Source organism: Diadema antillarum, unplaced genomic scaffold (assembly GCF_040938485.1).
Source record: "Diadema antillarum isolate AM-2024a unplaced genomic scaffold, OU_Dant_1.0 seq00000562_RagTag, whole genome shotgun sequence".
Taxonomy (NCBI): Eukaryota; Metazoa; Echinodermata; class Echinoidea; order Diadematoida; family Diadematidae; genus Diadema; species Diadema antillarum.
Genome location: NW_027271501.1, coordinates 1229636 through 1373814, shown reverse-complemented (window position 1 = coordinate 1373814; position 144179 = coordinate 1229636). Strand labels below are relative to the sequence as shown.

Here is a 144179-nt window from a genome sequence, read left to right as displayed (position 1 = left end):
GTATCCTATACTATAACAAGCTAGAACTGCTGCTTCAAACATGTATCTATCAGGCCAATAGTCTGAAAATTATGTAATGATTCACTTCATGCAAACATCACAAGCTCTTCTTCCATCTTGCATAGTGGAGTTGAAAAACTCTATAAACAACCATTATAAAAAATCAACACATCAACAGTACAGAAATCGCGGTCAATGCAAAATTTCAAACGTTAGATAAGAAAATCATTAATTTAAAGATTAACTTCAAATGCATAATGACACAGGAGACATTTCTGCAATCTGGTTACAATATTGCGCTCTTTTTGTGTGACTAAAAGATTAATAAGATAATAAAGGTCTCGTAATAATGTTGGCTATAAGATTGTCTGATATGACCTATTGAGATGGACCAGTGTAAAAGCAAAAAAAAAAAAATAAATAAAAATAAGAGACGCAGAAAGACAAAGCAGAACTGACTTCACTTTGTATAAAAGTGGAAAGAAGCAAAGGAGAGTCAACTTTTGTCAAGAGCATACTTACCAATACACTTCCTACTTATTTACATCATCGAATCGCATAAATTTTGAACAGAAGTCAAATCTTCAGATAACCACAAATATATTAAGAACTTTGTATACTTCTGATCGAAACATTCTGGTGTACAAAACTAAAACACAGCGGCATCATGCCATTCATCAAAATTGATCCGTGATTTTTTTTTTTCAAAGAGAAAAGAACAAGAAGAAGACACAGTCGGTCTCTATTCAGCAGATGGCACATTGTTTTGTTAATGCATAAAATTGCATAGCTAATACATGTACTTATCTACAACAACATACACAATTTGTCAAGTACATACTTGTATTTCACTTGTACTACACGAATAATTGCACTGTACATCATCGCAGAGCATAAAGTTTGAACAAAAAAAGTCTGTTTCAAGTCAAATCGACATTGTACCACCGTGATATAGTTGTAGAAGAAAGAACTGTCCTAGTGATAGAAACAGTCTAACGTACAAAACAAGACCACATAAGTACATCAGGAGGTCGTGGGTTCGAATCCTGCTCGAGTATGTACGCCCATGATTTTTTATTATGGCTACTACTAAAACACTGATCAATTCAGTGCTTATTTACGTCGATGTAGGGCAATTTGTCAATCAGTTGCAATGAAAACCTCTCGACGGAAGAACTTCATAAATTTGAATAATAAAAGTCATTCAGAAAATTCTGTTTCGAATAAGAATTATAGTGTATAACGACTGTAGTCTTAGGTTGTATTCTACCAATCTGAACGTTCTTATTTATGTACATAAACCTTAAACAAAATGGTTACATAATCATGGTCATTCATTGAAATGGAAGTGTGAAACATGCTTCTAGGAGCAAACTTAAAGAAACGGTCATCCGGTAATCCACAGGCAAAACATTGTTGCCGTATTGCGTAATCAAACATATCCAATATTCTTACAAGCTGGAATCGCTGGATTAGTTATCAGGCTAATCATTTGAAAATTGTGTAATGATTTACTGCACGCTAACTTTACAGTAACTAGTTCATCTTTGAGTTTGTGTCGTTGAGGAGTTAAAATCTCTATAAAATTCATGTCTTATTGAACATCAAAATATCAACAAATCAAGCAATATACAAAGAGCACAGGCAACATAGGAAAATTTCCAATGTTAGACAAGAATATCGTGCATAACCATACTTCAAAGATTAACTTCACATGTATACGTATAAAGACAAAGGATGTATTTCTGCAGTCTTATTACAACATTGTGCTCTTATTGTGTGACATATTACTCATATAATGATAAAGTTCTTATAATGTTGTGATGGCTTAGATTGTCTGTACCCATTTTATAGTATAAGTCAATACAAAATAAACAATTACCAGAAAGTAAAAACAGCACTGACTGACAGGAACAAAGAGTAGTCACAATTCATAAAGTACATACTTGCGTTGCACAACCAATCTAACACACATCATCGCATAGCATAACAATTAAACAGCAGCCTGTTTCAGGTCAAATTTACAGTGTATGACTGTAGTAATAACGTTGTATTCTGTAAATACTATATAAAACAACAAAATAGTAACATATTTACTAAATGAAAAGGAAGTGTGAACATGCTTCTAAGAACAAACAGTAACGATAACATGTAATCTACAGGAAAAACATTGTTGCAGTATAGATATGATGTGGTAATCAAACATATCTAATATCATTACCAGCTGCAACTTCTGGAGATAGCTATCAGGCTAGTCTTATCAAATTTCTATAATGATTTACTGAGTCACAATAAGTCACACTTTGTCAAGTGCACACTTCGGTTTCACTTTATATTCAAAATAACGCATAACATAACGTTTGAAGAGAAAAGTCCGTTTCAGTGTTCAAGGTAAATGTACAGTGTACACAGATTGTAATAAAAAAGGAAATCCACAGACTGAAACATTCTAAGGTACAAAACTAAAGCACAGTAGTTACATAAAGTCATTCACTGAACTTTAATTGTGGAAAACGCATCTAAGAAGAAACATAAATAACAGTTCGTCCTGTATCCTATACAGGCAAGCTTTGTTGCCGTATTTTCCAGTCAAACATTATTACACATTATCATTAATGCTAGAACTGTTATTCGAGCATACATATCAGGCCATTCTGAAAATTGTGTAATGATTTACAATACCTGCTCAATTTTCAAGCTCTTCTTTGGGCTTGCGTCGTTGAGGAATTGAAAATCTCCATAAACAATCTATTCTTCGAATACCAAAATATCAACACATTAGGCAATATAAAAAGATCACAGTCATTAAAATTTCAAACGGTAGAAATGAAAATTGTGATATTCAAAGATTTACATGAAATGCGTAATGGCAACAGACGCATTTCTTCAGTCTTATTTACAGTTATCATACTCTTATTATGTGACTAACATAAGTAGATTACTGATATGAAAATAAAGAGACAATTACCGTATTGGCTGAAATCATCAACAGTAACCCCCTAGGTTAGGTCGGTACAAGAAGAAAATAATATACAACAGTTCAAGGAGCAGGAAGTCAAATCATCCCTGACTTCTCCTTGTACAAAGTGGGAAGGAGCAAAGAAGTTTTTTTTTTTTTTTTTTTTTTTTGGTCAAGTTACATTTGACTTTCGTCATATCGACATCATCACATGGCAGAACGTTTAAACAGAAAAGTACATTTTCAAGTAAAATCTGCAGTGTATATAAGAACACAATATCCTGTTGATCGAAACACTCTATCGTACAAAACTAGAATGCATAGCTAAATAGGCCTACAGTCATTCATAAACAAGAAATTGTGAAAAGAGAGACAAAATCATATTGAACACGCTATTTACAGGAAAAAAGATGTAAAGATATAAAGAATAGTCACGTTTTGTCTCACTCAAGAGTGAATTTCGCGCTGCTCCTTTAATACATACTAGGTGTTTCAAAAAACATTTCCCACTTTTGATCCTTAATAGTTCAAAAACTATTCATTCGATAAAAATGTCATTGATATGAGTAATAGCTGGATAGTGTACAATTTGGTTGGAGGTAATTTGCACGTGAAAGCATAAATCAATTTCATTAAATCTAAGATTGATTTTGAAGTAAGGTTTCAGATTTTGGTCAAATTTTAACCCACTGTACAAAAACTGAACTTCGCACAGGAACCAATGATGTGTATGTGAGTGTGTGCTGACAATGGCCCTGAACAATGGACATGCCTGAACCACCTGTTGACTAGGCGTCAGTCTCGCGCTCCCTGGCACATGAATGCTTAATCAATAATTCATGTGGATTGCCCTGGGCACTGCTAGTCTGAATTCACGCACGCGGTAGAAAGTGCTTGCAAACACCACAGTTCATTCCAGCTGGCAATCATTTTCAAATTTTGCTTCACATATCACTAAATTTGGGATATGAATAAGCATAAATGATCTAAAGTGCCTCATTTGAATACAACTCTCTACTAATTAAATTGTCTGACAAAATTTTTCGCTTTTTCGATAAAAAGCGATCATCTCTGGTAAAGAGTTCAGCAGCATTTACCATAAGGGCGATTTGTTTCACAGTAGATTTATTTAAGGCTCCATATACACAAGTTATTATATACTCTAATTTATTTTCTTTGCGTCCTGTCACCACGTTTATGATAGAACAGAAGGTATTCATTGTAATTCTGCTTTTCAGAAGTAATAGAGAGAGCACTGTCGCGACTCAACGACAGTATCGACAGACGTTTGATTTTACACAGGTAACAGATACTGCCAGAGGCTGTATAAAGACTAGTTGTGATGGTGGAATTTCTCATGAATAAATAATGAAGCATTCAAACTCTGGCCATTGTTCAGGACCATTGTCAGGGTGTTAACCACACACTCCCATACACACCCATTGACCCCTGTGCAAAGTGAAATTTTGTACAGAGGGTTGAAAATAGAGCAAAGTCTGGAACCTAACTGCGAAATTAATCATGGATTTCATGAAACTTATTAATGTTTTCATATCTAAACCACCTTCAACCAAATTGTACACTATTCAGCTACCACTCATATTAATCACAGTGTTATCTGATACATAATTTTTGAATTATTAAGAATCAAAAGTGGGAAATGTTTTTTGGAGTATATAATAACTTGTGTATATGGAGCCTTAAATAAATCTACTGTGAAACAAATCGCCCTTATGGTAAATGCTGCTGAACTCTTTACCAGAGATGATCGCTTTTTATCGAAAAAGCGAAAAATTTTGTCAGACAATTTAATTAGTAGAGAGTTGTATTCAAATGAGGCACTTTAGATCATTTATGCTTATTCATATCCCAAATTTAGTGATATGTGAAGCAAAATTTGAAAATGATTGCCAGCTGGAATGAACTGTGGTGTTTGCAAGCACTTTCTACCGCGTGCATGAATTCAGACTAGCAGTGCCCAGGGCAATCCACATGAATTATTGATTAAGCATTCATGTGCCAGGGAGCGCGAGACTGACGCCTAGTCAACAGGTGGTTCAGGCATGTCCATTGTTCAGGGCCATTGTCAGCACACACTCACATACACATCATTGGTTCCTGTGCGAAGTTCAGTTTTTGTACAGTGGGTTAAAATTTGACCAAAATCTGAAACCTTACTTCAAAATCAATCTTAGATTTAATGAAATTGATTTATGCTTTCACGTGCAAATTACCTCCAACCAAATTGTACACTATCCAGCTATTACTCATATCAATGACATTTTTATCGAATGAATAGTTTTTGAACTATTAAGGATCAAAAGTGGGAAATGTTTTTTGAAACACCTAGTATCATATTATCAAACAGTGTACAAACATGACAAGAATGAGGGGGGGGGGGACAAGCAAACATTGACTCTTCCTTTCATAACGTGACACGTGAACGATGCAAGGAACTGTCAATTTGGCCAGTATGTATTTGCATTTCATTTTCTAACATATTTACATCATCGCAAATATGATATAGGTAAGTCTGTTTCAAGTCATATTTACAATACACTACTCTATTAAGGAACGATACAAATAAGCAAAACACAGTGGTTACATAAGAGTCATTTAAATTTTAGACATGACAATATAAAAACGTCTAAGAAGAAATGATAACAACAACAAGCAGTAAGAATCGGACTCTGTTTGCATTGTATTTATACCTTACAAACAGTGCTATATAGTCAGATGTCCTACCTCGAATCTTTAACGATATCAAAGGAAACTAAAAGAAGACAACACCAGCAACAAGAAAGAAGATCATGTATTTTCACAATTAAACACTTGCCTGTAATCAAACCTCACGGGCGAAACAAAACTGTATCGAAACCATTGCCAATCAATGTTATGAAGTAACTCTGTGTTTTCTGTCTGTTGTGGTCTATTCCTGAATGAAGCAATGTGAGAGGAGGTCTTACCTTTCTCATGCACCAGTAGTGCCACTGTGTGACAGACATGGCGCATTACAAGACTCAATTATTATGTAAATTTCTAAAGATTTCAATCCTACACTAATAAGAGAATTTGTCAGTTTGACTGAAACATTAGTATACCTTGATGATATTGAATTCGATTTTATCAAGTGATAGCTGTGTTACTTTCTTTTAACATATCGCAAGTAATACTATAATAATAATAATAATAATAATACTGTCACTGAAGCAAATGTTTGGGCAATATAATCATTATGTCCAGTGATTTGTTGAGTTCCTGATTATTACAGTACATCTCTTTCAAAACAGGTCTAGATCTAGATGAAATACATAATTTGATGTCATGTTCATATTCTTATCTATGCATTTTATATCCAGAAATTACCTATCAGCACAAAGGGAAGACAAGAGTTGGGTTTAGATTCGGGAACTTCTGATCAGCTCAGATAATCTAGTTGATATCTTAGACGAATGAAGTTAATAAACACCAGACACCCTTTCATATCTAATAAGTCCTGCTTGAACGAATAGTACATGTCATAATCGCCGAATACAAACTGACTGTGACTAGCTCTCAAATACCGATAACAATACTTTCAACCGTCTTTTACGCTGGCTGTACCTTTATGAGCAGCATTATAGATAATTTGGGAGATATACGTTCGGGATCAAAAGATGATTTTAATTCTTTGTAGACGTAAGCAAAATCCATTAATAGCCAGATAATCCGATCTTGGTGGCAGATCCCGCAAAACGTAGATGTATAACCCAACAGGTGGTTCAATATTTTGCATATCATAGAGGCAAGTGAGGCGCCAATTAATAGCCAGATTTGCTCTGCTGGCAAAATGGAACACAATCTGTACAATTCGGGGAAATTATAAGAGATAGTGGAAGTTTCTAACGCTGTTCACATGCTAAACTTCATCTCTTTCACAATTTTTGTAGATTGTACAAATTATATGTCAGAATATCAAATCACTTCAAATCTTGAACCTTTGCTCCCCTTCGATTATAAGTCACTACCACTCATTATTTCGTTAAGTGTCGGTACTAATATAAACCACTGAGATATCCCAAGAAGGGTTATGCATCAAACCTGTGGCTTGATAAATGTTTTCATAATCCTCTCGAAACAACAAAAAATCACATTAAGCTCCTTAAACACCAGCCTTGTCCCATATGAAATAATAAGAATGTTAAAATAGCAACAACAACAATAACATGCGTCAATGGTGAAATAAAATGATGGTTCATAACATTCTGGAAAGTTATTGACATCGTAATGTGATGTATACCATACGTGCTTTTTATGCATAGAGGCATTCAGATATTTTTGGCCCACTATCACAAGAACACTATGAAAGTCATGGACGTGACAACATTTTCGTAGATTTACTGTAACCATGGACCTGATCTAGGGTCCATGTTGTAATAGAGGATATCAATGTTACTCGCAGCAAGTTGTCTGATCAAATACGGTGGTTCTCACTAAAACATTGCGTTTTTTCTTCCAAGTATAACTTTGGTGTACGTTAGTATGTGTATTGTGCGTTGTTGCCATCTGTATAAATACTCGTATACTTCCGCCAGTTCTCTCGAATTCCCTTGGATCATTGTCCAATTCGTAAAGTATATTCCAGTGCCTTTCAATCAGCGGTCGCTCATGTTCTCGTTCCCTCCTGTTCCTTTTTGTCATAAATCAATGTCCAGGCGAGAAAAAAAAATATTTGAAACTTCTCTGTGATGGCGCTCTTTTCTGTTGTATTCTCTGCTGGTCTCGTGTTTCTACGTATCTTATGATCTTCTTTGCCCAGAATCGAGACCTGCTCTGCGTCTTCTCTTACAGCGGCAGACTGGTCTGCTTCTAAACATACTAGGGGGATAGATATACAATTAAAAAATCAAAACAATATTATATAGGTCTTGAAGAATACAGGTAGATCAATATGTAAAGTCTCACCTCCAACTGAAGATGCTACATTTACTTTCGAAATATTTCACATGTATATTCATCATCACTGGAAATAATGAATGACATCCCTTTGCGAGTGCGGTTTACGGTTTTAACGTGTGTAAAAGTAAACAGATGATAGACCAAATCTAATGTCGTCATTATGTTGGACACGCAATCAATGTCTAAATGTATGTTGTGAATGAGCAGGTATACTAGCATTGGATTCGATGATAGGGGATAGAGTGGTATTGGCATGATTGGGAAAAAGGGAGGTCACATTACCATTAAAAGTGAAGTTGGTAGAAAAGTATAAGGGAGTGCAACCTCTCTCATCTTGTCTGTAAAGATGTATTTTTTTTTTCATAAAGCATAAGCTGGTCACAAAGCAGTAGAAAGATTTTTTTCTTCTAATGATTTGATCCCCTTTTAGTTGTTTCAAAGTAGTTGCAGCATAGAATCAGCTACCCTAAGACTGAAAGATCTATTCAAATGATTAAATAAAAATGAAACCATGAATTCATCGTTGGTATGTGTTTGAGTCTTTTTGCGACAACAGATTATTTGGTGGGATTAAAATGACATCAGATTAAGAGGATTACATAAACTGTACCTCTTTCAAATCTTGCTGCTCGGCACTTAGCGATGTGTCCAACGGCACACCTTCGACACTGATATTCTCCAGCTGTAGCATGTAAAAGACAGAAAGACAAATAAACACCGCAAAAACAACAACAACCTCAAATAAAGCTTACCGAGACTCTAATTCTCTCAAGAATTAAACTGCATCATGACAACATACAGGCAATGGGTTGCATTGAGCATACTCGCTAATATCAAAGTCATATGGTACATCTCGTTACAGAGGTTTGGGGTGGTATTCTGAAAATCTTCTTCCTAAGTTTTCTTCCTAAGTTTCTTCCCAAGTCAAAAACTTAGGAAGTGCCTAGGAAAGACAAAATTGGTATTCTGACATTTCTTCCTATAGGCACTTCTTAATGCAAATTAGGCCATCCTTATCCCCGCCCACGTCCTTTCTTAAGCCAATACGAAATGCCGTATCATAAGGAACTAACCAATAACAATCGCGTTTCGATGCATTTTCTTACAATAGACTTGAATCGAGTTATTATCTGAGAGACAATATAAATGAGTTTGTTTCTTTGTTCGCTTGCTTTACGAGAACGCTACTGATTATGTCAGGCATTAGAATGGAGGAACGTCGCAAAATATTGCCCTAGCAAAGTCCGGTGTTATGCAACATACACTGATATTATATGACCTATTCTCATGGTCGGACATCCGGGTATTTTGCCTGTCACGGGGTCATGGATAGCGGTGGAGTGAAAACAAACCATAGTCTATAGTCGCTTGAGCCTGGTGTGGTAACGCTGTACGTGTTTTCTGCCGGGGCGCTCCGCGAGCATTGCGCTAGCGCAAGCTGTACTACTGTAGCTGTGCGGGCGGCAGGATTAGGCCCTAGGCCTACCCTAAATTAGGCCCTACCATAAGCCTGTTACAGTACTAACGTTAGGCCTATAGACCCACCTGAAGTTTCTATTAGGTACTAAGTAAGCGTAGATATCGGGGTAGGGCCTACTCAAAGAGGTTCTACTGCACATCTGGCCATTTTGTCGGGTCGTTGATCCAGAGTCCTGCCGCGATTTCATACGGGCACAGGTCCAGTCCGGCTGCCTTCAACTTGGCAAAATACCGGGACCGATCGATCGACAGGATCCAGATTTTTAGAATATTGCTGGCAAGACATGATGCATGTATCTCATGAATGATGGCACAGTAAATGACAAAATGAATAATGAAAAACAGTCCCCAAGTTTGCATAGAGTTGCACATAGTGTTCCAGATTAAGTTACCGAAACACTTTAAGCTTTCAATCAAGTATCACAAACTAATATTAAGACAAAATCAGAGTGTCTCTGCCTAGAGAATTAAATCATATCATGACAAAATACACGTACTTCGAACGACTTATTTGTTAGTCTCTCCAAATCCGGGAATAGCTTTCACTTAGATTCCGAGAAATCAGTTTGAACAACTTGTGTGAGTGCGTGTGTTTATTTGCGTATATGGGTAGCAAATTGAAGTAATAATCTTCATCGTGGAAAACGTTATATCATCTATATTATATATATTCCCTTATCCTGTCAAGAGACTCTTTGCTCTGAAATCATCGCAAAGTCAAACATATGCAACAGCTTGATCACTTCTTCCAAAACTGTGAGCATCGTGTAATGTGTATTATACACAGGATTAAATTACAACCTCATAAATCATTTTCATTGAATATTTCCTTGTCATTCTGAAGGTATATATAATTATCATGAATCATGTATACTTTCTAACAAAATGACAAGAAATGTCAAGAAATAGGCGTAACATACATTTGACGCATTACATTATCCTTCAGCTCACATGGTGAAGAAAAGATTTATAGTTAAAATGTCATTTTAATTAATTTCAAATGAAACAAATACACTTAAAACAATGAATACACAGTCTTAATAACACACACAAAAAAAAAATGTATGAAAAAACGAACAAACTGCGTATTGAGATATAATGTTGCAAATGTCATGACAAAACTAATAGAAAGTTGTTCAAAAAGGGGCTTGTAGATTACAGTGCCTCCAAAAAAAAAAAAAACAACTTCAAAACTGACAAAACTATACGCATACTGCTCGGGGGGGGGGGGGTGGAGGAAATCTAAGCATGGTAACACAGCAAAAGTACATACGTAGAGACATATAAACACGAGGCAGCTCGTAATAACGTTGAATTTTACCAATTAAAACGTTCTTAAAGTGGTTGGATAATCATGGTCGTTCATTGAAATGGAAGTGTGTAACATGCTTCTAAAGAGGAAACATAAAGTAAATGTCATCCTGTAAACTACAGGCCAAACACTCTTGCCGTATGTAATCAAGCATATCCAATATGACTACAAGCTGCAACTGCAGCAAGCTATTTAGGCCTGTCATGAATATGCATTTTGGTAAAAAGTGGGTGTGGCCTGTTCGGCCCACGGTGGAAGACAAGATGGCTCGAGGCTGGGACCATGCCGTCTGAGGAGGCGAGGGAAGAACAACATTTTCGTTACTTTAAGTTTGATTTCCTAGTGGTGGTGATTTGTTTTGGTGTCAGAATGTGCGACATTTTGTTGCCCCACCAGGATTTCCCTCCTTCCGTAATAGGCCAATAATTGTCTGGAAATTGTGTAATGATTTACTACACTCTATCTTTACGAGTTCATCTTTGACTTTGCTTGGTTAACCCTAACTTACCTGGGCTATTTAGCGAGCTTGAATTCCTTGAAATACCTTCAGATCTCGGCCGTTGATCGCGCGATCGCCGCAAAATTTTGCATGAACATAAAGCCGGATGTAATCTACAAGACTGTTTAGTTAAATTTTCAAAAAAATTGCATTTTCTATTTTAAATCAATTAAATATGCAAATATATGCAAAAAAAAACTCTTGCGTCTGTAATTGGCTTATAAAAGCTTATGGAATGCTTTTGGTGTAAATATTCCTAGTGACATTCCGAACATTAATTTTGTGCGTAAAAAAACAATTTCAGTATCAAAATGAATTTCTTATGTTTTTTATTGTTTTATAAATTCTTTGTATTTCTTTGTTTTTCGAACTTTTGTTTTTGTTGTTTTTTTCAGCAGAATTTGTCACACACATTTTTTGAAGCATAATTATACTAAAATAAATAGATTTCAGCCATTTAAATTAAAGATATGAATCTTTATATGAATTAATTGAAAAAACACAATTTTTATCGATTTTGTACACAAAATCACGTTTTTGAGCAATTTTGGGGTTGACGAAAGGTTTTTGAAGGGGCGTGGCTTCGGAACGGTATGCCCGGGAGCGACAAATTTGGTCTCGAAAGTTGCGCGAGACTTGAAATTAAAAAGTCAGCGAAGGGCGCGGTCAAAAAATTTTGCGCGCCGGAATGGTCGCGGAATTCATGGGGGGGGGGGGGGGGGCATTATGCCCCCCCCCCCCCCCAGGTAAGTTAGGGTTAAGGAGTTAAAAATTCTCCTTAAACAATTCATTCCTCGAAGATCAAAATATCAAAACATCAAGAAATATACAAAAAAGCACAGGCAACATAAGCAAAAGTTCATAACATTAGAAATGATTAATATTGTCCAATTCAAAGGTTAACTTCAAATATGTGTAATGACACAATACACATTTTTCAGTCTTACTACAATTCTGTGCTCTTATTGTGTGACTGAAATGTTACTGATATATATATATATATATATATATATATATGTATATATATGAAGAATTTGTTCGCAAAAACCGATAAGTCCATTTTTGAAGATTTTGAAGTACGGTCTCTGTCATAAAGTACAAAATAATACCTCAAATGACATATTGGTCACTACATATAAAGGTACATTTTTGAAGTTATGGGCAAAAGAAGCAAATATTTTCTTATTATTCTCTTTATTTTTCTTGACCTTTAATCGCAAATATCTCCATTTGGCAAATATGGACTTATCGTTTTTTGCGAACAAACTCTTCATATATATATATATATATATATATACAAAGTTGTCAGCGTTGTGTTCGCTGATATTGTCTGTAGTGACCCATTAGCATGAGCCAGATCAACAAAGTACACAAGAAACAGAAAGACAAAAGAGCACTGATTTCGCCTTGCACGAAGTGAAAAGGAGCAAAATTTGTATACTACATACAGTACTTGCATATCATTTTCTACTTATTTACATTAAACAGTCACAACTTGTCAAGTATATAATTGCGTTTCACTGTCTAATAATCTGATACACATCACCACTTAGGATGACGTTTAAACAGCAAAGTTTGTTTCAAGTCAAATTTACAGTGTACGACAGTAATTGTGCATTCTACCAATCAAAATGTCCTTACTTATCAGGGGCGGATCCAGGAATTCAGTAAAGGGGAGACATCTTTGCAAAACGAAGGGGGAGGTGAACGCACCTCTTCATTTTTTCTCTGTATTTCTTTTAATTTAACAAAAAATAAAGAGGGGGCGAGGTCAAAGTGCTTCCCCTCTGGATCCGCCACTGCTTATATATAAAACTAAAACAAAGTGGTTACATAATCATAGTCATTGATTGTGATGAAAGTGTCAAACATAATTCTAAGAGCAAACATAAGGAAGCGGTCGCCTGTAATCTACACAGGCAAAACATTGTTGTCTTATTGTGTAATAAAAAATATCCAATATCATTACAAACTGGAACTGCTGGATTAGCTATATATCCTGCAGGCTATAATCGTCTGATGTTATTGTGTAATGATTTACTACACGCTAATTTTATAAGTTCATCTTTGAGTTCCATTGATAAGGTTAAAAATCTCAACAACAATCATCCTCGAACATCAAAATATTTACGCATCAAGCAATACACAAAGAGCACATGCAACATAAACAAAATTCATCATTTTAGAAATGAACATTGTGTAATTCAAAAATTAAATTCAAATACACGTCATGTCAAAGGATGTATTTCTTCAGTCTTATCACAATATCGTGCTCTTATTGTGTAACTAAAATATTATAAATAATAATAAAGTTGTCAGTGTTGTGTTCCGTCAGATTGTCTGTTATGACCCACTGGTATAAGCCAGGAAAGCAAAATAAACAATAAGCAGAAAGACAAAACAGCACTGACTTTGCCTTGTACAAAGTAAAAAGGCACACTGCATAGTCACAATTTGTTAAATACACACTTTCGTTTCACTTCTACTAATCTTCAAATAACGCATAACATGACGTTGAAATAGACAATTCAATTCAATTCAATTTATTTTCATATTTCTCAATGAAGGAATGTACATCAAATATAGTAAAAACATAATGAATTATAATATCCGGCTTGGATGCACAGTAAATTAATGTAAACCATGTAAATCATGTAAAACATAGCGGTCAATCATCGTACGTTCGGTTCTATGTATAACGCTAAAGAAATATGATGGAACCTACTTAAAAGCGAGCTTGTTAAGCGTACTTCCCAAATTCTGTTTCAAGTCTGTTTCAAGTCAGATGTGCAGCGTATACAAAGACTGTATTAAAAAGAATATTCCTACTGATTGAAACATTCCAACGCACAAAACTAAAACACAGTGATTATACATAGCGTCATTCCTTGTATTGGAATTGTGGAAAAAGCTTCAAAGAGGAAACATAAAGAGAGGTAGTCCTTTATTTTACAGGCAAAGCTTTGTTGCCTTATTACCTAATAAAACATTACGCAATATCATGAAATACTAGAACTGCTATACTTCAAACATGTAACTATCAAGCCAATCGTCTGAAAATTGTCTCATAATTTACTATACATGGTCACTTTACAAGCTCTTCTTTTTATAGCTTGCGTTGTTGAGGAGTTAAAAATCTCCATAAATAAAACAATAAAGCCTCGAACATCAAAATATGAACACATCAAGCAATACACCAAATCAGACCATATAGTCAACAAAATTTCAAATGATAGAAATAAAAATTGTATGATTCAGAAATTAACTCTAAAAATGTGTAAACACAGGAGACGTGTTTCTTCAGTCTTTCTTCAGTTATCAGACTCTTATAATGTCAATAAAATATAACTAATATGACAATAAGAGAGGAAGAGTCGTGTTGGATGAGATTGTCTTTAGTGACTCATTTTGATAGTTCATTGTATGAGAAAGAATATACAACTGTACAATAAGAAATTAAAAATAGCACTTACTTCACTTTGTACAATTAAGTGGAAAGGAGCAGAGAAGGGTTCCCTTTTGTCAAGAACATACACATTTGTACTTACATTATCTTCACTTTTCGTCTTATTGGCATAACGTTTAAACAGAAAATTCGTGAGCTAGCCTGTTACACACAAGTCTTGTGACATGCGCAGTAACTACACTGTAAAAACGGGAGAAAAAGCTGCAACACTAATCATCATGAGTTGACTATGAAGCAAAATCCAAAGTGACGGTAAGTATACCACTGTTGAAATTTTTGATGACATGGTTTGATACATACTATCGGGAAAGGTCTTGGTGTTCATGCAAAATCGCATTTAGATATTCTACTCTGGCTCAATAGCAAAATACCACTATAATGCAAGTCGTGAATCCACACACGCCGTATATGGCGCCACTTGCGTAGATCTGGTGTCATTGACGATATTGATGTTACATTCGAAACAATCTTGAGAGTGGTGTGATACTGCAATATTCGCACTTGCATTGTGTTCATTCTTCCAAGTACATTTAGACGTACGTTGGTATGCGTTTGTATGTGTGTGCTCTATCACCTAAATCCATGGATACCTTCACCAGTTCCCCGGGACTTCCTTGGATCATAGCCTAAATCGTGCAGACTATTCAAGTGTCTTTCCATGCTGGACCAAGTTTTCGTTCCGTCCTGTTCCTTCTCCCAGATTTAGTCTTGGTTCAATGTCCACTGAGCAAAAACTCGTTAGAACTTCTCTGTGTCGTTTCCATCAATGTATTCTCTTCTCGTCTCACGTCCTATGAACTATCCTTGCCTAGAATCGAGGCCTGTTTTGTTCCTTCTCTTAGATTACAGCACATTTTGGGCACCAACGGTCACCATCAATGCCTGTCCGTCTCTGTGATGCACGAAAAGACGGCTGTAGAGGGATAGTTCAACAATACAAACACTTCATACTGTCATAACGTCTTGGAGTATACGTGAACGTTTTTAGCAATATGTGTTCAAATATTTAGCTTTTATACAAATGTATTCATCATCACTGGCATGCTTTGTATTGTAACACCACTGCGTTGTAGAATTGTCTTGTCTTGTAAGAGTCATTTCGTTCACGAGGTTTAATGAAATAATTTTGTCCCGATACCTCGAAACTGGTGACGTTTAAGACAATTACATAATAAAGAATAGAATGATGATGATATGGAGGAGTACAGCCTTTTCTCACGTATCTGCGAAGTTGTTTGTTTGTTTTTTGACGAAGCTTGAAACTTCTCACACAGAAGTTTCGATAATTTTTTTTTTTTGTTATCCATCTACTTCTTCATAGGTTTTGATTCTTTTTTTTTAACATAGTTCCAACATGTTCTTCTTGTGAATTGTAAGACTAGATAAAACTGGAAGATTGGTTTGAATGATTCTATAAATAGATCCCTATACATTTCTGGGTTTTTTTTCTGAAACAGATTGTTGTGCTTGATAAAAAGATCCATTCATTAATTTTTTAAGCAGATTGTTTGTTGTGCTTAGTACATAACATCAGAGGGACAAGAAAGTTGATTGTTTACACTGTACCTCTGCCGTATCTTGGTGCTTGGCACGTAACAACGTGGCCAACGGCTCGCCATTGATTTTGATGTGTTCCAGCTGTAGCATGTGCAAGTTGAAAATAAAAGATTAACACCTGACAAATTTATGTTAGGTAATTCGTGGTCCACGTGTTGTAACAATAACATTAAAAAAAATGAACAGAACTCAAGAAGTGTCTCATGCTGTCAATATATACCAACAGTTTATTCATTCTTCTAGTATATACTCTATTAGGAGTTAAACATGAGAACCAACTAAAATGGGTGTAGTATCATATTATAGTAAATTTTAGAGGAAATCAACATTAAAAAGAAATATAAACGTGCGACGATTTCATATTTTAGGGAGGAATTAACATTTATTTTTTTTTTCCAACTTTATTTTCCCAATTCACATGCTGCTTCATATACCAAATACATGCAAAATAATGAATAGTACATTATGGAAAAAACATACATGTATAACATAGAAAACTATGGTATAAGAGCTTGCCATTTGCTCACATGAAAATCTAGACGATTCTTTTTCATAGCTATGATGCGTTCTGTATTTTCCAAATGCTTCATAGAAAACAGAAACGGATTTAGAGTTGGAATGATATTTTTGATTTTACAAGAAAATATAAAATATTTTGCATAATAGATAATTGTATTCACGAAATGTCCCCTTCCAACATGCAAAGTTCCAAAACAGATTTCTTCATCTGTGAACATAACATTGCGGACATTTTTAGCTTTGAGCCAAAGAAATACTTCATACCAGAAGGATGACACATGGGTACATTTCAGAAATAAATGTAATAATGTCTGTGGATGAGAGTCACAAAAATTACAAAGTGCAGAATCACTGATACCTATTTTACATAGATAATATTGAGTAGCGATTTTTCTATGTACGAACTTAAATTGAAAATTACGAATTCTGTTCTCTATCGATGATCTATAGATCAAAGAAAATCGAGACTTCCATAACAAAGAATCTTGTAAGTTCAACAGTAAATCAGTTTCCCATTTTACTTGATGGTCTGTCTCTGAAAGTGTGGTTTTATGATTCTTTACAAAGTATGGGTAACAAAAATTTGAAACTCTTTTGGATTTAAGAAAATTGTTCAGTAGAAGATCACAAGGATTCGAAAGTAATACAACACTTTGACAATCCATATTTTGTTTTATGGTGAATTTCCATTCTTGAGGAATTGCATATACTATTGAAAAATAAATCAAGAATGACTCTGGATTAAATTTCTGTGATATTTGGTCATAATTCATGAAGGAACCATCAGGGTTGATAATATTTCCTATGTAAATCATGTTTGATTCAAACAAATTTCTAGAATAAATAGGCTGACCATCAACTAAAATATGGGAATTAAACCATAATGGCTGTGAAACAATTTCCTTGAATTTAACTGGATTGTAGTACTTGTAATGACACCATGCAAAGAGAACATTGTACCAAAAAATATCAATATTATCATTTAGAATAAGGTGCCGAGGTGAAAGATTCCATTTAAAGAACATATCACCGCCCATAGTTGTTACATACATTCTAAGAAAAACTTTGTGTTTACTCTCATTTTCTTTATCAAGGTACCTCTTTACCCAAGTTATTTTCATACCAGAGGTAAAAGATTGCAGATGCGGCATTTTCAGACCACCCTCATCATAATCATTATACAACAAAGAACGTTTTATCTTATCTTTCTTATAACTCCATAAAAACCCAAAGAATAATTTTTGAACCTCATCAAAGAAAGATGGAGGAGGATTTGGCAATATACTTAAAGGATAAATCAATTTTGGAATTATCAAAGATTTTATAATAACAATTTTTCCATAAAGTGTCAAAGATCTACAATTCCACAAATTCAAAAGTGCTCTTATTTCTGCAATTTTAGGTTTGAAATTCAAATCATAATCGTTGGTACAATCAGAGAGGGGAATCTTTATTCCTAGATACATAAACAAATCTGTTGGCCAAATAAATGGAATGTCTCGACACAATGTTTCTGAAAAACCTCCAAGTCTGACTACATTGCATTTCTCAAGGTTTATTTTTAGGCCTGACATTTCTCTAAAACTATCCAACACTCCAATACATTTTCTTAGATTCAATTCATTCGGCTTCAAAAACATAATTGTGTCGTCTGCATATTGACATATTTTCACATCTATATCGTATATTCTTAATCCCTTGATTTCCTCATTTTGTCGCATTAAACAGCCAAGTAACTCAACTGCAATTATAAAAAGATATGGAGATAAAGGACAACCTTGTCTCACTCCACGTTGTATATCAAAAGATTTCGAAGAAAACCCATTATTTATTACGCAACCCTCAATTTTGCAGTATAGCAATTTGACCCACTGAATAAAAGACTGATCAAAACCAAAGGTATAAAGAGCATAATATAAGAAATCCCAATCTAACATATCAAAGGCTTTTTCAAAATCAATGCTTAAAGCAATACCTTCCATGTTATGCATTTCACAATAATGTTTTATATCAATGAACAACCGTATAATTTCTCCTATGTATCTACCTTTCAGGAAACCATATTGATCCCTACTTATTATATAAGGTAAAACCTTTTTAAGTCTTTGGGAGAGAATTTTGGCCAAAATCTTGTAGTCACTATTAAGAAGTGATATTGGACGCCAGTTCTTTAAAAGTAACAGGTCTTTACCTTTTTTTGGAATCAAAGTTATAATGCTTCTTCGCATTGAATGTGGAAGAGATTTTTCCTCAAAACATTTATTATACATAGAACATAACAAATCTCTAATCTGAAACCAAAATATTTTGTAAAACTCGATGGGTAAACCATCAGATCCCGGTGTTTTATCGTTTGCAAATGACATTATAGTTTCATAACATTCTTTCTCTGAAATCTTTCCACCAATGAATCGTTCTTCATTCTGATGCAGTGTAGGAAACACCAAATTTTTAATTGGATCAACATCTAACTTTTTCAGATTGTCTTTGGTATATAACCGGAGATAAAATAACCTTTCTTCTTCAAGAATATCAGTTGCATCGGTTAAAATGCCATTGTTTGTAGATAATCGAGAAATACACTTCTTTTGAAAATTTCTCTTTTCCAAATTAAAGAAATACTTAGTATTACGTTCACCTTCAGCAATCCATTTGGCTTTGGTGCGGACAATTATACCACGCACGACTTCTTCCTGTAATTCTTCATATTCCCTTTCTTTCCTTTTCAGATCATTCAATAACACATTGTTATCATTCAATTTATCTGTATTACGCAATTTATTAATTTCAGATTCTAATTTACTCAATCTTTTCTGACGGACACTTTTATTTTCTTTTGAAATTTGAATACACTTTTGTCTTACTTTGTATTTCAAATATTCCCAAGTCTTTATTGGGTTCGAATCTTTGTTTTCAGTCAAAACTAAATCTACTACACTTTGTATCTTTTCCACATTTTTTGCCGAAGCTAAAATAGATGTGTTGAGTTTCCTAAATCCCGGCCCCCGCTTTGCAACGGACTTCATTAACATCAAAGAAATCAAAGAATGGTCCGTTTTATATCCAAAGCGGATATCACATTTTTCAACTGAAGTGGTTAAGCTTTGGGATATCAAAAAATAATCAATACGACTTCCTATCTTACTGTCATGAGACATCCAAGTGTATTTCAATTTTGATAAATTAAAGGATCTCCATATATCAATCAAATCAAAATCTAACATTATATCAGTTATGGCCTTGAAGCATCGTGGATGATTTTGGATCAAATTCGGAAATTTATCTAACTTAGCATCTAAAATTGTATTAAAATCACCACCGATTACATATGGTTCTTCCCCGTGCATTGCAAGTAGCTTATGCAGATCAGCAAAAAAACTATCGTTGTCATTATTGGGGCCGTAAATATTACCGAGTGTTAACAAATTTGCATTTAATTTCAGGACGACCAACAATATTCTACCATTGTCATCTCTAACAGTGTTTACTATTTCAAAAGTTGCAGAAGGTTTCAGAAGCATACATACTCCTGCACTGTCAGATCGACCATGGTTGAATATGATTTTATATCCCCATTCTTGACACCATCTTTTTTCTGAATCTGGTGAAGAATGCGTTTCTTGTAAGAAAATCACATGATAATCTGAATTTCTTATCCAATTAAAAACGCATCGTCTTTTAAAGGGGTTTCCAAGTCCCCTCACATTCAAAGAACAGAGTTTGATATCAATTGGCTCACTCATGACGTACGTAAAACATTCTCACAGTATTATACGGATTGTACAGACAATATATGAGAAGGAAATTGGCATGTATTTTCATTCCGAAACTCAAAAGGCACAGTATGAACAAGTGATGTGAATTGAGTTTTTGGCCTAGATTTGTAGGCAGATTTGAAATGAAACAAAGCAAAAAGCACCACCACCCAAAAGAAACCGTAAAACACGAAAATTGCTGATTTGCGATTTTCGTTTTTCCGCCAGCACACATTTCCGTGGCGTGCGAAAAGGAGCTCGTCATTTGAGTATTTTTGGCCTTCTAAAACAGCATGAAATAAAATAACTCACATTATTTGACTTTGTTATCTCGAGCAAAGGATCTATATAGTGTGTCGTTTATAATAGTTACGTCTCTGTGATAGCAATTTTGTCTTTTATTCTAAACATACATTTTACAATAGACGTAATGGACAGAATAGCTACCTCCATAGAACATCATTCTATGCACTAAAGACTGTACGACCTACACTTTATGCAAATCTGACAACCTCAGTGTTTTCAGAGAACCGGGGGAATCTTTAGGGCCATCTTTGTACTTGATAAGTCTTGGTACCGAGTTCGGGATGAAAGCGAACTTGTTTTTCTCCCTGAGCTTTTTCACTTTGACCATGAGCTGCTTGTGTTCCATCCGCGTGTCTTTGTGTACATCGTCGCTCACGCCCACTTTGGATCCGCGAATGGTGACACCTTTCAGAACGGAACTACGCTTCAGAATCGCTTCGCGATCAGTGAAACGCAGCAGCTTGATATGGATGGGGCGTGGTCTCGAGCGGCTACCTTCGTTCCCAGTAGGGCGGTGTACACGTGGTGTGCGATGGGCACGCTCAATCTCCACCTCACGCATATTCAGATGAGTCGCCAAGAAGTCGCGGGCATAGGTTACGCAATCCTGTGATCCATTCGACAATTCTTCCCCTTCTGGAATCCCGTGTAGTATGACGTTGTTCTGCTTGCTGCGGTTGACAAGGTCAACAACATTCCTGCGTAGCTCATTTACATACTCAAGGTCGGCCTTTACTTTGCGAATTTCCCCAAGATCTTGCTTGATTTCTCCCATTTCTGTCTCCATATATGACACTCCATGTTCAAGGTCAGATATTCTAGTGTCTAGGCTTTCAATGTTTCCCTCTATCTTCGTGACTTTTTCGGAGATAACATCAATTTTTTTGCACATACCATCGAGCATCGACACCTTTTCTAGAATGTTACGTAGTAGAGACTCGGTATTTTCCGTACGTACCTCAGCAATGGAAGGTGATATGGGAGTGGCACTTTCACTTACTGCTTTCTCTTGGTCCGCTTCTCCTGATTTATCCTCAGAACTCGACACACGGAGACGTTTGAAACTAAGCATGGCTCTTTACTTTCAGGAAAGAAAAAACTGTTAAAGCTTGGTCCAAATGAAATTAGGCCGTCAAAAATAATGGTTGAAGCGCAGCTCCAAATTTTGCGTCCTCTCTAGCTCGACATCAAGGGCGCCCTCATTTATCAAAAATAATGTTGTTATTTGGGACCTATATAACCCAGAACTACCCTTTTGTATGAAAGGAAAGGTTGGTTCTCTAGTTATATTAATCTTTTATGAAGGAGCTTTGATTCTTCACATAAACTTCACTAGTACTAAGGAATAAGGACTATTTAATGTTCCATGGCTTCCTCTTATTGATGATGAACAACATAAACACTTATTTTCAGAAAGAGTATGGTCACAACAGAAATGCTTTAGAGTCTACTGGGTGCTGCGTGTTATATCATGAATATGCGGTACAGATGAATTGTGCTTTAGCAGAACCTGGAGCGTCATTTTGAAGACGTTTCTCGAGAATAAAGCTAATTACCATTTAGTATCACCACAGCCCCATTTTCCCAAATTTCATTTTAGTGGCTAATACAATTAACAGAAGTCGTGGAAGCATAAGCTCGAAAGAAAATCCGAATTCATAATACTTGTGAAGTGCACATAAAGTACCATTGCATGCAATTCTGAAGGAAGAACCAACAGAACCATAGTAAAAGTATTTGAGTTAATGTATTTCATTTAAGACAAGCATTAACACACTTTCTCCGCTATTGCATGGTGACAACTGGGCTCATGGAATGTCTGTTTATTAACCGGTTGCTATAATCTTGAAAAACTATAGATTGAAAGAGGAGCACCACTTTTTCATGCAGGCAAAGGAGTACCGAGACCCGGACACAAGAGCCATTTGCTCTCGTACGCCATCACTTTAAGTTTTCTATGCATGCCGTCCGTCTTTCAATTCAGTTCAAATTCAGTTCTCATTTATTTCTATCCCACAGCGTTGATAGAAAACACATGTCATTTGATAGAAGTCAATAACAGTGAATAAAATAATTCTTCAGATAGCTACGTTACCCATGTTTTTTTTTTTTCGTTCTTATGATGATAAAGTCACCGACTAAATATCTCAATGTAAGAGTAACATCTTCCCGCTATAGCTGAATACTATATGTGGGCACACTGAGAGTGAATTTTTGGAAAAAGCCAACGCTAAAACCGCATATAGACGGGATTCGACATGGGACGCACTCACTTCTAAACAAGACACTTTTTTCAAGTGGTACATAGCTCCCCTTACAAATAAAAAAAGTCAATTTACGGAGTACTATGGAAAAAATGATAGGGATAAAAAGATATAAACTCTGAATAGTTTTCAGAATAAATTTGAATGCCGCAAAAATCATAAGTGACGTACCTGACAGGATTCGGCAAATTCGGCAGCTGTTGAGAAGAATTCATCCGGCAAGTTGTCGCCTTCCACATCCAAGCGAGAAAACTTTGGTATAGTACACAGCCATGTTGCCAAGCCTCTTGCTTCCGTCGGCAAAATAGGGCGCTGTCCTTCAAAACCATTAAAGGCACTCCATTCCATATCCCGAAACAAGCTAAGTCTTTCAATCTGTTAAGGAGACAAATGATACCGGTAAAGTAAACATAAAGAAGAAAATCTTATCGGACGCCCTCAATATTTTATAGAGAGACAATGTTATAGAAAATGTGTAATTTTTATTATCTGATAGAACCTTGAAAGAAATTTTGAAACGGTTAGAGAGAAAAAAATGCTCGCACCTTTACCGATTAGAAGAAACTTTTGATTGCTGAACAGTCCAGTCACAAAAAAATATCACATCTGAATTACTGAAACAGATAACAAAGTGATAAGCCCGAACAATTTACCTCAAACAATGATTCTCTACTGAAGTTCAAAAGAAGTAGCTATTAAAAAAATACAATTCTGAGGCGAAAATGGCCATATCGCTGTGCACATAGATAATTATGTATGAGCCAAACTTTTTTTTGTCCTTTGCAAGCATACATTTTCAGATCAGATCAGCTCAGTTCAGTTTAATTCATTTTCTTATTTCATTTTCAGATAAATAGCAAATTCATCCATTACATATCACCTTAACAAAACAAATAATATGCAAAATAATATGTCCCACCATTTCTTGTGATTGCATTAAGGAACATACTGAACGCAAATATCACCGATCATAATTATCTGGGTAGTATAAAGGTGTTTCTATGAAGTAACAGGTATATGATGGGGTCTAGAAAAGCTTGTTTGTAAAACTGTTGGACCCCAAAATTCATGGATGTGAAAAATTACTGAGAACGGATACTCACGTCATGATCAGCTAAAATCATCCAATATTAAAATCAATTGTGAAGGGAAAAAATATAAGGATAAACGACATGCTGCTTCGAGCTAGCTGTAGAAAAAAGTCGTAAATTTCATGGTGTTTGAAAAAAGAAACAAGCGCTATGTGGTAACGTTACTCAGAGAACGGTGCTTACAAAACAAAGTAGTGTGCAAAAGGTGAATCGTAACACCGAAGGAATATATTTAGCTCCAAGGTCTTAATAGATAATGATGAAAGCGAGAAATAATAACAATAAATATTTTCAGAACTATGATCTGAGAGTCAACCGCTCAAGTGGAATAAGAGACCAAGAATATCAAAAGACCCTTGTTAAGTGGCTAGCAGGGTATATCAATCAGGTGATAGCTGTTGTGGTTTGCGTTTGAAGGAAAATGATAAAGGAGGAAGTAATTTTTTTGAGTTAGGTCATTCCAGTATCTGGGTCCAGTTATCAAAATTGTTTTCTTTGCAAAGATGGTACGAGTACGGGGAAGGTGATAGCAGTCACTCAGGCGAGAGGGATAACAAACAGAATAGAATAAATTCGAAGTTTTAAGAATTGCGTTATGGCTGAAAAAAAAAATCTGTATGAGACAAAATATTCAGCATGGTTGATAATTCTTACAGCACTTTTTAATACGAAAAAAGATAATCTAGTTATAAGTATTTGCATTTCCCCCATGCCAGAGATGTAAGTAGGTTATGGAGATATTAGAGTATACACTCTGCAAAATACCCTGCTGGAATAACATACTGTCCATTATTGTGTTCACATAGTGGCCTACATGAAAACGCTCAAATTTAAGAGTGTGAAGATAATTTCACACTCTTTGGAATGGCTTTTACAGGTGGGGATGTGCGACAGACTCACATCTAAATAAGTCTTTTTTCTTATAAAGTAGCTATCCGCTCCCGCTCCAACGGAAAAAAAAAATCAATTTACAGATGTATTGCAGACACATTAATGGGGGTGAAATCATAAACCAAGGAAAGTTTTCATAGTCGAACGTGAATGTTGAAAAGGCTTCTAATTAAATTCAAATAATTTTATTTCCACATATAGCAATACAAAGCAATATACAACACGTTTGCGTGAGTATAAATACTATTTGGAGGAACTTTGAATCACATACGTTTCAGCAAAACATGGATACAATTATATCTTCTTTATTTTTATATAAATAAACAAGTAAGCAATACATACCTGACAGGATTTGGCTAATTCCACCACTGTTGAGAAGAATTCATCGGTCAACGTGGTAGATATCACCTTGAAGTGAGAAAGCTTTGGCATAGTACACACCCATTTGGCCAAGCCTCTTGCATCCGTAGGGGAATTAGCGGGGCGATGTCTTCTGTACCCTACGTAGTCAGGATAAGAGAACCTGAAACCTTCAATCTGTTTATACAAAATAAAAACAAATGCAAATGGCGATTAAAAGACCCAAAAAAAGTAATTGCTTTGAGAAATCATAGCAGGATGTGAGTAAATGGAAGTGTGAGAGGACAGATTTCAAGATATATTCATCATAAATGGAGGTGCCTGGATCCTGCGCAGAGAATTGAGACATACTCTTACGTATGCGTGTACTATGGTTAAGGGATGTTTAAAATTTCCTTTAAAAATGCAGTTAAGAGCAAAAGGCCTAGTTTTGAGATATTCTATGTCCTTCTTTAGACAACATGAACCTTCATAAATGGAAACCATTAATTACATCAGGATAAACATGTATTGTTACTCTCTCACGCACAGGACCTCCATTTTATGTCTTTATCTGAGGGCAGAGTGTGACTCGTGGGCTGTATAACTCGTGGGACTGTATGACTTAAGGGCCATTTTTTTTTTTTTGTCAATGTCGGCCTCGTGTGCCGTTTGACTCGTGGGTGTCGATCTCGTGGCATGACCCCGTGCGCCGGGCGGTTTGATTATACACACAAAACATAGCGCAGTTATACAGACCAGGGAGGTGAGAGGAAAATCTCACCTCCCTGCATAGACATTATTTACCTTTATAGTCAATTATTATGATAATATATCGCTGTTAGAGCGACAGCGTACAGTTAGCTGAAAACTGAATTGACGTATTAATAGTGAATGTTCGGAGAAAGATAAAGGCTGAAAACAACACAAACGGAAGTCGATGTGTGACAGACGCACTCATCTTAACAAGCTCCTCACGACGTGTGAAGTGACAATTCGTTGTATATGCATTGATGACACAGTAATACAGGTAATATTCTATAAACGCCATCTATCTCGGAAAATGTTCAAAGTCATGGTAATTGTGAATGTCATAAAAATCAATGTGACATACCTGACAGGATTTTGTGAATTCGGCAGCTGTTGAGAAGAATTCTTCGGGCAAGGTGATGTTTTTCATCACGAGGCGAGAAAGTTTTGGCATAGTACACACTAATTCGGCCAAGCATCTTCCTTGCGTCGGGGAAATATCAAAGTGAATGTTTCCAAACATCAGGACGTTGATTCCATTCGACAAGATGAACGATTGAATCTGTCGCCAAATATAAATATAGATACCGGTTCATAATAAACAAAGAAGATCATCGCGTTAACAAATCATACCACAAAGTGAACATTGAAATGTGAATGATTGCAGATTATGTGATTTAAGTATAAGACAACACCAAATGCCAAGTTCTAAAAATCTCCACTGAACATGCATGCTACATTTTGAACTTATTACCCAGAACTGCCCCTTAATGTAATAAAAACAGGTTTCAATAATATCATCGTAAATGGAGGAGCGTGGAACCTGCAAAACAAAAAGAAAACTTTTTAATGTAAAACGCCATTACAAACGACCAAAGGGATTTGGATCATCTTCTTTTCAACAACATAAAGCCTAAATGAAAACCATATACTTAGTAATCATAAGACAAGCATGTTATTATCCACTACGTTTGGCATACTATATGTTATAGATTACAGTAAGATGATGTGTGCTTTCACGGAATCTTTGGGAAAAATTGACATTTTCGAGACTGTTCCCGAGAAAAAAAAAAGTTCGCGTCTTTATCATTCGGAATTAAAATACAATTTTGTCTACAGTCCCATTACAAGGGAGATCGCATTCGAATGATTAGAACAAACACATGTTTAAATGGATTGTATAGTTTTGGTTGAGACCTATCTTCAGGTTTCTAGCATTTTTTTTTTTTTTTGTTGTTGTTGAGATAATGATAATAAATTTCTTGTGAAATATAAACGAGCATGTAATCTTTAAAATGAATTCAACGCGTATTTGATGAAAATTGGCTTTGATAATAGCATGACTAAGATATCCAAAACAGAGCAATCCTAATTAAAGGTGCAACCCATATATTATTACTACTTTATCACGTTTTACTTTTTTGTTTTCAAGTATCAGCCCTTCCAGAACAGATTTTCATCAAATAAACTTTGAATGCTTCTCAGAGTGGCATATTCTGAATTATTTCATAAGTGGTTTCTTGGTATTTTGTAAACGTTAAAAGCCTAATTCTGGTCTCTACCAATACTATTCCATCCCTTTGAAACTTTAACGATATTTCTTGATTTATGATGCCAATAAAGTGCTAAAAAAAGAGCTTGTGTGTACATTTTCGAGACGAGAATCACCGGATCAGTAGGGCCTAGTTCAACATATGAATTCAGTGTACTTTATTCTAGATGAGGACATATTTATCTATAAGGTGATAACCGAACTCATGGACCTTCTGTTTACTAAACTATTGCTGAGTCCTTTAAAAAAATGTAAGGTGTACCACTCTTAAATGCAGACCAACGCGGTCATCCGAGCCATTTGCTCTTATAGGCTATCACGGTTAATTATGTATTCCATAGTCAGTAAAACTTTTTGACCCGAATTCACGAAAGTGGTACAATCTAACCATGGACAAAGACCATAGGGCGCCAAGTGTCGCACGGAATATTTCGTTACGAAATCAGTCACTTCGTCGACGAAATGTTGTCATTTCGTTACAAAATAATCATTCCGTCGAGATTGCCCGCAGAGGTCCACGCAGAACGGCAGTAGGAGACCCTTAGCGGCAGCACCTCGCAGGCAATCTCCACGCAGGTACATCGCAGCTGTAACGCAAGTTCTTCGCACTCCCCGTATATATGCGGCCAAGATAATGACGTTCTGTGGGACTTCTGCTATTCCTTCAGAGGAATTCCTTCACTGAGCCTTTAAAGTATATAAACCCAAAATGAGGTTCAAAGCGAATGTCGCAAAGATCTGATGTGACATACCTGGCAGTATTCGGCAAATTCGGCAGCTGTTGAGAAGAATTCATCGGGTAGCATGCAGTCCTCCAGCAAGAAGCCAGAAAGCTTTGGCATAGTACACACCCATTTGGCCAAACCTCTTCCTTCCGTCGGGGAAATATCAATGCGAAGTTTTTTCTGGGACGTGAAGTACTTTCCATTAGACAAGGCAAATGTTTGAATCTGTTGCCAAGAAGATATATAAATAACGGTTAACACAAAAAGGAAAAAAAAGAGAAAAATTCTGCATGTGTCATAGGGAAAAGAGGTTGAACTGTCCTTTTTTGAAATAAAATTCCATTACAAACGAGAAAAAGGGATTTGAGATTTTCCAAAATAAACAAAATAAACAAAGTAAACCCTTAGAAATGAATTGGAATCCATATCATTAGAAGACAAAATACTCTATCATCTCCGGCGACTAGCATAATACTACAGCAATATTATGGCACAGATTAAGTGTGCTTTCACGGGACCGCGAAAAAAAAAGAAGAAGATATTTTTCGAGACTGTTCTCAAGACAGGAAAGAGAGAGAGAGGGAAAAAAAGCTTGCTTCCCTATATACCACTCACATGGAAAGTAAAATTTTGCCAACAGTCCCGTTTAAACGACAAATGCATTCGAAAGATTGGAACAAAAAAACACACACACACACTTTAACAAATTATTTATCTTGATTCATAATTCTAATGAAGTACAAAAACAAACACAACCAGCAGTTTTGAGACGAGAATCACCTGATCAGTAGTACAACATATTTGAGTTGAATGTATATACTTTATTATAAAGACGAGCATATTATATCTATATTTGCTCTTGATATATGATTATGATGATAGCTGGACACATGGACATTCTGTTGACTATTCTATTGCTGAATCCTGAAAAAAAAATGTCGGAGGTTATAGAATAAAGGTGTATCACTCTAAATGGAGACTATGGAGTACCCATTCGCTCTTATAAAGTTATCACTTTTAATTTTGAATTCGTCTTTGGTCAAAAAAATTGTATTTTTTCTCATTAGGGTCTTGGTGAGATTCTACTAAGCCCTACATTGAATTATTCACATTGGCAAAGAATAAAGAATTTTTGAAGTATAGTAGTATCTCAGATCCTCAAATCACAACCTCAAACTCAGCTGCCCAGTTACCCGAAATCTAGATGGTGACAGGAACTTCACGATTACCGCATCAAAGCTATGGAATAATCTCCCCTTGATTATCAGGCAGTCTGTATCTACAAACTCTTTCAAAAAGCTCTGAAACATATCTTTTTTTTTTAATTCAATCTTAAGCTCTGCATAGGTATACACACACACACACACACACACACAAACACACACAAACACATATAATATATAACTATATATATATGATATATATATATATATATATATATATATAATATACAAAGAATGTGTGTTTGTTTGCATGTATGTGTATACAATCATGTATATGCATATGTGAATAATGTATGAAGTGCGTATGATGCCTGCGCTTACGTATATCGTGTGATGTCCATGTGATGGATCTATTTGATTTTTTTTTTTTTGGTTATCTACTATTCCGTATTTCTCTTTTTCTTTATTTCTGTAATCTTTTAGCAATCCGAGTCTCTTGGCAACATTGCTTGGGAAGAGCGCATTAAATATTCATTGCTTTTGTATTATTGCAATTGTACTGTAATATTGGGTATGATGTATGTGTATGTGTTTTTTTTTTTCAAATTACTCTTTCACTTTCCTTGTAAAAAAGATGTCTGGGTAACTCATATATCTGCAGTTGCTGGTCTTCCATTGCATCGGGTCTGGTTGTATGTGCTTGTAGCGGACTACTCGCAGGGTTATGCACCCTGCTCTTTGCAATGAATGAATAGGAATAAAGCAGGATCTTTTACGTGCATGAGTTGTGACTTTCTCACACACCACACGCACACGGGACCTTCATTCTATGTCCTTAACCGAGGGACATATTTTGTTGTTGTTGTTGTTGTTGTTGTTGTTGTTGTTTGGGGGGTTACTATAGAGGGGCGGTATACTTACACACAACATTGCTCAGCTATATACACATTTATTTACCTTCAGTCAATGTGTCGATTCTATACTGTATATGGAGTAACTCCTTATCGTTAGCTGAAAACTGAATCAAGGCTGAAACAAACACAAACAGAAGTCGATTGGGGACGGACTCACGTTACTGAACAGCAATAGGCACCTTATACACTCCTGTATAAAGTGATAATTGCTCCCCTTCCAACGAAGAGAGTAAACTTTAATTTAGACGTGGTTACACAGACTTATTAACGATGGTTAAATGATTATAAGCTCATGAGAAATTTCGGTTGAGTGTCAATGTTGGAAAATCAAACATGATATACCTGGCAGGACTTGGCTAATTCGGCAGCTGTTGAGAAGAATCCATCGGGCAAGTCAAAGTTTTTCACTTCAAAGTGAGAAAGCTTTGGCATATTGCACACCCACTTGGCCAACTCGCTTCCTTCAATCAGTGAGAGAGGGTTGTTGGTAGACAAACTGAATTCTTCCTTCTGTCAATAAAAAAAAACAAAAACAGCAACAATTACCGGTAGACAAAGGGAGGGGGGACGAAGGGCGTCCCAGTAACATATGACCAAAGAGATTGTATACTAATAGAGTATTCGCGCGCAAACTGGGCCAACTGACAAACTCGCCGCCATCAACAAAGAGGTCCTACAAAACGTCTAGGGTAATAACCCCCTGGGCAACTACCTCAGACCCTTCCCCTGATCCTAACCCTAATCCTAATCCTAATCCTGAACCTTCTCCTAACCCTAACCCAAACTCTAACCCTAAACCTAACCCTAACCCTAATCTTTACTCCAAACTTAACACGAACCAGTATTAATTTAGCTGTGGGTTGTCGGGGGGGGGGGGGGAACTGCCCTGATACTTAAAAAAACAAACCCTCGAACGCACGTTACACGTTAAGCCTATTCAATTGTTGTGTAATTACACTCGAACCAATTGCTACCCCTTCCGCTCCACCATGATCATGATGATGACCAGATCTTCTCACCTGCAGCCTGTCATTGACCTCTAATCATACTCCCCACCTCCAGGGAGTCACTGACCTCTATCATCCCTGGAATAGAGCTTGGTTCCAAAAGGCGCTAAATCCAATATTTTGCAATGGATGTAGCGTCTAACTTGTGGGCTGTATAAATGGCACCATTGTAACATTCTAAATAATTTAGTATGTTAGAATGGTGTCATTTTCCCCCTCAGTATCAGACAATATCCAGCCCCCATCTTCCAATTCTAATGTATAGGCCCAAATACAAGCAAACCACGATTTACGACAAAGTTGAGTCAAACCCAAGTCATCCTGTCTTGCTCCCATTCATTACTTTACTTCAAATTAAATGTTTCTCCTTTTTTTTTTTCAGTTCAAATCTTCTGGGGTCGTTTTTATGGGTAATTTTCTTTCTTTCTGCAGATATCCTAATCAACAAAAGCTGTGTATTACTCACCGGTTGATTACATTGCACCATGGACGCAATTCCTGACAGTGTATGTTTTGACGTATCACATGAAAGTATCAATGATGGCAATCGTTCTTTCACTGCTGCGACAGCCTCCTCAGTGTGACACTCGAACGCCACATCTATGCAGAAATCATAGTCATCATGATCTGTCCTTTCCTCGTCCATAATCTGGCCAGCACGATGTATCAATCCATCGATAATACTAATGCCGATATCTTTCCCAGCAGCTGCAGCGAAATAGAGTAGGCAACGGAACTCTTCTGATCTAGGTAGAATATTATTTATGAACCTTTCGTACCTGGCGTGATCTTCAACGAATAACGTGTGAATGTATACTCCCGCGACATATTCCTGGAACAATCTATGGGGAAATGAGACCGTTGACTTGACCAAAGATGTAGTGTTGACATCGCACTGACTTTCCCCTCCACAGACATTTTTCTCGTTTGTCAAAACCCCGACACTTAGGCATGTTTCCATGGAATCACGACAGTTGCTGAAGTGTTCTGCAGGAAATGAAAGCTTATTGGCCAGCAAACCTCTCAGTGCTATCCCTCCTAAGGCCTGAATTGCACTGTCTGCTTTCTTCGTGAACTCGCAAGGGTCCTGACGTTGGAAGTTTGTACACATTTTTGATGCATAGCGTTCTTTCAAGAAAGAGATCATTTCTCCAAACAGCTGAGAGAAAGTTTGCAGTTTGTGCATTCCTTTTCTCTTTTCTTCATCTCTGTCCCACATTAGGCACAGTATTACAGAGAAGACTGGAAACAGGGCCATTTTCGTCCTGATTGTGTCATTGTTTTTCATGAAGCTGATGAGGTCTTCTTCAAGAGCCTCTCTTCCTTTGAGCTGAAAGTTCTTCTTGATGTAGGCACTTAAATTCTCTTTGTTGAATCCTTGGACACTGACAAAAGTGTAAGCTTTAGCGAGAATCCTGTCCATTTTGAATTCACTTGTTCGCCATGATCTTGTGGTCACAATAACTCTGCATGACTTGTACCGATCTAGTCGAAGAATGCGAATGACATCACTGCTGCTCTCTTTCGTCACTGTCTCGTTCAACTCGTCATACTCATCAAACACTAAAAGAACTTTAGTTGGATTTTCTAGTACAAAGTTATCTATCTGGCTTGATGTTGATGAATTTGTGTCAGACATATAACTTTTTGCAATACTACTGATCGTCTTGCCGCCACGGACATCTCGCAGGGGAATTACGAGCACCATTTCTATATCCTGGAGAATCCTTCCCTGGCACCAGTCCCATGCGACCTTCTTGCAAAGCGTGGTTTTGCCGACACCTCCCTCACCCTGGATTAAGATGCGCTTTGCAAGACTTCCCTTTACCTCCTTAGTCAAGAGATTCTCGTAAGTTATTGGTATCATCCTTATATAATGACTCTCTTTCGTAAGACTCAAGTTGGTGTAAATGTCATCAAAATCTGCAGAACTTGTGAAATCGAGCGGATCCACTGTGACCTTGCTGTAACGGCTGCGATAATACTCCACAAGATCATGTCTGCACTGCTGCACTTGTTCCATTGTTAGCGATGATACACTAGTTGATGAACCTGGAGAGTAAAGTAACATCACTCGTTAACAAAGAGGAAAACAGACATAACTTTTGTGAATAACTGCATATAACTTTGAAAAGTTTATGCGTGTGTGTGTGTGTGTGTGTGTGTGTATTTTTGCATTGTGTATGTCTATGTATCTCTTACCCTGTACCACAAAACGAACCAAAAGTCATCATTTTTTTTAATGCTAAACATTAAAGAGATGTACGAAACCCATCAAAAAATAATGTCCGAATCCATCAAACAAAGTGGGGTAAAAATAAACATTTCAAAATGAGCTGGACAAACGGGCTTTGGAATTAAACGGCTGTTCCCTCGGTCGCCAATGCGATAAAATAATCATGACGGAAAAAATGACTTTTGCTGTAGACAACGCAAAATACCCTTAACTCCATATAAAGGTTTACAGGATGTATTTTTGGCTTCCTTATCTCCACTTGTAGGCCTAAGACTAGTATTTCGATTTGCACAAATTACAGAGATGAAAAAAAAAGACATTTAAGGGATGGGAAAATATCATCCCATTTGAAAACCTGGTCATAAAAGTTCCTTCTTAGCAGTTCAGTTTAAGCATGAATTATCTATTTGGAATTAACTGCATTTAAAATTGCTTCTTGGTTGTTGTTTTTTTTTATGTGTGTGTGTATGTGCGTGTGTGTGTGTTTGTTTTTTTTTTAGTTTAGCTTTTCTACTAAAAGTGATTTATCTATTATATCAAATTCAAAAACCTCCTCTTCAGAAATTTACCCCTCCACCCCACAACACCCAAAAACAAAGACACACCAATCGACTCAACAATCGTTTTAAAATCCATTCTTTTGTCACAAACGATAATCTCAAGAAACAAAATGCGCTGCCTATGATAATGGAAACTGCATGAAAAGAACAAAAAAAAAACCAAAGTTACTATGTTGTTAATGTACCATCATGATTATACTTCTTACATTCTTCTTCCACATCGGGACGTTCTGTTTTTGAAAGATCTCTGCCAGCAGGGATTTCAGCGACACCCTGGGCAACGTTGCTTTTACAACGACGTCAGCAGCAACTTTGCAAGTCATTGCCATCATAAATAGTAATGAATGAATTAGTAAATACATGACTGTATCTACATAATGTATCACAGTGAACAATGAATTCTTTTATCCCTTACAACTTTGACTATCGAATTTGAGGAAACGTTTATGCGATTACCTTATTAGACATTTCAAGTGCATTAAAGTGTAAGCCAGAGAATGGAGCACTGTTGCTAATTTAACATTATAAAAAGTTAAAGGACAAGTTCACCTTCATAAACATAAGGATTGAGAGAATGTAGCAATATTAGTAGAACACATCATTGAAAGTTTGAGGAAAATCAGACAATCCGTTCAAAAGTTATGAATTTTTGAAGTTTTTGTGCAGTACCCGCTGGATGAGAAGACTACTGCAGTGTATGAATAACTTAGATGTCACATGCGTACAATATAAGGAAAATATAAAGAGAATTTCACAAAATTCCATCTTTTGAAAAAAGTACACATTCCCCTGACTCGTTACCGACAAATGTTATGGGTAATATTATTCCCCCTGCCTTTAGAAAGAGGCAAGTCAAGTGCTCTTTTATCATGCGAAAAAAAGTGAAAATATGTTGAATTTCTTTTACATTTTCTTTATATTGTTGTACGCATATGACTCACAAGCTGTAGTAGTCTCCCCATCCAGCGGTTCCAACACAAAAATTCAAAAAATTCATAACTTTTGCATCGATTGTCCAATTTTCCTCAAACTTTCACTGATGTGTTCTACTAATATTGTTGCATTTTCTCAATCCTTATGTTTATGAAGGTGAACTTGTCCTTTAAGGATTACACAGCATTCCCCTCCCTCCCCAATCGGTCACCTGATGTGATCTCGTCAGCCAAGTAGCCCAGCTCAGATTCTCGAAGTTTCTGCGAGAGCACGCCGATGATATCGGTACCAGCAGGCTGTCGATCCTTCCATGTGCACAGAATCTCCATCAGCATATACTGATTGTCTGACCGATGTTTTTCTTCGACTTGGCGTAGCTCCGAATATACAAACCCAAGGGAGTTTCCCAAATTGTCGTACGATGAGGAAGCTATTTTCTTACTCAAGTCAAGAAATATCATTTGGTGTCTGATGTTGAATAAAAGAAAATGATGGGTTGTAAAAGTTATGCGTTCAAAGATATGTGTTTGCTTTTTGTAACGTAAAACATAGTTTGATTCTAGTAGAGAATAATGATTAAATAATGATTAGATAATGATAAAAGCACTGCTTTTTGAATAGCATTCCACCCGTATTTTGCAACATTTCCGTATACTTACAATATTTTGTAAACTTATCCTTTATTTTGTATTAAAATGAAATTTATGTATTCAATTTCTTGTAAAATATTCATATGTTTCTGTTGGAAATGGCAAAACAAATGAATGAATGGATAATATACATACCTGTCAGAGGTTTCATCCTTCGGGCCTGGGTTAGATTCAATGTCGCCCGCCCTCATTAGGCGGATGCGTGTCATGTAGCATCCGCACATCACTGTGGCCATTGTGGAGCGTGGGTATGCCCTGATGTCGATACTGATTTTTGCTCCCTGCAGTCATGTGGGCGCAATTTATAGACATTAAAAGAACTTTTTGTTTTTCGAAAATAAAAAATGAAACACAAAAAGGGTGAAATGACAGACAGAAAGAGAGCTGCGATGGGTAATCATGAAAGGTCTGTATCTGAATCCGCTAATATTATTATGTTGGTTGTCTTGTGTTTGCAGAACTGTCGATTGTTGCTCTAATCTGCACTTATGTGTAAGAAGTGTGTGGGGGAGCACTATGATAACTCAATTACCGTTGGGTATTAACGCAAATGAAAAATAACGATGCTTTACACTGACATTTAGATATTGATATCAGAAATAAACGAGGGTGAGAATATCATCAATGCTTTTCCAATCGGAGAATTTATGTTAGTTCAGTTCAGTTCAGTTCAAATTTATTTCGTTTTTTAACAATGAAATAATAATTTTATGTAAACATAAATCTCACTTTCTTCATTGACATAAATGATGCCATTTTCATATTGCTTGTGCCATCACTTGACGGGTTATGTAACATTCTTTCTTATTCAATACGATCATGCATAATCACAGGCCTATATAGAAATTCAATAGTGACAAGATAACAAAAAAGTAAATTTACGCGTACATTGAATGTACGAGTAATGAATACTATAGTCCCAAGAGGTTTAACATTAAATGAAATCCATATAAACTGTAAGGAAATACAGACACTGTACGTTTGGAAAAAAAAAAAGGATTTTCACTTTCAATATATGTAGGAAATTATTACTGCAATAGTGCAAAATTATGTTAATTGCCCTTTCCCCCTCTTAAACTCCATGTCACAACCATACAATGTAGGTCTTCGTCCGCCCTATCCTGTCATTCTGCGACCGAATATTCATCAGGCAAGTTGATTTGCACGTTTTTAATAGATTTGGAAAAAAAGATAGACATTTACATTTTTTTCTTTTTTCTTTTTTACACTTTGGCATATTACTCCATTTATTGTTGGATGAAAGAAAAAGGATTTAGTTTGGATGCGTTGGATACCAAAATCACCGGCTTCGTTTCTCTCTTGGCTTTGTGAAACTTCACTACTCTCTCTTATATCCATGATTCTCAAACCTTCAACTTTTCCCTCTCCACCCTCCATACTGTTTCATCTTTCTCCTTCTAATGATTTCCAAGACTTTTAGCTGACTCTCACTTTGTTCTCTTTTCTCCCTTCTCCACTAGTGCAATTTAAACGTCCAGCTTGCCGCTCCCGCTCGAATCGTCACCATCACATCTTTCTTCCTTACACCCTCCCTCTTTCGCTTCCATCCTCAACCCTCCTCTTTCTGGCCCTTCTTCTGCCACGCAACGGTCCCTGCAACGACTACGTACAAATGGTGTCACCGCAAACCCCTCTCCCTATGAGTGTGGTTTCTTTTTCTTTCCGTCTTCTCTCTTTCAGTTTCTATCTCGAGTTTGCATCGTGAATTCGAGACTATAAGAATCAATAGAGTGTATGAAATGGAGGGGGAGGGGTGATGATGACGGTCGCTCCCATTCTCAAGATTTGGAAGGCGAAAAATTGGAAAATAAAGTCGCGCGTGCATGTGAAACCGCCTTATTAAACCTTTTCGAAAGTAGGATTATATGAATTTTTGATACATGAGGAAATTACCAAGACTATTGACATCCTTTCCTCCATTACTACTTTTTTTTAGCATTTGTTCTTTTTTCTTTTTAGGATAAAAATATCAGTGAGAGGTGCTCAAACTAAGGTCAAAGTTTAAGAAGACTCTGCCTGGGGCCGTAGCTGCCATACCAAGAGAGTGGACACCCAACTCAACTCTGCTCTCCGCACCATCACAGGCTGCCTGAAACCAACCCCCACCCACCAGCTCCCTGTGCTAGCAGGCATTCCACCCCATCACCTCAGAAGAGAAGCCGCTACAAGACAGGCAGCACTGAAGGCTGACACGGAAGAACACCATCCCCTCCACACCAAGATGCACGCTGCCCTCCCTAGACAGCGTCTCAAAAGCAGGAAGCCTTTTTATTAGGACTGCACAAGCCCTCTCCTCAGAGAACAGGAACCTCAGTCGGAAGGCCTGGCTCAAAAACAAATGGAAGGAGCAACAGCCTGCAGGCAGACTCACTAACATGCTGCCACTTACATCTCATCCCCCTGGCTGCGACCTCCCACGAAAGGACTGGTGTCGCCTTAATCGACTCCGCACTGGAGTCGGGCGCTTCCAAGCATGCCTGCACCAGTGGAAACTGTCAGAGACAGACAGATGCGACTGCGGGGAAATACAGACAGCAGATCACCTGGTAGAGGACTGCACCATCCATCGCCTGGCGGGAGGATGGACTGCCCTCCGTAGCCTCACCCCTGCTGCCAGGTCCTGGCTGAGGGACGCAGTCTTCACTGCATAAGACTCAAGATGACAGATCAGACAGACAGACCACAAGCAAGAAGAAGAAGAAGACCTTGCGCCTCTGTCCTATACGTGAGCGTTCGTATGTACACGTACACGTTACTTTTTGGCTAAAAATGTCAAATTTGCAAGGGTGATCGAAAATCTATCACTGCTGTCAAAAGCGTCGACACTCGGGATGGGGAGGGGGCAACTCCAATGAAAATGTTGGAGGCGAGCACATATTTTACTCCACTAATTCCTGAGTTGTGGAATATTACTCGCTTTTTCATAGAAAAATTCTCCATGTATTCTACCCAAACAATGCCAAATGTATTTTCCATTCATTCATTCATTTTTTTTTTTCATTTCTAACAGAAACATATGAATATAATTATTACTGAAATTGAATACATGTATTTCATCATAATACAAAATAAATGATAAGTTTACACATTGTTGTATTCGTATACGGAAATGTTGGAAATGGGGAGGAATGCTAAAAAGCAGTGCTTGTAGGATGCATTCCCCCCTAATCGTAATACAAGAAATTATATGATGTACAATGTATTTATGTAGACCTACTGGAGGGATAACCCTTTATAACTAAACCTTTCTTCTCTCTGTTCCCCTCCATATCAGATTAATTTGACAATTTTCCAAATATTCCATCAATAATGCGTATATGAAATATCTCAATTTCAATGTAAAAAAATTAATTTCAGTTCAAAAATACAAAAGCTCCCTAAACTCTGGGAAGGGTACCCCCCCCCACACACACACGCACACATCCAAACACACACACACACACACACACACACACACACACATACACACAAAAACACGCCTTGCATTATTGCTCGGTCACCTTTATTGACTTAGTACACTTTGAGGCCGAAGGAAAGTTTTTCAAATATTCTACAAAGAGTGTGTATCAGATCGCTTTATTCTAATTCTAAAAATGCAAAAGCTCTATCGCGTGAAACGGGGTTATATCCCCCCCCCCCCCCACACACACACACTCCCCTCCACCTCCTATCGACTTATGACGCACAAGCGGAATGAAAGCGGAGATTCCGCGAATTAGCCATCAACATTTCCCTGAATATGCCCTCTTCATTTTCCTTACTTTTGACAGAAAAACATTCTAAATATTTCAGTAAAAGTCCGCACCAGATCGTTGAAAGTTTGCCCCCAATCATGAAACTCGAGTCCATATTTATTGGTTCTTACAAATCAATTGCATGTTTTTGATAAGAACAACAAACCGAACACTGGAGGAATACCATATTGCATGGATGCATGCAATGTATAATGTCCTTGCAGGAATTTCTCCTCTTCTATGTCTTTTTTTCTTTCTTTTTTCATGTTCCATATTCCACATTTCATATTCAGGTTTCATATTCCACTTTATTTCGAAGTAAAATATGTTTAACACAACAGTCAATTTTACACATTAATTTCACAAATGTATAAGGACATGTAATACAATGATGTGTAAATATGAGGAACCTACGAAAAAGCAATGCTTGTAGGATGTAGGTTCCAAGGAAATAATAAGCGTTTAGTACAACATGCTAGTTAGGAAAGATGACGAAACACAATCAATGAGAAATTCAGTATGTCGAGATTATAATAAAATCTTTCACCATTGTTCACACTCTTCCTTCCTGCATCAAGATTGGCTTAACGAAACACAAACACAGATTGATAGTTAGTGGTTTATATCCAGTATCCAGAGTTACTTTGAATTTCTAAATCACAATTGTCCCCGCCCCGAAACATCCTTGAATGTTGTTAAAATATAATCTACATCAAAATACTGATGCCTTACTTTTCAGGGGACTGCTTCAAGTAGGTAAAACATGCCACAACATGCACCAAATCTCATCAGTAATAACATCAAAATGCGAAAAAAAAATCAAAATAACAAAAAAAAAACTTACAAAACTGGGCGGGGGACCCCTTTACCTCACCGCCCCCTCCCCCCCCCCCCCCCCCCGCCAACTCCCCTCGCTCTTTCGCACACAACTACTTCTCCTAAGATCAAATCCTGGCTACACCACTGATAGGAAATGATTTCCTGCAGTCGGAAATTTGTTTTCATATTTCCGGTTTGGTATTGTACTTTGAACCAGTGCTTTGAACATACATTACGTTGTATTATTGCTCGGCTGTCACGGGACCTACTGTATAACAGAGCACATGCAACTGACGAATTCAGGTATCGTGTAACTATCACTCAGCAATACTCTCAACCCTTGACCGAAAGATCGGTCTGTATCTGGTCGTCGGGGAATTTTCCGCGGAGACTGCGTCAAAAAAATAAAAAATAAAAGACTCCGCCGGACAGACGGATCTTTCTGCCTATCTCCCCCAAGCAAAGTAATGAATGAAATTCAGTGCCATTACAGACAATCTGTTTATTTATCTATTGTGTGTGTGTGTGTGTGTGTGTGTGTGTGTGTTTGTGTTATCAGGGGCATCCCATGCAAATTCTGATACATTATGTTTAACAGAGAACTGATATTCGAACTTCGTATATTTTGCAGACGATAAGCCTCTGGTTTTCCTCATATACAATGATTATTGCCGAAAAAAAAAATCTCCTGAAAATCATAATCTCAATTTCGAAGTCAACCACATTCCTACAGATTATTTCATTCTTATAGAAATAATTTCACTTTCTCAAAAATGATTTCACATTAATAGAAATGATTTCTAGAAATGAAAGAACCACGCCCACGTCACGGTAGCACAAAGTGCTATAGCTACAACACATAGCGAAATCTGGGAGAAAACTGACCAGGCATAATGTTAGCTACTGCTCAATAAACGCCATAATGATAGCAATAATGATAGCAATCAAAATAAATCTGACAAAAATGTGTACACTAACCTTTTGCAACGAGCCTCTGAACACACAAACAGCAAATATTTGCAGCGCACCAGGCCGGCACTATATAGTGGACACTTTCAACTTCTTAATAACAACAAGGAAAAGTAGAAATTACGCGGTGCGTAACATATGTCCCCGCCGGAAGTAGCATTTTGTAACAAAATGTGCAATATAGGTAAAAAATCAAGGTCAAAGGTCAAAGAAGTCAAAGGTCAAAATTCTGTGTAGAAGTTTTGAAGCCCTCACCTAGTGCCATCACATAAAGCAAATGGAATCGAAATTGGGTTAGAAATGGCGAAGGAGTAGCATTTTGTAGCCAATGTACAATATAGGTCAAAAATCAAGGTCAAAGGTCAAAGAAGACAAAGGTCAAAATTCTGTGTAGAAGTTTTGAAGCCCTCACCTAGTGCTATCACATAAAGCAAACGGAATCGAAATCGGGTTAGAAATGGCGCAGGAGTAGCATTCTGTAGCAAAATGCACAATATAGGTCAAAAATCAAGGTCAAAGGTCAAAGAAGTCAAAGGTCAAAATTCTGTGTAGAAGTTTTGAAGCCCTCAACTAGTGCCATCATATAAAGCAAACGGAATCGAAATCGGGTTAAAAATGGCGAAGGAGTAGCATTTCGTAGCAAAATGTACAATATAGGTCAAAAATCAAGGTCAAAGGTCAAAGAAGTCAAAGGTCAAAATTCTGTGTAGAAGTTTTGAAGCCCTCACCTAGTGCCATCACATAAAGCAAACGGAATCGAAATCGGGGTAGAAATGGCGAAGGAGTAGCATTTTGTAGCAAAATGTACAATATAGGTCAAAAAATCAAGGTCAAAGGTCAAAGAAGTCAAAGGTCAAAATTCTGTGTAGAAGTTTTGAAGCCCTCACCTAGTGCCATCACATAAAGCAAACAGAATCGAAATCGGGTTAGAAATGGCGAAGGAGTAGCATTTTATAGCAAAATGTACAATATAGGTCAAAGGTCAAGGTCAAAGGTCACGACTGAAATTCTGTGTAGAAGTTTCAAAGCTCCCATGTAGTGCTATCATATAAAGCAAACAGAATCAAAATTGGCTCATAAATGACAGAGAAGTAGCAAATTGAAGATTTTGATCACACACGGACGCACACACGGACACACGGACACACGGACGGACGGACGGACGGACACACGGACACACACACGTACGGAGCCCGTTTCATAGTCCCCTGCTCGAACTCGTTCGGCGGGGACAATAATCGATGTCGATGCGATTCAACTGTGGCCATATATAACGAAAATGATACATTTTCACGATACAGCACATCACGGGTTCTATTTCGACTAGCCGAGTCAAAATCAAAACGCACGACCTGCGACGTTTCCTCGTATTTATCCTGTAAAGTCATGAATTTCCATTTGCAAACAACGTCATTAAAGGTATACGTGCGCGCCAGAAAAAGAAAAAAAAATCCATTTTGTGCGTATTTGTAACAGACACCAAATGCGAATAACACGCACACACACGAAAAGAAGAAGATTGTTTTGTTTTAAAAAGAAATAAAAAAAATCTTTTAAGGCTTGTGTACCAGCTTGAATAGGAAGATGGTTTAATGGCATGAATGGAATCAATCTTATTCAACGAATCAGAGCTGAAACCAAGAAAAATATAACAATATTTTTTTTTATTTGTTTATAGGACTACACTCCCCGCTCGAAAAGTTGGATACTCACAGCTCTATAGCCCGAACTACATTCAGTATAGTTCTAGAAAAATAATTATATGACCCTAAGTTGATAGCGTGTTATTCATCTAGACATACAACTCTTATGGCAATATAACGTCACGTTGATACCGAAATTATTGTCATATTTGATATGCAGAGTTTATGTGGAAATATTGGATACCGGTTATACATTCTATTGCCACCCAAAGTAGTGTATGCTTGGCGTAGATGCCCACGTTCCGCAAAAATTAACCAGCAACTGTTATTGTCAGGTTATGCTGGCTTCTATAACACTCCTGAACTGTGAGACGAACGAGGCAATTTCATAAAAACATAGGAGAACACATTTTTTACGTACCCGCGGGATTACGTACCTTATTTCGTTTCCAGATTAAGTTATCTCTGTGAATGTTCTCAGTCATCCAGGTAAAGTATCACATGAACTATATCGGTAAATCTAGTCAACTGGACTTACTTGTAATTTGGAGTAGCGATGTTTCGCGTCCGCTCCGGGACGCTTCATCAGGCCGACTGATCTTTGGCGGCAATTGGTTGTTGACCCGTAACAGGGTCGGGGATTTCCAGATTAACAAACTTTATAAGAATATTCGGATTAACAAACCTTACTTTTGGAATAAAAAACACTTTCTTTTTCATTTGCTGGCCAGCAAACCTTTGGAAAAGGAACCCTTCTGATTTTCTTATTGATATTCGGCATAACGAGGTGTGAGGATATGAACATGCATCATACCGAAGAATATTTAAATCATTCAATGTGACTACACACGTATTATAGAAAAAAATGGCCAACATAATACTACCCAGGGGCACTCTACTTTCTGAATACCGTCTCGTTTTCTGATAAATTCCCATGAAGATGTTGGTCGCTGCCTCTTTGTGAAATAGTTTTCGTGAAACAATCCACTGTCTCATTGTCAAAGCCAAAATACCAAAATCTTATTTTTTTTAACAGAATTACAAAGGATATCAAATCCAGGTTCAGTTAGGTTTAATACAGCAACATTTATAACATTTCCTTTATCCACCTGTTACACATCTCGTCTGTTAGATACCGCAGCGTAGTCAATAATTGGCATACCCGGGAAGAAAACCACGTCACAGTGGTGCGAGCTAATCATCTCTGTGCCAGAAATAATTCACTCTTAACTATAAAGACAACCATTTCTAACACTTTTCATGATACGGTATAGAACAAAACATAAGTTTGTCGTTCTGTAGGGTTGAGGCATTTCCACCATTGTGTACTTACATAGTGTTATACCTTAGTCCCTGATCTTGTCGACAAATAGATGTAGGTCTAAAGTGTCGTTTAGTATATGAGTGCACGTCACGAGTCCGATACACACAAATCGGTATGCCCATGAGTCGTATAGCCCACAAGCTTGACACTATTATAGGCAAATAAGGTCCATGAGTCCGACACTCACATTATGCAAAAAAAAAGCAGGGAAAAAAAGCAAAAACAAAACATTTCGAATCCGAAACTATAGAAAAACAATGCCCACCGACGAGTCCGACACTCATATCACGGGAATGTAGGTGTAATTCCGGTCTCATGTTTTTATTTTTGCTTTCGTTTTGCCTAGTAAATGTCGGACTCACGGGCCTTATTTGCCTATCGTGTCGAACTCGTTCGTTGTTGTTGTTGTTGTTGTTGTTTTTATAGTGTCAGATTCCTTGGCCTTGTTCGCCGATCATTGTTGGACTCATGAGCCTTATTTGCCTAGTAACTAGCTCATGTTCAGACACAAACATACTGATCAGTATTATCAGCGTCAGTGTACAAAATGAACTGCATTTTATCGGTGGTATTGCAAATATCATTGATTTAAATTAGAAGAAATAAAAGTGGACCATAAGTATATATTGAACCCTGAGGCACTCCACATCCCAGGCGACCCAAATCAGATTTCCAACTATAAACTAATACAAATTGTTTTCGATTATCCAAATGATTAGAAAATGATTTTAACAAATTGCCTCGGATACCATAAATATATTACTTAATAGGGCCCATCATAAAACAGAATGATCTAAAGAATCAAAAGTCTTACTCAAATCTTTAAAAAAAAAATTGATTGATTGATGAGAATTAAGTGCATTATATAGATACTTTTGAAATACTGCGTCAAATTACTTTGGAATATTGAAAATACATGTAGACGAGTACTGAACCCCATGGCATAGAGGCCTAATACTAGTATGGTAAATTGTGTCTGCAATCAATCAACAGCGGACCGTCCTCTACATCTGGCGCCTATGCTGTGTACCCGAAAAATGTTCTTGAATCGATTCCAGATGGGAGAAACCCTGCCGCCATCGCGCGTGATCGGTTGTAGATTCCAGGGTGAGAGGAGTGGAATTCCCAGCATCTCACAAGATCAAGGTAGGTAGAGGTATCTCAGGAAGAGATTAGAGTTAGAATAAGAACTATGTCGAGCATGAAAACGAACAGGAGTCTTGTGGTGTTTAAGTTTGGAAGGCTATAAGCTGTTTTATGACGGTTTCGCATGGCGTTCGTGTGACAAGTCAGTCTCTGTAGCTTAGTATAGTCCCAGATACTGTAAAGTGTGTTGGAAGTATGGAACATACATTCGGTAATCATGTAAGATGACATGTCTCTTGTCTATTTAGCCCAACGCGGCCCACGGCGCGCCTTGCGAAGCACCGCCGCGTCTCGGTGCGCATCTAAACTAGCCGCATATGCCGCCGCGACCCCAGCACGTATGCTCCGGGGTTATACAGACTAGATAGATTCTAACGTTACACCTAGTTTAGGCTGATATAGGATGGGGGGTTGGGTGTCCGGACACCTAAGACTCTCGCGTACTGACCTGCTTACTTTACTTGAGTTTGAATACGCATTTACGCACAGCTCCTCATTGACAAACAACTGTTTAGGTAGGCACATCATTATCAAACCAGACGCACTTTACAGTACACGTCCAGTCCCACAACCTGTCCGGACACCCAATGACTGGGTATACACATTGTAATGGCATGTAACACTAGCAGTTAGATTGGATCAATAATGGACTTGTCACGTCACGTCACTGACACTGTCCGTGCATGTAAACTTAGCTTACTCCACTAGTGAATTGCGATTGCAGTAGTGAGTGAAGCTGAAGTGCTGTGGTGAGTGAGTACAACTGTGACTGTGAGGTATTCTGTGATTCTGGTCTAGATAATTATCTAACGTTAGAACCAATATAACTACCGCGCATGCTAAATGGGGAGCAATGATATTGTAAAATAAAAGTTCTATGCTGTAATTCTAAGCTTGGTGATATCATCATCTGATCCAGTACAACAAATGTACATTGATTGACTCTAGTGTGGCAATACTGGCCAGTGACATGACATTAATCTTTGACGTCTGTCTAAAACTCTGCTGTCCTGTCATATAGAAAATGCTGCCCCTAAACCCTTACTTCCATTGCCAGGGTATTTCCACAGTAGACCCTATTTGCCTTACTTTTTTTTTTCAAAGCTTTTGCAAAAATAAATAAATAAATTGATTAATTAATGAAAGAATAAATAAATGAATAGATAAAAATAAGTAAATATATAAAAATACAAACACAAGAACAAAAATAGTTAAAAATGATTTTTGCCATCAATCATGCCTTGCTCTTGCATACCTTGTGCATGAAAAAAAAACCCAACAACAACGAAGAGTCGAAGTGCATTAAAGTACATGGTATCCTGGCTTTACATGTGTGACTTGATTGTTTGGCTCTCATTTTACTCTTCTTTTTTTTTTTGATACCTTATGTGTCATGACTCCATGCTGTGGTTGATTTCTTTATGAGCATCATCTAAAAAAGTCAATTCCAAAGGAAGTTGATTCTATCTTGCACGCCTGGAAAAAAAAGAAGAATCCCATGTTTTCCTAGTATGCAACAACTGAGGATTTGCACTATTGCCAGCTAGCACCGACATGTTATTGAGATGACTGTTTTGAGTCCATTTGTGATGTCAATTTTATATATCTCGCTGACAATAAAACTCTTAAAACAGCAGTATATTCAAGCATTTGTATTATTATCTTCACACTTTGTCGAACAATTTGATTCAAAACCAATTTTCTCTAAGGTTAATTTCAGCTTTCTAATTGTCAATTATTCCTGATACATGCCACTATTTCTTGATGCTCCTGTAGGTTTCCAACATCCACTGAGGCAAGATGCACCAGCGCGGCCATGTTCCTGTGGTGGGGGAAGCTCCCCCTGCTTCATATGACAGACCCGCCACAACGCAGTGCGACCAACCATCGAGACCTCAAGAAGACGCCAAGAAGCCAGCTCCACCTTTCCTTTACAACTGGCACGTCCTGCCTGTAGCCCTGCCTGGTGTGGTATTTGTCACCGCCATGACTGGAGAGCTCCTTCTTACCATTCTGACGGTTGGCGCCCTCTTGATCTACCTCATGCTCAGTGGTGGCGCTGAGCGCAACGCCGTCATTGCCTACATCTGCATCTTCATTGCCGCCCAGATGTCGGCGCTCTACTCTTGCCTGCCCCTTGTCTGGATTTCCCCCGTGAACGCCCCTCTCCTGGTGCTCCTCAACATGTTTCTGGTCATGACGGGAGGCTGGGGACTCGTGCAGATGAAGTTCTTCATCGCCGACCAGCCAATCTTGGCACAGACCATAGAGACGGGTCTCTTCTCTCTGTATCCCGTAGTATCGTTGGGTCTGACCACATGGCTGGCATCATACCTCATCTCCGTGCGATTCGCTGTGTACCTGGCAATCTTCTACGGCTTCCTTCTAATGCGCATCTTCATGACCCCGGCCACCTCCTCCTTCCACAAGCTCAATCCTCAGTGGAAGAGAAAACAGATTCTGGAAGACGCTGAAGTAGCAGCTGTGCTCATCGTCTACTCGGTCCTGCCAATCTCTCTCTTCTTCCTCTCACACGTCATGGCGTTCTTGCAAGGCAGCGTATCAGCCATGATGGAACTGGTTCTTGTGGCTCTTCTCCCACCCTTCTTGATCACATTCATCCAACTACGCAGCATCTATGAGAAGTGCAACATCACTCCTGAGCAGGTTTCCCTGGCGAGAAGGACCGCAGGTCTCTGCGTGCTCTTGTTGCCTTGCCTGATTTTACACCAGTCGGGAATATCTGCAGCCACAATCTGGCTTCTCCCCACTGTAACATGTTACACCTTGCTGGGCTTTTCGCTGTCAAGGGGAAACCACTTCTGGGTCGGCACTGCTCTAATTGCCATGCTCACTGCATGTTTGTCAATATTTGTCATTTTATCTGCCGTTCCAGTAACCATAGACATTTTATTAATATCACCACATCTATTAGTAGTCATTCTTATCATAAATGCGTTAGCAGTGCTTGCATGTGTTTTAAGTGCTGGAACTGGTAAGAAGTACTCTGCATATTTTTCACTCTGTCTTTTATTGCAGTCTGTTGTGTTTGTACATTCTGAAAGCTTGTTATTGGCAAGAGATCTCTACTCGCCACCCCTCGCTCTTTTGACAACATTAGTGCAATTTTACACGATCACAAGACTTAACACAGTCAGGAAACTCACTAAACAGATCCATTGGCTTATATGCAGTGTTCATGCAATGAAATTACCCTTCTTCGTACAGGTAGCACTAATTGTCCCTGAGAGCGAAACCCTCTTTGGATTCATGGCATGTTACAGTAGTCTAGCCGTGGCAGTAATCATGCTGAGAATTTTAGTGTATGAGGAAGGCAATGAACTCCAGCCCACGACAGTGACTGTCTATGCAATATGTGCTACAGGAGCCGGGCTCACCTTCCTGATCAATGTTGCCAGACCTGCTATCAGGCAGTTATTTGGTGGCATAGGATTTCTTCCTCTCGTACTATTTAACCTGCTTGCCACTAGCCTTGCTATGTGCAAGCTGACACTAATGAATATGCACCAAAGTCCTCGTGGAGCTAGAATCAGCGGAGTTTTCGTGGCACTGAGTAGCTTTCTACTCCTGTTGCAGGCCCCGATGATACATGACTTATTGTCCCCGTGGCATCTGATGATGTTGGCGTCAGCTGTGACCCTTCAGCTTGCTTGTGTCAGCTCACTCCTCGAGCCCCCCAACCCTCGCTTGTTCGCCCTGGTCGGCGGGGTTCTCATCGGAATACCCCTTGGATCAACGTACTGCACCTTCTTATACAAGGATGTGACATTGTTAGCCACGATGATGCTCAAGGCTGTGTCAGTGGAAGCTGTCATTGTCATACTGCTGCTGTGGAGATACTCAATTGAGTGGAGAACAAAGAATCTTGTCCAGTGCACAGTTGACAGATTCCTCCATGGGACATTTATAATGTTCGCTGTATGCTCTACAATGCTGTTTGGGCTAGAAGTTCACACCCTCGCAAAACTGACACCACTTTGGGAAGCTTTGCTCACCACATCATCTGGGTCCTTCCTCTGTGTAGTCTGTGGTGGCCTCTCTATAGCTATCCGCCTCTTCTGTCTCAAGTGGAACCAGCAGGACCCCTTCTCGTTCCAACCCGGCCTCCTACCAACCTACGGGAACCTGGTCACCATGGCGACCTACATCCTGGCTATTCTCACCAACCCGATCCAGTTCCCGGAGATCTGGAACTCTGCATCATCCGTCATCCTGCTGTGCCTCCAGCAGGACCCCAAGATCTTCCCATCGATAAAGACGATGACACGGATCGGTGTCATCTTTGCAGCCTGTGTGCTGAACCTGGCTCTCTTCTCTTTCTCATACTCTCTCCTGATTGTGGAAGGCGTTGGAATATTTTCCATCATGGAGCTGCTCGGTCTCCTGTTGACCTTGCCCATTCTTGTCATCATGGTCCAAGACTTGTCCCAGCCGGTCAAATACGTATTCCCAGAGCATTCCGTCATTCTCTGGGCACCGGTTGGGTGTGTCCTGTTTGTGTTTGGTAGCAGTTATGCCTCCTGGTTGCTATCGGCAACAAGCTTCATATCTGGAATGTTGCTTCTGCAGAGGACATCATTGGTGTAGAGATTTTGGATTGGGGCTTTTTTGACATTTGCGCAACTTTTTACCAGCCAACTGGGACTAGTTCCACTGTGAGGGAAGTCAGAATTACTTTACAAGATTTCAGTGAGAAGAGAACTCCAACCTATTTTGAGTGCAATATACTTCAAATGAGGATGGAGTGTATCATAATTGGTGTGAAGTCATACTAAGTTCTCAGCACACCAGTAATGCTAACATGCCTCAATGATTTTGTTCCCATTCATATTTGGCCTGAAAATGAGTCAAATATTAGTAGTTGCAAGTTACGAACAGATGTAATCTTATATCATGAAAGGAATTTTTACCCGTGCGAAGTTGAATGTTGTCTTTTAAAGCATTTTGTTTTCTGAAGTTTTTTATGCTTGTTGAAAAGATCCCTATGCAATAAAAGAGATTGTTGTTGCACCCCAAACTTCCCCCATGAGCCTTGTGAAAGATCATTGTAGCCCTTCAAAGAGCAAAAGATTTCAGTACTTATTTTTCATACAAATTGCTCGGAAAAATTGCAAAATTGCATATATGCACGAAAAGAATGGCATGGGTGTGAATTAACTCCTAAATCTACAGTAAGTTAACATTGGTTTTCATGTGTAGTGATTTAGACATAATCAAAGCATTGTAGGCATTGATTTTTTTTTTGTTTTGTTCTGTCTGTGTTTATATCAGGGTAGACATTTGTGCAGTAATTTGAACTGAAGCGGTGATAATACAGTGATGAAGAGCATTGGTGCAATAACAAAATATGTAGTGTACTTTTTTAACAATTGCCTTGTGTTTTATAGATTGTGCAATGAAAAAATGCTCTGCCTGTGTAAAACAAAAACAACAGGATTTTGAAGTTGAGCTGGAGTGAATCAGCCGAATTCATTAAATCTCAACATTTGCAAGGTCAAATCTCTTGTTTTTAAAAAAAAAATATAAAAATGAGCCAATTTTTGTATATTCGTTGTCATAGGACAAAAATTTCAAACACAGTTTGGTGAATGTATTTTTTTAAATTCATATCAAACATGTTTTACATAGGAATGATACAATATAAACTGTAAGTGTATGATTACACACAGGTAGATGATGTATTTTACTCTTGAGATCAGGAAGTTGAGTAAAGGTTTGAAATCAGCAGAGATACATCATAGACTTGTACAACTGCTAACAATCTTATGTGTGTAGTATGCCATGTCAGCACAAACCTTTTTTCCTATAAATTTGGTAATTGAAATGAAACAAAATACTGTCGTACTATGTGGATCATTGTGATATATTCACATCAGTTTTCGACATTCACACGGTGGTACAATAATCAATAGTGATAAAATTGTTTCTTTTCTTTTCTTTTTTTTATTTTTCTATCAATGCATACTACTTTAGAAATATAAAAGAGGAAAAAATTGTGATGCATACAGTTGTACTTGTTTTAACATTAGACACAAGCAGGTTTATAAACTGTACAGATTGCTTTTATCTATTTATTTTTGTGTATTCCAGTTTATAATGAAATCATGGGTTATAGTACTTCACTGTTGTTTCATTACACATCACTTGTGGCAAAGAAGAAAAATGTTCATGAATGCTTTAGAAAGTCTCATTCTACTATAGAATTGATAAACCATCATGTGACCATGCATCACAAAACCAACAAAAAGCCGCACCCTTTGATTTTACGCGAGGACTCAAAACGGGTGAAACGGGTCAGCCATTCAATCTTGAGTTTTTCATGTTTTCTGAAAGAGCTATTTTTCTTCTTTATTATTCTTTAGTTTGGGATTATAACATGAATGGGAAAGTGTGTTTTTAGCAGTTTTTCTAACTCTTTTTTGAAGAATAGTGTCATCAGGTATGTCTTAGAATGTCTTAGAGGTCCCTTTTCATTTCCTGAAAATCCTTTGCACACACTTCACTTTCAACTATGATAACCTTTGGAAGGATAATGCTACTGCTTGGAATGTTGGCATTAGTCATAGACAGAGTGTGTTGATAGAGCATGATCAATCCATACAGCTTAATCTGATAATCTCTTCATTGTTGCTACAGTGGTTTACATCCTTTTTTTTTGTCCCATTCATCGCACAGCTAGCATGGCTTAGTAAAGATTAAGAGCTTGAAAAGACCCGGTACTTCGCAGCCTCTTATCTCAGTTCACACTTTTCCTGAGTGTGTACTTTCTTTCCAATATTTATATAGGTTAGGAGAATTCATTTGAATTGAGTTATACATCCTTTTAAGCCTTAGACTCTGCTCTTTCAGAATCTACCCTTATCAATAGTTGGTAACAGTTACTAAAAATCCATGTCTGGCGACTTTCTGTTAGTTTTGTGATGCAGGGTCACAGATTGATTTGTCGTGTAGGACTTGGCTTAAATGGCTTAGACTGCCCGAGTGGCTTGAACTGCCCTCAACATACTTAATCAAATGAAACTTTATTATTGTAGATATTTTGAGTACTTTGTTTGCTGGAGTGTAGGCTTTTGGTTGTAACAAACTTTGTTCCAAGACATTTATAGATGAAATGTTATTTTAAGCAACATACGCATTGAGTCTCCCAGGCATTTATTGAAACTCTGTTGTCCTTTTTAAAGGATCTACCATTTATTTGTACGTGGTGCTAATGCATTTTGACTTTTGTCGATTTGCAAACCGTGTATGATACCCTTGACATCACGTTATACAAGCTTGTATAATAATTTTTCTTCAGATTTTGTGGATATAATCCAAAAAGGAAAATACTTCCAAACCAAGATTCTGCATGTGACCTCATCTGTCAATCATTGCTACAAAGTACTAATATGATTAACAAAAGATATTGGAATGCACTTTCCTTTCTACTAAGCATAACTTACATGTTTCTGTGTTGGTAATGTGACTAACAAAAGACATTGCAGGGGAACATGCAAGTTACACATGCTCATTCTCGGAAAACATGCATTTCAGTGACTTTTGTTAATCATACCAGCACTTTAGCAATAATCGACAGATGAGGTCAGAAGCAGAATCTCGGTTTGGACGGTTTTTAGTGGGCATTTCCAAGTAATCTGAAGAAAAAAGATGAAAATATAATTACTGTATGTGACACATATTTACATAGCATTTGGCCACATAAGTGATGTTGAAAAGAGTCAACATGCATTTGCACCACATATTGTTGTAGATCCTTAAAGGTGAACAGAAGCAGAGAAAAGGTGAGACTAGTGCCATACTGGATGTATTTTCTTCACATATTCAGCACTTGGCTAAGTCTTTGAGATTTTGGACCTTTGAGCTGGTAGGGTATTCAGCGTAAGGGAGATTGAGTTGTGCTGTATGGACCACACGATATCATGCAGTTATCTCGAATTCCATGACAGAAACAGTTTCATTTTCTTTTTTACCCCCTTTTTTTATCAAATGTAATTGCCTGCAGATACATGTAGAGTCCTAGGAAAACTACATTGTGTAAAAAGGTTCACCTGGCTAAGTGAGGAAGAATTTATGGTGCTCTAACAACTGAATTCCTAAATTTTTAAAGTTTTTTTTTTTTTCTTTCAGTTTTTTCCTAGTACAAATTTGCAGAAATGCATGACTTTTTAGCCACAGTACTTTTATGATTTAATGTTGGCTTGGAGAAATGTATGAATATATTTGTATTAATTTGTGCAACTGTCTGAAACTAGCAAATTATGGGTATGTGAAGAGTAATGATGTAGATACTGTCAGTTCTTTTTCATGTGGATCAGCCAAAATGTCAGAAGCATGCGCATAGTGAATGAATTGAGAAATACCAGGAAAATGACGATGAAATTGTGACATAATTATTGAGATCTAACTTCATGTACATGTACCTAGAAATGAAAATGACATTACAACCAACATACTCTTTGTGCCCGTGCTATACCACACATGTTCAGTATGCTAAACGGTGGACTGCTTAACGTTTTTTAAAAGTGCACTTTGATAAAAGTTTACTCTTGGTAATGTACTATATATTCAAGTGATTTTTGGAAATATGCATTCTAACAATTGTACTTCCAAACTATTTATTACGTGTGGATATGCTTAATTTGTAATACAATGACTTAAAAAAAAAAAATCTTGTCTTTCGTATGTGATGCTTAATGCTGATGTGTAATTCAGATATATGATAATCACCAAGAGATGAAGAAGAGTTAAAAAGAGTGAAGGAGGGGACAGGGGTCTAGGGCAATTACCCCAGACTCTTCCCCAGGCCCTAATCCAAATCCTAATCCTAATCCTAATCCTAATTCCGAACCTAATTCTAACCCTAACCCAAACTCCCAACCTTAAACCTAACCCTAACCCTAATCCTTACTCTAACCTTACCACTAAACAGTATTTAGCCAGGGGTAATTGCCCTCTGGAGGTACATGTAATTGCTCGGAGACAGGAGACAGAGATATGTGTGTTATATTTGTGGCCGAGTGAACGCAGAATGAGAACAAGGAAGTTAGGAGAGACTGAATGTTGTTGTGATTTATTAACCCATTGAGGACGAGTCCCGAGTATACCCCAAGTATGTTTGTGGGAAATGCCATGTTGTATCAAAATCAGCCCGTCATCAACAGGTTAATACCAATCAACTTCAGCGCATACCTGTTGCAACAAATATGGTCGCAATGAAATTTCATTACAACAAAGTAAAACTCCGGTTAAAAAGAAAAATGTATTGTCTTTCCAAATCTTTATATATTCAATTTGTTTAGCTTTAACAAAATTTCAAAATAACGAAAGAAAACTGCCAGTCCATAGGACCTTGTTGTATCAAGTGTTGCCTGTACAGCTTGCATTTTTATCATTCCGCAGTGAGGAGAATAATTGTACATGTATGAGCACTTTGACTTATTCCAAGTCCAGAAATGTTTGTTGAATGGGCAGTGAGTGGGGAAGTCTGTCAGTATGAAGGTACAGTGTATTCACATTTGACTTCCATTGTAACAAAGTCCTTGTTACCAGATTTCTTTCAATACTACATGTACAAAATATCAAAATTTTAATACAGCTGAACTAACAAAGTATGATAGAAAGATGTATAGGATGTTACATTAATTTAGTGACCGTAAATTTTTACTTCACTGGATCTAAAATTTCCTTGAACATGTAACTGTTCATTATAAGAGGAGCGCATTGTTTTACACTGATGGGATAGATTGTGGGCAGGAGGGAGGTAGTAAGGGACTGCTTTAATCAGGTAATGACCCTGAGCGGACACTCACATACAAGGTACACGTATGTGGCAAAATCATGAGAAATAGGATTTTGTAGCATAAAAGGAAGGACAATTTGTTATGTTGAAATCTGAATGACTTTGTAAATTATTCAGTAACAATAATTTATTTATTTATTCACGTTTTCTTTAAAAAATACAGGGTAAGTCTCATTCAAGCCAGAGGCCTGCTTTTCAAGAGAGCCCTGTAATTGTACAGATACATTTTACATATTATGATAAAGTTGTACAATGAAAGAGAAGATAATAAAACAAATGAGAATTCAAAATACAAAGGATTATAGATAGACATACCGGTACTCAAAACCTTACATATACACACACGCGCATATACTCGTGCGCGCTTGCACATCATACACACACACACACACGCGGACACAGACACATCTGTCTTGAAAGGATATCCATAATAATAGATAATGCGTTTCATTAACATGTTACTATATACTGCCAAATGAACTTACTACAGCATCGACCTTATCTGTCTTTTAACCCATTCGTGGCCTAAATTTAAGTTTCTTTGTCTTATAATGAACAGAAAAATTGGTTTGATAAAAAGATAAAGAGTTTATTCTATCAGTATTCATTCTCTTTCTGTTGGGAAATTGCGTATTTCGCAGTATTACTTACGTTTTTTCTGATTTAGTTTACACTTGTTCTGCTATAATACCCGTATGAACATGTGCATAGTGATCAAAGCTGAGCTCAGTAGATTTCTGTGTTCGCTGACCCCAGTCATCCCATTCAGGTGTCTGGTTTTGTGTACAACAAAATAGTCCGTGAGCCAATCAGCGCACTCTATTCACACCTGGCACCCGATCGATATTTCCATTGTTCGATGGCACATGTAGTTGACCGTGGAAAGGGGATACATGCACCGCTTGACTGTTTTCGCACAGGTGGATTACCAACCTGTCCGTTCTCTGTCTATGGGCGAAAAGAATCTTGTTTTAGAGCATTTCAGGCACTCAGAAAATTGCGGAAGGAACAGGTTAAATGTTGACAATGATGGACACATCTGTACAGTGATTTGGCAGATTGTTGTAAAAAGAGCATGCTATGTATGAAAAGGAACGTTTCTTATAGTCAGTAATAATGTGTACCTAACAATCCTGATGAATCCCACTCAATATTAAGTAAACTCCACTACCACAAAACTTTCTTGTATATAAGAAATTTGTCCGTAACAAGCCATGACAAAGGTTTCTTGTTCATGTAGTCGTGTGTGGTCTACCCTTATTTTATTGATAACTCTCCAAGTAACAGCTTTGTACAATGCAATAATGTCTTCTTTTTTTTTTAAAGCTAATATGAATGAATGTACAGTCAAACCTGCCTTAGCAGCCACCCATCTATAGCGGCCACTGAAAATCCCCCCCCCCCCCCCAGAAAAACCCTGCTAAAAACCCTGTGTATAGCGGCCACCAGTCTAACGCAACCAACAGAGCCAAAACTGAGCCGATAATTCAAAGTATTTTTTTGCTTTGTAGCCGTGCCAGTCATTCATGGGCAACGTTCAGTCATCGCCACTGTTGCATTCATCACTCATTCAGTCATAATAATGCACTAGTGTGAAGCTTCATTCACAACTGTACACATACTACTATGCAACAACTTGATCAACACCGGCATTGATCAATGCATGAAACACGTGTGCATAGGTATATACATATACATGGTACATGTACATGTAAGTACTTAAAGATGTATTTAACGATGATGCATGTATACAACGATAATGCATGTACATGTACATGTAAGCAATGCACATGTAAGCAATGCACACAATAGTCGGATAACCTGTCTATAGCGGCCACCTGTCCATAATGGCCTCTCTTTTCGCCTCCCTTGGGTGGCCTCTATAGACAGGTTTGACTGTACATGTACATGTATAAGCAAATATATTGTCAAATTGACGAGTTTCATCACACTCTCATTGGATGCACTAGCAGAGAAATAAAAAGGCGGACAAACACAATGATTTACAAACAAGATATCCACCAAACTCTATTATTTTCCACTTTATTGAAAGAATATACATACATTGTGATAAACTGTGAGAATCCCGTAAGTTCATTTGACACAGTAAATGTGCAAAAGCAAACACTATTCGTACATTTCAATTCCCCTTGCCGCCTGCCTCTAACACCCAGCGAAACATAGCTGGCAGCCATATACATATATTTCAAGTGTCTTTCAAATAATACTAGCTGGCTACAGGAATTGACTCCTAGGAGTAACACAGATATGATAATAAGTGGAAGGTCACCAGATCTACAAAGTAAATTCCCGATTCAAATGACAAATCAGTACAGGGGAAACTCGGTATAACGAACACTGCTATAACGAGATATCGGTTATTACGAGGAAATTTTCCCGGTCCCAAATTTCCTTCCTCACAAGTCTATGTAAAATGCTACTCTTATAGCGAGATCGGCTATAACGAAATAACTGCTATAACGAGATAAAATTTGTGACTTCCAAACAAAGAAAAACATAGCCAATCAAACCTGTTATAGCGAGGTAAAGCAAAATGTCTTCGGGTAAAGCTTTACTTCGCCTGTGCTATCACCTTCCGAGATTGTAAAGCTCGATGCGCCAAAAACTGTCTTGTACACACATATTTTCTTCAGAGCACTCCAGCTAGCACCGCATGTTGTACGTGTATGTGTGTGTGTGCGCACACTGATACATGCAGAAAATGTGTTGGGACGGCCATATGTATACATGACATCATCATGACGTTTAGCAGGTGTGAGGCAATCTGATGCTGTGATTGGCTTTCTATACGTAGGGAATTCCCCATCTTCACACACACGCAGTCATAATGTACATACAGAATGTGTCACATACACACACAGCATTGTACAGGCCATATTCCACGCACAACACACACCCATACCATAACCACATACCAATCCACAGACGATCTTGACACAATCGCAAGCTATGTAGATTTACAAATTCAAACATCTACAATTTAATAATAAGAAACACATTCTTGTTATTGGATTTCATTGGCGAAAAACATCTTCTTACCCATAAACGTGAGTATAATTCCCTCACACACATTATCAAGTTATCAGTATTGATTGTAAGATGATGGGTAGTCCCACATGTGCAAATTAATGTCTTTATGTTATGCTTTCTTTTGTGCCTACTGATATAACGAGATATCGGCTATAACGAGGAAAATGACTCGGTCCCGACCATCTCGTTATATCGAGTTTCCACTGTACCTGTGAAGAAGACGACCCAGTATTACTGAGGTTAAGTTGTGCTTTGCTCTTGTGCCCTCCGTATCCCACAAACTGCGGGCTTACTCTGGCCCTAGATGTTCAAATCTTTTGAGCGATCATGAGCTTACAAATGATGAAAAGAAACTGTTGAAATGTAGAAGCCTTCTTTTGCCAGTGCCCAAAAGAGCCATCGACTCTCCTCTGAACGCAACATATGACACCATGAAAGTACCCAAGAAATATCAGCCGAAGCCATGAAAGCTTACACATTTGCTCATGCTGAACAGAAACATTTGTTGGTGTGGTTTTAAGAGGTTTTTTTTTAACTTCAAGCTTTTTGTTTGTTGTGTTTGTCCGTTTGTTTTCAGTGACAAGGCATCTCCCGATATGTGTGAGTTTTATATGGCACATAAACTGTAACCAAGGGTGAATCATGTGTGACTTTCCCCACAGGATGCAGTCTTTTCAGTGATGAGCACCTCCCACAGCATTTACACATTTGGGTCGCTACCTTCATCATACTGTCAGATAGAGCCACCATTGTGCAGTGAGGATGAATATAGACTCTCAAATTGACACCTCCTTCTGCATGCATTCTCTTGGCTTTACACCAATGAATGTAAATACATATACACAGAGGAGTCAAAGTTTATCATTATTATTGCCAGTGTCTTGTCCTACGTCAGGTTAAGCACCTCTTTTCACACTGTGAACTTCTTGAAAGAGTATGCAAATGGGTTGAAGGTAGATGTCATGACAACCACAGATAAGGATGATTTCTCAATACCCCAAGGACAGTATTGATGTGGGTGGTTTACATCTAAGGCCATGGATTATGCAATATTTCATTCTGCAAATGAGCCTATTTTGCACTTGCTTTGGTCCATGGACTGATGGAATCCATGGATATGATTTAAACAGTCTTTGTGAAATCACTCCCGCATGTTTGTTGTTTTAATCAATTCATCGCAAAACTTCCATTATTGACATTTGTGACATATCTGTTTCACGCTGAGAAATTTGCCAACGAAAAGCATGAGAAAAGGTAAACTAGGACATGGCATTTCACGCCTGGGTTTTCATCACATTATGGTTGACTGTGAGATGATTGATACTAACAGAATAAAGACCCAATACATGCATCATAAGAACACATTAGATTTAGATATATCACCATCACTCATGCTGACTTTCAATCCCTATCAAAATAACATCAAGAAATGAACACTTTGCTTGGTTATTTATATATTCATTTTAATAAACATCTATTCATCTATCTATAGTCAAAGAGTGCGGCAATTGAAACATTTTGATTAGAAAGAGGCACCCTGTTCAGACTCGCTTTGAATAGTACAGAATGAAAATTCATGGCAAACGAGGAAATTAAATTGGTAGATTTGAAAATTAGCATTGAAAAATACAAATTGAACTGGTACATGTACACTTTAATCATATAGACTCAATATGAATTTAAACATCACATGTACCAAACAGGTTTTAGGAAATGATATAAATGTTACACTGAAATTGTGATAGAAGGTGGAACTATGGAGAAATATCTCTATTGTTATATAATAATGGCTGTCATCACAAACACATACATGAAAATGCACTCAAATACTCCCAAGTGTTATGATGAAAACATACTGATCGAAATACAGAATAACTAATTTCTGCATAATTCCAGCTTTCATCACATTACTTAGTATAATTCGAGCTAGAGTGAGGTCATTACTGAGGATCATAAACTAGGGAAATGAATAGCAATTCCTTCAGGCAAATATTGTGCATATGACTTAAATAATTACAATATGTTGCATCTTATCATTATTTATCGATTTATGAGAAAATGTCTTTCTTCTCTCACTGTAAGGAGAAATTTGCAATTAAACAAAAATGACACACACACAAAAAGGGAAAACTCCACCACTCAAAATCTGTTCAGCAAGGGAAAGATGTACAAGTCCATTACAAGACCTATCTACAATTCAATCAAGGTGCAAAACTTGTATGTTAACAGTCTTTACAGACTCACACACATTTTTAATATCACATGATCAGTCGGTAACAGGCAAATCTGAAGTATTTTATGACAGTCAACACTATGTAAGTTTCCTTTTAGTTCCAATAAATCAGGCCATTCAGGTCACTAAAATGTGTAAATATGAAATTTTGGTGGCACGAAAAAGAAATGTATTGGCCAGAAATGAAAGGACACACAACAATCCAATTGGAATCTTACTTGCCAAGCCTGGGCCACCAAGAGCTATTTTTTAAGGGGGAAGTTTGGAGGCCCAACATCAATATATAGTAGCCCGGGGCCATCGGGCTACCACTGACGTCGAACACTGATATGAAGTTGGTATATCTTGCCATATTCACATTCATGTGCATTTTAGGATTTGACGGGATACTGGCACAATAACTACTCTGCCAAAATAACATCCTGTAACACAGATGCTTTAACTCTTAATGTGCCATGCCCAAAACCCCTAACATGCCAGAGGTTTTTACTTAACGCCAGAATGTTTCGAAACTGGACTGACAATGTAATTTAAAACTACCATATCTTTGAAACTATCGATTGTTTTGAATTGAGTTCTACACAACAAATATCGAGAAATGATTGTTCTTTCGTGTCATGTAGTCAGTTTGCCGTAATATCTATCTGAACCTAAAATATTGCAGAAACAATTAATATCATCAAAAAATTATTAGAATATTTTGTGTAGTATGAAAAGAAACAGTCAGTCGTGGTTTTTCTTCAATAGAACGCTCCCTTGACTCTGTGAGAAAGTTTTAGAGCTACATCTCCCCTTTCAAATGATAGCAAAATTGTCTTCTAGAATTGTATGATTCCAAAGATACAAGCAGTTTATTTTGTCTTAGCAATTTCTTTTTCTGCCTCAATAATTCATTCCCAAATCTGAGTCCTTTAGTCCCAGATCCTGTATTTGAAACTAAAGTAATTGTCCCGGGCCCTGGAAGAGTGTCTTTTGTCCACTTGAGAAGGAAGCACCTACTAATCCTGCTTTTGTCTATGCGGACTGCGGGCGGGCGTACTCTATTGAAATCGGCAGGCCTTTATCAGCGAGGGATTTGTGCGCGCGCAATTCCTTGGTAACGGCGGAGATAATCCGAGTACTGATTGAGTACAATACACACTAGTGGTTGCTAGGGGCAGTTTGAAGGATGAACATAACTCCTGAAATCGAAGATGCTGCCATGATCTGACTGATAAAAGTGTACACGCCTTCCGGATTTTTTTTTTCTAACGCCGTATCCAATCAAGAATCCGATCAACCTATCGCCAGCCGCTGTCATTCCGATCACAACATTACTAAAATATTTTAACAAAATTAATTCACGATAGTATACCACTTACATATTTATTGCAAATCCAGGAAAATCAAAGTGAAGTGGGTTTTGGCTAGAAAACCAGTTCAATCTCACCACCACGAGGTCAGTCGTTCGGAGTAACAAACCACGTTCTTGCAAGCCCAGCGCTGGTGTTTGAAGCCACGAGCGTGCAACTGAAAAAGCTCACCATTCATTTCATGATTGGGTAAAATAGCACTACGTAGGGCTGAGCCCTCTCATTCTCGAAACGATCACCTCACTTAGAAATAGTAAATTTCAATAACGCTGTACTTGTGAACTATTCGGCTATAGTTGTGAAGTAACTAATCTTGCAAACAAATAAATTCTGTCGGATTTGAAATTTTCAAAAGTCAAATCAGAACAGAACAGCGAAAATAAAAACGCATTGTGACAAGACACTGAAACATGACACAGATAAACAGTGAAAGGAAAGGCAGCTTGCGCATATCATGATGAAGGGGCAAACAATGCAATTACATTCAACGAAATTATTACGGTAAAGAATAATCAAAAGCCCCCCGAGCAGGCCTGATTTGTATAGCAAAATTGGTAACAAGAAGACAAAACTGAAGGTGGTGATATATGGAGTCTACACTTGTGTAAACGACAAATATGAAATCAAGTTTTACATTGCTGGTATGCTTTTTCGATGTTTGCTGTCTTTGATTGTCTTTAGTCTCATTCGCTAATCACATTTGATTATCTGAATATGACATTATTCAGCGGCACATTCCTTACTTTCGCATGGCGTAGGAAATCTCTATAGCGCCTGTCAATATTGGTTTCACCGAGCGATTTGTAACCATCAGAATCATTTTGATCTTTCATGGAAATTATAACATCACTCTATTACTGAAGTTCCTTCATTGGTTTATAATATCCGATGGATGTTAGTTCCGTACTTGAATTCAAACCTATCATTTACCTTCATTGCGCTGTGACACAGTTTTCACGAAGCAGCATCATCCGACATTTCTTTCCTTTTTTGTGTGATCTCCAACACTGATTTACTCCAAGGACTGAACAGCGGGATTAGAGTTTGAAGTTTTCAAGATCTGTATGCTAACAAATAGTTTGACGTTACTTTGCATTGGTCATGCTCTCTCTATCTGTCATCTAAAGTTCTACGTAATAATAATCTTGAGGGATTTGCTTGAGTTTGAACATTTTCCTCTTCACCTGCGACTCGGGGAAAATAGCATGTTTCCATAAGAAGTAGGAATAAAACGATAAGCACAGCTCAACAAATAATATAAATACGTGAATATACTTTAATTCTGTGTCTCACTCAGCGATGAATGTTTGGAAACCTATCGGATTTTAGGTTTCGAGCTTCCTAAACAGTTGCAATCAAAATCAAACAAGAAAACCCGTTTGCGAATTTGATATCGGCTGTCTACGAATTATCGAATTCTGTTCTACTTTATCGAGTCTGTGCTGTAGGCACGCTACTCTCTCCAACATTTTGTCTGCATCATCGCTTGGCGATAAACGATACTGCTTTGATTTTTGTCATCATGAAATAATAAATCGATCATTTTGCGTGGTTGAATAAACAATTACTATGATACACCAATCGGCTGTCGATGGTTCTTTTTTGTTTGTTTTCTTTTTTGTTTTTGTCTGTTTTTGTTTTTTGGCCAAAAGAAATAAAATATATATTCTTGACGTTCGCAACGATTCCGGTCGCTAATTCGAGAGTACGTAGTTAGAGATATTTGCTGTTCCCATACAGCCAAAGTTGTTTACACGCCATTTATAGCCGGAAAGCTACAAGAACTAAAACATCCTTCAAAATACGGCAGCAGAATGACAAATCATACGGAGAAGGAGACATGCACAATGCGTGAAAACTAATTTTCTTCAAAATGTATAGGGAAAAGAAGAAGCGACATAATAAGAGAGAAGGCACGGCGAAAGAGGTAGGTACCCTACAGTATATGAAGACCAACTGAAGAGAAACTCTAAAAGAAAAGAAAAAATGCAACAGTGAACGCTAGCACAAAAACAAATGCTAGTACAGTGTACATGGAAAACATCATAGTTTGGCCGCTTTTCACGTGCACATCGTCACATACAGAGAATCAGGCGCTATAATGTTCTTTCATATCCGTGGAGTTGAACCAATACAGCCAGTTTGCCCCCAAATCACAGAGAATACTAGATAGGTTTATTTCTATTTACTTTTGTAAGTTGATTAGTATTGGTACTATTCGCATGTCGTCGCTCAAAACAGCAGCTCTCTTCGCGCTTTGAGAACGCTGCCTACAATAAATTTTGAAACTGAACTGAGCAAAATAATGTTCATCTTCAATGCTCTATATTTTGTCTGAAATTCCGAAACACTAGATTTCTACTTTGATTTTCATTTCGCTTCGAACTATAGGAGACGACGATCACGCCAAAACAAACTAGGAACTACGTGTGGTACCAAGCGGCATAGTTTACAGGTCTACTTTCCTTTCACTGTACACGTGCATAGACAAGAACAAAAGCGTTTTCTTCTTTTGTATGCCAGCGTGGGGACGATTAGTGAAGTTCAACAAAACAAAAGGATGAAAGACTTGACCGACGAACGAAAACTTACCGTATCTGAGGGACAAAATCAAAGCAGCTTCCCGCCGGACAGCATCCAAGCGGAACAATACAAGTGGAACCGCATAGACAATACACGCAGATTCAATAGCATACACACGCGTGGTTTACCAATGAGTCTTTTGATCTATACACATCACGCAGAAGGTGCGCTCGCTGCGGATTTTCCCGACGCGAAAAAAATACGTCTAGCCGAAGAATCACGTATTTACTCGAAATTTTCCAATGTAAGCATACTCATATTTCTAGTGGAAACGATGGCTATGCTAGTCAGCTGCCAGTACATATCATTGTCAGTTTCTTGGTGTAACACATTATGGTACCATAAGAACTTAAATGACCAATGTTTTTCGTGCTCTTCTTTGTCGCCGATCGGCGACCATGGCACGTCAGGACTAAGGTCGCCGTTCGGCGACCATGGCACGTTAAGAGTTAAAAATCTTCTCTACGGTGGGGACTAGCCAACTTTTCTCTCACTGGATACAGTACTGTCACATCAGAATCAGGGAGGTTCCAAACAGCAAGCTGTGAGACACTGGTGTTTAAATGCATCTCCATGGCAGCATTAATTCTTAAGTTATGGCGCCCTCTATGTTCTTTTGTCTAGAGATATCTCTCTGGTTTTTTTTTCAAGGGGCATCCAGGTGAATCTGGGAGACAAGGCAGTTCTGATCTGTTCTAAGGGTTTTAAATATCATTCATTTTTTTCGAGCAAATTAGAACAAATAGATTGATGTGTTTCATGGATCTAATATTCATGCAATAAATATTGATGTAAATAATTTGGGAGAGCACAGCAAAATAGCCTCTAGGAGCTCTTGCTGCTCAGTAGAATAAATCTGGTAGTTCCTGCGCTCAACATATGATTTTTTATCACCATTCTGATCATCAAAGCTAACCTGCTGAGAAAACAACCATTTCATCTTCCCCAAGGGGGAAAAAAAAAGAAGTGTAACATTGCATAGATCTGAGTGATTGATATATCACTTATCAGCAATATAAGCAATGATTTTACTGCACTCAGTTTTCTTGAAGCATGATGGCATGTTGTATGAAAAGGCAGTGAGGTTATTTGCTGTCAGCTCTGTATTGTCTCTGATGGAAGTATGCGGGATGAATTAAAATGCGTACCATCTTACAGTTACACAGCACTAATAGTTAGGGTACAACATGACTTATGCATGCAAAGAGGTTTATTAAGCTGTCATGAATGGTGGGCTTCAGTGATGGGACACACTATGACACCTCTGTGAAACCAGGGGGGCGTTTCATAAACGAGTTCGTCGGAGGTTTTCACCGACAAATTTGCTATCAGCCAATTAGACGCAAGGATTTCAGTAGCTTTTAACAGTTGTCAGTGTAAATCACTGACAAAAAGTTTCATGAAACGGTCCCCAGGTTTAACAAATTGAAAGGTCACACAGATCGGAGTATACTACATAGCTCATGGGTGATCCTCCATTTCAAACTGCTGTTGAATAAACCGGTACAGTTTTTTGGGCTACAATACGCCACTTGTTGTCAAGACCCTGCTGAGTATGAAGAGCGTTAATGAGACTTCTACTGGCTGCTGGACTGCGACGGTTTACGCAGCCTCATGGCGTACGGTGACTGTCGCGGCCCTGAAGACGAGGCCTGTTGCTGGAGGGTCTCCACCCTCTGTTGCTGGGGCTGTTGCTCTGACGTTGCCTGCTGCTGTTGCTGCTGCTGCTGTTGTTGCTGAGCTTGCTGGGTGAGTGTTGTTGTGGCAGTAGTAGTCTGTTGCTGCTGCTGCTGTTGTGGTTGCTGTTGTGGTGGTGGTTGTTGTTGCTGCTGTTGCGGCTGTTGTTGCTGCGGTGATGGTTTTGTTGCCTGCTGGGTGACGGCAATGGAAGTGACAGGAGTGGGTGGGGCAGTGACTATGTGAACCTAGGGAGAAAAACATGAAAATGGTCAGGAAATCATGAAGAGTAACTAGACAGACTGTCTCGTCCCTCCTTGCTAGGTGCCATCCCGATTGGAGTGTATATTTCCATGCAGTATCTTTCAGCTATCTATATTTTACACTTCTTCTTCAGGCAGAGATGCTGGTTTCTTCTGACCGCAAACTCAACAGCAATGCATGGTACACAAAACCTTCTTAACATGGAATCACTATTAGCCAAGAAACTGTTTTTGTTCAGCGTGTAGCTGTGGCAGTAAATTAATTAATGAACTCTCCAGTCTAGTCCCATAACTAACAACAACAATTTACATGTAATCTTGAATCAATACAAACATCTTCTAGAACTGCCACATCTACAGTGATAGGTGACAAGTTGGTAAGTGAAAAGAAAGCAAAGTGAGTGGCCTGACCAACCTGTTGTGCGGGAGTGGCCTGCTGGACAGTGACCTGTGTCTGTGGTGTGGAGGCAGTGGACGAGGCCGGACTCTCCTCCCGAATAACCACTGTCTGGGAGACCACGCTGTGCGGTGACTGACTTTGGGCCTGGACCTGGGCCTGGACTTGGGCCTGCGCCTGGGCCTGTGCCACCTGTTGGGCCTGGACCAGCCGGGCCAGTTGCGGGGCGCGGTTTGGAGTGGACTGCTGAGCCTGAGTCCTGGGGGTGACCACGGAGGTGACCAGCTGAGTCTGTTTCTGGGCCTGGGTGGTCAGGGCTGGAGAGACGGTCACTTTCCCTCCTGATGTCAGCACTGATGCACCTGGGAGAGTGTAAGAAAATAAAGAGGGTATGGTCAAACTCATATCTGCAGTCCAAAAGTAATGACTTGTTGTATTGATTAGTTAGTTAGTTAGTTAAGAAACGATTATGCAGAGGGCCGCCATTATAAGCATTGCTTGAAAAGAAGGCCGGCCCGAGGAAAAGATAAGGACGTACTAAATTCGTAAAAATATAAATTCTGCTGCGAAGGTAGCAGGGGAAAATAAACTCTGGTGTGTGATGGTGGTGGTGGTGAATGTGTGTGCAGGTGCTTTGCTGGAATTTCCTGATTATGTACTGCCACTCTGGATCTGAAGCGGGATATCTCCCCACGTAAAAATGAAGGCAGGATAGACCAATGTCTTCATATGTTCGTACACAGCATCACATTTTTCTAATGTATATCTATGGGTGTTGTGCTGGGTGTTGTGCTAAGCATGTGTGATTGTGTGTGTGTGTGCACGTGTGTGTGTGTGTCTAAATAAACAGACATTACGTACTGTGCAAGGCATTATAATACCTTGACCTGACTGCCATTCAAAGAACAATGATAGCTATAATGGTCTTTCTTACTTACACGAGTTTGCTTCACTGTAATTCATGCCCTCGTTTACTTTCCTTTGCACAGCTGCCAGAATATCACCGCACAATTTACTAATCATTCTCATGAAAATTAAAAGTGGGTTGTTTTGCATAGAAGCGCATAGTATATTTATTATAAGAAATTACTAATAAATAAAGTAGAATTTTTTTAGGCCAAAGCAGAAGTCACTTGGTGAATTTACCAATGGTTGGCAGCTATGCTATTGGGGGCAGCTTCAATGTTGCAAGAAAATCCTTGATTACTACACAATTAACCCCCTAAACTTTGACCCTTCTACGGCTGCTGACCTGGGGGGATGATGGTGACCGGCTTGCCCTGTTGCTGGATGGACAGGGTCTGGGGGACTCGCTTGACCTGCTGCTGCAGCTGCTGCCTTACAGTGGGCATTGGCTGGACCTGGCCAGTGGGGATCCGCTGCACCTGCACCGTGCTGGGCTGCTGCCCGCCCCGGGCCGTCCCCACTTGCTGTACTCGCACCTGCCCCAGCTGAGTCTGGCCTGTAATGGTGCCCACCTGTACGAAAGGGATAACAGACGGAAGGAATGTAAGAACTGGTCTCCACGTGTGATACTAACCTCTGGGGCTATACAGGACAGAGGCACTGGATCTCACGGACATAAACAAGCAGCACATTTGTTTTGCCTGAAAGACTGCATGAGCATGCCTTTCTAATGACCTTATTGCTGTGGTTAAACACTTCTTCGGCATTTTCACTTGATTTGCCGATAAGAACTAAATCTATTAGTAACTACCACCCAATTGCCCACATTATGTGCCATGAATGATGTTTCAGTGTAACATTAAACTTTCATTATCACACATTGAGAGAAGGAGGGCTAACTGGTATTTGCCTAAAGTATCCAATTCTAAATTGGTAAAAGCACTTGTATTGTTCATCCTTATTCTCTATGAAATAGAATAAATAAGTCAAAATAACAACAAAACCCATGAGGTGGCTTAGAGGATACTGAGCAGCCTTTGATCTTTAGAGTTTCCAAGTGACCTTTGACCCCATCCACAAACACTGACCTGTTGGAGGCTGGCCACCTGCTGCACCAGAGTCTGGGCAGACTGAGAGCCCCCACGCTGCACGCCAGTCTGACCCTGGGCTGAAGACACCCTGACCTGCTGACCCGAGGTCACGACCTGTGGTTGACCCTGCACCTGGGCTAGGATCTGTATCAAGGAGAGAAATGCATTGGTGTGAGATGCACGGTCCAGTATGGTTTCTTACCTTGAATAAGGTAGGGGTTAGTGTGGCATGGAATTAATCAGCTTTCATTAATGCACCTACTGTCTTTCATGCCTTAATGTGACAAGAGTATAATGTCGCTGGGGCAACAAGACCTCATATCTTTAAAATGTCAAATGTTCAGGAGAGCACAAAAAACATGGCAGCCAACGTGCTATATCAAATGGGACAACCTTTCCTTTGACATGCCGTGGTGGCTTCTTTTTGGGGGGTAAGACAGCTAGGATTTGGACAGGACATCACTGAACTGATTATCTGACCACTAATCCACAAGCCATTTTCACCAAAATTTCAGATACAACGTCTTGTCACCCCAGCAACGATATATGAAATGCAAGTCACTTCACACATGAAAGAGGAAAATGTAATGGGAAAAATGATCAAAAGTTTGTAGCTTTCTTTCTTACTTTATTTCTTTCTTAGGGTGGTTAAAGAGGGGGAGAGAGAGAACAAGGAAAGATAGCCAAAACTTTTGTGTCTCACCAGTTTTTGCTGCTTCATCTGCAAGATCTGCTGCAAGTTGACTTTGGAGAGCTGGGTGGTTGTGGTGCCCGAGCCGCCCGGCGTGGGGATGGCCAGTGCCTTCATGCCGCCGGCCACGGACACCACCTGGCCCTTGGTGGCCGTCTGGCCCAGCGTGGTGACCCCCGTGACGGTCACCCCGGACACGGTGATGCCCTTGAGGGCCGTGACGGATGTGACGGGGATGGTGGAGATGCCCTTGATCTTCTGGGCTTGGAGTTGGGCCTGTGCCTGGTGGTGCTTCAGCAGGGCAGCAATCTCTGCCTGGGATGTTAGTGTGGTCCCCTTACGCTGTGCCAGCTGTCAAACACAGACAAAATAGAAACACAGAAACATTTATGCATAAGGTATGTTTCTTTCACGAGTTCTATTCAGAATAGATCAACGTCCATATTGGTTGCTTGCCTGCACTAATTCAAAATTTTCTCAGTCATTTCAAAGTGGAAAAAGGAATCCATCCGACACTTGGTACCATGCAAATCAGTGAATGAATCTCTTAAAATATATATTTAATTTTCGACTACCTTATTGTTCAGTTTACACCTTGAATGCATAACCATGAATAGAATTAGGCTTTCTACAGTTCTCCTTCCACATAGTATATGGTGAGCCGAGCACAAGAGTTGCTTACAAGTGCGAAGTCTATTGCTAATCTTCATGAAGACAAAGTGAGTAATTATCTAATGCAGTATGCCTGCAGTGCATTCTGATGAAGGATAAGTTTCAATATTTAGTGCTGCTAATGCATTATGCTATGCTATGAAGAAGAAAATATTGGAACTTTCTCTTCTGGCTGGAGGGAAGAACATTCCTACAACACAATCAGTGACATTCCAAAGGGCAAGCAGGGAAGGATATAATTGAATTCTAAATACATCTCAATGGGCAAAAATAATTACAAAGTCAGGGAAACTTGCGTATTCTTTGTTAAGAAAATGAAGAGATGTTGACGAGTTTTGGAAGCCTCTTGAAATATCTAACCTGTTGACGTTGCGCCTGTGTCAGCTGGACGTGAGTGACCCCTGTGACGGCCTGAGTGGATGCCACAGTGGCTTTCTGAATGGTGGTCAGCTGGCCCTGGGAGGCCTGGGCCTGGGCCTGTGCTTGGGCCTGGACCGCCTGGGCTTGGGCCTGGGCCTGCTGCAGCTTTCTCAGCTCAGCCTGGAGACAAAATCAAACGAATAAAATGAAATATAACAAGTATGAACATACAAACAATCTAAAGCCAACACATATATTTATGATAAATCATAGATACATGTCTCAATGCTCACCAATATAAACAAATGATTATGTAATTATCATCTAAATAGAACATGATCTTGAATGCATTATACTACATTATTTGTACGCCAAACACATAATTAGTTCAAGAGCAGTTTTATTTCACTGCTGAGGACCAAAGTGAAATGGAATTGCCAGAGGGCCAATTGTGCATTTGGAGTGGAGCATGGTAGAGCATGTACCATTTGTCACACTAAATAAAGCAACCAAAGATATTGAAATGCACCTTTCTCTAGACTAAGCATAACTTGCATGTATCCATACTAATATGATCAACAAAAGACATTGTTTCCAAACATCTGTGTTAATCAACAAAGAAAGCACAGTAAAGGTTAACACGAAAGTGTCACAGAGTATCGTGCAAACTCCCCAGAGTAATTCTGACATCGGCACCAAAAAAGAAAAGAAAAAAAAAACTACTGTAAATATGACCCCTTCCAGTCCCAAGTAAAAACTTTTCAAGGGGAAGCTCTAATTGATCCTGACAAACTACAGCTGTGGTTCGTTTGCAGACTGAAGTTATACATTCTGCAGGAATCACATATTGCTTAAAGGGAAGACAAACCCAAAGAGCAATGTGGATTGAGTAAAAGCAGCAAAATTAGTAGAACACATCAGTGAAAGTTTGAGGAAAATCGGACAATCGATGCAAGAGTTATGAATTTTTAAAGTTTTGGTGTTGGAACCGCTGGATGAGGAGACTACTAGAGGTTATGACGTATGAGAGGACCACAATATAAAGGAAATATAAAAGGAATTCCACAAAAATTCACTTTTCTAGCAAAATGAAAGAGTTCTTGACTAACCGCTTTCAGAAAGCAGGGGAAACAAGTGCTACCCCTAACATATGTCAGTATCAAGTTGATGGAATATGTAATTTTCATGAAAAATGAATTTTCATTGAATTCCCTTTTTATTTTCTTTATATTGTAGTCCACTCATACGTCATAACCTCTAGTAGTCTCCTTACCCAGCACTTGCAACACCAAAACTTTAAAAATTCATAACTTTAGCATCGATTGCCCGATTTTCCTCAAATTTTCACTGATGTGCTCTATTAATATTACTGCTTTCACTCAATCCACATTGCTCTTTGGGTTTACTTTCCCTTTAATAACAAAGAGAAACAAGCAAAATCTAAATTCGTCGGGACTGACCTTGAGCTGTGCTGCAGCAGCCTGTTGCTGCGTGGTCTGGGTCACGGTGGCCGCAGCCCCCGAGGTGGACTGACCACTGCTGGTCTGGGCTTGCAGCTGCTGCAGCTGCTGCTGCTTGATTTGCTTGACCAGGGCCAGCTGGTTGGTGAAGTTTGACCCCAGGCTCTTCATACTGGCTACAGTCAGCTGGGTGCTTCCAGCTACAATGCAAACACATACAAGTAATACAATGACTACTACTATGCTGCTACCTCTACTACTACTACTATTACTACTACTATTACTGACTGAATTAATCATACTGATTTAACAAAAAATAGTAAATATATCTGAAAGTGAGTAAAAAATTGAAATGCCAGGTTTGGATGAGGAAAGCCTCTTAGTACCCTTACAAAGTTTCTTTGTGAGATTCCAAACAGCAAAACAAAGGTGACAATATTTTGCTATACAAATAAGGGCTCTTGGTAGAAACTATGCACTACAAGGGTTCCAATATCAATATTGGTTGACAATAACATTGCATATGATTTTTGGAGTTGTATCTATTGATAAGACTTCTAACAGCTTCTAACAAGAATAACTCGGACACCAGATTCAGCAAAGTATTTATCTGACAAATTCTGCAACATTACCCACCTCAACACCACCAACCTAAAATCGTACTGACATTTAAGATAAACATGGGACTGAGAAAGTTGGGCATACATAGCTCAGTACAACTTGTGAAGTCGATTCCTGGGATTGAATTTGAAAGCTTGGGAATTGTTGAAACTGTTCCAGGTCTGGTGCCAAACAGTGATTGGGTAAAACACTCGTCTGAGGATATAGACCTGGGTTTGATTTCTGAGGCTGTAAGCACCTTACACACCATGAATGGGCAGGGTAGGCGACTCTAGTCTGAAAGCCTCATAATACGAAATGTGATGTACAGAAACCTACATGGAGCAAATCTTCCAAGTAAATGTCTTCACACAAGAACATATTAAATTTTTGCAAAGTTGCTATTGGAAATTACAGACCAAAATAAACCCAAAATTAATCCAGTTTGAGAAAAAAATTACATTCTTGGCCCTTCGGCAATTCATACAAAGGATCTTAATCGTCTCACCAATGAGAAGCAGCTCCAAAAGAGTGAGGGAGCAATGTTTACACAAAACACACGAGTCGTCATGTCAAAAAGGGAAGAGGGGATGAATGGTGGAGGTAAGGCTAATACTAGTAGGTGGTGGTTACTTGTCTATGGCCAAGACCGTATGAGTTGAAAGTAGTACAGGGGAACTCTGATATTTCTTTGTTTTTGTCATTATTTTTTCAACAAACACAGGGTCTGAGTTCAGGGAGACAGCATCCTATACCAACTTAGCTACCAAATCGTCTCACAATGCGTCAGAAACAGGGCTGACTGGGAGGCATTTGCGTATTGGCAGCACCTCAAATTTCTGTTACAGCCCCAAAACAAACTTCGCTGATTTGCTTTGCGGCCCAGTTCCCTCACCTGGCAACGAGACAGTGGGCGTGACCCTGGTCTGGCTGGCCGTCGTCAAGGTGGAAACGGAGGAGACGACAATCTGTGGGGACGAGGTGCCCAGCGTCCTCACTTGGCTGGTCACATTGGGGAGGGTCAGCTGAGGCACTGAGGTCCGGATGGCCTGGGATCGCACCACCTGGGCTGCCAGGGTACCCGACACCTGGTTGACAGAAAGACAGGAGTAGAAAGAAAATCTGTGTAAAGTTTTGAAGCCCTCACCTAGTGCCGTCACATAAAGCAAACGGAATCGAAATCGGGTTAGAAATGGCGAAGGAGTAGCATTTTGTAGCCAATGTACAATACAGGTCAAAAATGAAGGTCAAAGGTCAAAGAAGGCAAAGGTCAAAATTCTGTGTAGAAGTTTTGAAGCCCTCACCTAGTGCCATCACATAAAGCAAACGGAATCGAAATCGGGTTAGAAATGGCGAAGGAGTAGCATTTTGTAGCAAAATGTACAATACAGGTCAAAAATCAAGGTCAAAGGTCAAAGAAGGCAAAGGTCAAAATTCTGTGTAGAAGTTTTGAAGCCCTCACCTAGTGCCATCACATAAAGCAAACGGAATCGAAATCGGGTTAGAAATGGCGAAGGAGTAGCATTTTGTAGCAAAATGTACAATATAGGTCAAAAATTAAGGTCAAAGGTCAAAGAAGGCAAAGGTCAAAATTCTGTGTAGAAGTTTTGAAGCCCTCACCTAGTGCCATCACATAAAGCAAACGGAATCGAAATCGGGTTAGAAATGGCGAAGGAGTAGCATTTTGTAGCAAAATGTACAATATAGGTCAAAAATCAAGGTCAAAGGTCAAAGGTCAAAATTCTGTGTAGAAGTTTTGAAGCCCTCACCTAGTGCCATCATATAAAGCAAACGGAATCGAAATCGGGTTAGAAATGGCGAAGGAGTAGCATTTTGTAGCAAAATGTACAATATAGGTCAAAGGTCAAGGTCAAGGTCACGACTGAAATTCTGTGTAGAAGTTTCAAAGCTCCCATGTAGTGCTATCATATAAAGCAAACAGAATCAAAATTGGCTCATAAATGACAGAGTAGCAAATTGAAGATTTTGATCACACACGGACGCACACACGGACGGACGGACGGACACACGGACGGACGGACGGACACACGGACACACACACGTACGGAGCCCGTTTCATAGTCCCCTGCTCGAACTCGTTCGGCGGGGACAATTAACTGCACTGAACAAAGTACACTTCCTTCTAGACCACAACACCAACAGCAACAATAATGACAAGGATGATGACGATGATGACGATATTATTGATAACAACAGAAGTACTACTACCACTATCCAACCAAAACCACAACCACAACCACAACCACTACCAATACCACTACAACTGCCACTAACCACTACTAATACCACTACAACTACCACTAACCAATACCACTACCACCACCACCACCACCACTACCACTACTTTTACTACTACTACTACTACTACTACTACTACTACTACTACTACTACTACTACTACTACTACTACTACTACTACTACTACTACTACTATCAACCATAACAATGATAATGATAACAGTAACATCAACAGCATGGCCCGATTCCTCCATGGTAGCTCATGCAGTGTGTGCATCACTCTTCTCCTATCACTCTTCCAGGGGCCATGCTGTAATCATTATCAGGAAATTTGCCAAGCACCTAATTTCACACTCGCCTCAGGTAAATTAGTGAAACACAGCTTGCCTCAGCAGAGCAAGGACAAGGATTCTCTGCTCTCCAAAGAGCAAGGAACAACTTTAGAATTCTCTGTTTTCAAGTCTAGAGCCTTGTCCATCACACTATGGTGCTTCCCTTGTTGCATTCATCTAATACACGAGACTCTACCCACACAAGCACAGCCTAGAATAAAGCTACATTCATCAGTCCAGCTTCCATACCATCAATTTATGTGGTTTAGTCCTGTAACATAATTTGGGGATGAGACATAACAGTGGATGGCATAAAGCGAACATAATTCTTAGAAATGGATGTCCTCACCCTGATTGGCTGAGTCACTGTGGTACCTAGGGCCGTCCTGCTGATGGCACCAGACTGCTGTATGGTAGAAAGAACGAGTACAAGGCAGTTCAATTACCACCATGGAGAATACAGAGGGGGGGGGGGGCGGATTCCGCCCCCCCTTCAGATCTTGCCTATGGAACGCGCGATCGCGCCGAAAATCGGCACACGCGACGCCCGCGACGTATTCTATCAAAATGTATGGTTGCTTTCTCTGAAAAATTTTTCTTATATTTTATATTAATTAATTATTGTAATTTATGCATAAAATCAGTTTTGGGCTCTAAATCACTTATTAATGCTCCAATTAAGCTAATTTCTTTTTAAAAATGTTTCTTGTATCATTCTTCTGAGACATAGGATAAAAAAAATCTGTATCGAAATTAATTTCTTATGTATTTTATTGTTTTTTGAATTTCTTATGTATTTCAATGTTTTTTGACCTTTTGTTTTTGTTTGTTTTTTGGCCAAAATTTGTCACAGACATTTTTCGAAGCATTATTATGCTAAAATAAATTAATTTCGGCCATTCTAAGTGAAGATATGAATTTTTATGTGAATTAATTGAAAAAACACAATTTGCATTGGATTTGTACACAAAATCACGTTTTGGAGCAATTTTGGGGTTGACAAATTTTTTTCGAACGGGCGTCGCGTCAAAATGGTACGCGCGGGCGCAACAATTTGGGTCTCAAAAGTTGCGCGATACTTGAAAGAAAAAAGTCATGAAACATCGCGGCGGGAGCTTATTGCGTTGCGAAGATATTGCGCGAAACGTCGAGGGGGGGGCGGATTCCGCCCCCCCCCCCCCCCAGCCTGATTAGGGTTAATACCAGCTCTTCAGGACATCAAATTCTTGACTCTGATCTATTAAGGACACTTATGTTTACAGCTATTATGTTACACATGTTACACTTGCTCTAGAAAAAAAAGAAAAAAAAAAACCTATGCTACTGGGCAAGTCAAATGCATGAGCATTTCATCACAAGTGATATTATCTACAGTAATCAGCCGAGGAGTGGAATATTGAGTAACACGTTTCCTTGGATGGGCATAATACTAATATGGAAAAACTAGATATATCGCTACGGCTACTGATATGCCTCCGCCATAATGCATGGTTCTCCTAATAGGTCTATAGTACAATGTCTTGACAATGTGTGATGACAGTTTCACACAATTGGCAAAATATTAAAATGACAGGTTTGACACAAATGTGCTGAATGTTCACTTTCCTAGAACTAGGTTCAATTGGATGAATGATTATAATGTCAGAGTGCAGGTATTTGGGGAACTGATGATTTTTACTTGACTTTTGACCCTTTTATAAGTTTATGCATAGAGTAATTTTCAAGGTATTGAGAAAAAGTATAATTTCAGTATCAAATGGGAAAATAGCATTGTCTAAACCTGGCCTTTGACCTTTGACCTCACAGTTCCAAAGAGAATCACTGTTAGGTTGAACATGCATAAATATGTAAGTTTCATGATGATACCTTGAGTTACTTACGAGATATGGAGGAAAAAGTGCAATTTAGTACTTTCACTTGACCTTTTACCTTTTGACCTTTGACCTTTTGGCAAGAAACTTCCCCAAAAATATATATTGGGTAATACATGCCACACATCAAGTTAAAAAAAAAAACCTTCAGGCATATTGCATTTTAAGGAAAGTAGTGATATTTTGAGGAGTTGACCTTGACCTTTGACCCCCTGACCTTTGACCCATGACCCCCAACTTCCCTAGATAATCACTGCCCATCGGTACAAGCACATATACTAAGTTCCATGAAGATACCTTGAACCATTTGCGAGATATGGAGAAAAACATGAAATTTCAAAAAAAAAAATTTCACAAAATAATCCTGTGACCTTTGACCTTTGACCCTGTGACCCTAAAATCCACACAAAGTATTATCCCCCAAGGATATACCCTCATACCAAGTGTGATGTAAAACCACTACACGGTTCTTGAGATATCAACAAAAACAAAACGGGACGGACGGACGTACGGACGTACGGACGGACGGACGGACGGACGGACGGACGGACGGACGACCCGAAAACATAATGCCTCCGGCTACTTCGTTGCGGAGGCATAAAAAAATAAGCTTCAAACTGATTCTATTGTATTTATAAGCAACATTTCACACAATTCGGAATTAACAACTTCTTTCCAAAGTCTGACTAATAACAATTCATATAACACTAGCGATCCCTTTTTCTGCGACTATGTCTAGAAAAAATTACTCGAGTTTTGCTTTTAGCTGTTCCAGGTCTGGTGCCAAACAGTGATTGGGTAAAACACTCGTCTGAGGATATAGACCTGGGTTTGATTTCTGAGGCTGTAAGCACCATACACACCATGAATGGGCAGGGTAGGCGACTCTAGTCTGAAAGCCTCATACAAACACACCACACTTTTGTAGGCTGACATCTCTACTACACTCTATAATTACACTCTAACTCGTTGAGGATGATTACTCGGGCAAGTGCGTGTTGTAGCAAAATCAGTCCATCCTCAACAGGTTAAGGAAATGAAAATATTGGAGACCAACAACATACAGCATACAATTACAGCAACCAGTCCTTGACTGCTTAGCTGGAAAAAATCTGTGTCATATAAACATTTCTAGTTTCAGTCCCAATGTCTCAATGGCAAGGCTCTCATCTTTTTAAAACAGTGTGGAAGAGATGTGCGGAACCTCACAAAAGAAAATATACTCCACTGCTACACATACTGTGCAATTACAACCCTAGAATGTATTCAGGTTTAATTTTTGTCCATTTAAAAGACGTGACAACCCCCTTATAAAACTAGAAAAGCACTCTGCGAGCGCAGGCATCCGCCAAGCGGCTACTTTCCACCAATGATCTTGCTCTTCCATAGAGATCAGTGATTTCCACCCATACGTATGTATGCTGAAAAATCGCCCAATTTCCGAATATAGAAGCCTTTGTTACGTCATGAACCCTCAGTTGCGCGGCCCACCTCGCCGCAGCAGAAACTAGAGCACTCACTTTAGTGCACGTATGAAAACCTCAAAAATACACAGCTTGAACTCCCAAGTTCATTGACCCTACCTGCCAAAATATCAAAAATCCTTCAAAAAATCCATAAAATTAAAAAATAAATAAACACCCCTTGAAATATGTTTTGCAGACAGTACTCTACTACCGAGAGAGATCCTACACAGCAAATTACTGCATACACCGAATATCATTATCTTCGCGAATTTCACGAGTCAGGTGCTATTCGCAAAATTAAAAACACATGAAAATGACTCTGATCTTGATATGAATGTGACGCACACATATAATGTACTCCACGACCATAAATTTAACCCCTGAGAAATCATCGGGAAGTCCCAATTTATGAAACTTTAGACTCACTAAATATATGGCATATACAGTAGTTGAAGCAAATCTAGGCTGGGCTAATCCACCCTTGCTCCCTCTCCTACTCGGGTTGCCAAACTTACCAGGACAGTAGCAGCGGCTGCAGTGCCCACTGGCTGGGCTGTCACCTGGGTGGTGGTGCTACCCTGTTGCTGTTGCTGCTTGGTGGCAGCCAGGAGACGTTGCTGCTGCTGTTGTTCTTGCTGCAACTATTACAGGGAAACGAGGGGGGGGGGGGAGACACATTCATATATTTCATCTTTTGATTGGTCTTAATCCATGACTATGCTGAGTATCAACTGCTTTATCTCAGAGTAGAATCATCAGTCATCATAACCACCACCACTATAAGCATCATCATATTCTAAAGTGTTAGTGTGGAGACATCCTATCAAAATAAATCTTTTAAAATATTGCAATATCAGCAAAGAGTAGGCGGCAGAATTGCTTTAAAAGATTCCATTTTGGGTATGTAATAACATACATTACAAAACAAAAGCCAATTTGGCAAAACCATTACTTTCAAATCCCTCTACTTCATTGTTCAACTGCCAAAATTAATGATACCCACATTTATATCAACTGCAGACCATCAACAACTGAAAGACATACATATAATGCATACCTTCTTCTCTCTCGCCAATTTTTGCTGAGCTTGAATTTGAGCCAACTGCAGAAAAAAGAAACATAAATTACACAAACATAGTAAAAAAATGCATGAAATGCATACATATTTCTATATTCATTAACACATAATATTCCCTTCAAGCCAAACCAAGTGTATGAAGCAAACCTTTCACTCTGATCAAGAGGTACGCAATCTTCAAATGCGTGACCCTGCCACACACAAAGTCCACTTAAGCCTTTGTTTCTTGGACCAGGTGAGCCACGCATTGACTTGACATGGAAAATGAAGCAGTCTATGAGGCAACAGCGTAATGCATTATAAGAAGGAAATCATAGACTGACGAAAAGTAAACCTGACTCTCTTTTAAAGAATCACGCATGCATAAACTTTCTTGGGATGTTCTAGGTCTGGTGCCAAACAGTGATTGGGTAAAACACTCGTTTGAGGATATAGACCTGGGTTTGATTTCTGAGGCTGTAAGCACCATACACACCATGAATGGGCAGGGTAGGCGACTCTAGTCTGAAAGCCTCAGGTCTGGATATGTATTGAAATCCAACCATTTACATGAGCATTTTCAAAATTAAACCACTTAATGCATAACTTCTCATAAAGCAGTTAATTCTTCTTTGATTGGTTATTCTGATGTAATAACAATTCAGGAGTTTTGCTTCAAATAAGGGCAACAGATGTATGAATCAGTTTGCAGAGATAAATAAAGAGTGGAGATGGCCACGATTGCTGAGCTGCCAAAATTCTAACGTCAAAATGAGGAAAGTTCCAAGGACCAATTAGGGAGATTATTACATTCTCTTTTCAGGTCATGATAAGATACTGTTAAACAAGGAATGTTCGTGTGCGTTTTAATTTCATTAATTTCTCAAGAGGCAAGATTTGCAAAAATCAAAATGAACATGAAAGTTCTGGTCTACACTATATGCACCGAATGCCAGTGGCAATTCGTGAAAATTATATGCCATAAAAAAGGCTGTCAGTTCCAATTTGCGAAAATCTCACGCCAGGAATATATCTTGCTTCACAGTAGTACATTTTCAGGGAGCCTCCTGAATCATAAGGACTTGGGGAGGGCTTTGAAGTTCTGCGATCATCCCAACAGTTTCTTACCTTCTTCTCCCTGGCAATCCTCTCTGCCCTCTTCTGGGCCACCTCACTGGGCAGCATGGGCTTGTCGTACGTGATGCCAGATTCAGTCAGGATGGCGCTGTGCTTGGGGTTCTTCAGTAGAGGGTTGTTCAGTCTGCACAAAAGAATAAACAAACATGTATCTGTTTAATTCAAGCATGTCTTCAATTCTTTATTATGGCATAAAATGCTTTCATTTTGATACCAAGTACGAAATGCAATATTTGTGGGACTAACACAAAAGCACAGAAGCACCCATTGCTCCTAACAGTCTAATTTTTGTCACTTATGAATCATACATGATTATTGACTGGTGTATGATATTTCCAAATGAACTGACATTAATTGAATAAAACAAAACAACTGGAAGGCATAAACACGAATATAAATGTTTGAAAATTTTTCTCTTATTTTAAAGAAATCAAGGTTTGTTAGTGCCTGCCATCTATTTTTCAAATTCAGTAATTGGCGAAAAGGATATCCCTAGATTTTGATCTCCAATGATTGTCACATGTCTGTCACATGCCTGTCACACATCTGACTGTCACATGACTCACATGCTTGTCACATGACTGTCACATGATACTCACACTTGTTTGAGGAATGGCTGTCGCTTGTTGATGGCCATCTTGATACCGTCAAACTTGGCTGAATAGAGCATGGTGTGAGAGGCATTGCCATCCTGGGCATGGAGCTGGCTTGTCTTCATGGGACGATTGTTCTTTGTCTGAAAAAAGAAAAACAAATGAAATTAATAAATGAAAAGAAACATTCGCACTCAGAGCATGAGTACTGATCCGTGAAGAGTAAGAAGCTGCTAAGATACTACTCACTAATAAGAGATGTCTGTTTTTATGTTAATGCTTATGTGAGCCATAACTGAAGGGCTCCAGTATGCCTACAGGGTAACAGTTGATTTATACACTGACATAGTAATGCACCCAACTCAGTACATAGCTTGTTGAATCATCTTTTCTTCTTATTTTGAAAGTCCTCCAGTTAAAGCCAACATATGTCACTCTATAAAGGAGGGAGGTAACTTTTATACTTTTATATTTTACTGACAACTCTAGAACTAAGGAACAGTTATCCACAGTATTTAGAGACTAAATCCTCAATGTCACAGCTTAGCATAAAAAATTAGTTTGTGCTTATCCTTAAGCAAAAAGATTTCATAGGTTATGAAGATGAAGGAACTACAAGTTCCTCGGGACGTGCAGCACCACACCAGAAAGCCTCAAGTCTTGTAGTATTCCCCTTCTGCCTACTCACCCTGTAGATACCCTTCGATTTCTTCTGCTTCTTGGGGTTGGTGTCGTACAGGATCTTGCCTTCCTCCCGCGGGATGATGACGTTCTCGTAGCGGTTGCAGCACTGCTTCGGGGAGCGGTAGGTGCGGCTGCAGGCGTTGACGATGTCACTGACCAGGTCCCAGTTGATGATGTGACCGGGCACCAGCGGCTGGAGGGTCAGCGGGAGCTCCAGCAGAGTCTGGACAGCCTGGGGGTGGGGGGAGGAGAGGGAGTGGTCAGTAAACACTAGCCACCAGAAAGAAGCCCTGTAGTATACTTGGCTATTAAAAGGGATTGTACAGTTATGGTTGAGACCTACTTTCAGGTTTCTAACATTTTTTGGTGAGATAATGAGAAACCTCTTATAAAATGTGAAAGAGCATGTAATTGTATGAGGAATTCAACGTTTATTTGATGAAAATTGGTTTTGAAATGGCTGAGATATCAAAAAAGAGCGATTCTAATAAAGTGTGGGACCCACACTTTATTACGATCGCTTTGTTTTACTTTGTTTTTTGATGTTTCAGTCATTCCAAACCCGACATTCGTCAAATAAACTTTGAATTCCTCTTAAAATGGTATGTTCTGTACTATATCATAAGTGTTTCCTATGTATCTCGCAAAAAGTTAAAAACCCAATTCTCATCTCCACCAAAACTGTACTATCCCTTTAAAGTACACATTTGAGAATAGGGCAGTGATAGAGGTATAAACACATGGCTTAGGATTGAAGAAGTGCAATGTTATACGTATATTTTTGTCACAGAGCAGTCAAAATATGTGGTCTTCAGATGCTCACTATGGTCTTCATAGTGTCTTTTCATGGCCTACAGAAATTGAAAATCGAGGAAAGGGCGAGTCATAGCACTTGCTAATACATCATACTCTTATTTTCATATTATTGTGATCCACTGCAATGGAGGAAAATTGTTGTAAACCCATGGCAATAATCTTACTTTACATTTACACAGTGTGCATGGCAAAAAAAAAGAGGAAGTAGTTTGATAGAGTAAACAACTTCACGGGAAATCCTTGAATGCAAGGAGGATTCATAATATACTGCCATGCGCATGGTAGATTGTCGTTACAGCACTTCTATGCGCCTGGCAGATCATTGCTAGTGCACTGCCCTGCACATGGCAGAATGTTGTTAATCCTATGCGCACTACCACACCCTAACAACAATCTGCCATGTGCACTCTCCTACCCTAACAACAATCTACCATGCACAGGGAAGCACTGTAACGACAATCCGCCATGCGCATGACGATATATTTTGCATATCACAGTTTATGACCAGTAGAAGGATTCTAGCAGACTTACCTGGAGCAGCGCCCAGTCTTCGTTGATCAGCCACTCCAGCTTGTCGAGGGACGTTGTCTCCGTGGTGGCCGGCCGCTGGACGACGGGCAGCGGCTTGACCACCGGCTTGCCCGCCAGGGCCCGCATCTTCTGCTGCTTGGCCTCCCGCCGCATGCGCAGCAGGGCAGCCGAGGGGCGATTGAAGAGGGACTGTGGGGGCGTGAGGAGTACAGGGGTCTGCTGGGGGGTCTCCGTTTTCTGGTGGTGGTGGTGATGGTGGTGGTGGTGTCCATGGCTCTTGATCTTCCTGGCTGGAACCACTAAAATGACACCACAGATATGACAGGTAAGCCCTCCCATTTTTCCCAGACATTTCTCATAACCAGCTGTATATCGTACAGATCTCTAACCCTTTCTGACTGAAAAGAGGGATGAATTGGATCAGTACAGGAAAGAGAGAGCAGTTCTCATAGGATTGTGTGGCAAAATTATCAAGTAAATGGGAAACTCGTATTGAAACAAGATCTGGGAATGGTCAAGCTTCAGATTCTTTCTTCCAAATCCAGAATGGATGGGAGGCCAGTATCACAACTTACACTGTACCATCAAAGCAACCAAATGAAAGTGGTAAACATGGAATACCACAAAAATACTTGCTACAATGAGCTCAACTAATGCAGAGTGGAAATAGCACTGTACATTTTCTTGGAACTGTATGGTGTCTTTGGGATGAATTCATGGTTGTGTTTTTGCTTTGTTTTTTCTCAAGCAGCATGCAAAGCCATATGCTGGACTGGGTCTCTATGTAAGCTGTGTACAGTAAGTGCCTTCTTCAACAAAGTGGCTATCAATATCATCAATTCAGATCTGAATATCATCTTTTACTTTTAGCTTTGAGCAAATGGTTGTGGTTCAGCTGGAAGCGGTATTCTCAAACAAGCACAATTAAAGTGAAAGTGCCTGGTACACTAAAAAACGAAATTCCTTTTAAATACTTGGCCCCATGACAACTTGGTTTCATTTTTATCCCCGTGCTTCAAACGTCATAGCTAATCCCACAATCAAATCCTTTGTCATGTCAAGGGATTCCATTTGCACAAAGTTTGCATGAATTCTCACTGAATTCTTCTAAGAGCAAATGTGCACATGGCAAGATTTTTAACTAGTGATTTGGGCCAGGTCATACAGAATGAAGATACAAGCCCAACTCCACTATATCCGACCAGTCTATACAACCCTATCTTATGATGACCACAAAATTGACTATCAATTTCATTCTGTTTAAACTCAGCTTCAAATGCTTCAGAAATAAGACTTACAGCAGAGTTCACAGCATTTCAAGAAAACAAAATTCCTCAACTTTTCCCTGGCTGGAAAAAAGCAAAATAATCTTCCCTGATTTCCCTGATGGGCTGGGAACCCTGTATAGAAACCTTTCAGGTCTTATTTTGAAGTCTTGGGTTAACCTCAAGTTTCACAATTGTGCGACCATGACATCATCCCCTCATCCAATTTGCATATTTTTATGACTTTGACAAAGATTCTAACCTTGTGGACTTGGAGGTAAAAAGATTGTCACCACTTCTGGAATATACATGTGGAGTACTACAATGTGGGCAAAACAGCATTTTCCATAAAATCTCTAGTATTTTGGCAAACATAGTCCAAAATACTGCAAAAAAAAAAAAAAAGAATTAACAGATGGCATCTCTCCTGTGACATCATGAAACTACAATGACGTTAAAACATTGCGAAACTTTTGCAAGATCAGTCTGATGTTTGATCAGTCTGATGTTTTATCACTCCGTTTGATTTTACTCTATATATCAAATTCCATTTGACCATGGAGGAACTTTCACTTCTACACTCCATCCAGCCCTAGTCTCAACTGTAATCTATCAGTTGGTCTACTCCCACTTCGTCTAATAAAGCCATTTAGTCTCAACCCACATGGTCTACAATTGTAATCCTATTTTGCCTACAACCAGTAGTTCGTCTAATGACCATTTAGTCCAACTGCAACTTAGCCTTATTACCAGTTGATCTACTTCCAGATGGGCTATGCCAATTTCATCTTATATCCACAATTTATTAGACAAAGTGGGAAAAATCCAAGGAAAAAAATTGCAATTACACCATCTGGTCATTAGACGAAACGATAATTAGCCAAACTGTGCACGAGACTAAGTAAAGGATTAGACCAAATGGGCATTACATGAAATTGATAGTAGACCAAATGAGTTTAGCCGTAGTGGTGTGAAACTAACTGAGAAGCAGACCATCTGACAGTAGACAAAGTGGCAATAAACCGTCTCACCTGCTCCCTGCTCCACCTTGATCTTCTTTGTCTCCTTCTTGTGAAAGACCGGCGGAAGCTGGGATTCCGTCATGATGGAATTCTCGTAGCCCAGACACATGGCGTGGTCGATGTAGACATCGTTGTCGTCTTGGGGAGGGGTAGGCGGGGCCCAGATCTACGTTGGAGGAAGCATGGCGGAGTGTGGCATGTGGAGTGGGGAGGTACTAGCAGGGATTTCTGGGCGAGGCTGGGTTCTGGGTCACAAAGTGTGGCAGACTCAGACTATTGCACTCGGGATGAAAAACCCTTGTTCTTGCCATTTCACACTAACTCTGGTGCACAGTCTTTGCTTGACAGATGTCAAATAATCTGTTCATCAGTTTTGTGGTGTTACATTGAACTACGATTTCCTCTGCTAAACCTTTATTGAACATCCACATTTTATCATTTGACTGATCTTGAAAGGGAAGTAAATTCTTTATTTCCTATGTGTTCCTCATCAGCCGGGTGTACAACAATTATACTACAGGGTAACTTATTTCTGGTATCTCCTACAGCTTAAAGAAATAAATAAATAAAAAATAAATCTCCCTCGACTGCATAACACAATATCAGAAATGGGGACTGCTGACTTGAACGGAAGTGGAAGTTTTCGCTCTGTCTGTTGGCAGTCTCTAGCAGCTGACAGTATTGAAAAGTCTCGTACCACTCTTGGGTATCTGGTGCATTTGGCTCAACATGTCAAGGGAAAAAAAGTGTCAATATTTGTGTCAACAGTTTCGATTCCTTTGCATTCAAAATTTATAGAAACTGTAACATGGGGATTTCATGGAGAGGAAAGGCTGACCTGGTTTGGATGTATTGGGAGAATCCCTGTAACAAATCGTGTACAGCTTTATCATTGTCTCAAAGTACGCACTAAAGCTGAAAAAAAAAACTACCAGAGTCAACTTTTACCAAAGAGTGTATGCTTCGATGCATGTATTTGCTGACCGGTGCTATTTGTAGTTTTATAATGTAACCTGATGGGAAACAAATGACTTGGTCCACCCATGAATCCTCCCCACACATCTTGGTCTTTTCAAGCTGAATTTGATGAGTTTTTCCTCCTTTCACACAAGATTCATAAATGCCAGAGCAAACTGTGCACGGTGTCTCCAAGTGTTTACTGCTTTCTATCAAGTTTGGCAGGAGTACCATAGAAATATTGCATTTGCCATTGTGGAGCTAACAACATTCACTCATCAAAAGATTTAAAATGGGGAGATTCCAGAAAGCTTTCAGGGCAATACTTGTGTATGCAAAACCGATTCCTGAATAAGAGGGCATCGATATTCCACTGTCAGGGTGTGTTGAGAAATCTTCTGTTTTTTTACTAATTATCTATTTTTTTAAAGGGGGGAGGGAGGGGGGCCCTCCTGCAGAATCAGAGAGCCTTGGCAACTCTTCTCTGACCATCTCTAAACTAATCACCTTAGATAACGTATGGTAGTCTCTTTACACAAGGTACCCGTCTAACAACAAAGCCCTCTGGAGCAGCAGTTTTCTTTAGTCACATCAAAATATTGTAGTAATATAACCGAAGGTAATTTTACTCCATAGATGTAAGTGACAACATTTCTGGGACCTGAATTTTTATTTTGCTGTACGAAATTCTGTTGTAAAGGCCTTAATTGTAGCAAGAACACACTGTGTATCACACTGTTGGTTAACTCACCGGCATTATTTCCTCCGTCTGAGAGATGTAAATCTGGTGGTGAAGGCACAAAATTTTTCAAGTTAGCACTCTTGAAGTTATCGGCCAAACATTTCTATGAAGTTCTGATTGCAGGTGGTTACGACTAGAGGACCACATTCTGAAGCCAGGCCATAACTGTAAAATTGGAAATTTTCGCAGTGTTGAAATTTTTTGCGCATTTCGCGCAACCAGAAACTAGCGCAGAAATGAAAGCACACGAATATTTTTGCTAACCAAATGTTCCTGTACTTGGTGTCTTGATTCCGCGGAATTAAAAACATGCCAAACTCTTCTTACCCGGCCAAGCGCAAAAAATTAGTCGCGCGAAAATATCCACTTTTACAGTAATTGCCTGTTCAAAACTATGCTGAAATGTAGAAACACTTGGCTGTCCAGAGCAAATCCAGAGAGGGGTTTGCTCTGAGGCACAAGCAGACCCAAACTTGCTGTATTGGCGGTACATTCTACATGGTCCATCTACCGTCCTGTCATCAAAACACCACAATGCTGCACCACAGCCCAGCTCTTATTTTACGATTGTGTGACAAAAACAATTTGCAGAAATGTTGTTCGTTGAGAGCCCACTTTGGGCAGTGTCACTGCAACATCTTGATTCTGCATAAGGATTGATCTGGTAGCAAATGAACACAAAGCACACTCCTTGTGTGCTTGACAGTTTCGATGTATTATTCTCAGAACGTATCAGATCATTGTCATAAAAGTACTACCAGGTTCAAGTTGGCTTTGGTAAAACAATAAGATTAAACTGACAGAATGTCAAGAGGTTTCTTCTAAACCACACCAAAACTGACATTTATGGAATTTTCACAAGTTTCACATCTTTGCAAAAGAGATATTAGAAGCAATCAGGTTGCAAATTTGATGAATTGTTCAATTTGACATGAAATCAACGCAAAAAAACGAGCTCCTTGCATCAATTTTGTTGTTGCACTGAGTAAATATTCAAAGAAAACGGTTTGAAGGGTTAATGTTCAATTATAGACCAAAATATTTTGTGCAATACCCAACGAAAGAGTTGTGAATTTATGATATCCTTATGACATTTGCTCCGATCTTATTTTCTTGAAGGAATTGGGGTTAGGGTTGTGATAGAGTTTTAGGTTGTTTGATGCAAGGATTAGGATTAGGGTTAGGATTAGGGCTGTGGGTAGAATTTGTTCGGCTTAGCCTGCAGATATTTCATGGGAGCAACTGTCACAAGAGCAAATGTCATGAACTGATATTTTCCCCAGAGCTACGTAGCATAATACATTGGAACCAGATTGTAAAAAGGTCCAACATAGCGAGATACCTGATTCAAGGTAATTTTGCAGGTCCCAATTCTTTCTGTGTTTTTTTTTAAATCTATTATGTTATAGCGAACTTTCAGTGGTCCCAAACAGCTTTTTACGAGGTTCCCCTGTATGAGCAGTACAAGTGTAATTGTGATCATGATCAATTAATCAATTAATGAAATTTTGAAATTTGAACATTTTCTTGTGTTACAAATAAGTCTACAATTCTGTCAGTCTGATTTTACTTACTTATTAAAGTCAACTTGAAAATGCAGGGGAATAGTACTTTTACAATGACATCACCTCTGTTTAACGGATAGTTGTACTATCCAATAAATAAGCACAACTTGGTCATCAATTGTGCATACAGTGGACTCCTGTTATAATGAAGTCCTCAGGACTGGCAGTATTCTTTTGTAATACATTGAAATTTTGTAATAACCGAATAAATAAACAATAAAAATACATAGAGTGGATAATATTACGGCCTGAATTTTTACTTTGTTGTAACCTGCATTTCGTTATAACCATATTCGTTATAACGGGAGTGCACTGTATACGATGCCAAACACGCTGGAAGTTATATTCAAATCTATGTACATCTGGTTGGTAGCCCAAATGTGAATGTATGATGGAGTGTCCTTTATAATGTTTGGAATAATTTGCATTACAATGCCAAAGATTGCTGAAGGCTTTATATGGGTGTCTGTCTCTCATTTATCCACAGGGTGTGTTTGCATGGAACAGGCTTAGGTGTTCAAATCATAACCACAAGTTTCTACATCCTTTTGAAGGTTTGTTGTTGGTGTCATCCATACAAAATGAGAATTCCTCATTCTTAATTTCATTTTTTTTTTCTTTTGTCTTTTTTCTTGCTCTGTTAGCCATTCAAAGCTGGCACAAGAGTTTTGCCCATGCTTTTCCACAAACACCCTTTAACCCTGTGGATGCATGGAGACTTTGAGGTGTAATGGTTGTCATCCCAACAAGGCGTTTTTATTTTCCACAATTTTTTTGGCTGGAAACCAAGTTGGCGTTGGTAAGGGCCATTCATGCCAAAAGTTGGTGTAAGACTTTACAAGCACTCTGAACAAGAATAAAAATGTATCCGGTCTGAAAGAATTTTCTACCGAGGTAAAGAAAATGTTGAATGTGTACTTTGTTAAATTTTGGAGGTTTTAGGATATGTTCAAAACACCAAGCCTGGTTATCCAACAACTCCACACCACATGCAGACAAAAGGAAGACAAGTCACACATAGTTTCTTTTAACATCCTTTTCTTCATTTGAAAAATTCAAATTTAGTCCACATTTTTTTCTTCACATACAAACATAATTGTAAGTAAAACAATGAAAAGATACAGAGAAGCAAACATAAAACATTTTGAATGTTTATGTTTGACAATGTCAATAACACAACTTTGTTGCCAAGTTACTCAATTCAAATCGTGAAAATATAACAGTGTACTTTGACTTAACTGACTACGATGCTGGCACTTTTATCGAAAATATATATCTCCACTATTATTTTGCAAATACTAGATAAGTACTTCAGAAGCATGGAACAACAAGAATATCTTTCAATTATCCTTCAATATAACAATTACATCACACACTTGTGTTCCAAGTTGTACATTCAATGGTTTTACAGATCTTGCAAGATGCAACTGCCTTTGCAGATCCTAATGCAGGAATCAAGATGTTGAAAATGAAAACTACAAAAGAACCTCTTAATCTGTCAGGTGGTACACTGACAAAACAACGGGAAAACGTGATGTGTGCATGTGAACTGACTTCGACTTTTCTGAGTGATATCGCACACTGCTGTGGCCAGGACTTTGCACCCGGGCAAAGAACCATGCTAATCCAAGTCATGCACAGAGATTTTGAATGGTTAACCAAAAATTCAAGAAAATAAAGCAAAATTAGAACTGCGGGTATTGGACATGTCTATGGCCCCTGAAGGCAATGCTCCCAGAAACATCATGCCCTGCCCCTTACCCTGAACCAATTCCTGAATATCCATCCATAATGCACTGGCTGCCCACAGGAGATGGATATGAGAAGATTAATGAAACTTGCATATATATTACGTTTCTATTAAAACTCTCATACCTCTTCTTTTCCAACTCTAGGAAATTTTGGTCACACTTAACACATGAACACCTGCCCATTCCCCGACCATTCACTCCAGTTGCTTTTTTTTTTTTTGTGATGCACCTTGAAAGACCAATCCTTCCAAATTTCCCCCCATTTCTGCATTCATCGTCTCAAAGGCATGTCATGGGAATACACCATGACAATCCAGCACACTATTCAAGAATGACCTGGGGGGTGTTTCATGAAACTTTTTGTCAGTGATTTACACCGACAACTGTTAAAAGCTACTGAAATCCTTGCGTCTGATTGGCTGATAGCAAATTTGTCGTGAAAACCTCCGACGAACTCTTTGATGAAACGCCCCCCAGATCTCATGATGAAATCAGAATAGCAACAATAAATACATGAGCTTGTTCATGGCAGCACATTTGTGGTTTTTGTTTTTAAGATTACCCATGAAAACTATAGTCAGCCATTTTCATAAGTAAGAATGTAACTACCAAGGATATCGCTAGAGTGTATATCTGATGAGATTGGTATCACATTAAACACTTTTAAAAATCGTCTTCTCCACAGTTTGTGAATTCAGGTTTGATTTAAATCGAAGGTTGTCCACCGCACAGGTACGCTCTACTTGAAACCGAAATCATTATCTCTTCAATTAAAAACATTCGGAGTCATCCGAATGATATATATTGCCCAACTGCAACCAAAACATTTAGCTTAACACTTAACAAAATATGACAACTGAGTTATTTTACTGCACTCAGCATCTAATGTTATGATTTATGCTAAATTTGAATAAAATGCATTTATATGGTTTTGTTGTTGACTGATCTCCCAAATGATGGTTATATTGCAGTGAACCTCAACAAGATGGCAATGTACCTTTGCAAAGGGAGTATAATATAGAGGTGGTGGGCAATTAACTTCATACCTTCAAATATGTAGTCTACAAAAAGGAAAAATTCTGGGGATGTCATTTGAATGTTACCTTGCATCTACGCCTTGTATCTGACATGTTACGCACACCACGCACTATAAATTGCTACAATGATTTGGGACCATTTGTATAATTTGCCAGCCAATGGCGCAACAATAAAGGTTGATTATTCACTTGGCATCTTGTGAAAATTCACTTTCTATGGGTAAAGTTTGTTATCATATGCTTAATAATCACCTTTCAATCATCTGGCACTTGACGCACTGATATAAATACATAATTAGTCTCATTCATCGGCGATAATTAACACTCATAAATCCACTGAATACACAGAAGACATGAACGCACAAAAATATTACCCATATCTATTGTCTATGTCATGAGCAGAGATCAACTAGAGTCTACCGACCGCAAAGCTCTCTTCATCCGTGTTTGGAGGCCCAAATCTGAGGCAGCAGGGCGAGGGCTACGTTTGGAACCGAGGGCCACGGCTTTCTTGGCCCCACCTCTGGGGCTGGCAGGCTTTTGAGTTCGGAGGGGAGTGAAAACACTGCTGAGACCGGGAGAGGAGGAGGGCTTGGCCCGGGACCGCGTGCGCACCGTGTCACTGCTGTTCCTGGATCTGGTCCTTGAAGATGGTCCATCGATGTCCGGATTCACAGGTCTCTCCCCAGGAAGGGTCAAGTTGAGAATCTCCCGCACTCTTCTCATCGGCTTTGGTGGAGAGGGTAATATCACAGGGTCCTCCTCTTCAGACAACTCACCATCATTCCTTTCATGAGTGTCGGAATTAGACAAATTTATTGGCGGGGACTCGGTGCCATTTGTATCTACTACTGACGAAATGTCATCGACAAGATCTTGTGATTCAGAGTCCAAGTACGCAAGATCAAGAAGTGGCACTTTTGCATGACTTTCAGTCTCTGCATCAACTTCCATCTTGTCTTCAGACTGATCCTGGGTTTCTTCTTCGCGCGCAACACTGTTGGACTCCTCCTCACTCACTGCTCCCATGTCCCTCATTGTCTCATGGATGATTTCCATTTCATCTATCGGTTCCTGGACGGCTGAGGGAACATCCTCCTTTACAGAATGAATGGCAAGAATGTCTACCTGGTTGTTCATTTCTGCATCTGCCTCATCAGACCGTCTCTCCTCGGCAGGCTCTTCTCTACTCTCGGTGCTTCCAGCAATGACTACCTCAGCATCTGCACTCGCTTTATCGGGCAATACAGGCTCTTCCTCCGCAGATCCTGGAGGACTGACAACATCTGTGGTAGCCCCTATGTCTACTTGCATTTGGTCATCCTTTGGAATGGGCTCAGAAAGTTTGTCAGTCTCCTCCATCCTCTCCCCTCCACTTTCCACCTCGGGGCTCTTTGGCTCGGGCACATGTTCACTTGGAATGTCCTTCGTGAGCACTTTTGCTGGCTCAGTACTCTGGCTTTCAGCAGTGTTAACCTCAATACTTGGACCTCCTGTGTCCTCTTTGGCATCTATACTCTCATCATCTGGTGGCAACTCACTGGGCGGTGGAGTTTTGATCCTAGCAGGCTCCTCAGCAGGTGATATGATTGCCTTCTCTTCATCCACAGGAGTGGTGTTTACCGACTCAACATCTTGTGCTGCATTGTTTTCTGATCTAGTTGCACACGAGGTATTGTCAGACGTAGTTGGGACTTCAACTTCAACTTCAACTTCAAATTCTGCAAGATGAGGTGTGTTGGAGTTGTCATTGTCTAAGGTTTCATTGCCTTCCGTCTCCATGTTACTGGTAGTACCAGCTTCTAAGTTGAGCTCAGTTCCCTCAGAGCTGGCCCTGCTCTCCCCATCCTCCTCAACAGAAGCCAGCTTGGATGTCATGCTCTTCTTCTTGAATTTCTTTGCCAAATCTGCAAAGAGACTTCGGTTCTTGAGCTTCTCAAACCGGTCATCCAAGGGCATGCTTGCCTTGCTCACTTCCATCGGACACTGGTCCTCTGTGACCTTTTCCTTCATTCGCATAGCAGAGTCGACCAGTTCGAATATATTACGAGATTTCTTCTCCACCTGCTCCGTCTCTGCGTCCTTGTCCTTGACCTCATCACTCGTGATGGGATTGGTGACCACAAGCAATCCCGGGTTCACAGGAATGTGTGTCTGACCAGCAGAGTCGTCCATGTGGTTGCTTTCGGTCTCTGCGTTCGCAGTAGACTTATCGGACGTTCCTTGTGCGACTTCAATGACAGCTTCGAGGTTGCCACCTTGTTTGCACTCATCAGATGATGAGCCACTTCTCCTGCGACTTCGTTGAGTCCTGCTGCTGGATCTAGGCAACCCCTCGATCCCCCCATCAGTTCCTCCCCTGTCAGGACTTTTTGCTTTCCTCAGAGTTCTACCACCAACATCTGCTGCAGCTGCATCTGAACTACTACCCCTGCGTTTCGGCACGTTTCTCTCTGGGCTCTTAGCTATTTTGTCTTCAGAGCTTCTGCTTCTAACAACAGCACCCATGTTCGGCATCTCCCTCCTCTTCTCCCTCTCAGCAAACCTGCTCGCTCTGTCCCCGGGCCGGGGGGACGGCAGCTTGTCGGAACCACTCTCACTGTTGGTCCTGCTTCGGGTCCTCCGTGGAAGTTCGCCCTCAGTGACGGATGTTCCACTGCTGGCTCTACTCCTGCTCCTAGTAGGTCTGTCCGAGACGTGTGGGGGTGACCCTGCCCTACTACTAGCCCTGCTGCCTGCCCTACTACCACTAGCCCTACTCCCTTCCCTGCTGCTGCCCTGTCTACCAACCTCTCTACTGCTCCTCCTACCTTGCCTACCATCTCTCACAACCCCCTTAGACCTGTCTTTCCGCTTGCTGTTCCTAGAAGCTTTATGCACCTGATTGTCTGCATCTTCTTTTGAGTATGTGAAGAGGACTTCATCTTCTTCCAGCTCCGCCTCCCTTTCCTCCTGCTTCTTGAGGGCCTGAAGACGTCCCAGCTCCCAGTCCCGCTTGGCTGCTTCTACCTGCTCCTGTTTTGGACAACCAAGAAACATTGTGAGGCAACAGACATAACATCCATACACAGCACAGTATCAAGGGATTTGAGGTAGATTGCCAATAGTGTATTTCATTATCACCATTTTCTTCTTTAATTACAAAGACTTTTCACCTGTGTAACTAATGTAAAGTGGACATCATTCAACACAGAGAAGAAAACACAAAGCTACCAATATCTAATGGAAATACAAGCTTCTTTCTGAAAAAACAAACATCCTAAGCATATTGTCAAATCTCCACAATTTCCAGATGTTCTATTTCTAAACCAGAGGATTATAACATCAAGAACAAGAAGAGTTGATTGAGACAGTCATGGCTAACCTCGGCTTCCTTGAGTTGCTCGGTAGTGATGGGCTCAATAGTCTCTTCCAAGTAGAGGACAGCATACCTCTCGATGGGGGTCAACTATAAAAAACAATTGGACATACAGTTTCAAACAATGAATACACAATCATATTTTGAGAGCGACAAGGGTGCTGAAAAGATGAGGAAAATGAAGTAATGAACATATATTGCTGCTGGCATGATAAACACAGCCGCCTGACACAATTTTTCCCATTAGAAGTATTTTCGCAGGACACGGCCTACTGCTTCCAATACAAAACAAATTCAAACATTGAACTGGCATCCTTCAGTGGATGAATTTCTATGCACATAGTTCAGACACAGGCAAGGAAATGTGACATCTTCACTGATTTTTCTCAGAGACTCTAGTCTGAAACATTCCGATTTCATCATCACTATGTGCTTTCTCCGTATCGCAATGGTAAGTTCTGCAGAGGAAATTCACAGTGCCAATAGTCTTAAATTTCATCCCTGGCTCTACTGCAATTGGATATCTATTGGACCTTTAAACTTTTGGGTCTCTTTTTTTCTTTTTTTAATCTCCAGCTTAAAGTTCATGCCATGTCTGCATACATGTACAAAACATGGCATGATATTGTAATAAGTAATTGACAACTTCTGCATCCAGACTTCTTATGCAATGCATATCGGTGCAAAACCACAGATACTTTATCTTACCTTAACTGATACCTTTTTTTCCCCATAAGAAAACAAGACAGTGCATTTTCACTTTCAAGAAATAAATTCACATCATCCATCCAAACAACTTGCCCTCACTCCACACACACAATGTTCACAGTTGCAATTCTAATAGAAAGCCATTACCTGTTCATCCAGCTGAGCCAGCTCAATCTCCACCTTGGAGGTCTCCTCTTTGGGTTTACCCTCCTCGCCCTCGTACGGTATGCTCTCGTCAAACTCCGCCAGCTCTGCATCCTGCTCGGCGTGTGCCCTGGACGCAGCCTTAACATCCGTCTCGTCCTCCGCGCGGGCCAGTGCCTGGTTGGGAAAACCATAAATAGGGATGAAAAGTGTATACTTTCTTGCACAGGTACAATTCTTTGTGGTACAAAACATACCACTACTGACCAACAAACCAAGAATTACTGTAAAAGTGGATATTTTCGTGTAACTAATTTTCGCGTTTGGCAGAATAAGACAAGTTTGCATGTTTTCAATTCCACAGAATCAAGACAACTACTGGAACGTATGACAAGCAAAAATATTTGCCTGCTTTTATTTTCATGCTAGTTTCTGGTTGCGCGAAATGCGCAAAAATTTCAACACTGCGAAAGTTTCCTCTTTTACAGTACCTTTTGCGAAGACAAGAATGCCTTTATGAAATGAAAATTAGACCATTTAGATATTGGTTACATAATGGCTACATCATAATCAGCCCAAGAATTTGAAAGTATCAAAGAAAAATCTTTGTGCTTGGCACACTAAAAGTTGAGAAAGTAAGGAATTTTGCTATTGCTTGTTTCTTTACACATAGTTCAGACACAGCCAAGGAAATGTGACATCTTCACTGATTTTTCTCAGAGACTCTAGTCTGAAACATTCCGCTTTCATCATAACTATGTGTTCATTTAACTCTAAGAGCATCAACAAACGTGTATACCTGATTGCTCCAATGCACAAAGATGGTATAGCCCTATTACTGAGAGTGGGAGGTGTCTTGAGAATATTTCAGGACATTCAATTTGAGATTTTGATAATACATGAACTTGCTTTCCAAGAATAAGATGTTTTGAGAGTACAGAGCACTCAAGGAATTCACTCTTATCACCCCCAGCCAGTTTGCTCTACAATTCAACACAAGGTTCTCCAATGCAAAATAAGACATACAGATCTGAAATTTTGTGGATATCTTTGGGAGTGTTTCTGGATGTTTCTGAACTCTGCAATGATTGTTTACCTTCTCCAGGTCTGTTTGGGAGAGGGGTTTGGGAGCATCTCCCTCCACTTGTTCCTTTGTGGGTTCCTTGACGGGTTCCTTGACGGGTTCCTTGACGGGTTCCTTGAGGGGTTCCTTGACAGGTTCTTTCACGGGTTCCTTCGAGACCTCCTGGGGTACGTCCAGCATGTTCTGCAGCTGGCCTGCCTCCTTGGACAGCTCAAAGATCTCTTGGATGGTGTGCTGAAATGAGGGTGGCACAATGATGAAACCAGTAACTACAATGACTCAATAATAATCAGTGCTTGTTGATTTGTTGGATTCATTTTTCCATCTGAAATGGTGGCTGGATAGCCCATATTCAGCTGCACTAGCTGGTCTTCCATGGGGTCCAGTTGGCGGGACCACTCACCAGGTTATGCATCCTGCTCTTTACTATGAATGAAGCAGCATCTTATGCGTGCGAGAGTTCTGACTCTCTCACACACAGAACCTTCATTTTATATCCTATCCTATATCTTGCCTATTACTATACTAGCAGAAGGGAAGGAACAATTACACACAACATTGCTCAGTTAGAATCAGAAATCAAACCTGAGCCCTTTGGATCTGGAGGCAGACACACTACTGATCACCGCTCTATGCTCATTAGGCTATGGTAATTACTTGCATGCTGCTCCATTTGACTAGATTCATCTCTCTGTGATATGAAGGCAGCAGAGAAAGAGGGGTGTTGTGCTCAGCAGATACATCAACAAATCTCTGAAATATGAATGCTTACATACCACACAATACTTCTTTACTTCAATTAAAAATGCTGACAAGAATGCAAGGACTGTCACTAAAACCTATCATGTATTACTTAGTTGAACTAACCCAGGCAAGTTTGATTAGCTCCTCTTTATATTCTTTGGAATGTGTATAATTGGCTTTACCGATACTGTGCCAGAATCAACATGTACTATGTACTTCATGAGCTTTGATGTTTACAAACATTCATACACTAGAAAATTGTTGGCGCTGACATACCTTCTTGAAGAAGGCGGTAGTGAAGTTTCCTCCCTCAATGGACACATCAATCAAGAGCCTCTTCTGGTTCGACTTCTTCAAGATGTTCTCTTCAATGGACATCTCACTGATTAACCTGCAATAAAATAACCCAACAGACTAAATTGGATGAGGGTGTGCTATTTTACACACACAGAACAAGGTACATTTCAGCATTTCGACCAAGGTAACTTTATCACTCCTATCCATGACTAATGCTTAGTAGAAAGAAGAAAAGTGCACACAAGCATAACCCAAGACTTTTTCTTCTCTTCTCCTGGTCTCTGTGGCATAAACATAGAGATCAAACATAAGTCAGAAAACCAAATATAAGTTTCTAAATAGTCACTTCTGATTGGCTGATACCCGACTTCATTTCAATCTTCTGCCTTCTATGTGTTTGTATGTTTGTTTGTTTGTTTGTTTTTGTATTTCTTATGAAATAGGGTCCTGCTTCACTGATAGTCTACCATTTGTGCAACACATACACACACAAGAAGAGGTCACAAACTTTCCATCCAACACTTAATGTGAACTTAAATGTGGATTGATCAGAGAATTAGAGACTTCCCCTCACAGAAAGCATGGCTAAACAATGTCCTTGATTTTCACACAAATCCTCAACTTAACGGGGAGGGGGATGTCCCTGGTCTCATCAGAGTGTGACATGAAGAGAGAGAGATAGAGATAGGGAGATGTAACATATGACTGACCTGTATATATGCACATCTCTGGTCTGACCAATGCGATGACACCTGTCCTGGGCCTGTGCGTCCATGGTTGGGTTCCAGTCGCTGTCATAGAAGATCACAGTGTTGGCTCCCGTCAGGTTGACCCCGATGCCTCCACTACGGGTGGACAAGATGAAGCAGAAGATGCGGGGGTCCTTGTTGAAACGCTCCATCAAGATCTGTGACGATAAACGTATAAGGTTAAGACAGTGGTATCAGTACACTTACAATGGGGCTCTAGCCACCCACTCCATGGAGTCAGGATTACAACTAACATTTATTGTATAGTAATGATTTGAAGTATGCAAAGCATTACAAGGAGCCATGGCTTTTCACTAAGACGGCTTGCAGAGTGATGTAGTTTGATCATTCACAGCACTCAAAAGATCAAGGTTTACTCGTATGTCCTTCATTGTGCATACCTCTATGACTACTGCCTTACAAATTGGCAGTTTCTGCACTTGGTTTGATTACAATTTTTACTCTTTCTAGCAGAAAGGTTTGCGTACAACACTTTCAACATATAAAGTGCACACTTTCTACCACAGGAAAGTAGTATAGGATTTCTGCTAAGAGTATTTTTGAGTCCTTTCTCCTATGAGCCATGGTGGACAAAGAAAAACTGACCTGTCTCTGCTCCACCTTGGTGGTGCCATCCAGTCTGAGGTAGATGTGACCGTGGTGATTGAGGAACCTCTCCAGGACGTCCAGCATCTTGGTCATCTGGGTGAAGATGAGGACCCGAGAGCTCTCACTCTTCAGCCTCCTCAGCAGGATGTCCAGTGTCTGCAGCTTGCCTGTCGGTCAAAACACACAGTAGACTTTGACCACTGACTTCCTAATAGGACATCACCAGCAAAATGTTTTGGCTTCACACTGCTACATAATTTGGAAGAATTTGACAATTGTGGAAGTCTCATGTATATCAGTGTTATACCTTACTTGTACCATAGAATGTCACATTTAAGAACTCCTATGCAAGTCTTCACAAGCAGTTTAGGATTTGCAACAGGGTATGACAGAAAATATCTTTGACTCCTGCCCAAGAAAGCATTCTGGCAAGGCAGGGCTCGACATTAACGGTGGCCCGGTGGCCCGGGGCCACCAAAAATGAAAGTCGCGCCACAAAATTTCAAAAAAGGGAACATTTGGTGGCCCGCCTCGGGCCACCAAATTTTTTTGAAAAAGTATGTCAATAAATTCGTAACTTTTTGCGCCGGAAATTAGCAGTTAGATTTGTTCAAAGGATGGATGAAAAGGACTGAATAAATGCCTGAGAGTGAGTGTTGCAAGTTTGTTGAAGTTTATTTATGAGTAGATATGTCCAACTTCTAATTCTTACTATCATAAATCTTAAATATTTGACTCATTTAAAAAAAAAGGACTTTTAATGTTTTTTATTGGGTTTTTTTTCGGGACACCAAATTTTTCTCTCGGGCCACCAAAATTTGAAATTAAGGATTTTGGTGGCCCCATCGGGCCACCAAACAAAAAAGTTAGTGTCGAGCCATGCAAGGGTTCCATACTTTAAACAGACAAGTGCCTATTCATACAACATGCTCTGCATTGATTTGTAGTTGCTCATGGCAAGCGATTAAGTGGGTTTGTAACACATTGTGCAGCTTACAATAATAAAACTGAGTAAACAAAAGTCTTTTCCAAAGAAACTGTTGAAAGACTGGAGTTGACAGACTACATCTATCCAGTACACCATATCAGGACAATTACCCCAGAGAACAATTACCCACTGGCTAAATACTGGTTACTGATAGAGTTAGAGTAAAGATAAAGATGAGGGTTAGGGTTAGGGTTAGAGCTTGGGTTAGGGTTAGGATTGGGTTAGGGTTAGGATTAGGTTCGGGAATAGGACTAAGGTTAGGGTTACAGGAAGGGTCTGGGGTAATTGTCCAGGAGGTAACGGTCCTAGAACCCCAGTACACATCAATGGGGTCAGTTTTCTTACCACAGTCGTACTGGATGAGCCGTAGTTCTGGGAAGGCAAGTCTCATGTGGTTCTCGATGGGATGAAGACACCAGGTCTTGGGCTGCACATCCCGTGTCAGCCTCTCCCTGAGTAGTCGCTCCTGGTTCACCACCGAAGGCGGGGTGTGGGACGTATGCATAGTGATTGGAGGGGCGGAGGCTGTCGGCACAACAAACGAGAACCTACAGGAGGAAATGCAAGTGTGTTAGTGTGCAATGATGGAAGGGATTCAAGCATCACACACAAGGAAAACTCCCATGTGATTAAGTTACCTTGTTTCAGTATTTGCTCGTCGGAAATAAATCACTTAAAAGTATGAAAACCACATCATGAGTTTCTAGCACAAATACTTCAAACGTGGTTTGTCAATATTTCTTAATATGCCATTCTCTGTTTCCTTTGAGTGATACTTTCAATGAGGTTTACCTTTTAATATGCTGTCAGTGAAAAAAGCGGAGGCGGCCAACGCAACTAACAAGTTAACACAGTAGCAGTACATCGGAAGAAACTAATGATCATGGGTCACAATACACACGCAACTCTCCACTGGAAACATAAACACTACCAGTTTGTAGGCTGATTGATGGAATAGTCCAAAGCATCAATGACAAATTTTTAATTAACTACTGTAATCATAGTGAAATGGAATATTTGCTAACCTTCTCACTGACTACACAGTTTTCACAATGTGTTGTTTGTATTACCAGAGAGACGTTCCCCAATAGGCACACAAAGCCAATGGATAATGAGCTGCCCAGTATAATGTTTAATTTCTGGCCAGTGCCACAGCCAACATTCACAGAGGGAGTTATGCTGGCTTTGGTATTTTTGGCCAAATGATGGTTGGAGTATCTTATGTTTTTTTTTTAACACCTTAAGGAGCTCCTGAAATACAAAAACTTTAATCAAGAAGCGAGAGCATAATTGCCACATCACCTAATTAGGAAGAAACATCTTGCCATATGCATGACTGCAAAAACATATGAGGCGTTACACAGCTCAAAAAATAAGATAAACTTTGTTTTTGCAAGAAGTCATACTGCTGTTGATTGATAACTTTAAACCTAGAATGCTCAAAAGAAAAATAGATTTGCAGTCGTCCCAAGGTATACGTTTGTGCCAACATATCACTGGCCCATCACTTCACAGTGTTCTGATCTGCAAATCATAATATTAGGGGAAAATGCTGCTTTTACTTGTGATTGATCAATTTTTTGAAAGGTGCTAAACAGCAAGGCTTCATGTTAAACCCTCCCCAAAAACCCTGAAAGAATGATCCATCACCTTTTGAAGACTTCCGTTAGTTCATTCAGCCGATCCTCCGGCGTGTGAAGCAGGCTGTGAAGGTGCCGCGTCTTCTTGTAGGCCACCTCCACCCGGCGCAGGGCATCGCCAATGAGGGCATGGTGGCAATGCACCAGCCCCACCCCATTGGCGAATGGGCGCTTCTTGCCAGCGGGCCGCGAGGTGTGGAAGAGGGAGACGGCGGAGAACAGGTCCTGCCCGTACACTGGCTTAGCAGCGCAGCGCTGCTGGTTGAAGGTGGCGATGCGTGAGAGGGTCGCCTTGCGTTCCTCGACCCTAAGCTTTTCCAGGGATTCCTGTGATGATAATCCAGAGAATATATATATATATATATAACCATCCAATTGAAATGATTTTCTTTTAAAAATGTGATAAACAAGCACTTAGTACATCCATACATCATTGCTTGCATCACTACCACAGATCATCTGTTCCCTACCTAAACTGCCCGCTATTCATATTCTGACTAAATGTGACAAATTTTATATTTGCATGAAGCTTGCTTATCATTTTCTGGATGCCTAAGGATAAAAGAATCCTGTTTTAATCCACATAACCAATGAAATGAAGTTAGGTTGATATACATATGTGACATAATTCTTAAGTCCAAAACAAATAGCAATTCAAGTAGTTACATTTCATATTTACCGACAACTGTATACCAATTTACTGCATACTCTCTGAGTGAGTGTTATCCAAGGCAACCTAAAAGCTGGATAATGCTTGCCTGACCTTTTAAACTTTGGATAAATTGATAATTCATTTGGAACAAAAGGAAGCACAAAATCAAACACATTGCTCAAATAGTCTGCAGATAAACTCAGAGTGATATTCCTGGAATAGATGCATACTAGATAGAGCGGTGATGATTTCCTCTTCTTTTCAGCTTTTTTCAGCTTCTCTGCTGCTTCTTTTGATTCCTTCGACTCCTCTTTGCTGGTATCTGAGACTGCAAACAAAAATGGGGAGCAAAAGAGACTAAAAATGTGACACTGCACCTCAAAACAAACAAAAAGTCGCCAGACATGAATTTTTAGTTATGACCATATTCTGAAAGAGCAGACTTTAAGCTTTAAAATGATGTATAACTTAAATCGAATGGACTCTCCTAACCTATCTAAATATTGGAAAGAAAGAACAGACTCAGGAAATGTGTGAACTGAGAAAAGAGGCTCCAAAGTACAGTGTCTATTCAAGCGCTTAATCTTTACCATACCGTGCTGGCTGTGTGATGAATGGGACAAAAAACAGGAAGTAAACCACCAGAGTAACAACAATGAAGGGATTATCAGATTAAATTGAAATTAAGCATGCCTCATTAACACATTCTGTCCATAATAAATGTCAACTTTCAAAGCAGTAGCCCTATCCTTTCAAAAGTTATTTGAGTTAAAATTGAAGAGTGAGGACAAGGTTTTTCAGAAATGAAAAAGGGATTCTAAAGACGCACCTAATCACACTATTCTACCAAAAATGTTCGAGATAAACTGCTAAAGAAACACACTTTCCTGCCCGTTTTATGATACCACATTTTAGCATAATGTAATAGAAGACCCGCTCTTTCAGAAAATATGAAAAAGTCAAGCTCGGCTAGGTTGACCCATTTCACTTATTTTCAGTCCTCACGCAAAATCAGTGTGTGCGACTTTTTGTTCGTTTTGAGGTGCACGGTCACAAATATTAGTGAAAGTGATTAACACCCCTGCCCAACACTTCTGTACTGGTACAGTGCCGAGAATAACAACCAGTTATTTTATACATTATAATGTACTGTCAACAATGAGTGCTATATTGCAACACGGACTATGACATACAATTTTTTCCTGATCTGGGGGCCATTCTACAGTTAAGTGCATTGCACAACTTCACTTTTGAGTTTTCATGTGTGCTAAATTTCAATCTCTTGAAAACTGGGGGAGTAGTTTAATCCACAAATTTTTTCAACAGGCCGACCAAAGACTGATTCCCATATAACCTATTCCATCTTCATTTGCCAGGGGTATAAAAATACTAAGTGCTTGTTCAAGGACTCGTCATCAATCTGGAAGTCCTTAATTTGATCTGTGGTTCTAGCAACTTGAAACTGCACAAAGTGCTGACAGCAGTGTGTGGTGCACTGTCAGAAATCAATTTTAAATTTGTGAGTATAACTAGTATCACATTCATTATAGTAATAATTACCTACTATAGGCATGCAAGTTTTATTATCATCTTGGCTATATATGCAAATAATTGCAACCTATAAATGACACTAAGGGCTCTGCCATGTAATGACAATAAAAAAAAAATTAAAAATGTAATCCGCTTGTGCAGATATGGATGGTCAACTCAAAATAAACTACTTGTGTAAGCATGCTACAAATATATGGGGCATGTTTCATCCACTACAGCCTACCAACATAAGTGTTTGCAACAAAAATGTCGAGCCCGAATAGAGGGACTCTGCAAAATGGGAGAAGACAAGAGAAAAAAATAGAAAAAAAGAAGCAAAGTAAAACATCCAACAAAACAAACAAACATTATTTTGTGCATACAAAAAATACAGAAATATCACGCACTTATCATTCTTTGTTTTGGTTTCATTTTTTTTTTCCCGTGGTCAATAGCACAATCAGGGTATGCAATTGTGTAACAGGGCAAAAATGAAAAAACTTGGTGAAAATGCTTTTTTTGTTGTTTGTTGTAGCTGAGTGTTCAAATTTTCATTTCATGTAAAGAAAGAGTCAAAAGTTTGCATTACACTGCGCATAAATTAGCATTTAAATTAGGGGTGTCGAATTACATTGAAATGACTAATATATTGGAAAAATTCATTTAAAAAAAGGAGAATGTTTTTTTCATCTGATATTGCTGTTAGATATTCCTAATAAATATCCCTTTCATTCACCACCAGCACATAGCCATGACATATCACAAAATATGAATGAATTTCATATTTTCACTTCTGGAAATGGATGATCAATTTTGTAGGCATTATTTTGAATTCAAATAAAACCACTTTTACATGTTTTATCATATTTCACTTTTGCCAAAGAGTGAAGAGGCAAAACTTTCAGGAATAGGTAACAGACATATACTGGCCATTATTACAAAGTTTTATGAAATTAGGGCTGGTACTTTGGAAGATATGATATTTTTCATCAAAAAATTATCTGTACAGTTTGACCTTGAATGTGCGCACAGTGTTTGGATCAATTCTCATATTTGTAAACACAGATAGAAGAATGAATGTGAGATTTATGATGACTTGAGTTGATATCCAACCTGTGACACTCAAACAATGACATGTTAAGCCAAAATACTATGTTTTTGCTTATGATATCTTTAGAAATTGAACAAGCATTGAAATATGAACACTGAACACTTATCATATGACCTTCATGCAGTATAACATGGGCGTGTATCGCACTTTTTTATGCTCAGCAATTTGTAAAAATATAAAAAAATAAGTTCCTATTGCTCAAATTTGTTAAAATGTTCACACAATAGATTTCTACATATGTACAATTCATGGTTTAAAAAACAAGGATATTCAATTAGGGGAAAAGATTCTTTAAAGTAGTCAAATTAGGATATACCTCACTGAAAATACTGAAAAACGGCTGCACTTATTTTACTCAGCATTTGAAAATGGCTCAAAACTCAAAACTGGCTGAACATTTATTGGCAAACAGCGCACCATATTGTAGTGTGTCTTCAGTACTTTCAGGAAAAGCAGAAAAATAAGCTGTTTCTCCATGTATAGCTGTACAGCATGGGTTAAAAGGTCACAATGTCACAAAAATAAGCCAGCATTACACTCCTACCAGGATGGGACTTCAGACCTTATAACTTTCTCCAGCTGAAAGAACCACTGTTTTTTATTGCATGCAAGCAATGCCAGGAAAAAATCCATTAATTTGATACCAAACACATAGGGGTAGACTTAAAATATGGACCTCAAATCTTGATTTTACGTAAGTTGTAAAACGCTTTTTTTGACGCATTACGTGGGTTTTGGGGTACTTTTTGGTAATTAATCTTTAATAATTAACAGTAAATGAGAAGAAATTAGCTATTGTCTTACCACATGTGATTACTGATGTCTTAGCATGCTGCATGTGAATTTTTAAGTCAGTTGGTGCATTCTTTTAGAAGTTACAATTTTTTAAAGTGAGAAAGTCATGATTGCATACCCTGATTGTGCTTATCACCCCCAGCAAAATAATTCAGTGAATGTGCACGCACATTACAACTGGGTCAAAATCTGGTTGGGAAAAAAAAAAATCCAACCCAGATGACTAGAAACTTGAAACTGTAAGGCAACAATGTAAGCATGAAGATGTGGTGATGGCTTTAGTTTGATCCTGAACTAGGCCTGGTACTGGCTTCAACTCCTGCCCCAGTGATGGACAGCCCTCAATTAGTTCACAGACTTTTGCGGGTGCATGTATGACTAGTTGTGCCTCTAGTACACTCTAATATGTTTATCTTTATGTACACAAAACAAGGCAATCGCCAAATTGTGTCTCGCCCATTCCCGTACAAGGAATTAATATTTTTTATAACTCTCAGAAGTTAATTGACCTGCTTATGACCTTTGACCTTGTGGTGACCTTCAATACCCTAAGGGACATTTACCATCCAAGTTTGGTCACAAACGGACTAAGGGATCAAAGGTAATGAGCCATAATCGAAACGCGCCATAAAAACTTAACATTGGGCCATAAAAATTTGTTGACCCCTTTCTGTGACCTTTGACCTTGTGATGACCTTTAACTTCCCAAGGGACATCTACCGTCCAAGTTTGGTCACAAACGGACATAGGGATCAAAAGTTATGAGCCACAATCAAAACGCGCCCTAAAAACATAACATTGGGCCTAAAAGTTTGACCCCTGTCTGTCACCTATGACCTTGTGACGACCTTCACCTCCCCAAGGGACATCTTCCATTTAAGTTTGGTCACAAACGGACAAAGGGATCAAAAGTTATGAGCCATAAACGAAATGCGCCCTAAAAACTTAACATTGGGCCCTAAGAGTTCGTTGACCCCCGTCTGTAACCTTTGACCGTGTGGTTACCTTCAACTTCCCAAGAGACATCTACCATCACCCAAGTTTGATTGCCATTGTAGCAACATGTGCTAAGTTACGAGTGATAAGAGAGTCTTGCAAGTAAACTTTAACGTATGACCTCAAATGACCTTTGAAACTATCATGTGACCTCTTACGGCACCATAACATGAAGGTACCCCCAGTGCATCCATCACCCAAGTTTGAGTGCCATTGTACCAACATGTGTCGAGTTACGTGTAATAAGAGAGTCTTGCAAGTAAACTTTAACGTATGACCTCAAATGACCTTTGACCTTATCATGTGACCTCCAACGGCACCATAACATGAAGGTACCCCCAGTGCATCTATGACCCAAGTTAGGTTGTAATCCAAGCAACTTATGTGAAGTTATTTGTCAAAAGAGAGTCTTGCAGGTAAACTTTAACATAGAAAAGAGTCTTGCACATACTGTAAAACGAGAAATTTTCGCGTGCATTTTAATTTCGCGAATTTCGCGAGCGCCAAAATTCGCGAAATTAAAATGCACGCGAAAGCTTTTGTTTACACTACATGCATTGAATGCCAGTAGCAATTCGCGAAAATTTCATGCCACGAAAAAGGCTTTCGGCTCCAATTCGCGAAAATTTCATGCCGCGAATATTTAATGTTTTACAGTACTCTTTAATATATGACCTCAAATGACCTTTGACATCATCACATGACCTCCGACAACACCATTACATGAAGATACCCCTAGTGCCTCTATCACCCAAGTGTGGCTGCCATTGCTGTAACAGTTGCCAAGTTATGCATCACAAGAGAGTCTTGCAGGTAAACTTTAACATTTGTGACGGATGACGGACGGACGACGGACGGACGACGGATGACGGACGGACGCCATTTGGATCCCTTAGTCTCGCCTTAAATTGCAAAACTGGAGCTTTCCGCAGTGAGGCAAGGACTCCTGTTACACATGAAAGGCGGCCTGAGGCCTGCTTTTCACGACCGGTCCGAGGCCGGACTGAGGCCGCCTTGCGCACTGCTCACATAAGCTTCGGGCCAGCTCAAGCAATGAATTTTTGGTTTCAATACTCTACCGAGCTCTCACCCCTGCAGAGGGTCATGTGACTAGTCAACTGCAGTCTGAAAGCTGGCCTCTGGCCCTTTACCGTTTACACATAGCCGGGTCCAGCCTCAGACCGCCTCAAGAAGCCGGCCCTAGTTTTTTCTGTGACTGTTATGAGAGAGCCGAACTGAGGCCAACCTGAGGCAGGCCTGAGGTCCGTTTTCTCGTATGTGTAACAGGGATCCTTGGTATTTTCTGTCCCTAGTTTTGAGCTAATGATGGTCAAATGCTTTATTGGCTGTATAAAGTCCTTTGATAACTGAAGGCAGATGAAAAGGAAGTTAGTAGAAGCAGCATGCAAGCATCTGGGCTTGTGTGCGAGCCCTGAACATCATGACTCAGGTTAGAAAACCGAAAATCAACAAATTTAATGCTGGAGTTTGTTAGGCGATGGCTTGCCAGTTAGAAAGACGCAGTGGTATGGTGGGAATGTACCTTTGGCATTGGACAACTTGACAGGTTTAAGCCTAACCACGGGCATCTTGACAGATGCGAGTGGAGGCCTACTGGGTTGAGAGGTAGGAGGGAAGGGAGTCACAGGGGAACCGGAGGAAGCAGCTGGTACTGTGTGTGAATCAAGGACAGGCAGGAAGCATGCAACAGATGGTGTAACAGGGTACGAAGCATGACAAACACTTGCAAATGACTGCAGACCAACATGTAATGTGCAGAGGAAACACACAGAAATAATCAAATTTAGAGTGTCAGCACATAATCCGATGATTTCTACCCCTCCTGATATAAAATCTTATTTCTAATGAAAAAAAAAATTAGCAATCAACGCAAACTTCCTTGAAAATCTTTTTCATACCACTACCTACAGATCTAGTCAACTACACTGCATTTCATTGATTCACGCTGATTAAATTAATGACGATTTTAGTATGATTTTAAAATGCAACGTACATTACCCCAACGTAATTATATCACCATGGTTAAAATTCAATCACATAACACAGCACAAATGGAAATTTAAAGATAAAAAGCTGCTAACACAGAAGGAAAGTGAATATATGAAAGCTGGAGGTACATGTATCATTTCATAGTTGAATGTATGAATTTGGAGGAGCAACATAGATGCAAGAAATTTGAAGGGAACACATGTTACACAAGAACACTAAAATGTCTGTACCTTTCGTTGCAGCTGTCACAACTGCCTTTGCTACTGTACTTGTCGTCGTAGCCGCCGTGGTGGTTGCTGTTGATGTGGCTGTCACAGTTGTTGCAGGACCTGCGGAGGAGCTCGGCGAGGGACTGGCCGCAGGGCTTGCAGCGTTAACCGTCTTGGGAGCCTGCACAATGGTCACAGAGGGACTATTGGGTCTGGACGATGAGCTCACTATAGTCACATTTGCAAGAGTTTGTGTTGCTGGCACTTTCTGCACACTTGTCCCTTTGGCATTGAGCACAACTTGTTGCCCTTGTTGCTGCTGCTGCTGTTGCTGCTGTTGTTGCTGCAACACCAGTTGCCGCTGCTGCAGTTGCATCGGTGACTGGGCGGTGACCTTGGACAGCTGCGAGGCTACGGCCTGAGCCTGACTGGGGCTCACTCCCTGGTCAGTCAATTGTCTCTGAATGGATTGGTGCAGCTGTTGGGCTGCTTGCAGTTGGGCTGCCGTGCCTAGCTGCGACAGCACCATCTGCGGAGTGCCCGGCCTCTGCACCACTGGGGACTGAGGGTTTGGGGCCCGCTGCGCATTCACGAGGTTGGACTGTGATGTCAGCTGGACAGGACGGATTATCTGCTGCCCTCCAGACGTCTGGATGATTTGAACAATACCACCTGGCCGTGGAAACAAATTGAAGTCATGGTTGTATTAGAACTCTGTGCTTTCCATCCAATACTTCCATACATTATTTGGAAGAATCACATACAGCTACCTAGGATCAAGAAGACTGTATGGTAAATACTAGCTCACAAGGAAATGTGTAATTTTCTCACTGGCATGTCCTTGGGACCTTTTCTACCATGGTAAGGTTTATCATCAATAACAAGTATTAACTGAACCAAAATCAAAAGAAGAGCACATGTATTCGTTCCCACTTTCCCCAATGAGTTGAAATGCTAGTCTTGTTGCGATCGAACAGCTGATACAAGATAAGTGTCACAGCTTTCACGCTGTTGACAAGATAAAAGTGGCCGATTGAGAAGTGACTCCACAATACACACTGACCTTGATGAAGCTGGCGGAGTTGCCCTGCTAATAGACGACCAGTAGACTGCTGAGTGACAGTGATTGGTTGTGTAGTGATCAGCTGAGCCCTGCCATTGGTATTCACTCCACTTACCTGATGTAAAAGAAAAAAAACAAATTACAGAAACCTTCTGTGCAAAGCAAAAAGGAAAGGGCAGGATATGAAGGTCCTGGGGGGTAAAAAACTAAAAATACTCTGGGAAGCAAAGCATTTCAATTTACATTTAATCACAACAGTTGAGATGTATTTCTTCAGTCTACCAATTAAATGGTTCCTCTGGTCTTCTAGGAATGTTGAGCTTTTTGTTTTATAGATAAAACTAGGTGGATGTGTGTAACATTTTGTTGTTGTTTTTTCCTTTTACTGCCATCTGCAAGTATCAAAACTTTTTGTCCAATGTTTTTCAAAGAATATTCATCCAAATATTCAAAAGTTGTACAGAAGCTCAAGAAGGTGAATGTTTTAGAAGGTATGTAAAGGGAACACAATATGTCTGTAAGATATTCACAACTTTTTTCCCTTTTTATGTCTCGCACAATGCACCTGCTTAGTACCTGTTGCTGCAGGAGTACCCTCTGTTGCCCCAGCTGTGAGGCAAGGTTTCCTGCCACTGTACCGGTGTAACCAGGCAGCTGCTGCAGAGGTGTACCACTTGGCACCGGCTTGGGGCTCTGAGACACCAAGGTAAGGGTTCCCGGAGACCGGGGGTTGCTTATTGCTGTCAGCGTCACGGGAGGAGTGCCCGGCCGTCCGTGGGCCTGCCTGACTTGTGAAGTCCCCACAACTGTGCCCATGGGGAAAACCACATGATATGCGAGAAATGATTACATCAGAAGCAAAAGCAGTATGACAATTCTATTAGAAGCTTTAAAAGAAACAAAAGATGTATGGCTACATACAGAAAGGGTGCTGGACATCCATGTCCTAAATAACAATATCTTTCTGAACAGAAATATTTTGTTGGCCAAAAGGCTGCAAATGTCTGACAGCATTTCATATGGAAGAGATGAACTACTGTAAAAGTGGTTTCTTTCGTGTACAGATATTTTTGCGGTTTCCATCGGTGCTGACTTTTTCGCGTGTGTTTAAATTAGCGGTCGGCAAAATCTGTGAATTCAGTCGGCAAAAACTGTTTTATTTTGCACATGAAAACCCAAACTTTAATCCAATTATTCTTTTATTTATTAAATAGAAATTAGAATTAAAGGCAGGCGTACCTGAAATCCCGTCTCTCGAGTACTTTATAACATGCTTGTACCTACATTGCGCGGTATCGCTGTGTGTCTGTTGACCATCAATACACTATATATACGGAATCTTTGTGTATGCATGTGCGCAATAGCGTTGAAACAAGTGGCGAGTTCAAAACATTTTCGCGTGATGTTAAATTCGAGTTTAAAAACGCAAAAATAAAACCACTGCGAAAGAAACCACTTTTACAATAACAAGGGCAGCTAAGAGCAGTTTCCATAAAGAGTGCTGTAATCCATTTTCTGGAGGAATTATTTTAGCTTCCATTATCTACCTTCAGGCAAGTTACTTATATCAAAATCAGTGGAATCAGTACATGATCTAACAGAGGCAGAAGGCACAGGGAGATGCTGTGACTGCCAGAGGCATTGAGTTCAGGAGGTAACAAGCACACACTTAGAGAAATGGTGTACACACAAATTTTACATCTTGTTTTTGTCTGATTCATTGCACAGGGCATAGCTTTGTGAGATTAAGCACTTGAATAGTCCTGAACTAAGCCTCTTTTCTCAGTAAACACTTTTCCAAGGTGTATATTCTTTCCGTTAAATAGATAGGTTAGGAAAGTGCATAATAAATGACTTATACATCATTTTCAAACCTCAAGAGTCTGCTCTCTCAGAACCTGCCCTAACTTTGTGATGCAGGGTCTCCTACTGGTGTGTGTCTCTGTATTGTGAGGAGCAATCAAGCCATACCTTGAGGAGTTGGTGTTTTCGCCTGAAGATTCACCCCTGATGGTGACCGAATGAGGACCTGGGTCAGACCTGGAGACCCCGGTGCTCCCTTGTTGACGGGCGATGCTACCCTGACAACGGTAGGCGAGCCCCGACCGTGTACCTGTACTGCTGAGGGGGAAGCTCTGTCACTGGGTCTGTTCACCTGGGAGGGGCTCTGTCTTGCAGCTGGAGGCAGGAACACACGCGGCAAAGAAAGCAGACACAAAATTTAATTTCAACTCCATCCAAGTTCTGCCAGAGTTGACCATGCAGGACAAGCACAAAGTTTACCATGAAACCCTAGGCTCTCTTAACCCTAACTAGGCCGGGGGGGGGGGGGGGGGGGGGGGAGGCCCCCCCCCTCGACATTCCGCGCGATGTATCGCAATCGCAAAAAGCTATCGCCGCGATGTTTCATGACTTTTTTCTTTCGAGTCTCCCGCGTCTTTTGACACCAAATTTGCGACGCGCGGGCGCGCGGTTCTGAAGTTACGCATAAATATGTACATGCATGTCAGACCAAAAATTGCTCAAAAACGTTAATTCGTGTACAATTTCAATGCAAACTGTGCTTACTGGCAAATTTCATAAAAGCGTGATTATTTTGGTGTTTTATTGATTAAAATCAATGAATAACATATTTTCTTGTTCAGAGCGATGTCGCAGACAAATTTCATCGAAAAAACAATGAATAACATAAAGTCGAAAAAACAAAGAAATACATAAGAAATTCAAAAAACAATAAAATACATAAGAACTTTTTCTGATATCACAATTTTTTTTTTTTGCATTTGCTGAGGACACTAAAAAGAATATTTACACATAAAATGTGCCTGTTTTGAGCTTTTTTTTGTGATTTATACCAAATAGTCTGATTTTATGCATCATCATGCATAAATTAGCATAATTTAGCATAAATGATGATTTTTTTGAAAAATTAACTTCATGGTATTTTAGATTACATCATAGGCAATGTGTGTGCCAATTTTCGTCGCGATCGCGCGGTCGAAGGCCGAGATCTGGAGGGGGGGGGGCCTGGGAGGCCCCCCCCCCCCCCCCCCCGGCTCTATCAACTACCTAAATAGCCCGGCCTAGTTAGGGTTAACCCTAAAAAGACTGGGGGGGGGGGAGGGGCCTAAAAGGCCCCCCCCCCTCGACATTTCGCGCGATTACTCAGCAACACGCAGTGCTCTCGCCGCGATGCTCTATGACTTTTTTCTTTCGAGTTTCCCGCACATTTTGACACCAAATTTGTGACGCCCGGGGGTACGGTTCTGAAGTTACATAACTTTTTGTACATGCACGTGAGACCGAAAATGGCTCAAAAATGTGATTTTGTGTACAAAGTCAATACAAATTGAGTTTTATCACATGGTTCATATAAATATGCTTATTTTTACTCTCAATGGCTAAAATCAATTTGTTTTAGTAGTATGCTTCAAAAAGGGTCTGCCACAAATTTTGCTGAAAAAAAAAACAAAAACAAAAGGTCGAAAAAGCAAAGAAATACATAAGAAATTCATAAAACAAAAAAATAAATAAGAAATTAATTTTGATACCGAATTTTTTTTCAAGTACATTTGCTAAGAATGCTACAAAGAATATCTAGACCAAAAATGAGCACTTTTGGAGCTTTATTTACTGATTTAGATAAAAAAGTCTGATTTCTCGCATAAATTAGCATAATTAATCAAAACAAAATAAAAGAAGACTATTTTGGAAAATTTAAATATACAATCTTGTAGATTACATCGCACACTACCATTGTGCAAATTTCCGCGGCGATCGCGCGATCCACGGCCGAGATCTTAAGGGGGGGCCCTTTAGGCCCCCCCCCAGTCTTTCGAGCTACCAAAATAGCCCAATCTTTTTAGGGTTAAAGGAGACCTCCGGATGATTTTCAGACTTTTACATTTGAACAACTATAAATTAGTCAAACTGAGTACAGAGTTTCAGAATTTATAGTGACTCGGATAAGGAATGAGAATGTTTTCAAAATTTGTAACAAATTGCAATGAACAAGGATGATGACATGTCAGCCTCACCATAAGAATGCATGACTTGGGGCTCAAGGAAGCAGAACAAAAGAAGAAGGCATGCATAGATTTTTTACAGGTGAACTTGTTGAGCAAGCGGTATTGTAATGGAATTACACTGCTACATTTCTGAAATATATGAGGCTCTGATGTCATCAACACTGTTCAGTGTAATTTGTTTAAGATTTTCAATTTATTGGTTTCTCTGCTCTAAGGACCAGAATAAATTCCACAAATCTATACATGGAGCTGTCGATTTATGTATTACATGATGTGAAATTATGAAAATCGTCCGGAATGCCCCTTTAAGATTTCAAAACGTTAATACAAATATATGATTGATTCCAGTAAGTTCTTTTGCTGATATTCATTTGCACCTATAGATTGACTTCAAAGCAACTTTTGCTGAATCCTGACCCATCAAACCCTTCACTGCAAGCTTTCCATGAACTATCAATGATGGTATCCTAACTTTCTATCTTTTTTTTTTTTTTTGTGCCAGTTTGAACCCATGTCATATCAACAGTGATCAAACACGAAATTGGTTTGATTGACAAGGTGTCACATTCATGTGTCCTTTGAGGTATCGATTTGCCTGGCATGACTGCTTATGAAGCAAAGAATTTCAGACAGCAATTTTGGATTGATGGCAAAGGTCCCAGCCAAAAGATTAGGTATGAGGATTAAGTGTCCTGCTAATGATAGGGATGCCAACCTTGTCACCAGCATTGCTGCATTCTGAGGGCTCAAATGGCATATTTTTGATAGAAAAAAAAACAAACATATTTTTTCTTTCCTGAAAGAGACAGCACAATATACTGTATAACCAAAAACAATTGTGAATGGCCAACCAAGAAAATATATGAGAATACTGCAAGTACTGGATTGTGTAGACAAAACTTTGAAGTGCATTTTTACTTTTGTGAATTGTAGCTCCTTGCAAAATTTGCAAAAAAAATTCATGCACATGGAAATAAATACATATTTTCACTACCTTCCTTCTGAGCCTGAAGAGCCATGGAGGACGGGTAGAGTTTGCCTGGCTTCACTTTGACCTTTGGCGGCCTTGGGGGAGGGTCTGGGGCGGAGTCTATCTCCTCTATCAACTTGCGTGGTGTCTGCAGCTGGCAGGTTCTGTGTGCGCCGTAGGCTGGCATGGAGATCTCCAGGTCAGCTATACACAGGTTTAGTGCCTGCAAACTCACATGCTGTTGGGTTAAGAAGAGGCAAAGAAGCAACCAATAACATTTACATTTACGTTAATACAGGGCAATTTGCCAATCAGTTGCACGAAAAAACAACTTGACGCAAGAATTTATTAATTTGAATAGATATGCAGTACACACTGCATGCTGTAAGGATTAGAACCAGCACTGGTTGTCGGGTGGAAGCTCAGTGGTCCAGAAAACGCCTGTCCAGTTATCAGAAGATCACTGGTTTGAATCCAGCCCGAGTATGTATGCCAGCAATTTTTTTTTTTTTTTTAATTCATCACTACTACTAAAACACTGATTAATTTGGTGCATATTTCAATCAATGTAAGGCAATTTGTTAATCAGTTGCAACATTCTGACTGCTTTACAAGGAAATGAAGAGCCTACTAGAGACAATATAACCATCTGACTGACTGACTACTGACTAACCTATTAAACTCAATTTGATTACTCATTACATGTATTTGATATTTGTATGTCCTTTATCTCCTTCACTTTCTCTTCCTCCCGCGCCTAGAGCACTCTGCAGAGTGGATTTGGCGCTATATAAATCATATCAATTATTATTATTATTATTATTATTAAACGAAGTAACTGACCACAGGAAGTAACTAGCTAGCTATCTAACTTACTTAATTGGGATTCTGTTACCCTCCTCTCCATTCTAACCAGGGTTCGAAATTGGCGATGGTCCGCTGGCCATTGGCCACCCAAAATCATGTCGGACTAGCTAAAAATCATAAAATTCTGAAGTAACTAGTCCGTCTGGCTAGCCAAAATATTGCTTCAGTGTCAAAATTGATTCTAAGTAGTCCGCCTGGCTAGTTAAAAAAAAAGTTAAGTGCGACCCCTGCAGAAGAGAATTATGAATATACCTGAAAACAATGCCGATGACATCATTCCATTCTCCTCTTCCATACATCTGTGGAAGAATATCACTTCTCATAACCTTACACACCAAACACATGTACAAGGTACTGTGAACCTACAGTACCTTTGCCTCAGTCTGTTCGGGCTACCAAAAGAGCCTAACACTAACCTGTAGGGGGTTATACTCCAGCACCCGATGGACCAGGGAGGCGGTGTAGTACAACAGGCCAGTCATGATGAACGGGGACCTGATGGGGCGGGGCTCAAACAGGTCTGGGTGGTTGCAGACTTTCCGCAGCTGCATCAGGACGTTGATGACGCTCATGAAGTGACCAGTGGCCAGCGTCTCTTTGGTCCTGTTGGCCAAACAAGGAAATACAAGTGATTATTGCAAGAATGTCTTTAAGCATACTGACCACAGAAGAAATATGTACTACTCACATATCTCAATCTGTCAATACTATCCTGAGAACTTGAAGAAAACATAAGTATAAGCTGAATTCTCAAGCAACCATTTATCAAGAGACTCAACTTCCCTGCATTGTTACGCTATCATTTTGGTTGGTGCCGTGTAGCTGATTGCATTATTTAGTTTTCAGTCAGAGCTGGATCTGTTGTAAAGCGGACTAGATTTTACGGCATAGTTGAATGCTGGCCTCATATTTCAAAAATTTTGTGAACATTTTCAATCCATGCCCTTGATTCTGACAGTCTTGAAGGAGGAGCCCAGAGACTTTATAACATAACAGACAAATACACACTATGATAGACATCCTCCTGGATCAGGGCTGGCAACGTGGTAAACAGTAATGCAGTATTCTGAGTGGAAAAAAGCATTTTTTTTTGGTGAAGGAAAAAAAAAATGTACTTGTACCTTTCCTGTGACAGACCTGTGTAAGATATGCAATTTTGAGATTAAAAAAAGTAGCAGCATGGATCCTATCCTATTTATTTTCAGAGATATATAAAACAGTATGAAATTCTGAAAAAAAAAAAAGGAAGAAAGCAAAAGGTAACAGTTGGCATCTCTGTCGGATGGAGAACTCACTTGGTTTGTGACATGAAGTCATCATACAGGTATCTCTGCCTCTTGGACAGCCTACATCGAATGACGTGCTCGTATTTCTGGGGGAGCTGTTTCTCCACCTGGCTCTTCAGTCGCCTCAGTAGGAACGGCCTCAACACCTGGCGCAGGCAAAGACAAGACAGTCGTGTGATATCACCTCTCTGCATCACTGCTTTGGCAGCAGAATTCAATGACTTGTCATGACTTCATTTCAATACTGCCTTGCTAGCAAAACTTTACCTTCTACAGCAGATGCACGAGAATGAGTAGAGGAGTTTCTGGTCAAATATTGACATGTAGCTTTACAAGTTTCTCTTAAGCTGTTGAGCAGCAGTAGCTTACACCTACCCTTATCTTATTTAGCTGTTTTACCAACGTTTAGAGCCAGTTGCTGAAGACTAAATTTTAGAAAGCCCTGAACAAGTACCATGTTGACTGAAACTGCTAGTCTACTGGATTGTATTGATAGCTGCAGTAGTATGAACACATCTACAGGATGGCAATATAAGGTGACAAGTCTAACAAATTGAGCCTTGTTCAGACAGTACGAATACAATGTGGTTCCCTTCACGTGACTTGAAAGTCACACTTAAGCCAGCATATGAGGGATGCATCATTACAAGGCAAAATCATCACTGCAATATAGTTCCAATGATTTCTTTAAAACCAACTTAATCAAAATACTGCATGTTGAGGACAGTACAACAGACAATCTCATTCACCACAATTCAGAGCAATGTCACATCTATGTGCATAGTTCATCACATCAACCTTCTGTCACATGATATCAAATTCACTTTCATAGCATTTCAAAATTTGAACATAAAAGGTCAAGACCTTTTTCTTAATATTTTTTTCTGATAGAACTCGAACTCTGCACTCAAAACAAGCCTAATTATAAGGAAATTACAAGGGATCATTAATGGTATTAAATCCCAATTCTCCTAAAAAGTCTGATAATACCAAGAAATCACAAGGATGTTTGCTTTGTATACAGCGCAAGGAATAAGTACAACATGCTGATGGTGCAACACACCACCACCCCTCACTTCTCAGTCTCTAGTCTCCTCTCCAGGCTCTCTCACCTTGTGTAGCCTTCGCACGATGCCCTCGTTGTACTCCTGCGTGCCCTCGATCATGCCGCCCAGGGGATTGGAGAACCACTCCTTGAACTCCCGGTGCGACTGGAAGACGTGAGGCATGAGGAAGTGCATGAGTGACCACAGCTCCATCAGGTTGTTCTGGAGCGGAGTGCCGGTCAGCAGGAGGCGACGCTGGCTGCCGAAATTCAGAAGAGTCTGCCACCTGGAATGGACGAGTGCATACTTACAGTGAGAGGTCAAACCTAACAGGGTTGGCATCATTAACTTTACCTCTAATATAATTATTGGCATGGAAATTCAATTATGTCCTTATGGCACAAGTATTTGCGGAAGCTCTAATTTTCCAGAGAACTACTATATCCACTGAATATCTTGTGAGGGTTTCATTTTCCCCAACTGCGAGAGTCAGGTGCTATTCGCGAATTTAAAGACTGGCAAAAAATATTGACACTGATCCTGACATGAATGTGGCATGCAAGCATACATTTTCTTCATTCAGTACTGTACTCCACCAATATTAATTTAACCACTCACAAAATCGCCGGGAAGTCCTTATTCACAAAAAATTGGACTCACATATTGGAGGTAGTGTCAACCCTTAATTCTTCTCTATAAAGTGTACTGTCTATGCCACACATGTCATTGTGGCTTCACTTTGGTGACCAGGGAACTGTGAAATGAATATTCTAAAATATTGCATCCCGTAACACAAAGCAAATCATAGTGTCTCTAAGATGGGAAAGACACTAACTTCACATCTGGAAAAGGAATTACAGTAATTTCCCATCCCTTTTCTGTGGTTCTCAACTGTGAATTTAGCCACCTACGTAACTGTCTTACAAGTCACGTCTGGCAAAATTTAACGCTTGCGAAATACATGGCATGGACAGTAACATGGGATGCACTGCAACACACAAACATGTTTCGACTCAAGTGTAAGACAGGGAAGCTTTTATAATTATTTGAGGCAAACTAGGCCCACCTCTGGGACTTGAAGTTCTTGATGTTCTGCGCCTCGTCCAGGACAAGGTACTTCCACTTCTTCCTGCGGAATGACTGATGGTCCTGAATGACCAGCTTGTAGGATGTGATGCAGACGTGGAAGGCATTGGTCTTGGTCCAGCCCTACATCGTGAGAATCAAAAGGAGGAAATCATAAGTCATAAGTACACCTTCCATTGGACATGGAAATTAAGAAGTTTCATTTCACACTCTCACAGATTCTTCGCACTAGATGCCCCGATCTCCAAAGCATCAGCAAAGCGATGCATTACAAATGAAGGGGTGTGAGAGTACTTGCAGAAAAACGTCTGAAACTTTTGAAGCAAAAAGTTTTAAAAATAGGGTTTGGGCAGAGAAAGAATGTCTGAAATTTAGATTAAACTCTGAACTCTCATATCCCTGTAAACTGGGAAAGTGAGGAAGACATACATTAAAAAACAACACATATACAGGATCTGACTGTGCCCTGAGAAGTGATTAAGGGTTCTGTGTGGCATGACAGAGGATTTTGTCTCTGAAGAAACTTCCCCACGAGTCTGATGGTGCAGACAGTCCCTGGGTATTGGCAACAGAGTTTCTCTTTGAGGTTGGATAGCACCCAGCAAATCACTGAAGGCGATAGGTGGGTGCGCTAAACCTCAGGACATTAATGGTCTCGGAATATGGAATGCACAACATGTCCAACAAATTGTCATCTCAGAAAAACTTTAACTATACCTTAGAGTGTGAAATTCACAAACTTGCATCCCACTGCTTTGCCTTTGTGGAAGGTCCATGGAAATATCCTTCTCGGAGAAGGGTCAAGAATGAGGACTTATCCAACAGTCAGTCAAATTAGAGATTGCTTTCTTGCAACAAGCAAGCGAGACTGACAACTGACCTGTCTCTTCTGTTTCCTCTCCTTCTGACTACCAAAGTAGGTGAGGATCTTGAAGCCAGGGCACCACTTCTTCAGCTCCATTTCCCAGTTCAGCATCACACTGGTGGGTACTATCAACAGGTGGGGTCCCCAGCACGCTGCAAAATCATCCATGAGCAAAACATTTCCAGTCAGTCAGCAAGCATTGATATGTAGAACCTGCTCAAAGAGGTTTGCCCATTCAAATTCACATTTTACAGATTCGCCACATTCATTTTTGAAACTGAAAAAAAAAAATAAATAAAATATATATATATATAATACTGAGAGCTCTTCTTTATGCACTAGTGAACTGGAAACAGCAATACAACTATGTTCATTCGTTTCTACTTTTGAAAGGACAAAACAGGAGGAAAGGATAGGCAAAGCTCCAAAGTTAAAGTAACCAACACGATGTCCACACAGCCAAACAAAACCCTGCAAGTAGACATGATCAAAGCAACACATAACTTTGGGGGGACAGGGAACCCAAATTTCATGAAAAACCTTGGCAAGCAGCTCACCGTCTTCACAGGCAAGATGGGCAAAGAGAGCGATGGTCTGGATGGTCTTGCCAAGGCCCATCTCATCGGCCAGGATGCCATTCAGCTTCTTCTCATGCATGGTGACCAGCCAGTCCAGCCCAATGTGCTGGTACTCCCGCAGCTTGTGGCGCAGAAGGAATGGGACTTTGGTCTTCACCTGTGCATACGGAAAGATTCACACCAGACATAAAACTGGACCAAGTTTAAGGTGTCAGCAGATCTTTCTAAATCCATGACATTCGATGCGGCATAGAAGAAATGGGCCTTAGGTCTATGCACACGGCAGATTCAGATCACATATAAACTGGATCATGCTTCAGGTATGAATACACCATTTCAAATCTATAACATATGATGTGTGCGAGACATCAAGATCTTGTGGTTCTCTAAACATGCGCAGAGCAGTAAAATATGTTTATGCAACATATGACCACTGATTCAGATTTTTGGGCAGTATACAGCATGTTCTAACAAGTTAGTTGAAAAGTAGGACTATATACTTCATAATGTCGCAACAGACTGCAGCAATCCTGACTCTTTATTTTGTGCATATTGGAAAAAGACAAAGACAAGAAAATTTCTTCGAAGAACACCTTGATGACACAGAGTCTCTATCCAGAATTTGAGCCATTGGATGAATTCTGTCAAAATGAAATTTGCTGATCACATAAAATTGGCATTTTTACATGAACAGGAGTTCTATAGCCTACACCATCATGAACGAAATCATTGATTGCGGGACAGCATTTGACATCAAAATTATTCATGCGAGTCCCTATCATATTGAGTATGCTTACATGAGACTTTCACTTGGAGGAAACTAACACTTGAAACAGTTGTAAAGACAGCAGGAGACACGCACAAAAATAACCTTCAACAAAAAAAAAGATGTCTACTTTCTTACTAACCTGTGTGTCTGAGAGTGTGTACCCTGTTGGTTGCAAGCTTTGGGCAGCTGCGGCTATGTCAGTGATCTCCTTGTTTGGCCCAGAGTCATCAGTTTTTTCCTAAACAAGAGAATAGAGGAGAGAGCATCGTGAGCATTTTGTTCAATACAACAGCCCTGTCTATGACAATCAGAGATGTTCACTTCAAGTAAAATTTCCAAGCACAGCATCAAAGGGAATTTTATTGGACCAAGATTGACCTGCTCTTAAAAGAACTTCGTAGCTTTGAGATATATATAATAGAAATCCTTTCCGAGATATAAAATTCTGCACAATTCTTGCTTAGTGCCATGGTCCATTTTTCATGGTGTCTGCAGAATAGCAAAAAGTATCAACAACTGAGCTATGTTGCTATTGATCAAATCATCAAAACATGCAGCTACAAAGCTAACTGTACTACCAGTTTGACATATCCTTGATTGAAAAATCTTGAGTTCCAGCCACAAACAAGATATGTGACTGTGCACCTCAAAACGAACATAAAGTCGCACACACTGATTTTGCGTGAGGACTGAAAATAAGTGAATATGGGTCAACCTAGCCGAACTTGACTTTTTCATATTTTCTGAAAGAGCGGGTCTTCTTTTACATTATGCTTAAATTTGGTATCATAAAACGGGCAGGAAAGTGTGTTTTTTAGCAGTTTATCTCAAACATTTTTGGTAGAATTGTGTGATTAGGTGTGTCTTTAGAATCCTTTTTTCATTTCTGAAAAACCTTGTCCACTCTCTTCACTTGCAACTCTAGTAACTTTTGAAAGGATAATGCTACTGCTTTGAAAGTTGACATTAATTATGGACAGAATGTGTTAATGAGGCATGCTCAATTTCAGTTTAATCTGATAATCACGTCATTGTTGTTATTCTGGTGGTTTACTTCCTGTTTTTTGTCCCATTCATCGCACAGCCAGCACGGGTTGGTAAAGATTAAGCGCTTGAATAGACACTGTACTTCAGAGCCTCTTTTCTCAGTTCACACTTTTCCTGAGTTTGTGCTTTCTTTCTAATATTTAGATAGGTTAGTAGAGTCCATTTGATTTGAGTTATACATCATTTTAAAGCTTAAAGTCTGCTCTTTCAGAATATGGTCTTAACTAAAAATTCATGTCTGGCGACTTTTTGTTTGTTTTGAGGTGCAGAGTCACATATGATGGAACTTTGAATGAATTCCTCTACATTCAGGTTGACTGCATCTGAGAAATCATTCTCACAGAGAAGAAACTAAGAGACAAACTATTTTCATTTCTCTGTTGCAAACATAGAACACAGCTCTGTACCTGGATTTCGGACAACAAATGGACACTGGTGTGAACATGACATTTTACAGATATCTACTATGCCTACAACTCCACATGGAGACTTGAGCTACTCGGAGTAGGCAGGGATAGTTACCTGAGATGCTTTTTCCATAGACTCCTCCTTCTCTTTGTCGGGATTGATGAGGTACTCCATACCGACGTCTTTCAGCTCATCTTCCCCTTCGCCTCCTGCTTCTTCCTCTTCCTCTTCCTCCTCCTCCTCCTCCTCTGAAGAGGACTCTACAGGACACAGAGAAAGAGAAAACAGGAGTACATGCTTGAGGTGTTTGGGTACACTAGCTTTTTCCATCCATCCCTACTCCATAACTACTGATTCTAATTTAACCCTAACTGCACTGGGGGTGGGGGGGCCTCGGAGGCCCCCCCTCGACATTTTGCACGATTACTCTGCAACACGCAATGCTCTCGCCGCGATGCTCCATGACTTTTTTCTTTTGAGTTTCCCCGCACATTTTGACACCAAATTTGTGACGCCTGGGGGTACGGTTCTGAAGTTACATGACTTTTTGTACATGCATGTGAGGCCAAAAATGGCTAAAAAATTTGATTTTGTGTACAAAGTCAATGCAAATTGAGTTTTTTCACATGGTTCATAAAAATATGCTTATTTTTACTCTCAATGGCTAAAATTAGTTTGTTTTAGGAGTATTATGCTTCAAAAAGTGTCTGTGACAAATTTTGTTACAAAAAACAACAAAAACAAAAGGTCGAAAAAACAAGGAAATACATAAGAAATTCATGAAACAATAAAATAAATAAGAAATTAATTTTGATACCGAATTTTTTTTCAAGTACATTTGCTAAGAATGCCACAAAGAATAATTATACCAAAAATGAGCACTTTTGGAGCTTTATTTACTGATTTAGATGAAAGATTCTGATTTCTCGCATAAATTATCATAATTAATCAAAATAAAATAAGAGAAGACTATTTTTTAAAATTTAAAAACACGATCTTGTAGATTACATCGCACACTACCATTGTGCAAAGTTCCGCGACGATCGCGCGATCCACGGCCGAGATCTTAGGGGGGGCCCTTGAGGCCCCCCCCCCCCCCCCCCCCAGTCTTTCGAGCTACCAAAATAGCCCAGTCTTTTTAGGGTTAAGAGGAGAGTTATAGGATTATAGTTGTTCTAATGTCTGCTTTATAATCCATCTTTTTTTAAATCCTGGAAATCACTCAAATGTTTCAGCATGAACATTGTGTTAGTTGTGCAGAAAAACAGAAGAAACCAGAGTATTCATCAAAGGACATCATGTCGTTTCTGACTCCCATTTCATATGGTCCCAACCAATGACCTTTGAAAGTAATGCACACTTTACCAGATCAGAGCCAAAGATCACTCAGTTCTAACCACACAGACGTAGCAACATTTGTGTACAAGTGTACATCACCTTCATTTAGACCATGGAAATTGTTGTGCAAAAATAAAATCAACTAGAAATGTCGCTACAGCGACTGGTTATACCCCCGCCAAACAACATTTCATAAGCTTTGGTCAAAACAACATTTCATAAGCTTTGGTCAAAAAACTGAGGAAGTAGTTAAATCCGCAAGATCTTTCCTTGATCTTCTGCCATTAATATGCCGTTACCATGGCAACGTACTTTCGGGTACTGTCGAAAAATGCGTCTTGCACATCTACAACCAAAGGCACACATCTGTACCAAGTTTCATGGAAATTGGGCAAAAACTGAGGAAGTAGTTTGCAACACAAAATTTTCCATCATTTTGGCTCATAATATGTGAGCTGTTACCATGGCAACATACTTTTTGTCACTGTCAAGAAATGTGTCATGCTGACCTATATCCTAAGACAAACATTCAATATGAATTCCATGAGAATTGGAAGAACACTGATGAAGCAGTTTTGCCATGAAGCATTTTGCCCTATATTTTACCAATAACATGCCGTTACCATGGCAACGCACTTTTTGCCACTGCGGAAATATGTGTCTTGCACATTAACATATTCAGATGAACATCTGTACTTAATTTCATAAAAATTGATCAAAAACTGTGGGAGGAGTTCGCGACGCAAGATTTGTACCCATTTTTGCCCATAATATGCCGTTACCATGGCAACGTACTTTTGGGTACTGTCAAAAAATACGTCTTGCACATCTACAACCCAAGGCACACATCTGTGCCAAGTTTTATGGGAATCGGTTGAAAACTGAGGAAGTAGTTCGCGACGCAAGATTTGCAACGGACCGACCGCCCGACCGCCCAACCGCCCGACCGTCCGCTGATTCCTATATACCCCCTTCAAACTTCGTTTGGCGGGGGTATAATAAGAATGATTTATGTTTCTGTAAAAGGGTCCTATCTTTTTATGGACTGTAATGAAGCACACACATTGGACATCCACTACAGACGGATATGATAAGATATGAATACTGAAGCACACATGTTGGACATCCGCTACAGATGGATATGAGAAGAGAAGAATACAAATACACCTCGTACATGTACTGTAAAACGAGGAATGTTTGGGTGCATTCTAATTTTGTGAATTTCGCGAGAGCCAAGATTCGCGAAATTAAAATGCACATGAAAGTTCTTGTCTACACTATATGCATTGCATGTTAAGAGCAACTCGCAAAAATTTCACGTCGCGAAAAAAGACTGTCAGCTCCAATTCACAAAAATTTAATGCCGCAAAAATATTGTGTTTTACAGCACTGTCTCAAGAATATTCCAGGCTAACCTTCAGATGTTAGCTCCTCTTCTTCCTCACTCTCATCACCAGAGTCAGGCAATTCAAAGTCCTCGGCGTAGGCACCCTCGTACTGCTTTAGAAGCTCCTCAATGGGGATTTCCCCCTCGGCAGCGAGGTCGTCGAGCTCTGCTTTGTGATCAACAGCGCCCTCGGCTTCCTCCTGTTCGTCTAGGGTTTCCTCATCATCGATCTCTGAAAGTAGAGATAAAAAGTTTGATTGCAGTAGTGTCATATGCACACATAGAAACTGGCATTTTGTAATGTTGTGATACATATATCCGAGACAGAAAACATTTGTAGAAAAAAAAACTAGAAATGTCGCTACGGCGACTGGTGTATGCCTCCGCAATAATGCATGGTTCTCCTAATAGGTCTATAGTACAATGTCTTGACAATGTGTGATGACAGTTTCACACAATTGGCAAAATATTAAAATGACAGGTTTGCGCAAATGTGCTGAATGTTCACTTTCCTAGAACTAGGTTCAATTGGATGAATGATTAAAATGTCAGAGTGCAGGTATTTGGGGGAACTGATGATTTTTACTTGACTTTTGACCCTTTTATAAGTTTATGCATTGAGTAATTTTCAAGGTATTGAGAAAAAGTATAATTTCAGTATCAAATGGTAAAATAGTATCTAAACCTGGCCTTTGATCTTTGACCTCACAGTTCCAAAGATAATCACTGTTAGGTAGAACATGCATAAATATGTAAGTTTCATGATAATACCTTGAGTTACTTTTGAGATATGGAGGAAGAAGAGCAATTTAGCACTTTCACTTGACCTTTGACCTTTTGGCAAGAAACTTCCCACAGAATATATATTGGGTTATACATGCATACATCAAGTTTTTAAAAAAATCCTTCAGGCATTGCATAAATATAAGGAAAGTAGTGATATTTTGAGGAGTTGACCTTGACCTTTGACCCCCCTGACCTTTGACCCATGACCCCCAACTTCCCTAGATAATCACTGCCCATTGGTACATGCATATATACTAAGTTCCATGAAGATACCTTGAACCATTTGCGAGATATGGAGAAAAACATGAAATTTCAACCTTTTTTCACAAAATAACCTGTGACCTTTGACCTTTGACCCCGTGACCCTAAAATCCAAACAAAGTATTATCCCCCCAGGATATACCCTCATACCAAGTTTGATACAAAACCACCTCACGGTTCTTGAGAGATCGACAAAAACAAAACGGGACGGACGTACGGACGGACGGACGGACGACCCGAAAACATATGCCTCCGGCCACTTCGTTGGCGGAGGCATAAAAATGCTCGACTATCATAACTCATAAAGCAGGTCTACTCATCTGTTTTCAACATTTCAGGGATACATAGTGGAAAGTTCATTTCCATGTCCCTTTTGAACATACTCACTTTGTACAGAAAGAAAGTCAAGTCTGAAATATCAACAATTCTTGTTTAATTCACAGGATTTGTGTTTTCTGTTTGATTCAAATCACAAAAATTCTGTTCACTTCACAGGATTTGGCAGTCACACACACATCAAGAGAGAGATTATGAAATTCAGTGGACCTCTACCCACTTTTAAAGTCCATGTCTTAATATACAAAGTTTTACTTTTTTTGAAGTTTTCTGGTGTACTTACGCTCCTCTCGGTCGTCATCCGCAGAAAAGTCCTCATCATCTTTGCTTTCTGTAGCAGTCTTGCTCTCTGATGATGAGGCCTGATGAATGAAATATTAAGACAGATAATGGTTGGAGAATTTTATCTTCAGTTTTAACAGATGTCTGTAATGAGAGTTCACACAACACATACACAATAAAAATGGTCAAATAGCCCAAGGGATAAACATAAATACATGCACCAGAAGCAACATTCATTTCCTAAGTTAATTCTCTGTCATTTTTTGAAAGGTTTTTTACATAGCTTCAAAGCATGGTTTACATATGGCTCAAACAAAGATTCAAGCTAATGGAACTGTAAGAAAAAGAGCCGTCACATACCATATCCCTGAGAGATCCATCTGGCTGGTCCTCCGACTGCTTGGACTTGTCACTGTTCCCTGAGCTTCGCCGCCTCCTTTCTTTCTCCTGGGCCTCCTGCAGGGAGCTGAGGAGCTCCTCGATGGGAAGCTCGCTCTCTCGCTGCAAGAGCTCAACCTCGTCCACGCCCGACTCGAGCCGGTCCTTGGCCGCCTGCTTCTCCTCCACATCGATAGTTTCCTCATCGTCGCTATCCTCCTCTTGGGGTTGGAACTCGGCATCTGGCAGTTACAACATTCAAACAACACTGTCACACTGGGCCCAGCAGAGTAGAAAGAGGTAATATACTAATAGGTACTGGCGTGCTATCTCGCAATACTCGCAATGGTCCCATGCTCACATAGCCATCTGGAGTACTGGGAATGTTGGAATACAGTAATTCAAGTTGTGCACTGAGCAGCATAACCCGAGAATGAGTAGATACCATTTACTTTGCGGAGTGTTTTACGAGCCAACAAACACTGGAAGTCTGCCAACCCCTGCCACTCCAAACATGTCTCACTTTAAAGGGGTAGTACAGTATTGGTGGAGATGAGAATTGGGTTTTTAACTTTTTGCAAGATACCAAGAAAACACTTATTATATAGTACAGAGCATACCAGTTGAAGAGGAATTCAAAGTTTATTTGATGAAAATCGGGTTTGGAATACCTGAAACATCCAAAAACAAAGTAAAACAAAGCGATCGTAATAAAGTGTGGGTTCCACACTTTATTAGAATCGCTCTTTTTTGGATATCTCAGCCATTCCATAACCAATTGTCATCAAATAAACGTTGAATTCCTCATAGAATTACATGCTCTTTCATATTTTATAAGAGGTTTCTCATTATCTCACCAAAAAATGTTAGAAACCTGAAATTACGTCTCCACCAGAACTGTACGATCCCTTTAACTGCATCTGGCTAATAACAAATACTACTGTGAGGATAGCATTGTAAGACCAGTAAATTACACACATCCCATAATCAGTGATCCTTAAATTCTCATTTGATGAGAACCTAAAACAAGAACCAAGCTATACAAAAACCTTTCGATTCATTGAAAAAACATGTCATTTGACATCTTCACAAGTTATACAAAATGTTCTCAACCATCTTGTATGGTCTCAAGTGTAACAACATCTCATTACAAGTGATATCTTCCCATCTGGGGAATAGATTTTACAGAAACATGAGAGCATAGAAGGGTTGTCCTGCACATTATTGAAATTCAGGTAAAAATGCAAACCCCTTATCCTCACTTCATCCTACTCTTTCAATACCACTACTGGTGATCAAAATCTTTCGTATTAAATATCTAGTTTGATGGGTGGAACAGGCATAAAATCACATCAGGTCTCTATCTGAATGAACATTTAGAGCAGAGGCTGGACTCACCATCACCTTCCGCCCCATGGTCAGAGAGAGGACTGGACCCCAAGGAGCCATGGACCGATGACCCCGCTGTGCTGGTGTTGAGGCCCTCTGTCAGCCAGGACGAATACTTCTCTGTCTGACCCACGATGAAGTCTAGCTGGAGATCGAGAGCCTTCTTACGGCGTTCATCTAACCTGCTCTGTTGCTTATATTGCACGACCTAAACAGGGTTTAAAAAAACAAACAAACACGTTGGCCCTGTGTATAAATCAGACCTCAAGTGACAAGCATCTGTATTACATTCCCTTACTACAGCTAATCACAAACCAGTTTTCTTCTCAGCATGCTAACAACACATTGTCGTCAGCCAAAGGAAAATCATACTGTCTACGGAATCATTCAATATCCGTTAAGAATTTCACACACTATTCGCTTCTGCTAAATGTAAGAGCCGTAACTACGAAGTAGTATGTAATAATGTACTGTGTACCACTTGGTATAAGATAATGCCTTATGTAATGTGCTACACAAAGTCATTGAGGAGACACTTTTTCAATTTTTTTTTCAATAGAATCACTGTATCTGCAGTTTGTTGAGTTAACAGGTAGAAATTGATTTCCAGCAATTTGAAGAGACAACTTGAAAGGTGTTTAGCAGGATGAAGAAAAGAGAAATATATTGTGCCATGATCCATTGCTGCAAATGCTACAGTTGAATAAGCAAAGACAGAAGCAGTCATGACCCGAGTGATAATCTAGCCACCACCAAGATGGGGGTAGGTGTGGGAAGATCCACACCTTCCATTCCCACAGTGGCAATGATACAATGTAGCATCTTGGTATATACTCCATACTTACATCGACAGTATGTCAATTTTCTACTTGCCATCATCTCTGGCTGTGGCATGACAATTAACACAAAGACCTAATGATATCAACTTCAGAAATGATGCCTATTCCGATTTTGTACGAAGTAACAATGTGACACAGAAAAGGGAGCATATGAAAATTGCAAGATTGAAATATTACACAACTGTAACCTGAGGGGACAGTGAAGATACATATTTGCATAGCATTTTCATCTTTACATTTACAAACTTCACTGCAAATCACACAAGGATTTTTGGTTATACAATCTCTGCACTCTCCAACTTTTTTGAAGCTGATTGTACATAACTTCTTTGACGCACAGAAGCCATCCTTACTTTTTCAATGTTGGCCCAGAAGGCTTTGATCTCCTTGGCAATGTTCCCAGCGATCTTCTTGAGCTTCTGGACCTCCTCCTTCTCCGCCCTCAACTCCTTGGCCTCCTGCTCCTGGTGATACTTGGCCACGGCTCGCACCAACTGCCATAGACAATGGACAGAGATGCAGAAGCTGTGAGGAATTCCTCTAATGTTTGGCATTGACACAGTGAATGCTGAACACAAAAGCGACTACATGCTATTTCTTTGTCTCATTTCTAGACTTTACTACATGTTATTGCAAGTCATCATCTAGAAGGTCTGAAGAGCAACTAAGGCTGTAAAACACACCCAAGTATACTAATGAGTAATACTACACATTCTATAAAAAATCTACAAACTCAATGATGGTAAGTTTTAATTCTTCTGAAAAACAATGAAATTCCAATATAACTTGAACTGGTCTTTTTGTTGATTTTATTTTATCTATTTATTTTTTTTTTTACAGCCAGCACACAGAAATGGGACAGGAATTTCACTCAAAGCCTGTCAAATGTGCATCGTATAACGATGAAGTGCATGAACACAACAATGTGGTCCCTCATGAATGACAACTCACCTTTCGGGCAGCGTTCTTCTTCCACCTTCGTTCCTGAGCAAAGTCTGCTGCCAGCCACTGCATCTCTTCCAAGAGGTAGTCCCAGTGGGTCTTGTGCCGGGGCGGTTCCTGGACACGGGGCAGACGCTTGGCAGACCACAGGCCTTCCTTCCTCAGCTCTGCTATCCTCTGCATCACCTGGGCTTCCTGTGTTTACAGAGCAGAAAGAATCTTGAATCACAGGAAACTGCAGAGCTGCCAACATTCACACATCAAAATCAGGGAGATGCCAAAAAGCTGCCAGGAGATACCTGTGTGTTACATGCAACTCAACAGGCAAAACATTTCTAATCAGGGAGATTTTCATTTCCCCTCATACAAACATAAAAAATATCAGTTTTCATGAAGCCTCATGCAGAATAAGGGGGAATTGAAGCTCTGAGACTTGATACATGTCCTCTAGAATGACAATCAATCATTATGAAGTCATTCTTGTATTCTATCCAGGGTGGTCCACTATGGGTTTCAGCATGTCGCTGCAACATGCTCAAATTCTTGCGCAACATCCTCAAATCTTGTGTAACATCCTCAGAAGTCAGCAACATGTTGTGCAATATCCTCAAGAATTTGCAACAAGCTCAAGATAAAACGTATTCAAAATGTGAAAAACGTATGCAAAAGATAAGAAACCTCAAACTACCTGGTACTCAGATATTTGTGTGCAAAACATGAGAGAGAACATTGAATGTGAGCAGCACAAAGAGAGATAACCTGCGAAATATTGCTCACTACGTGCTCGTGATGTGCGATCCGCGCACATACAATTTCTGCAATATTCTCAGATTCTGAGCTTGCAACATGCTCAAATTTCAAGTTGTGAACCACCCTGTCTATCTAATGTTTTTCTCCCCTTTACCTTAGGACATCAAAATTCAATAAGTTCATCTATGAATGTTTACACAGTAACTAGTGTCAATTTCTGTCAAGATTTAGATATGGGTTGTCTATGACCTGAAACACTGCACCACGTGTAAACATATTCTCAGAATTTTGTGATGACACAGTGATTAAAACAACAGGTAGAACTGACTACCAACCATACAAACTTGGTTGTATCTTCAGTTTGTTACTGCACTGAAGATAGAACAGAGGGAAAACAATTGGAACAGAAAGAGGAATCCATGAAAGAGATTGTAGGAATACCAAAATTCAAGTTACGTCATGAGAAGCATAACCTGAGAGTGTAAAGATGCCACTTTACTTTCTGGAGTGTTTTATACACCAGCAGACACAGAGAAGTCTGCCGACCCCTTGCACTCCATCCTCGATGACTGAAACCAACAGAAACATCTCATGCCAACATCCAAACCCGCATGCCTTCCTAAGACTCACTAGCATTCCACCATCCGTGCACCTTGAGATTTAACAGTCAATTTGGGAAATGGATATGTCACTTAGGAGGGACAATAACAATCCCTGCTTCAATCGCATCACCGTCCTCCAAACCTGTTCTGCACTTAAATATGGAGAGGAAAGGTGAACTTACCTGTTTTGCTCTTTCCACGATCATCTCTTGAGAACCTATCGTGTAGTCGTAGACAGCCGACAGAGATTGCTGCCTCGTGGCCTGCCGTTCTCTGATGGCTGCCGCAGAGTGAGGAGATTTGACCGTCTTGGGTACAAGTTGACCAGCTGGTGCACTGACATTCCGCCTGATGGTTTGGAGACCTGTCAAGAGAAGATGTACACAGTTTTCTGATAGGAGCCAGTTTGACAAAGGGGGAGGGGGGGCATCAAAAAAATATTTTCTAACGCTCTTCATTGACTGCCCGACATGTTGGTCTGATCTTCCTTCGCCTACTTCTACTACTACTCGAGGGTTATCTGCCTCTTCAATCCTGAAGATAATTGTTCCCTGATCAAGGTTACCATTTTACAAACACCAATATGCGGCAAGTTTATCAGAGCTATCATCAACAACATTACGTAATTTGGCTGTATGAACCCTAATACATCAGCACAAGTTACAACATGCACATTTCAGCACATTTTCAGCATACCAAATAAAATCATTAGCACGAAATCTAGGACTCAAATGAAGGACTCAAAAATTCCAACAGCAAGAAACAAGCTAATTACCTGAACTAAGCCTGTTATCTGATGCATCTGCAGTGACCTTGGTGAAGGATGGTGCTTTCTCCTCACCATCTGGTCTTTTTGTTGTCGATGGTGTTGCTGGGATTACTGTGATGGTTGGCACAGCACCTGAAGACAAAGACATGTGAAGCAAAGGTTGATAGAGTTATTGGAATGCAGGATCATCATTTGATTGCAACTTTGGGAAAACTGATTACATTGCTTTTATTCTAACTTTTACTTCCTCACCTGTTTGACCTATATGTACATTTGTTCTCTTCCACTATCATGTGGGAAGAGTTTTAAAATATTTGTCATTTGCAATTACATGTCATGCACAACCACAATGCTACTTTTTGAAATTGGCACCCTTGTACACATTACACCACATGTAGGAACAACCAGTGCATTCTTGCTCCTCCAAGTCAGACAACTTGACCCACTACCATGAAAGGTGATGCTTTTTGAGGACAGGTGTATGTAGAACTTTTTAAAGGTTGTCTTGTGCTTCTGGGCTATACACAAATATTCAAATAAGATATACAACGATAGAAGATCACTCACCTGCAGTAGGTACTTCTGCCTTGGTCACAACGTCGACGCCACCCAGGCTCAATTTGATAGAACGCTCTTCGCCCGATTCATTGAGACCAGCTTGGCTGCTCGTTCTCTTGCGGGACTCCACAGGAGCAGGGCTGGCCGGCACTGGTTGGGCCTTCTTGACAGTCTCCTCGGCCGCACCATCCCTTTTCTTCAGCTGGGCGGAGAGAGCTGTGACCTCCGGCGGCAGTTGAGTTGAAATGGCCACAGGGGTACTTAGAGGTACATTGCTTGTTCCAGAGGTAATAACTTTCACCTGCAAATTGTGAGTATAATAGTTGAGTGCAGCTTTCTGAACTACACAAAGCCAGTCTAATCATACACATGAATTCAAAATAGGTATAAATCAAAGACGAAGAGAGTAGATAAGAAGATATAACTTAATATACAAAAATATGACCTTTACATATTACTCTATGAAATAATGCCTCTAACATCCTTCTTTATGCATCTCCTGATATTATCACCCATACAGAGATGCATTTTACAGTTTCAATGTAAAGGTAACAAAACAGGAATGTCTGCATCACTCACCTCATCGTTTATATTGCGCTCCTGAACCTTTTCCTCAAGTTGCTTACTCTTCAGGAAAGTTTGTAAATGTATATCCGGTTGTTTTTTCTTCCATAATAAATAGTCCATCATATTGTTACCTTGCTGAAGGAAGAAAAGTTCCATCAGTTTTTCAGAGTTTGAGTTTTGCAACTCTTTCAGAGTTTTTCTCTTTTCCTCAAGAGTTTTTCTCCGTAGTTCCACCACCTTTAGTGGTGGCTCCTCGTCTGTTACGCTCATGGTTGTTTTCCTTAACAGGGATTTCACTGGACTGGACGGAAGAGGGTTTGTCCGCGAAGGGCTGATGGGGTGGGATGAGGGGGTGCCGTATCTCACAGGGCTGTGACTCCCTGGTATAGGTCCCCTGGTAGGGCTGTGACTGCTGTGTCTCCTCGGGGGGCTTTTCTGGTTTGGCGAACTTAATACGCCGCCCGGTCCTTGCTCGGCAGAAAAGTTCCTTACTGGAGAGACCCTGTCACTCGACCCTTGGCCAAGATGGTGCACCGTCCCCAAGGGCTGCTGGTTGGGAGGAGGGAGAGGTTGTACTGCGATGGGCTCACAGAAATTTGAGCCGCTGACAAGCTGGCGTCCATACACATCCTGAAATGCAAATGGATCTGCCACACTGCCGGGGGATCTCAAACTGACATGGGCAAATCCTGTTCTTGGGTCGATCACATTCCTCACAGGTGATGACACGACTTGCCGCTGTGTCGCTGCGGGCGATCTTTGTCCCGCTTGCTGGACTTGGTATTCCCCAAATGGCATTAATTCAGGAGAGAAAACTTGAAGTGGGTGTCCCTGGACATGTAAAGCCACCGATGTAGGTGTTCCCTGAGTGGGAAAAGCACTGTGGCTGCCAGCCACGGCTTGTAGGACTTGCAGCTGTGATGGTTGAGCTGGCTGAGCCACAGACACTGACAAGCGTTGTGGTCTGATAGCCAAACCACCACCACGCAGCGCTGCACCGAGAACAACCTGCTGCAGCTGGGTGTCCAAGGAGATGACTCCCTGTCCTTCACTGACCTCTCCTGATGTCCCAAAAGGGTTATGACCAGATCCTTCCTCTCTCTGCATTATTCCCTAGCAGCCCTGCAAAGAATGATAACAAATACGCCATGATCACACACAATTCTAGAGAACATCTTTTAAAGGGGACATCACGCACTATTTAAAGCATCTACAATCTGGCAGAACTAAATATAGTGTTTCCAGTTTTCCACATGGCATGCAACAGGCAGAATACTGATAAAACTTCTCCAATTCATTGTGATTTTATATCTCTGGTTACTCCATTTTTATACAGCATATGGTCCACATGGAGTAAAAATCCTGAAAGACTTTAAAAACACAAACCTATCTTCAGCTGAAAAATTAAAACCATACACAAAATAATGGCAACGGCTATCAATCAGATCTGTTATAAGATATCACATCTGTACATACTTTGAATTGTGCCCCCATTGCTGTAATTGTATAATGACACTTCAAAGCCATTGCATTCAGTTTTTACCCAAGGATGTGAATGATATCAGATATCTACAAGTAATACTAGTTTTATGTAAAAAAAAAAAAAAAAATCATTTAAAAAGTATACAAGAACACTAAATTTCATCAGCATTGTCTAAGCAACACAAAGTAACTACTCAAACAGGCAAAAGTATCATACACAGTACAAAAGTACACCACATGTGCATGCAAACATGTGCATTTGCAATGACATCACTAACTTCTGTGTACATTTTTAAAACAAAAATCACTTGAAGTGGAACTACACATACACATGTTCCATGCATTTCAAAATGAAAAGTGCATTAAGGGGGGGGGGGGGGGGTCGACCACTTGTGTAGTGAGGAAACACATATAGACATACTGTAGCTAACATGATTTTTTTTGAGAGAGAGATAGAGAGGAAAAAAAAATGCCAACTTTCATCTTTTCTGGTATTGATGACTATCAAACACCAAGGAGGGATATGGTCAGTAATGAGACCATCAGAAACCTGATTGGCACAACATCCATCATACACCAAATTAAAACAACAAGAAGTCAAATGGTTTGGTCATCTCACAAGAAAGTTCCCCTAGCCAGCTGACTTTTTTCATGTTGGCCCCACGGCCCCCAGAAGGCAGAAGAAGCACCGGAGAGACCCAGTGTCGAACAACCCAAGAACTCACGACCTGCAACTACAGTTGTAGTCCATGCAACCTGTCTTGGAGCAGAAAGGGGCAAGTCCAAGATAACACGCGCGTTACGTATGGGACATTCGGAGACTTTTATGACCTGAAAAATAGTGTTAATGGCCTTTGATCATATTGAACTTTATCATGGTGATTGATATCTAGGAGAAGTATAATCATGTAAAAAATTGAGAAAAATGACCATGACAATTATTCCAGAAGAGAAAATATGTGCCGTTACGTATGGGACCAGAAAAATTTTGTTCTTTTGAACATTTTTTTCAACCTCAAAACTCTCTGAAAGTATTTCATTCTACAACCTGTAACTCACTGTGATGAAAGTCACAACACTCAAGATTATCACAGGTAAGTTTCATGTCATTAGGCAAAAAGCTCTAATTACAGATTCTAATTAAAGACAGACATGACATGTTTCGTATGGGACAGTTACGTATGGGACACTTTGTCCCCTATTCATTTAGTGTGTGAAGAACCATGTTTATGGGTATTTTGCATAATTATTGAAGTAAAATCAGTTGAAACTACTCAAATACTGATCCAGATTGTCAAGGAAACAATATTCCCCAAATATTCACCATCATAGTCAAATTCAATCATATTTTTATATTTTTATGACCAACCTGAGTATGCATGCCCTTTGTCCCCCATTCGTTTAGTGTGTGGAGAACCATGTTTATGGGTATTTTGCAAAATAATTTTGCAAAATACCCATAAACAAATTTTTGCATAATCATTGTGGTGGAATCTGTTGAAATTACTCAAATACTGATTCAGATTGTCAAGGGAACAATATCCCACAAATATTTACCATCATAATCATATTCAATCATTTTCTATATTTTTTATGACCAACCTGAGTATGTATGCCCTATTTTTATCAGGATAGTTACTACTAAAAAATTGAATAGTTTAAAGTGTTTACTTCCATTGAAGAAGGGCAGTTTGCCATTTGGTTTCAGCAAAAAACAACTTGACACAAGAAATATTAATTTCAATAAATAAACAATACCTGCTGCGTGGAATTCCAGTAATCGAATAGATGTATGATGTCTGTCTGGCAGTCAGGTCATTGAATTGAGTCACACCTCAGTATGTATACCCATGAATTTTGTTGTGGCTACTACTGAAAACTGAATAAGGACAATTTGTGCATCACTTGCAATAAAAAAAAAAAAAAATCATTTTACTTTATCTTTTTAATATCACAACCGTTTCAAATTGGATCTCCATCAAATTAACTTTGAATTCCTCTAGTCTTAGAATTGTACGCTCTTTAATAATTCATATCATTGGTTTCCAGTCATCTCATAAAATGTTGAAAACTGAATCCCCATTTCTACAAAAACTATACCATCCCTTTAAAGGGATGGTACAGTATTGGTGGAGATGAGAATTGGGCTTTTAACTTTTTGCGAGGTACCAAGAAAACACATATGATATAGTACAGAACATACCATTTTAAGAGGAATTCAAAGCTAATTTGATGAAAATCGGGTTCGGAATGACTGAAACATCCAAAAACAAAGTAAAACAAAGCGATCGTAATAAAGTGTGGGTCCCACACTTCATTAGAATCACTCTGTTTTGGATATCTCAGCCATTTCAAAGCCAATTATTATCAAATAAACGTTGAATTCCTCATAAAATTATTATGCTCTTTCATATTTCATAAGAGGTTTCTCATTATCTCACCAAAAAATGTTAGAAACCTGAAATTAGGTCTCAACCAGAACTATATCATCCCTTTAATGCTGATTTTCATTGTGTATTTTGCCATCTTCCCTCCCCCTTTCTGAAAATTGTTCACTCAAGTACATTATTGTTTCAAGTGTCTATAACTCAAAAAGTAGCTACAAAGTTGGGATGCTTTCTCCAGGATGATTGACTATTTGTGTACTGAGAGACCTTCCCAGCTAGCTACATGCATTCACATGCAATATGTATGAGGATGTCCCATACGTAACGCATTTGTCCCATACGTAACATTATTTCAATGCCTAATAAAAAATATTGCTTTCACTGTTTTTTCTTTTTTCTATGGTATTTAATTTCTCTGAACAATAAATTAGAACTTTCCAAAAGGGCATTCAAATAACCTTAGCAATTTCAGAAAAAACCTAAAAAAATTACCTCAATTTGTTACGTATGGAACATCTCATGATAGGACACGAGCTAATTTGCATAATCATTTGCATAATCCCTAAATTTTCTTACTAAGTTAAACTATTTGATGAACTTCTTATGTCCACATATTAATCAAATATCATTTGCTTTCCTTTGAATAAATATGAATTTTTATAAATGTCCCATATGTAACGCCGTGTTTTACATTTATGCAAATGAAGCCCTTGAAATTTGCATAAATTTACACGATATCATTTTTTCCTCCATGGAAATCAAAACTTCAACTCATAAGCTTCAAAATGATACCAAATATGTCAATATTGAGCAAAGATGAAATTTTGCCTTGTGAGGGGACCTTATCTCGAACTATCCAGCTAGGCAACATGTGTAAATCTCCCCGTATCGTCTGCAACGGCATGGTACCTGCAGTGTACTGAGCAAGATATGACATCATCGCTCATGAAGGGTGGCAGTGCAAACTGAAGTGGATCTATTACTCGCCACGTACAAGACCCACTAGTCACCTCACGTCAGGAGTATGCAGTATAAAAGCAATTGTAAAGTAGAAAACTGCAATAGCTCAGTTGAAAATCTCAAAAACTCTTAGCTAAGGCATATCCACTGTTCAGAATAACAGGGATTTGGGAGATATTCTAATTTTTCTTACTTTGTATTTTTGAGCTTGTGGTTTAGCATGTGAATTCACTACACTTAATCTAGAACTCAAAAGACATGTTAGAAAACTAGATTATACGCCGTGTAAACTCCCGATTAATTCAAAATGGCTGTCAGTGAAAGACAATGTACCGTTCGCAAACCCTGCATATAATCTTAGTTTACAGTAATTTGTAAATTGTGCATGTCAATGTCGATAACATAGACATAAAGTCTAATTAATAATGATTGTCTTTAATGAGTTTGAGGTGACAAAAATGATGTTAAGTATCAAAACTCAACGTAATCGGCATGTTCACTTTGGCCCAAATTTACGAAGGTGGTACAATAAAAACCATGGTTTAAACCATGGACAATTTGTACGGAGTGTCACGTGTCGCATGGCCAATTCGCTACAAAATAAGTCATTTCGTCGACGAAATGACATTTTGTTAATGTAATGACCGATTTCGAAACGAAATAGGCCATGCAACACTACGCGCTCCATACAAATTGTCCATGGTTTAAACCACAGTTTCAATTGTACCACCTTCGTGAATTAGGGCCATTGTGTTTGCTTTGTTGTGCACCATCTAGTACAGCCTTATCGCGCTTTTACAGCAACTGGGCTGTGTATAGTCAGGAGAGAGCTAAAAATATTTGGCCTCTTCTCTTTCAGGCTCTCTCCACTCCGCTGTGCGCTTGCAAGGTCGTTCCTCGTTGCTGGCTGGCTGAACCACGGCACTGCAGCTGCACTGGCCGTGTGTCTAGCTTGTTTTCCTGCCAACACATGCACAGCGCGTGTAGTCACTGCAAGCTACATGTATCTTACTCTCGTCACCCGTTTATATGTACCCTGACAGCCTCGCTGCGCACTGCAGAAGTATCGAGTAGGTCGTTCGCTTCGGAAATCTAACATTTTGAAGATTGATCTATGCACTTAAAATATCCTCGCACATACACTGCACACACTCGCACATACTAAAAGTAGAATCAAAACACAAATAAAATGCTTGAGAGTTCATTAAAAAAATGCACGAATGAAAATAATGCATGTAGAAACTGCGACTACAAAAAACTACTCATTTGATGACATTCCTGGCACACATTGCTGGAAAATTCCATGATAAATGGCAAAATTACAAGGAAAATTTATCTCGTTTTCCAAAAGAGCCACAGCACAGAGGAGCAGATATCCACTTCGGTGGCAACGTAAAGCTTATGAATGGAAGAAAGCAATGATGTCATTTAAAAAGGCATTGTGGGAGAACAACCCGACCAATGAGGGAAAACCTTTCAATAATAGAGATAGCAAGGCGATCATCGACCAATAGGCCTAACGTTACTAACCCCAGTTAGAACAATGTTTGCCGTCGTCTGCTATGATAGGGTAGGGATAAACGACATGGTGTGCGCAGTGTGCTGAGCAAGACATGACGTCATCGCTCATGAACGGTGGGAGTGCAAACCGTAATGTGGGGAATGCATGTCGACTGTTGTCGCAAAAATCAGTCCATCCTCAACTGGTTTTCCTGACTGGACAACAAACTCTACTGCAGCAGTCTCCCGTCCGTCTTCACTAGCAATACCGAGTCATGTTAGCAGCATGCAACACATGTGCAAAGGAGGCAGAAAATGACACACCACTATTTTATTAAAGGACAAGTTCACCTTTATAAACATAAGGATTAAGAGAATGTAGCAATATTAGTAGAACACATCATTGAAAGTTTGAGGAAAATCAGACAATCCGTTCAAAAGTTATGAATTTTTAAAATTTTTGTGCAGCAACCGCTGGATGAGAAGACTACTGCAGTGTATGAATAACTTGCGTACAACAATATAAGGAAAATATAAAGAGAGTTTCACACCATCTTTTGAAAAAAGTACACATTTGACTTAACCAAGATGAACGAAAGTGGAAAGAAGAAACAAAATTCACACACAAGATCATGAACATTGATGGAAGATTTCATTTGACACTGACTTGTGAATTGTGCTAGAGTAATTCTACAATTTACACATGCAGGATTTGCAGCTTTTTGTGGTACCAAGCAGCATAAATCACACATCACACACTTTTTGAGCATTGCAGCTTTCCCATGCCAACAATGTAACATCTTAGCATACCTATGCACTTTTCATCAGCTAATTCTACAATTTTGATCACATGGGCAAGCTCGCTTCTTATTTTCAGGCACGCAACAAACTCATGTAACATTGCCGATCGCGCGTGCACAAAGGCAAAAGCAAAGCAGTGTGCCCAGCACGGCGACACTGCTACACGGTTGTACGTTTGTGCATCACACCAGAGTACAGATACTGAAGCCATGCAGGCGCCCATACGAGACATGTATAGAATCACCATGTACTCGTCCACGTACCAGTGCGTGTACCTCCATAGACTTTATATAGAGTTCCTTTCCGTGTTTTTGCTACGTACGAGTCTGTCATTCATACCTGCTTTCTAGCGACGAAATCGCCATGAAAGACAGCCCATCCACGGGCCAAAGCCCTCCATCCAGATCAATGATGTCTTTAAGGATAAGTTGGAACCATTTTGGTTGCTTATCCCTTCAGAAAAAATGGAAAAATTCAAGAAGTGCAATTTCCTGAGCAGGACCGACGGCCGATCCCCTGCTCAAGCAATGGCGAATATGTCAATTATGCAAATTAGGGGCGAGATCTTGCTCGTGTGGTGGTCTCTGATTGGTCAGTAAAATTGAGGCGCGGGCAGAGTAAACTGTGCATTTATTGTAGCTCAGAGTTCCGTTGGTTTCATGAGCGTTTTTTGAGAGACTTTTCGATAGAAGGATGGATTTGAAAGTCTCATATAGCTCCTGAGATTTACTGTATATAAAGATTGTTTTTTAATGTGATGACTTCATGAACGGACACCAGGATTATTCAGTCATTTGCCAGAGTACAGTGAGTACTAGCGCTAGTAAGTTTTCATACCAGTTACCCTGACAGGTTTAGGCAGCAATCAAAGGAAAACGCTGCTCTAATGAAGGTGGAAAACATGCTTGCTATCCTTTTAGTCGAGCACTAAATAGGGCTACAATTCGTGTCTAGAGCTGTCCTAAGCAATATAATATTGGCAGCTTGTAATATGTCTCACATATTTAAAAGCTCTTTCTTATCTTCTGTACAAGTCTGGGGTTTCATCATTCTTCTGTACATATCCGGTCGGCTTGACCTAAAAATATAGGGCACCATCGTATTTGCCTCTTTAATATGGCACAAACATTATTGTCAGTTGCAGTAACTGCAGTTTGTATGATAGTAGTCATAAAATAATAAAATATTGCCCAAAACTCTAAATGTCAATACTAGAGTTATCACCATTAAAAAAAAAAATGATTTTGAGCAGTTTTCATTCATTATAAACCTCTTTATGAAACATGAACATGAAAGGTCACGCCTTTTTTGCAAAACACTCAGGTATATGTTACAAGCCGAAAGAGACAGTCTGTACTGAGAACTCGTCAAAAAAGAAGTTGTGGATATGAATTGTGATCAAGAAGTAATATATTAACCTTTTCTATGCCAACGAGTCAAATATGCACACATTTCACACATAAACATGTGGACAGGTAATCAAAAATGTCACACAGAAGGTTAATGGACTTAATGTGCTCTGATAAAATTATATGAGTCGTAGTCAGGCTTATCAAGAAAACTTTGTATATTATCACCTAAATCCGCTGCTCGTAATGGACAATAATAATCAACTTGTTAGGCCTATTCATCTTCTTGAACACTTAAATTAGAGGATAAAATTCTCTGCATAAGATCTGCGAACTTGAACAACAACAGCAAATTAACCACATTAACATCTCTGACCAGAAGGGTAGACTCCAGGATATCCCTAGAGGTCAAGATTCATTTTCACATCACTAATTCAGAAGTTCAAAGAGACTCAAATCTACGAAAATCGAACGAAGAGAATGACACAGGTTTCATCAAGATATTTGTATCTTAGATAATAATATTGTCTGATGTTATAACGGCGCTATAACTATGATGATAAATGCTTTCTTTACCTTTCATGAACATATTCTGAGCAATTCATTACATCTTTTCATAAACCGGTACTATCTTGATTTTTATTTTTGTAGTATTTTGGGACGAAGACAGGGACTTTGATTTGGTTTTTCGTAATGAGAAAGTAAGATCACTAACACACACACACACACACAAAAGGTGAGTTTATGACAAAACGATTAAACGGGAATTCCGGACAAGGTGAAAGTTAATCTGAAAAGGAAGAATAAATCTTTTTAACAGTAACAATTTAATTTGATCAATGTTGGATGAAAATTAAAGCAAGGTGTGAAATTGTATAATGTTTTGCTAATTTTCAGGAAGTAGTTCTTGAACAGTCAATATGAACAGATCTATATGCAAATGGTGAATTGTTGATGTCATCCGCTCACAACTTGAGATGCGGTTTGTATACATCATACTATTCTCATATTTCCAGGGTGTGTTTTTTTTTAGCAAACGCAAATATGCTGCAGTCTCAAATTGTGATATATTATATTTGACTTAATATCATTCTTTGGAAGAAACAGTGTATTCAAC

General features: G+C 39.4%; 2 protein-coding genes across 2 annotated transcripts; one reads left to right on the top strand and one right to left on the bottom strand.

Annotated features, from left to right (window-relative positions):
• Positions 1–47321: 47321 nt before the first annotated feature.
• Positions 47322–50238, top strand: LOC139735021 (uncharacterized). The gene has a single exon (XM_071645795.1). It carries the CDS (start codon positions 47322–47324, stop codon positions 50127–50129), a length of 2808 nt encoding a protein of 935 aa, XP_071501896.1. The 3' UTR covers positions 50130–50238.
• A 14799-nt stretch (positions 50239–65037) lies between these two features.
• Positions 65038–142258, bottom strand: LOC139735020 (helicase domino-like). The gene is made up of 54 exons (XM_071645794.1): positions 142053–142258; positions 134596–135705; positions 134026–134317; positions 133465–133590; positions 132872–133053; positions 131347–131532; positions 130749–130889; positions 129566–129764; positions 128150–128409; positions 127791–127869; positions 126153–126356; positions 123514–123659; positions 122084–122182; positions 121155–121332; positions 120613–120749; positions 119713–119855; positions 118713–118932; positions 117610–117746; positions 116731–116917; positions 115472–115685; positions 112426–112627; positions 111026–111269; positions 110450–110564; positions 109408–110058; positions 108650–108839; positions 104510–104556; positions 102966–103063; positions 102094–102410; positions 100789–100991; positions 99453–99622; positions 98808–99004; positions 98077–98191; positions 97069–97290; positions 95976–96149; positions 95127–95210; positions 94643–94777; positions 87419–87451; positions 85720–85876; positions 83424–83722; positions 82081–82308; positions 81399–81535; positions 80791–80923; positions 79663–79707; positions 79121–79246; positions 75618–75674; positions 73573–73765; positions 72710–72713; positions 72078–72270; positions 70618–70797; positions 69598–69936; positions 68892–69038; positions 68150–68375; positions 66916–67259; positions 65038–66485 (listed from the first exon to the last, which is right to left on the bottom strand). Exons 2-54 carry the CDS (start codon positions 135688–135690, stop codon positions 66138–66140), a joined length of 10578 nt encoding a protein of 3525 aa, XP_071501895.1. The 5' UTR covers positions 135691–135705; positions 142053–142258; the 3' UTR covers positions 65038–66137.
• Positions 142259–144179: the final 1921 nt, after the last annotated feature.

Coding starts and splice junctions, on each gene's coding strand:
- LOC139735021 (XM_071645795.1), top strand. CDS start 47,322: ATGCACCAGCGCGGCCATGTTCCTGTGGTGGGGGAAGCTCCCCCTGCT.
- LOC139735020 (XM_071645794.1), bottom strand. CDS start 135,690: ATGCAGAGAGAGGAAGGATCTGGTCATAACCCTTTTGGGACATCAGGA. Junction 115,686..116,730: donor TGGAGTATAACCCCCTACAG/GTTAGTGTTAGG, acceptor TTAACCCAACAG/CATGTGAGTTTGCAGGCACT. Junction 94,778..95,126: donor AGCAACTCAAGGAAGCCGAG/GTTAGCCATGAC, acceptor TGTCCAAAACAG/GAGCAGGTAGAAGCAGCCAA.